At 36.3% G+C, this 141,952-nt stretch overlaps 13 protein-coding genes, 4 non-coding genes and 1 pseudogene across 23 annotated transcripts in view; 10 read left to right on the top strand and 8 right to left on the bottom strand.

Moving 5' to 3' along the window:
* Positions 1 to 2,338: 2,338 nt before the first annotated feature.
* Positions 2,339 to 2,686, top strand: LOC111797418 (cysteine proteinase inhibitor 8-like). The gene has a single exon (XM_023680405.1). It carries the CDS (start codon positions 2,339 to 2,341, stop codon positions 2,684 to 2,686), a length of 348 nt encoding a protein of 115 aa, XP_023536173.1.
* Positions 2,687 to 7,398: 4,712 nt separating this feature from the next.
* Positions 7,399 to 17,188, top strand: LOC111797092 (annotated as a pseudogene).
* On the bottom strand, positions 11,309 to 11,444 carry LOC111797788. Its single transcript, XR_002815613.1, has one exon. It is a non-coding gene; the product is annotated as a small nucleolar RNA Z247 (small nucleolar RNA).
* Positions 17,189 to 17,902: 714 nt separating the features above from the next.
* Positions 17,903 to 23,440, top strand: LOC111797472 (TOM1-like protein 3). 2 transcript variants are annotated; one of them, XM_023680477.1, is made up of 10 exons: positions 17,903 to 18,006; positions 18,634 to 18,785; positions 19,668 to 19,746; positions 19,831 to 19,929; positions 20,084 to 20,197; positions 20,840 to 20,988; positions 21,246 to 21,327; positions 22,043 to 22,128; positions 22,294 to 22,485; positions 22,658 to 23,440. In XM_023680477.1, exons 2-10 carry the CDS (start codon positions 18,676 to 18,678, stop codon positions 23,229 to 23,231), a joined length of 1,485 nt encoding a protein of 494 aa, XP_023536245.1. In that variant the 5' UTR covers positions 17,903 to 18,006; positions 18,634 to 18,675; the 3' UTR covers positions 23,232 to 23,440. The 2 variants fall into 2 exon arrangements, with proteins under 2 accessions (XP_023536245.1, XP_023536244.1); XM_023680476.1 differs by having other exon boundaries at positions 17,904 to 18,197.
* Positions 23,441 to 31,975: 8,535 nt separating this feature from the next.
* LOC111797626 (protein POLLEN DEFECTIVE IN GUIDANCE 1-like) lies at positions 31,976 to 40,248 on the top strand. The gene is made up of 11 exons (XM_023680686.1): positions 31,976 to 32,955; positions 35,095 to 35,246; positions 35,608 to 35,711; positions 36,392 to 36,480; positions 37,257 to 37,330; positions 37,807 to 37,957; positions 38,041 to 38,208; positions 38,417 to 38,514; positions 38,611 to 38,733; positions 38,849 to 38,917; positions 39,676 to 40,248. Exons 1-11 carry the CDS (start codon positions 32,274 to 32,276, stop codon positions 39,880 to 39,882), a joined length of 1,917 nt encoding a protein of 638 aa, XP_023536454.1. The 5' UTR covers positions 31,976 to 32,273; the 3' UTR covers positions 39,883 to 40,248.
* Positions 40,249 to 41,964: 1,716 nt separating this feature from the next.
* On the top strand, positions 41,965 to 42,050 carry LOC111797777. The gene has a single exon (XR_002815603.1). It is a non-coding gene; the product is annotated as a small nucleolar RNA Z159/U59 (small nucleolar RNA).
* Positions 42,051 to 42,995: 945 nt separating this feature from the next.
* LOC111797776 lies at positions 42,996 to 43,081 on the top strand. The gene has a single exon (XR_002815602.1). It is a non-coding gene; the product is annotated as a small nucleolar RNA Z159/U59 (small nucleolar RNA).
* A 243-nt stretch (positions 43,082 to 43,324) lies between these two features.
* On the top strand, positions 43,325 to 43,409 carry LOC111797775. The gene has a single exon (XR_002815601.1). It is a non-coding gene; the product is annotated as a small nucleolar RNA Z159/U59 (small nucleolar RNA).
* Positions 43,410 to 45,745: 2,336 nt separating this feature from the next.
* LOC111797167 (PHD finger protein EHD3-like) lies at positions 45,746 to 53,583 on the bottom strand. Of its 3 annotated transcripts, none has more exons than XM_023680101.1 (8): positions 53,474 to 53,583; positions 52,739 to 53,100; positions 49,791 to 50,009; positions 49,353 to 49,685; positions 48,763 to 48,852; positions 48,538 to 48,582; positions 46,210 to 47,136; positions 45,746 to 46,101 (listed from the first exon to the last, which is right to left on the bottom strand). In XM_023680101.1, exons 2-7 carry the CDS (start codon positions 52,982 to 52,984, stop codon positions 46,234 to 46,236), a joined length of 1,836 nt encoding a protein of 611 aa, XP_023535869.1. In that variant the 5' UTR covers positions 52,985 to 53,100; positions 53,474 to 53,583; the 3' UTR covers positions 45,746 to 46,101; positions 46,210 to 46,233. The 3 variants fall into 3 exon arrangements, with proteins under 3 accessions (XP_023535869.1, XP_023535870.1, XP_023535868.1); XM_023680102.1 differs by having other exon boundaries at positions 45,746 to 46,055; XM_023680100.1 differs by having other exon boundaries at positions 45,746 to 47,136.
* Positions 53,584 to 57,212: 3,629 nt separating this feature from the next.
* LOC111796493 (BTB/POZ domain-containing protein At4g08455) lies at positions 57,213 to 62,592 on the top strand. The gene is made up of 2 exons (XM_023679132.1): positions 57,213 to 57,709; positions 61,951 to 62,592. Exons 1-2 carry the CDS (start codon positions 57,371 to 57,373, stop codon positions 62,413 to 62,415), a joined length of 804 nt encoding a protein of 267 aa, XP_023534900.1. The 5' UTR covers positions 57,213 to 57,370; the 3' UTR covers positions 62,416 to 62,592.
* Positions 62,593 to 67,277: 4,685 nt separating this feature from the next.
* Positions 67,278 to 67,993, bottom strand: LOC111797591 (probable calcium-binding protein CML44). The gene has a single exon (XM_023680645.1). It carries the CDS (start codon positions 67,853 to 67,855, stop codon positions 67,400 to 67,402), a length of 456 nt encoding a protein of 151 aa, XP_023536413.1. The 5' UTR covers positions 67,856 to 67,993; the 3' UTR covers positions 67,278 to 67,399.
* Positions 67,994 to 79,180: 11,187 nt separating this feature from the next.
* LOC111797703 (F-box protein At-B) lies at positions 79,181 to 82,477 on the top strand. Of its 2 annotated transcripts, XM_023680810.1 has the most exons (5): positions 79,181 to 79,456; positions 79,541 to 79,749; positions 80,525 to 80,615; positions 80,747 to 81,878; positions 82,310 to 82,477. In XM_023680810.1, exons 1-5 carry the CDS (start codon positions 79,304 to 79,306, stop codon positions 82,330 to 82,332), a joined length of 1,608 nt encoding a protein of 535 aa, XP_023536578.1. In that variant the 5' UTR covers positions 79,181 to 79,303; the 3' UTR covers positions 82,333 to 82,477. The 2 variants fall into 2 exon arrangements, with proteins under 2 accessions (XP_023536578.1, XP_023536577.1); XM_023680809.1 differs by lacking the exon at positions 82,310 to 82,477 and having other exon boundaries at positions 80,747 to 82,182.
* Positions 82,478 to 83,776: 1,299 nt separating this feature from the next.
* Positions 83,777 to 93,189, bottom strand: LOC111797315 (COP9 signalosome complex subunit 6a-like). The gene is made up of 9 exons (XM_023680294.1): positions 92,618 to 93,189; positions 92,430 to 92,518; positions 87,665 to 87,758; positions 86,478 to 86,539; positions 86,305 to 86,383; positions 86,077 to 86,169; positions 85,700 to 85,800; positions 85,499 to 85,554; positions 83,777 to 84,343 (listed from the first exon to the last, which is right to left on the bottom strand). The coding sequence occupies exons 1-9, from the start codon at positions 92,940 to 92,942 to the stop codon at positions 84,262 to 84,264; spliced, it is 981 nt and encodes a 326-aa protein (XP_023536062.1). The 5' UTR covers positions 92,943 to 93,189; the 3' UTR covers positions 83,777 to 84,261.
* Positions 93,190 to 94,860: 1,671 nt separating this feature from the next.
* Positions 94,861 to 105,146, bottom strand: LOC111797271 (chaperone protein ClpD, chloroplastic-like). Its single transcript, XM_023680229.1, has 12 exons — positions 104,183 to 105,146; positions 99,814 to 99,974; positions 99,482 to 99,711; positions 98,287 to 98,395; positions 98,034 to 98,164; positions 97,130 to 97,231; positions 96,766 to 97,047; positions 96,589 to 96,689; positions 96,206 to 96,500; positions 95,759 to 95,992; positions 95,452 to 95,688; positions 94,861 to 95,302 (listed from the first exon to the last, which is right to left on the bottom strand). The coding sequence occupies exons 1-12, from the start codon at positions 104,854 to 104,856 to the stop codon at positions 95,024 to 95,026; spliced, it is 2,835 nt and encodes a 944-aa protein (XP_023535997.1). The 5' UTR covers positions 104,857 to 105,146; the 3' UTR covers positions 94,861 to 95,023.
* Positions 105,147 to 106,682: 1,536 nt separating this feature from the next.
* LOC111797051 (uncharacterized protein At4g26450-like) lies at positions 106,683 to 110,128 on the top strand. 2 transcript variants are annotated; one of them, XM_023679925.1, is made up of 3 exons: positions 106,683 to 109,221; positions 109,366 to 109,555; positions 109,819 to 110,128. In XM_023679925.1, exons 1-3 carry the CDS (start codon positions 107,297 to 107,299, stop codon positions 109,888 to 109,890), a joined length of 2,187 nt encoding a protein of 728 aa, XP_023535693.1. In that variant the 5' UTR covers positions 106,683 to 107,296; the 3' UTR covers positions 109,891 to 110,128. The 2 variants fall into 2 exon arrangements, with proteins under 2 accessions (XP_023535693.1, XP_023535694.1); XM_023679926.1 differs by having other exon boundaries at positions 109,366 to 109,642; positions 109,819 to 109,910.
* Positions 110,129 to 113,356: 3,228 nt separating this feature from the next.
* LOC111797665 (GPI-anchored protein LLG1-like) lies at positions 113,357 to 120,309 on the bottom strand. Of its 2 annotated transcripts, XM_023680742.1 has the most exons (5): positions 120,221 to 120,309; positions 120,017 to 120,121; positions 116,506 to 116,662; positions 116,298 to 116,354; positions 113,357 to 113,932 (listed from the first exon to the last, which is right to left on the bottom strand). In XM_023680742.1, exons 2-5 carry the CDS (start codon positions 120,104 to 120,106, stop codon positions 113,574 to 113,576), a joined length of 663 nt encoding a protein of 220 aa, XP_023536510.1. In that variant the 5' UTR covers positions 120,107 to 120,121; positions 120,221 to 120,309; the 3' UTR covers positions 113,357 to 113,573. The 2 variants fall into 2 exon arrangements, with proteins under 2 accessions (XP_023536510.1, XP_023536509.1); XM_023680741.1 differs by having other exon boundaries at positions 120,017 to 120,221.
* Positions 120,221 to 127,302, bottom strand: LOC111797663 (phosphatidylinositol/phosphatidylcholine transfer protein SFH13-like). The gene is made up of 15 exons (XM_023680738.1): positions 126,992 to 127,302; positions 125,894 to 125,997; positions 125,371 to 125,665; positions 125,177 to 125,276; positions 124,305 to 124,571; positions 123,816 to 123,893; positions 123,630 to 123,734; positions 123,504 to 123,553; positions 123,325 to 123,427; positions 123,137 to 123,235; positions 122,676 to 122,789; positions 122,434 to 122,599; positions 121,880 to 122,274; positions 121,719 to 121,793; positions 120,221 to 120,430 (listed from the first exon to the last, which is right to left on the bottom strand). Exons 2-15 carry the CDS (start codon positions 125,898 to 125,900, stop codon positions 120,410 to 120,412), a joined length of 1,875 nt encoding a protein of 624 aa, XP_023536506.1. The 5' UTR covers positions 125,901 to 125,997; positions 126,992 to 127,302; the 3' UTR covers positions 120,221 to 120,409.
* Positions 127,303 to 139,760: 12,458 nt separating this feature from the next.
* Positions 139,761 to 141,952, bottom strand: part of LOC111797664 (KH domain-containing protein At5g56140-like) — a gene marked incomplete at its 5' end in the record, with an annotated part of 9,868 nt that continues 7,676 nt past the window's right edge. The window contains 2 exon segments of the mRNA XM_023680739.1: positions 139,761 to 140,552; positions 140,666 to 140,809. Coding sequence (XP_023536507.1) covers positions 140,403 to 140,552; positions 140,666 to 140,809 — 294 coding nt within the window.

Raw genomic sequence — 141,952 nt, 5'->3', positions numbered from 1 at the left:
ATCAAGCGAGAGCTGGTTGATTGACAGTGGGTGCACAAATCACATGACATATGACAAGGAGTCTTTTGAGGAATTAAGAGACACCGAAGAAGATAAGAGAGTGAGGATTGGCAATGGTGAACACTTGGAAGTCAAGGGTAAAGGCACAGTAGCTATAACAAGTTATGAAGGTACAAAATTTATTCCAGATGTTTTATTTGTGCCTAAAATTGATCAAAATATCTTAAGTGTTGGTCAGTTACTTGATAAAGGCTATAAAGTGTTGTTTGAGAATAAGCAGTGCTTGATCAAAGATGCTAGTGGCAAAGACTTGTTCAATGTCAAAATGGAAGGAAAAAGCTTTGCTCTAAATCCGACGGCCTTTATATCCAGAGTTAGTGCCACTGAGATTTGGCACAGAATGTGTTGGATATTCTTGCTGAAGCAAAAGTCAGAAGTTGCGGGTGTATTTTGAAAATTCAAAGCCAAAGTTATGAATGAAGATGTATGCTTGATTCAGACTATAAGATCAGATAATAGCAAGGAGTACACTTCAGAAACTTTTAACCGGTTTTGTGAAGAGGCTGAAATTGAACATCAATTGACAACACCATACACTCCTCAACAGAATGACGTCACTGAAAGGAGGAATAATCATAATGGAGATGATGAGATGCATGCTTCATGAGAAGGATCTTCCAAAACGTTTTTGGGGAAAAGCAGCAAACACTGTTGTGTGCTTGCAAAATTGAATTTCAACAAAAGATGTGAAGGACCTGACACCATTTGAAGTTTGTTATGGTTACAAACCTTCTTTAAAGTTCCTTAAGAGTATTGGGGTGTCTTTGCTTCACTTACATTCCACAGGTCAAGTTTGATAAGCTTGACAAAAAGGCAGAAGCTGGCATTTTTGTTGGGTATACATTATATCAAAAGCTTACATAGTTTTTCAACCACACATTAGTTGTGTTATTGTGAGCCGAGATGTTCATTTTGCTGGAAATGAGCAATGGAATTGGGAAGAACTCACGAAGGTGAATCAGATTTCTAATGCACCAAACAATTTCTTTGGTAGCATGTTAGAAGAGTCTGAAGATAAACGACAAGATGCTTCGGTTGATGATGCACCTGTCAGAGGAGGAGCTTTCAGTGATCAAGAAAAACAAAACTTGGGAGTTGGTTGATCGACCTCTAAACAGAAAGATAATTAGAGTAAGATGGGTGTTCAGAAAAAAGCTTGGAGTTCACAGCATCTAAACAAGGAGGAGTGTTAAAGATCATGTATTTGTTTAGATGACTGTCAATTAGTATCTAATTAAATCTCGTTAGGAGTTAGATTTAGTTTTTTATTTGATTTATTTCTGATTTGATTTGATTTTGATTTGTTTACTGGTTTGTTATCAGAGATTTTATCGATAAATATGGAGCATTCTTGCTCTCCAAAATTCAATCTTCTCATTAATCATTCAATAGCTCTCATGGCTTTACTTTTCTCATACCAGCATTCTTGCTCTCCAAAATTCAATCTTCTCATTAATCATTCAATAGCTCTCATGGCTTTACTTTTCTCATACCAATGGAGATAGTATTCGAACAAAGTACACCCTTTGTTCGACATTTGAGGATTCTATTGGCATGGCTAAGTTTAGGGCATGGTTCTGATACCATGTTAGTTGAACACGACTCTTCACAATGGTATGATATTGAGGTACGATATTGAGAATTCTATTGGCATGGCTAAGTTTAGGGCATGGTTCTGATACCATGTTAGTTGAACACGACTCTCCACTATGGTACGATATTGTTCGCTTTGAGCATAAACTCTCGTGGCTTTACTTTGGGCTTCCCCCAAAAGGCCTCATACGAATGGAGATAGTATTCCTTAATTATAACCCATGATCATTCCCTAAATTAGCCGATGTGGAACTTTTATCCAACAGTGAGATCCCACATCGGTTGGGTAGGAGAACGAAGCATTCTTTATAAGAGTGTGGAAATCTCTCTCTAGCAGACACATCTGTGGACTTGAGCTCTTCGTGTCATAGTAGGCTTATATGCCTTTTACATCAAAAACAAAAAACTAGAATCTCAAATCGACCTATTCAACAAACGTTTGCACGCACTCATTCGAAAAAATATTTGTTTCCATCACAAAGGGAATATGTTAATAGATTACAACAAATATAAAGAGATATTGGTCCCTATTAATTGAACTCCATTCATAGCTAGTAGAATTAATTCTCTTTATCAATGAGGTCCACAAGAGATTCGATGATATCAAGATTCAAAGCTATCAACACTTATCTTGGTTCAAATCACATGATCCAAATCATTTTAAACCCATCTATCAAAAGGTACAATGAGTTCTATAGAAGCAGCTTCCATACAAAACAATGCGAGGCTCCAAGACTCGGATGATATCCATTATGGTGGTTGGGTGGCGATTATGGATATCAATGACCCATACGTGCAAGAGCTTGGAAGGTTTGCGGTGATGGAGCATGCCATGCAAAGCAAGGAAGATGTGACTTTCACGAAGGTGGTAAGCGGGGCGACTCAAGTTGTGGCTGGAAAAGCTTATCGGCTGGTGATAACGGGAGTAAGTAATGGCCAGAAAATGTTTTCGTATTACGAGGCTGTGGTGTTGGATATACCATGGGAGCACTCATGGAAACTCCTGTCTTTTAAGCCTCGCCCTATGGTTTAATGAGGGAAGATGTGATCTATTTTACTATGATATGATGTGTATGGTGCTTTACTATCTCTACTTATATGAATAAAGCTTACCTAGGGGTATATATTTAAATGACGCGTTTTAAAAACCTTGAGGGAAAATTTAGAAGGGAAAGCTAAAAGAAAACAATATTTGTTACCCGTGGGCTTAGGCTGTAACAAATGATATCAGAACCAGACACCAAGCAATGTGCTAGCAAGGAGGGTGGATTGTGAGATCTTGCATTGGTTGGGAAGGAGAACTAGACTTTTCTTTAAGTTTTACTTGTAGAAATCCGTTGAAAGTCTATATGAGCCCTAAGTTAAGTAAGATTTAATGAATTATGGGAGAATTAAGTCAAGAACCAAAAGTTAAGAATCTAAATGAGATAATTTCCTTCAGAATTAAGGGACTTTAAAATAACCCACTAAATGGGCTCGGTTGCTCATGAAATTTTAATATAAAGTTTAATATTACATAATTAAATTATGCATAAAATATTGTGGTTATTGGATTATGTTAAGGGGCTAAACGAAGAATAGGTGTAAAATGACCAAAATGCCCCTCTAATTATGCATCATTGGTTTGTAACCCAAGTGACCTCTAAACAATATGAAATTTTATAAGGAGTCTCATTTCATGGTTTAAAGGAATTATGTAAAGTTACAAGGCCATTAGAATAAGTTAAAGGACTTAAACGAAGATTTTGAATGGTAAATGACTAAAATACCCTTATAAGAATTTTGCGATGTATGAAGATTCGAAAGGACTCCAAGTGATAAGAAACTTTATATAAGACTCATTTATGACCTTAAGGGTAATTTTGTTAGATCCCACTAACGAATCATTACATGTTTGAGATATCAATTTAGAGAAAAAGGACAAAACTACCCCTAAAGATCCCTTTATAAGAAATCAAAGTTTATTATGAATATCGAGTGACAAGACACTTATTATCTTCAAGTTTTACTACATGTAAGTATGCATATGTAATATCACTCCTAAAGGAGAGTTTTGTATAGTTATAGTGCATAACCCATAGGAGGGAAATATTCGAAGGAAGCTTGGAGGTTGTAGGGGGAAAATGGTCAATGGTTGAACATTTGAGCAAGGTGTGGAGCATGTGTCTTGAAGGACAAAGTAGGACAAGCTATAGACACATAGACACATGAGCTACCGAGCAAGGACTTCACATGCCTCAACATTTTTCAAAGAACGAATTAGCTCTTATTGTTAAGAGGAAAAAGTTGGCGCACACGGCGATATTTTAAACATGAGGAACTGAGCAAGATAGTAATGGAAAAACATGAATTCTCGTAGAAACAAAGGTTCCCTCGAATATATGAACCAAGAGGGGTAAGGATTAAAGGTTTTCTCCGAGTCTGACAAAGATGTGTGAATTAGAGCGATGTCGTGGACTCAGTAATGCCTTAAAGTTTATGTAATTGTCATGAATCGAATATTCAAAGAGGGTTCTAGACATGTTTGATGGTCGTGCACCTTATGAGTTAAATCTTGGTTAGACAAAGCTATTTTCTTAAGCAGCCAATATTAAAGAAGATGGTACAGTAGACCAATTTAAAGGAGGAATGGTCTGTAGTTGGTCTAGACTTGTTCAGAGACATAGAGTTGTAAGTTCTCTTACTTGAATGATGTATAAGGTTTTATTCGAATATGTTGAGTTTAACTCAGTCAATTTACACGAATACAACTCGGAATTCGGACTTACAACGAGAATGTGAAAAAACTTTCTAGAGTTAAGAATTGATTGGCCTTAGCCTTAGTATAAGGATGTACTCGATGATATATGAAGGTTAGTAACGTCTAATGATGTATTGGAGAGATTGACTAGCGGGAGAACTGAGGTAATATCAAAGAGTTAGCGTCCTACCTCATATTTACTAAACAAATGTAACGACCCTAAATTTCCTTATTTAACCTAAGGTCACTACTACACATTTAACTTGCGGAATTACTTTAATAAACTCTTATCATAAATGCAACATTAATTCATACCTTATTTATTACCTCTAAATAAACAAATACAAAAACAAGGAAAGAAAAACATTCCTGAATTAAATGCTCTATATTAACCTATGACCTATTAAATATAAATACGACTCAATTTATATTAACTTCTACTATTAAATTCAAAATGTAAACCTATTCTAAGCATATTTCGAAGGTTGTTATGCCTCCATCAGCCTTATAGGTACGTCTTGCCTTTATTTGAAAAATATTTAAGTTTGATCGTTTAAAATAAACTAATTAATAATAATTAATTAGGTATGGGAGGAATAGACTTTGATAATCTCACCTCTTGTTTGACACAAGGTGAAACTCGAGGGTCAAGGCCCACCACTTCATTTCCTTCTTTTAATGTGGGCCCCACCTTATCTTATCTCTTCTCTCTCATTTATCTCCATTTTATTTTGCACATTTTTTTTTTAATTTTTTAATTTAAAAACTTTTCTTTATTTATTTTAAAAAAAATTATATTTTTAGTCTATTAAGGTGCATTGTAACCGGTTGATTCTCTGTGTTCATGAAAAACGTTGGTACAACGAGCTTGGCATCCTAAAGTGTGATATCCTACATTGGTTGGGGAGGAGAACAAAAACATCTTTTACAAGGGTGTGGAAACCTTCCCCTAGCAGACGCGTTTTAAAGCCTGGAGGGAAAGCCCGAAAGGGAAAAGAAAGTCCAAAAAGGACAATATCTACTAACGGTGGATCTGGGTCGTTCCATTTAGATTGATTCAACACTTACGAGTATTCATTCTATATATTATTGGTATCTAAGAGCTTTAATTTGAGGTGTTCTTAATTGAAACACAGTGTTTTTAGGTAGAACTCTCATCACTTTCAAACATAGCCCATCTTCCAAAGCAAGCAAAGAAAAATTAATAGGAAAATAAGTGGCCAAGATCCCTTCAAATGTCTCCACAAAGCCAAATTAGAGTCTTTTTTGCTTACTTTAATTACCATTCTTTTATCGAAAAAAACACCACGTACAAAGTGACCAAGCACGATACAAAGCGTTTTTATGACGTGAAAGCAAGACTCAAAAAGTATAATTAGGCTAGCACTAATGGACTTTAGTAACGTCGGTTTAGGCTAGTCAAGTAAATGGCTCTACTATTAGCTTGGTTGGATGAATTGTATTAGGTATAATGATACGTACTACGTGGATCCAGCACATGTCATATGTCTGAATGATATGTTATGTTATGCCATGATATGTTATATCATGATATGCTGTGTAACATCGGTTTAGGCTAGTCAAGTAAATGGCTCTATTATTGGCTTGGTTGGATGAATTGTATTAGGTATGATGATATGTACTACGTGGATCCAGCACATGTCATATGTCTGAATGATATGTTATGTTATGCCATGATATGTTATATCATGATATGCTGTGTAATGTCATGATATGCTATAATGCATAAACATTTATAGACCATGTCAGGAAAGCTATGCTATGTATAAAAAAGTGTACTGAAATTATGTAGGCAGAATTCATAAACTTGTTATGTTATGAGGGGAGATTTGTCTTGCATCATAAATTATGTCATGATCATAAGCTACGAGGACCTTACACATAATTGTGAGTCATGTGCATCGAGACACTTTCTCATTATGATAAATATGAACGCGTGTATTACGACTTACGATTTACGACATTTATGTTCGTCATGATATTATGCGGGCTCTTTTCCTCTCTGGTGTTTAGTACAACTCATCGACGAGCCAAGTCCAGGAGGTGTGCAAGCTCACCTAGAGGGCTCATGCTCGCATGTGGGTCATGTATAGAGTCATGCTACACATCTAACCTTGTCTGGAGTGGAAAGCTGCTTAAAGTCATGCTACAATGTTTTAAAAGAATAGGTCTCACCATGTTGCATGTGTTTGCATTTTAAAACCTTAATAGTGGGGTTACTTACTAAGTATTTCTTAAAATACTCAAGCCGTGTACTACCCATGTACATTTGGGTACATCTTCCATTCAGGTGGCTCAATCATAAGAACTCCATAGTTAAGCATGCTTTAAGGGGAGACTGTGTGGTGTGATATTTGACCAATGTTATGTTATGCCAATAGATTGATAAATCATCCTCAAATGTCGAACAAAGAACTCCAAAAGAAAGAGGAGTCGAGCCTCAATTAAGGAGAGACTGGTGGTGTGAGGCCTTTTGGAGATTATAATCAAAGAATACTCTCTCTATTGGTGTGAGTACAACTTTGAGTATAAGCAAAGCGAGGAGAGCTTACACTCAAAGCAGACAATATCATACCATTATGGAGAGTCGTGTTCATCTAACATGGTATTAGATCATGCCTTAAACTTAGTTGTGCCAATAGATTGATAAATCATCCTCCAATGTCGAACAAAGAACTCCAAAAGAAAGAGGAGTCGAGCCTCAATTAAGGAGACTGTGTGGTGTGAGGCCTTTTGGAGATTATAATCAAATAATACTCTCTCCATTGGTGTGCCTGCAACTTTGAAGGTAAGTAAAGCCATAAGAACTTACACTCAAAGTGGATAATATCATACCATTGTGAAGAGTAGTGTTTATATTATATTTTACAAGAAGATATTTTAAATTATTTATCGAGTAAATGATTTGTGGCACGTGTTTTTTATTTCTTAAATATAATAATGTAATTGAATTCAGCTGTAAATTTATATATAGACGAGAAATACTAACAATCTCGCAGCCTTATCTTCTTCTCCGGCGACTGAGCTCGAACAACGACGAACATGGCCACCACCGGAGACGCACGGCGGAATGAGTTCTCCATCTCCACGCTGCTGCTTCTCTCACTCTCCATCGTCGTCGTCGTCGTCTTCCTCCTCCCTGTTTCCTCTATCAAGTTTATGCAAAACTGTACCTCACACTATTGAGGACATATTCTATTTATATTGGCAAAAGATTAACTAATAGATCCGATTTCATAGGAAACTAACGAAGTAAGCCTATTCTTATGGCATGACTAACTTCAAGCTATTCTAATGGATTGACCAATTCTAACAGTCCCCTTCAATCCCAACAAGTCTTGTACATGTTGAGATTGTTACAATGTGTAGTAAAAGGAGTTTTAGACAGTGGTTTTGTCAGGATATCAGCTACTTGATCACTTGATGAAATGAACCGAACTTCCATTGCTTTACGTGCTACTTGTTCTCGAACAAAATGAAAATCAACTTCAATATGTTTCGTTCTAGCATGAAATACTGGATTTGAAGTTAAATATGTAGCTCCGAGGTTGTCACACCAGAGGCGAGGAGCCTTTGATTGATACACGCCCAGTTCCTTCAGTAATGACTTGATCCAAATCATTTCTGCAGTAAGATTCGCAATGGCCTTGTATTCTGCTTCGGTGCTTGATCTTGACACTGTAGCCTGTTTTCTGGAACTCCATGAGATTAGATTTGCTCCAAGAAATACAGCAAAGCCGCTAGTTGAACGTCGATCATCGGGACAACCAGCCCAATCAGCATCAGAAAACCCCGACAACATCATGGTTGATTTCTGAATTTTCACTCCTAATGCTAGTGTGCCTTTAACATAACGAAGAATTCTCTTCACAGCACCCCAATGAGCATCAGTAGGTGTATGAAGATATTGACACACTTTATTGACAGCAAATGCCAAATCAGGCCTAGTCATTGTCAAATATTGTAGTGCTCCCACTGTACTTCTGTATTTGAATTGTTCTTCAGCTGATAAGGGTATTCCTTGTTCTCTGAATAATTTTTCAGCAGAACCCATTGGTGTAGACATAGGTTTGCATTTTTCCATGTTTACTCTTTTCAACAAATCTAAGGCATATCGTCTCTGTGACAGTATGATACCATCTCGTGTTTTCTTGACTTCAATACCCAGAAAATACTCAAGACCACCCAAATCTTTTACTGCAAAATCTATTTTCAATTTCTGAATCAACCTTTCGGTTGCTTGATCAGAGGAGCTCACAATAATTATATCATCAACATAGATGAGCATATAGATAGTTATCTCTCTGTTTTTGAGAATAAAAAGAGATGAATCAGCTACTGAAGCCTTGAAGCCTAACTCAATAAGTTTTCCAGTCAACCTTGAATGCCAAGCTTTTGGGGCTTGTTTCAGGCCATAAAGGGCTTTCTTGAGCTTGCATATGTAATTCTTTGGTTTGGCTGAGTCTTGAAATCCTGGTGGTTGTCGCATGTACACTTCCTCTTTCAGAATTCCATGCAAAAATGCATTTTGGATATCAACTTGTCTCATATTCCAGCCCTTGGTTACTGCTAGCGAAAGAATGACCCTGATTGTTGACGGTTTGATCACAGGGCTAAAAGTATCAGTGTAATCAACACCAAATCTTTGCTTGAATCCTTTGGCAACTAATCTTGCTTTTAATCTTTCAACTGACCCATCTGCTTTTCTTTTCACTTTATACACCCATTTACTATCAATGAGATTTATTCCAGGTTTGGGTGGAACTAGATCCCAAGTGGCATTTCGTTTTAGCGCTGAGAGCTCATCATTCATTGCTCCTCTCCATCTTGGATGTTGCATGGCTTCCTGCAGGTTTCGAGGTTCAGTAGCAGTCTCTATGATCGGAGTTGTGATAGTTACAGCGCTTGCGAATTTTCTTGAGGTTTCTGAATATCTGATAGTTCCATCAGTGAATTGTTTAGCTTGTACAATGTTATTTCTCAACCTTGTTCGCATTGGATGTTGACTAGCTGCTTCAGTTGGTTGATCAGACACATGTTCATGAGTTTGGTTTTGAGCATTGATCGAACTGCTCTCAGCTTCATATTCTGCAATTTCCTCTGAACTTCTTGTATTATCTGCAGAAGATAAGCTGACACCAGACAAGTTGTCACTAGCAATATTATCAGTTTGACCATCATTCATATGGGAATTACTAACAACTGGTTCAATATCTGTAAGAGCATTTTCAGTGTAAAAACTAGCAAGTTTGGCTAAGGCTGGAAGTAGAACAGGATGATGTGGATTTGTGGTTTTGTTTGGTGGCTTAGATTCTTCAAAAGGAAAAATATTTTCATCGAAAACCACGTCTCTAGAGATGTAAATACGTCCTGTACTTCTATTTAAGCATTTATATCCCTTATGAGAAGAACTATAACCCAAGAATATACATCTAGTAGTTCTGAAACTCAGTTTCTTGTTGTTGTAAGGCCTTAAATTAGGCCAGCAAGCACAGCCAAACACCCTAAGCATGGAGTAGTCTGGACTTTTACCAAACAATTTATGAAGTGGTGTGTCTTGTTGTATGGTTCGGCTGGGCATTCTATTTATAAGAAAGCAAGCTGTGTTGAAAGCTTCATCCCAGTAGGATAGAGGCATGTTGGCTTGAGCGAGTAAAGCAAGGCCAGTTTCTACAATGTGTCTGTGTTTTCTTTCGACTAACCCATTCTGCTGGTGTGTGTGAGGACAGGAGATATGATGTTCAATGCCTGTGGATTTGAAATAATTGTGTAACCGATGGTATTCACCCCCCCAATCTGATTGGACGGAGCGAATTTTGGTATTTAGCATAGTTTCAACATGTTTTTGAAATTGAAGGAACACAGACTCAACATCAGATTTGCATCTCAGAAAGTAAATCCAAACATAACGACTAAAATCATCAACAAAGGAAACATAATATTTGGAATTATTTACTGACGCAATGGATGGACCCCATACATCAGTGTGAATTAATTGAAGGGGTGCTGTAGATACATGCTGAGAAGAACCAAATGGCAATTGATGTGCTTTCCCTAATTGACAAGCATTACAAATTGAGGAAGAGGGAATATTAGTATCTATAGCTAAATTATTATCTTGTAGAATTCTAATGGTAATTGGAGATGCAGGGTGCCCTAGCCTTCTGTGCCATTGTTCTTTCGAAAGTTTGGCTGTCAGCAAGGCTTGACTGAAATTATGCGGTAGAACGTATAGGCCATTCTTACATCTACCGTGGAGCAGGAGTTTCTTCGTGACTCGGTCCTTAACCAAAAAATAGTTTGGGTGAAATTCTACAACAGCATTATTATCAGATGCTAGTCTTTGTACTGAAATTAGGTGCTTATTGATTTTAGGAACATATAGGATATGTTTCAGAACAAGAGATGAACCAGAAATTAATGAATTCCCAATATGAGAGATAGACAAACCTGCGCCATTTGCAACCTGAATTTGGTCGGTGCCAGTGTAGCGTTCTCTGGTGGTAAGCCTCTCTAGGTCATTGGTGATATGATCTGTGGCTCCAGTGTCAACATACCAGTTTGTGTCACTAGTGTATCCACTTGTTGCCAAAGCTGCTTGTTTGAGATTATTTTCGGCTTGATATGCCTGATCAAATCTGTGCCAGCATTGCAAAGCATCGTGATTGGGCTTACCACAAATCTGACAGACAATGCCTGAGCTGCTTTGTGTCTTTGATGGTTGACGTCCAGGATTGTTCACAGTACGCCTTGATTGTCCATGACCACTATTTAACTGACGACTACGACCGCGACTACCTCGACCTCCATTGGCACCTCCACGAATGGATATCCTATTGACATTGTTAGCAGATGAAAGTTGCTCAAATGTACCCTTACGCAAGTGCCGCATCTCATAGCTCAGCATGTGAGCATACACGTCGCTGACAGTGTATACATCTGTTCTGGTTGTAATGCTTGTGACTAGAGGATCATAATCTGGACCAAGTCCTTGCAGCATGTAGGCGATGAGTTCTTCATCCTCTATTCGCTTGCCAATGGCAGCAAGTGTATCACCAAGATGTTTTACTTTACGAAAGTAGTCAGCAATTGTCATGTCCTTTTTCTGGATAGTAGAGAGTTCCATACGGATCTGCATTGCTCTTGCTCGAGATGTGGAAGCAAATTGTCGCTCCAGCGTAATCCAGGCTTCTCGTGCAGTGGTGATTCCAACCATCGTGCTGAGAACCTCCTCAGTGACTGATGAGTTGATGAGGCTGAGTACCAGCTGGTCCTGGGGGTACCAGACTGTGAACTCAGGGTTGATGATAATTTTGCGATTCCCTGTTTCTTCACTTGGTTCAACGGCGATCGTCTGGCTTGGTGCAGGCATGGATCCATCCACAAAACCAACAAGGTTTTGGCTACGCAAGTAGGGAAGGATTTGGGTAGACCACAGTAGATAATTTTCTTGTGTAAGCTTAACACTAATCACCTGACTGATCGACGGAGAAGACATTGTGTTGTTTGGGATTGACATGTCTAACAGCAGAGGCTATGGATCTCGTGGATCTTATTTCGGCTCTGATACCATATCAAGTTTATGCAAAACTGTACCTCACACTATTGAGGACATATTCTATTTATATTGGCAAAAGATTAACTAATAGATCCGATTTCATAGGAAACTAACGAAGTAAGCCTATCTTTATGGCATGACTAACTTCAAGCTATTCTAATGGATTGACCAATTCTAACATCCTCCGCCGGCGAAACCTCCTCCTTCTTTAACCACCGCAAGATGTCCGCCGTTGGAACTTCTTCCAACTCTACCTACGCCGTCATCTTCGACGCCGGAAGCTCCGGCAGCCGCGTCCATGTCTTCCACTTCGACCGGAACCTGGATCTCCTCTTCATCGGTTCAGACATTGAGGTTTTCTCACAGGTACTTGAACTTCAAAGCTCTCTCAAATCTAATCTATAACTACTTAGTTTAATCGATTTCCATTTCTCTTCAGATAAAGCCAGGGCTGAGTTCGTACGCTGATGATCCTCAGAAAGCCGCGGATTCTCTAATTCCTTTACTAGAGAAAGCAGAAACCGCAGTTCCTGAGAAACTTCAATCCGTGACGCCGATTCGCCTCGGAGTTCGTAAATCATCTGTTCTTCAGTTCCTCTCCTAAAAAATTCTCGAAAATGTTCCGCTAATAGCTGTTCTGGATCTTCGATCTTTGATTTTAGGCGACGGCAGGGCTTCGGTTCTTGGAAGGCGACAGATCTGAGAGGATTTTGGAAGCGGTAATCGATGATTTGATTGCTAATAAAAACGATCCGAGATAATTTCTGTGAGTTGATCTTGATGTTGCTACAGGTCAGGAATCTTCTGAAAACGAAGAGCGGATTCATGTACGGAGCGGATTCGGTTTCGATTTTGGACGGAAATCAAGAAGGTTCTTATCAATGGGTATGTGTTCGTCCTTGTTTTGCAGTCATTATCAATTGATTTTGTTGTGCGCTGTTGCTTAATTAATGGCCTTCCATTGCCGCCTCACGCTTTTTTCATTTAGAAGAAAATTTAAAAAGCATGAAAACTTCAAATTTTTGTAATATTATTTTAAATTGGTAACAAATTAGTCCATCCAAAAATATATTATTCAAAATAAATAAAATTTATAAATAAAAAATTATACGTTCTTTTTTCGGGATCTCACAATTCGGGATCCAGTGTAATGTTTCGTTCTCCTCTTCAACCAAGGTGGGATCTCACAGTCCGCCTCTAAGAGAGAATGCTTTGTTCTCCTCTCGAGCTGATATGAGATCTCACAATCCACTCCTTTAGAGGCTTAGCGTTCTCGCTGCCATACTGCTCAGTGTCTGACTCTGATACCACTTGTAACCGTTCAAGCTCACAACTAACAAATATTGTCTGTTTTGACCAATTATATATCGCTGTCAGCCTCACAATTTTGAAAGGTGTGAGAGAGGTTTCCACACCCCTACATTACTCTACAAATAATATTAATAATAACTCAAGCTCATTGCTAGCCGATATTGCTCGCTTTAATCCGTTACGTATCGTAGCCAGTCTCACGGTTTTAAAATGCATCTACTAAAGAGAGGTTTTGCTTCGTTTCTCTCTCCAACTAATTTGGGATCTCACCATCCACCTCCTTTGGGAGGTCCAGCGTCATCGCTGGCACACTGTCAGTTGCGTGGCTCTGATACCAGTTGTAAGAGCTCAAACCTACCATTAGCGCCGTTTTGGCCCGTTATGTACTCTAATACCATTTATAACAACCCAAATCGCATTTTTTTTTTTTTTTTTTTTTTTGAGTTTTTCTTTATGTTTTCAATAGAAAAANACTATTTGCTGGAGAATTTGGGGAAGAGATACGCTAATACAGTGGGAGTAATTGACCTTGGAGGTGGCTCTGTTCAAATGGCATATGCAATCTCTGATGAAGATGCAGCCAAGGCGCCCATTTCTTCTGATGGCTACTCCAAATTTGTTCAGAAATTTTACCTCAAGGGTGCCAATTATAACCTCTACGTTCACAGGTTCGTGATCTCTTTGGCTCGGTTTAAAAAATTGGTTGAATTTCGATATGAGCTAATTAAGGGGAATATTGTGGGTATATAAATTCGAGATACTATCCCTTTCAAACTCATGCTCAAATGGACAATATTATTGTAACAACCTAAGCCCATAGCTCGTTATCTATCGTCGTCAGCCTCACAGTTTTAAAACGCGTCTATTAGGAAGAGATTTGCACACCCTTAGGCTTCGTTTCCCTCTCCAACCAACGTTGGATCTCACAATCTATTACCGTCGGGATGTTGAGGATTGTTGGAAGTGAGTCTCACATTGGCTAAATGGAAATGATCATCCGTTTATAAGTAAACGAATACATATTCATTTGGATGAGGCCTTTTGGAGAACCCCAAAATAAAGCCATGAGAGCTTACCCACAAAGTGGACAATATCATACAATTGTGAAGAGTCGTGATTCCTGACATTGAGGACCCAACGTCCTCACTAGCACACCTCCAGTGTCGGTCTCTAACACCATTTGTCACAAACCAAGCACACCACCAACATATATTTTTTATTTAGATCCGTTATGTATTGTCGTAAGTCTAGTAATTTCAAAATGGGTCTGTTAGGTAGAGGTTTCTATGCCCTTATGCTTTCTTTCCCTTTCCAACCAACTGGAATTTCACAATTATATGAATAGAGAGTCGAATATATACAACAAAATTAAAAATTTTAAGAATTTATTAGAAATCTTTTAATTTTAAATAATTTAAGATAATTAGTAAATTAGTTTTATTAAAATTGGAGTGAAATTTGTGTTTTTGCGTTGTGAACCAGTTATTTGCGTTACGGTTTACAAGCTGCCCGAGTCGAGATCTTGAAGGTGACCGAAGAGCTTGGCAACCCCTGCATTTTAGCTGGCTATCAAGGTATTCATAAATATATATATAATTGTATGGCAAGTCATTAACAATAAATTTAAGCCCGTTTATTTCAACCTAATCTAGTTTTAGGAACGGTTAGGTTATGTAATCTCTGAACTTATAGCTTAGTCAACTGTTATACATAATAAACCTATATATAAATGACAGTAAATTGTAGTAAATAGCTATGGTAGTAAAAAACTATATCACATATGGTAAATAGTTATATATCTAGTAAAGTTATATATATATATACACACACACAGTTAGTTGGGTCATGAATACAAATCATTTAGCTAATATTCTCTTTGCATTTTCTATTTTTTGTTCTTTGTGTTCTTTCTGTTCATCTATATCAGTGTATGCATTGTTATGTGATCCTAACCCGCATTTATTTTAACGTTCTTTGTTATAACATTATTGTTGTGTGTTGAGTACTAAACTAAAGTTAAATTCAAATTTCAACGATTAAAAAATAAATTTAGAGAATTTAGAGACCGATTAAAAATTAAATTCAAATTTCAGGTACATACGCATACGGTGGAAAGGAGTACAAAGCATCATCACCTCGATCGGGGTCGGGCTTCGCTCATTGCCGGAGTGTAATTCTGGAGGCACTGAATATCAACAAATCATGTGGGTATAACGATTGCAGTTTTGATGGTATATGGAGTGGCGGCGGAGGAGCCGGCGTGAAGAACCTCTATGTTGCTTCCTTTTTCTTTGACAAGGCAGCTCAGGTAATAGGCAATGAACAAAAATGTGATTAAATGAGACTTCAAATAATGACATATCCAATTTGGACAGGCGGGTTTCATTGATTCCGACAAGCCAGACGCCATTGTGAAGCCCATTGATTTCAAGAGAGCTGCGAGGATTGCTTGTCAAACCAAGTTTGTTGATGCAAAGGCCAAATACCCTAATGTTTACTCAAGTGACTTGCAATTTGTGTGCATGGATCTCGTGTACGAGTACACGCTTCTTGTTGATGGATTCGGTACGTTCCTTCTCAAATATATCTTTAACTTAGGTTTCGAGTGATAACAATGCATCAACATTGAACTTGAAACTTTAAACTGGAATTTTTTGGTTCAAGCTGTGATTCATCTGGTATCATAATAAAACGTTATGGTCCTCTCTAGGGTTTCCCTTTCGAGTGGTTTTTAAAACGTGTCTGCTAGGGAGAAGTTTCTACACCTTTATAAAGAATATTTTGTTCTACTCTTCAACTAATGTCGGATCTCACAATCCACCTCCCTTCGGGGCCCAGTGTCCAAGTGAAGTTTCCACACCCTTGTAAAGAATATTTTGTTATACTCTCCAATGGGATCTCACAATCCACCTCCCTTCGGGGCCCAATGTCCTCGCTTGCACTCGTTCCCTTCTCCAATCGATATGGGACCCCTCAATCCACCCCTTCGGAGCCCCATTGTCCTTGTTGGCACACCACCTCGTGTCCATCCCCCTTCAGGGCTCAATGCTGGCACTTGTTCCCTTCTCCTATCAATATGGGACACTCCCCCTCCCCCCATCCATCCACCTTTGAAGCCCAGTGTTTTTGTTGGCACACCACCTCGTATCCACCCCTCTTCAGGGCTCAGTTTCTTCACTGACACATCGCCTTGTGTCTGGCTTTGATACCATTTATAACAGCACAAGCTCATCTCTAGTAGATATTATTCTTTTTGCGCTTTCCATTATGGGGTTTCCCTAAAAGTTTTTAAAACGTGTATATTAGGGAGAGGTTTCCACATCTTTATAAGGAATGTTTTGCTCTCCTCCCAATCGATATGTGATCTCACTCTTATTGAGAAGTCTCACATCGATTAGAGAAGAGAACGCTGGACCCCGAAAGGGGTGGATTGTGAGATCTCATATCTTTTGGGAAGGAGAACAAAAAATTCTTTATTACGATATGAAAATCTCTCCCTAGTAGAAGCATTATAAAAACCTTGAGGAAAAGTCTATAAGGGAAAACCCAAAGAAAGACAATATCTGTTAGCGATGGACTCGAGCTGTTAGATTGCGTTCGATTAAGCTTAATTTACCATAAGCTCATAAGTACGAAAATAATAATAATTTGGGTGACATCTTTGTGATAGGCATTGATTCTCGGAAGAGTATCACATTGGTAAAGCAGGTAGCATATCATGGTTCTCTTGCAGAGGCGGCATGGCCATTGGGCAATGCTGTAGCCATCGCCTCATCCCCAAAGTACTCAACTGCAACTTATTGATCAAGCTAAATGGCAACTTTGTGTTCTATTATGTTTCCTAAAAGTGGTCATTGTAGGGTTGAGTTCGAATAAAGTTACGACTTATTTGAGGATGGTTCAAATCGTTAGTACTTTTTTTAACATTACAAGAAATTACCCTCACACGAAGACAAAATTTAAACCCGGGATTTCAAGGTTATGAGCCTTGTGAGCTATCAAGCTACTCTCGCAAACACCAAAAAAATGTTGCTAAAAATTATGATGATGCAAAAATTTGTCGCTCACAATGTCACAGGTCACTGAAACTCTACATGCAAAAACGAGAGTGCAAATCGATTCGACACCTATGTGCCTCGACATTTTCTTGCATCTCCTATGACATAGTCACGTTACCCCTTCATACCATCTCGAGTCTGTCTATCATGTTTTGTCCTCACTTCCATGCGTCCCAAGAAAATCTCTTATAGATCATTAATATAGAATTGCTCCAAGTAAAATACGTTTAACCATGGAGTTCTTATGATTTACAATTTTAAAATGAAATTCGGATTGAGATTCCAGATCGATTCGATACCTGTATGTCCCGACATTTTCCTACATCTCCAACGACACGTTACCTACTCCTTGATTCTTAAGAGTGAACATTATCCATACATACCAACACACGAGTCTTTTCAACGTACTTTGTCCTCACTCACATGGGTCGGACTAAAATTTCTAGAACACCCAACATATAATTGTTTCGAGTAAAACAGAGTTCTACGATTCAGCCAAACGGAAAAAAATAATAAATAATATATATATATATATATAAAAGTGACCCCGAAAATTCCATTTCCCCCGCCCCAAGTTCAGCTCTCTGCTTTCCATTTTTTCTTCTCATATATAAACCCATCACTATCCATCAGCTGGTTCTCAATTTCTTCTCCGATTTTGACCCGTAAGCTTACTCTTCAATCGCTTCACTTTTCAAATTTTATTTTCTCTGAAATCCTTTCCTCAAATCATTGTTATACCCCGATTTTAGCCTGCGAATTTGTACTAGTGGATCTAGTTGAGGCGCAAGAAATTTTCCAATCTCCTTTTGATTGAGCGGATAGACGATTTTTGCTCTGGCTTGGAGTCTCGCGGGTTTGAATTCTATTTTGATTTTCAAAATTTTGAGCTGATTATTGAATCGTCTGTTGCTTAAAGTGCTTTATTGATGTTCGGATTTGTTGTTGTCAATTTGGTCGCCAAATCTTTATATCCTTGGGATTGAAAGAGGATTTCGTGGTTTTAATATTTTCTGGATTCCATTAGGGTTTATGTAGAATGTGTTTCCATGGACTTTGTGGCGAAAAAAAATATAGTTTGTTGTTTGTTCGAATGCGAGATTTCTCCTAGTTTATAAATTTGGAAGTCAACTGTGTCGAGACTCGACGTATCTATTAACGAGTATAAAAGAAAACAACGACTGGAAATCTGCAGTGTATTGGTCAATCTTCCAATTCTCGTCTGTCTTCGTTCTGTTTACGTTTAACTTAATTGAAGGAATGGGATTATGATGAGTTGTATGAATATTCAGGAAGTTCGCGTGAGAAGAGGACTCCGCTGAGGTATTATAAGAATGGGCAGTAATGCAGCAGCCTGCGCGGAGAGGGCAACCAGTGATATGCTGATTGGTCCAGACTGGGCCATAAACATCGAGCTATGTGATATTATTAACATGGATCCTGGGTAATTTTTTTGTTCATCATTTTCCCTTTTCAGGTTAATCGTATTGAATTTAGACTGTGAGGAAGTATAACTTTGTTGCTTCTAATATATGGAAGAACAAGTTTGGAGCGATATCATCTAATATCATTTTGTAACAAATGTGGAGGAAGTGTAGCTTTGTTAACTCGCTACTAGAATTTTCCTGTTCTTAATGGTACAGTCTACATTGCATGAGAGTCATTTGATTTTTAGTTACGTAAATTCTTAGTTTTACATTTAATATTTTGAACTCCTATCATTGTTGTCTCTGAGATAAACCTCTAGAATATTGAGGTAGTTATCTCATGAGAATAGTCAAGGTGTGCACAAGTCGGTCTTGAAAAGCAAATAAAAAAAGAGAAACCTTGCGATGTTGGAGGTTCATGTTGCTTAAGGTTCAACGCCTTCGTTTAGGTCTCTATTACCAAGGATTGCTCATTCTTTTGTTGTGTAGTTTGTTATCTTTTTTCCTTTTTTGCTTCTTCTATTCTGGGTCTTCCTTTTTTTTTGTATCACCCTTGTGTATTCTTGTATTTTGTCTCAATGAAAGTTGTTTTCTTCATCAAAAAATAAATCAGTCACAACAAGTTGCTTGGTACTTCTTTAATCTATGTTAAGAAAGAAATTTAATCATTGGCTAACATCATTACAATTATCCTTTGCTTAATGCTACGGTCTGCACTAGAGATTATTTCCGGTTTTAGATATACTGATTTTTTTTTTTATGTTTAGTTAATGGTTTGAACCTTGTATCACTCTTCAAAATTTCTCTTTCACGTCTCTTTCGTATTAAAATCAATATACCCTTTCTATCAATTGCATTGGTCTTGAACTTTGATCATCATTTCAAATTGGCAATGTCAGGCAAGCAAAGGAGGCATTGAAGATACTCAAGAATCGGCTAGCAAACAAAAACCCCAAGATTCAGATTTTGGCTCTTTTTGTAAATTTCTCTTTCCCTTGTCAAATCAAAACTTATCCAATATGAAAAGCTCACTATGTCTTCTTTCAAATATAAATCATCTAGGCATTGGAGACTATTAGCAAAAATTGTGGTGAGAACGTGTTTCAGCAGATTATTGAGCGTGACATCCTGCTTGACATGGTTAAAATAGTGAAGAAGAAGGTGACTTTCTATAACCTATAATATATGGCTATTAAATTAAGGACTTGTTTCTGTAGTTCCATTTTGTTAGTTCATTGCTTGCTCTGCTTTTTTCTTGTTTGCAACCTTAGACAAGCATGATGACGCTTTCTTTCAATATGTTTCAATTTTGCAGCCAGCATTGACTGTGAGGGAGAAAATACTAAATCTGATAGATACTTGGCAAGAAGCATTTGGGGGACCGAGGGGAAGGTATCCCCAATGCTATGCTGCTTACAATGAATTGAAGGTGATTAATTTTTTCCCTTTATTCATTCTTTCTCAAGCCTGACACTATGTACAGTGACCACCTTTTCCTTTGAAAGTTCTTTTAGAGCTCCCAATTTCTCAAACAGGAGATATTATGATGTTTTGTTTTTTTTTCTTCTTCTTTGTCTTTGCCTATTCGAAATTTAACTTAGCAGTTGTCTGAATCAAATTATGTCGTTTTCATTGGTTTATCTTTTGAATTCTTTCAATTCATTTGTTTTTATGAAGCTACGCATTGAAACTATTAAATAGTATGCTCTTCCAGATTGTTTTAAATATCGGTTTGCTGCATGCATAAGGTATTATGGTGCTGCAGGGCTTCTATCTTGAAATTCCTTCATTTTGAGAGAAACTAAGCAAAGTAAACAGAGGGATTCCCATTTTTCCTTTCATTTATGTCTGTTCCCAAAGAAAGCCCATTTTCTATCTCTCCACCCCCTCCCACGTGGAAGAGAAAGTGGTGAAAGATTATCCCTCACGTTCCTTTAATTTTTCCACATATTTTAAAAGTTGGTCTTTTTCCTTTATGTATTGTGTATTGATGGGACCATTTCTGCCATATCCCCATCATTGCTTTGGTATTCGAGTCCTTTCGTTCTTAGTAGTATTTGGTCTTTCACAGAATGCTGGAGTTGAATTTCCACCACGAGAAGAGAATAGTGTTCCGTTTTTCACTCCACCTCAGACCCAGCCCATCCTTAATCAGCCTGCTGCAACTTATGAGGATGCTGCGATTCATGCTTCCCTTGAATCTGATGTTTCTGGCCTGAGGTACTTTTTTCGTATAGTCTTCTGTGTTTGTTTGTGACATTCAATTGCCAATCCACCCCTAAGTCATCTGCGTATCTATTTCTGGGCTAGTATTGAAAATGTTATTCTGTTAGCGTCCTTCCATAGCCCCGTGTACATTTCTCTCAGAAACTAGTTTACTCTCAATGTTATTAACTTTTCCCAATTGATTTCATGTCATGAGGTCCTATTTGATGGGCAATGGCTTACTTCCAAATAACAAATTCTATTTATAACAGCTTGCCAGAGATACAAAATGCACATGGACTTGCAGATGTTCTACTGGAAATGCTTGGTGCCTTGGACCCTAAAAAATCAGAGGTAGCTTTTTTCTACATCTTCCATCGATTGAATTTTGTAGCATGAAAGTTGTTTGAATTAAGCCGATTGACATAGTACGAAATTTATTGGAAGATGCAGGAAGTTGTGTACTTCTAGAAACTTATCTACTTCACTCTTGTTGCGTTAAACTGCTTGAAATAGAATAGGCACAGAACTTGGAACAGCCTAAGCCCACCACTAGTAGATATTGTCCTCTTTGGGCTTTCCCTTTCGGGCTTCCCCTCAGTTTTTAAAAACGCATCTTCTCGGGGGGAGGTTTTCACACTCTTATAAGGAATGTTTCGTTTTCCTCTCCAACCGATGTGGGATCTCACAATCCACTCCCCTGGGGACACGGCATCCTCACTGGCACACTGTTCGGTGTCTAACTCTGATACCATTGGGAACAGCTCAAACCCACTGCTAATAGATATTGTCCTCTTTGGGCTTTCCCTTTCGGGCTTTTCCTCATGTTTTTAAAACGCGTCTATTTGGGAGAGATTTTCACACCTTTTTATAAGGAATGTTTAGTTCTCCTCTCCAACCGATGTGGGATCTCACATAACTCGCTGGACAAATAGTTAAGTAGGTATTAAGTTTGTATAGGCTTTTGTCCCTAATATCAAAAGTTTTCATGTCCACTTGTCTCATTAAAACTCGAGAGAAATCAAAAACATCAATTCCATTGGGTTCTAATGACTGAATACGATGATAGGGCGTGAAACAAGAAGTGATCGTTGACCTAGTTGACCAGTGCCGATCTTATCAAAAGCGTGTCATGCTGCTTGTAAATAGTACAGGGTAAGTGTTTTCTTGACCCGTCTTTTTTTTAAATTTTATTTTAATTTTATAAGAAACAGAGATATGTATTCAAAAAGAGTCCCATAGATTAGCCTAGCTGTTATAAGAAAAAGAAAAAATCAGATGTTTTGTTTGCATGGCTGATTATCCTTTTCACTTCACCAGAGATGAGGAGCTTTTATGTCAAGGATTGGCTTTGAATGATATTCTGCAGCGAGTTCTTAAACAGCATGATGATATAGCTAATGGATCTGCTACTAAGGAACCAACAGGAGCTCAATCATCAGCTCTTCCAATTATAAACGTTAGCCACGAGGACGACAAATTCGGAGACGATTTTGCTCAGTTAGCTCGGAGGTACTTGACAAACTCTCTCTACAAAATGATATCCATAATAGTCTGCCGAGTCTTCATCGTGTTGTCTGATAGTTTGATTGGGATTATTAAATGGTTACTTCGTGTTAGGAGCTAGGACATGGTCATTGTATATAACTGTAAGTTCAAGGGATATGCATTGTAATTGTTGCAGATCAGGACTGAATAGAAAACCAGCCAGTGTTAATACTGAAGCGACTCGTGTCGGTCCTCTTCTACCTCCTCCACCGTCATCAAAGAAGCCTGTTGTTGCAGGTAGCAGCATGGTCGATTACCTCAGTGGTGATGCCTACAAATCAGAAGAAGCTTCAGAAACCTCACGTCCACCTTTGACAGTTTCAGCTTCGACCCCGCCATCTTCTTCACCCCTACCCCATGTCGAACGCTCTATCCCATCCACTGGACAACCTGTGTATGACGAACCAACTCCCACGAGTAGGTCTGCTGATCCACTGCCTCCAGCACCATGGGGCTCACAGTCCCAAAGCCCCACCGTTCTTCCACCCCCGCCATCGACATATGATCAAAGGCACCAATTTTTCGACAAACAAGAAGCTCACGGGTCAGGTTCCTCCTATGATAGCTTAGTTGGACAAACCCAGAGCCTCTCTCTCAGTCCACCAACACCAGTCAAACAGGAAAAGCAAGAGGATGTGCTATTTAAAGATCTGGTCGACTTTGCCAAAGCTCGGTCCTCTGCGTCGTCAAAGCCAAACCGATCTTTATGAACGTTCGAGTAAATATGAAGGTATATGGTGTTGGTATCGATTATAAAGTTGTTTTAGCCCATCAGGTTTTGCACCAGATTGGAGAACTATCCATTACCAAATTGTCTCTTGGAATTAGGAAGCCGGAATTTGGGTTGTGTATGTATGTATGTTATTTCTTGGTTGTTAATGAATCTGAGAAGTTTATTGCACATATTTGGCTTTATATATATGTGTGTGTATTATATAATAGCCGCCGATGGCACCCGACTTCAGTCGAACGAAAACTAGCAAGGAGCGAAACAATTTTTTGGTATTGGTTGCCGATCGTAGGTGTCGAAATCGTCGAGTTTCAATGTTCCTTGCAAAATTGTCGAAACATTATCGAATGTGACTGCTTTTTTCGAACGGCCCAATCGGAACTTCAAATTTATGGTTTCGGTTTTAGTCTCGTAGATTCAATGCTATAGGCTCTATTTCTTTGACGTTCCGAGGGAATATTAAGATATTGGAAAGAGAAGGCAGCTTTTTGGAACTGCCTTTGAACGCGAGCAAATAGCCGTTGATGGCACCCCGACGTCGCTCGAACAAAAAGTGGTTGGAATCAAAACCATTTTTGGGTGCTAGCAGTCGATCGTAGGCGTCGAAATCGTCGAGTTTCAACGTTCCTCGCAAAATTGTCGAAAATTTATGACTATGACTTAGTTTTTTTTTCAAACGGCTAAATCGGGGTTTCCCAGTTTCGATTTTAATCTTGTACGGACAGTGCTGTAGGCTCTCTTTGTTCGACGTTCGTGTCTGAGCACTGCTCCCCAGGAATATTAAGATATCTGAAAAAGAAGGTAGCTCTTCGAAACTACCCTAGAACGTGAGCAAATAGCCATGGATAACACCCCGACGTCCGTCGAACAAAAGCTGGTCGGGAGCGAAATAATTTTGTGGTGCTGGCTGCTAATCGTAGGCGTCAAAATCGTCGAGTTTCAACGTTTTTTTTACTGTGAATATATATATATTTCAAGTATTAATCGAAGTACTCATAAAACATACAAATAATAACAATAATATCAGCAAGCCCAATACGAAGATATACAACAAGATGTTGACTTAATTTAGAAAAAAAAAAAAAAAGAACCTTATTGTTAATTGAATGTTAAAAAATTATTAAAATGTATTAAAAATTTTAACAATATTTATAAAACATTCTTAAATTTTCAAATTTTTTATTAATTTTCGTAAATTTTAGGGTTTTGTTGGCGACCACCAAACGAGGATAACGATGTCGTTTTAATGTATTTGAAAATGTTATTAAGCCTATCATTACCCCGTGATTGAGTTAACGAAAACGAAAGTGCATCTTATTTCTACAGGCCGTGACTTTCAATTCTTTTTTAAGCCCTTCTTAGCTATCATATTCTCAAAATCACTCTCATTCGAACGTGTCTTGGTTCATTCATGTATCCGTCCTTTACTCGAATATCACATTATGAGACTTCAGTAGCTACCGAAGTGATCATCATCACATGCTAAAGATTCGACATTAGGCATATCGAGAGCTAAGAAAACTCCCTGTAGGATAAGACTTTTTTATTTGGTGCCAATGGTAACAACTCGAGCCCGAACAACATCTCTAAATTGTGACCATTTTCAACGAAATAAAAAAAGTGGACCTCTCCGACCAATGTTTGGTCAAATTAAAATATATAATATTTTCAATTAAATTAATAAAAAAAAGGAGACATTCTAATGTCACATCATTATCTTATTTATACAAATAAATACTTTATTGTAAAAACAAAGAATAAACAAAATAATCTTTTAATATAAAGTCAAAATACTAAATTTAAAATGCTAGCTGGCCCTAAAATTAATACCCTTTTCAATTTAATTTAATTTATTAAAATTTTAATACTATAATCATTAAATAGTCAAATTTATTTAAAATAAAAGTAATTTTGACCTAAAAAATAAATTTATTGGGAAAATAAATAAATATAATATTAGAAAACCACATGCTCTCTTCCCCTCTAAATATCATAAAAAATTAAAATAAATCAAAATAAAATAAAATAAGTTAGCCCATACAATAATAATGGACCTCTAATTTTATTAATATTTACTTTATGTTATAAAATATTTAAATTATGTTTCCTAAATGGCATACATCACTGTCTCATAAACTGCTTGAATTCCATTAATCTTATTTTATTTTAAAAAATAAAATAATATATATATATATATATATATATTTTTTTTTTTTTTAATGAGTGGTTTTGTTTTAGGTTTAATAAATAATAATACATTATAATAAATAATTAAGTAAACAAAACCAATTTTTTTCTTTATTTTTTTAAAAGTAAATAATGATTTCATTATTTAATAAAAGTTATTTTCGTTTGGTTTGAAAGTTTTTTAAAATATAAGATCTAATAAAAATAGCGGGTATTGAGCGGAATTGATATGTAGCGGTAGCTGAATGATTATTAGAAATGTTTGTTTAATTTGTTGGGATCAGATTGGTCTTATAGGAGATCGAGCAGTCTTTCTTCCCCTGTCTGGTATGTTTTTCCCACTTATCGTGCAACTAGCCAACTAGCTAAAGAGCACCCTGAATGGAGCTGAGAATCATAGTTTAAACGGGGAATGGAAGGAGGAGAGAGATTTCTTCCTGTCCCGTCAGCTAAACGAGGTTGGAGATGGAAATTATATTTCTCGTCCCTACTCCTACCCTTAATCTCGTTCTGTCTCACTTTTATGTATAAGAGGCAAAGACGGGGATGAGGAAAACTTCCTTGTCACCACCCCACCCTACGAACATCTCGAGCGATCATATCATGCCATAAAACAATCCAGAATTGAAAGAGTTAAATTTCACTAAAATAATTTTATTAGCGAGGAATTAAATAATTACGAGTATAATGATTAAAATATATATATATATATATATATATATATATATAAAAGAATAAATAAATAAAATTAATTAATTAATTAAAATGACCAAAAACTCAAGATTAATGATTCTTAAAGTAAAGAAAAGCTTAGGTTCTACGTGCGGCTTAACTCATAATTACAACTTAAACCACACACTTTAAAAATAACAATTCCGACAGCAAGGATTTCAAAACCCTATTATTTATAAAATATTTAAATATATATAGCCGTAATTAGTTCGCTAGCCAAATATTGTCTTCTTTGGGCCAACCTGTAACATCGCAATCCACTCCCTTTCAGGTCCCAACGTCCTTATTGACACACCGCCTCGTGTCTACCCCCTTCGAGGAAGAGCGAGAAGGCTGACACATCATCTGGTGTCTGGCTCTGATACCATTTGTAACGGCCTAGATCCACAGCTAGCAGATATTGTTCTCTTCGAGCTTCCACTTTCGGGCTTCTCCTCAAGGCTTTAAAACGCGTCTACTAGGGGAAGGTTTCCACACTGTTATAAATGGTGTTTTGTTTTCCTCCCCAACAAGGACACCACAATCTACCTCCTTCGGGGCCCAGCGTCCTTATTGGCATACCGCCTCGTGTAGAGCGAGAAGGCTGACACATCGTTCGGTGTCTGGCTCCGATACTATTTGTAACGGCCTAGATCCACAGCTAGCAGATATTGTCCTCTTTGGGCTTCCCCTCCCCTCAAGCTTTAAAACGCGTATACTAGGGGAAGGTTTCCACACAGTTACAAAGGATGTTTTGTTCTCCTCCTCAACAGGGATATCACAATCTACCCCCTTCAGGGCCTAGCGTCCTTACTGGCACACCGCCTCATGTCTATCCCCTTCGGAGAAGAGCGAGAAGTCTGACACATCGTCCGGTGCGGTATCTAGTTCTGAACCATTTGTAACGACCTAGATCCACAGCTAGTAGATATTGTCCTCTTTAGCCTTTCTCTTTCGAGGCTTTAAAACGCGTCTACTAGGGGAAGGTTTCCACACCGTTATAAAGGGTGTTTTGTTCTCCTCCCCAACCAATGTGGGACATCACAATCCACCTCCCTTCAGGGCCCGCGTCCTCGCTGACACTCATTCCTTTCTCCAATCGATGTGAGACCGTCTCCAAATCCACCGATCCCACCTATATTTCTCGGACTTTCAATCTCACCTCTGTTTCTCATTCTTCACATGGTATCAGAACATGATTCTTAACATAAACGTTTTCAAAAAAGGGCTTCAATTTTATAATATTTACAAAAGCTTCATCTTTTTTTGTGGTATTAGGTAATGAAAGGCATAACATGAGGGACATGATAGGCAAGAATAAGCAGCTTCCCTTTTGTCTGCCATTGTCATAACTTTTCAGCTACAAAACTAGTTGGCAATTTCCTTACATTACTCACCATGTCTCCTTCCATGCCCTCTCAAAACCCTCACATTTCATCACTAAATCCACCATCTCCATCATGTTTCTTTCTTTCAACCTTAGATTCCTTTTGTTCTTCACCGTCGTTGTTGCTCTCGTCTCCGTTTCGTCGGAGGCCACGAGAGTGCCGAGAGCATATTGGGAACAGATGTTGCCTAAGAAGTTGCCATCTCCGTCCTCGGCCCCGTCAAAAGGGTCGAACTCTGTTGATCCTTCTTCGTCTTCTAAAGTTGTGAATAGTGATGGGAATCTGACTATGAAGGACGGAAACGTTTAGGTCTCGGGTTGCATCGGGAGGTTGATACTTCCTGTTTGCTTGACAAATTATTCAATGAGGCCGTTGCAACGTGATAGCTTGCTTTTCGTAATCATTAGTCCAAATCCACCACCTTCATCCATCATGTTACATTCTTTCGAGCTTTGGTTCGTTTTGTTCTTGACGGTTGTTCTCGCTCTCACCTCCGTTTTCTCGGTAGTGAGAATGTCAAGAGCGTATTGGGAGCCGACATTGCCTAAGAAGTTGCCATCTTCGTCCTCGGCGCCCTCGAAAGGGTCGAACTCTATTGATCCTTCCTCTTCTTCTAAAGCTGTGAATGTTGATGGGATTTTGACTATGAAGGACGGAAATGTTTAGGTCTCGGGTAGCATGGGAAGGTTGATGCTTACGGTTTTCTTGACAAATTATTCAATGGGGCCGTCGTAACGTGGTAGCTTGCTTTTCATAATCATTTGATGCAAAATCAAAGTACCGTCCAACTCCACCACCTCCATCCATCGTTTACTTTCTTTCCAGCTTAGATTCGTTCGGTTCTTGACTGGTGTCCTCTCTCTCACCTCCGTTTTGTCGGAGGAGGCAGCGGGAGTGTCGAGAGCGTATTGGGAGCATCTCCGTCCTCAACGCCATCAAAAGGGACGAGTTATGTCGCATCTTCCTCGTCTATAGCTATGGAAGTTCATGAAAATCTGCCCACGAAGGATCGAACCGTTTAGGTTTCAAGTGGCATGGGGCGATTGATACTTCAAGTTTGTTGAAAAATTATTCAATGAGACAATTACAATACGGTCGTTTCCTTCATACACGATCAAAATACGATATCATTAATTTCTCTCACGTACCCACCATGAAACGATACACGTGGGAGCGCAGGACGAGGCGGCGAGGTGGCGGTTTACGGCGGCGGGAATGCGGTGGTTTCAGTGTTTCACGGCGGATTGATTATATAATTACAAGAACATGTGATATGGGTTTAGATTATTAATTTTGATTGGTCTAATTAGAGAAGCCTCTTGTAAAGATGATGGGTGGATCATGATCCGACCAAAACTGAACAATAACAGAGGAATATCATACAAAAAACTGTTCCTTAAAAGTCTCATTTTATGTCTTTGGATCTGTTTCATGTCGGAATTGAAGTAATGAGATGGTATATGATATGTATCAGTGTACTCGAGCTCGTTCTAACCACTAATGCACATTTTGTTATCATTTCAAACTAGACCGTTCATTAATTCCTTTTTGGGTTCTTATTGGAAATTGGAAATGGATGAACGTTTCATAGGACCCATGTAACAGTCTAAGTCACTGCTATCAGATATTGTTCTATTTGGGCTTTCCCTTTCCGGCTTACCCTCAAGGTTTTTACAACATATCTGTTGGAGAGAGGATTCTACACACTTGGGGTGTTTCGTTCTCCTCCCCAACCAATGTGGGATCTCACAATCCACTTCCCTTCGGGGCCCATTGTTCTCACTGGCACTCGTTCATTTCTCTAATCAATGTGGGACCCCCATCCACCCCCTTTGGGGCCCGGCGTCCTTGCTTACACTGCCTCATGTCTACCCCTCTTTGGAGCTCAGCCTCCTTGCTGACACATCGCCCTGTGTGTCTGGCTCTAATACCATTTGTAATAGTTCAAGTCCACCGCGAGTAAATATTGTCCTTTTTGGGATTCTCCTCGAGGTTTTAAAACCCTAGGGAGAGGTTTCCCCACCCTTATAAAGTGTTTCGTTCTCCTTCACAACCGATGTGGGATTTCACAACCCATTTTACTAATGAGATTTCTCACTACTTTAATTGCTTCAGCGGCTTGGCCAGTTACTCGAGATTGCCGATTATTTCATTTTCTAATGTTAGCCGTGTATAGCCACGAAGTTTCCCTTCATGGACCTTAAATATCATAATCACACTCTTGTGACAACATGACAACGATTCTGCGACACTTATTCTAACCTGACTAACAAGTTAGCTGTTTGGATATTGTAAATCACAAACAATTTAGGTACGTAAGATCGAATCTTAGTCACGTTTGAGAGAAAGTGTTTTAGAAAACGTGAGTGAGAAAATGAGTTGAAAATAATTTGTAAGAAAGCAATATTGTAGGCTAAAAGCAATAAGCAACGACCCGTGTTTTTTTGATAGTATATAACTTAGGTATGAAGAATTGACGACCAGTCACATTTCTTAAAGTACATTTCTGGGCATTTTAGACTTAGTGGGTGTAGACATGATTTTGGTGAATTGTCATAAATGACTGTATTTACACGACAAGAATTGTGAAAACCTAATTACATATGGAAACAAGTAAAATGGGTTTGAAAATGGCATACGATCATGGGCAACACGTTCTCGACAAGTATGACCAGGACATCCGACACGAGGCCACAAACAATACGCCTTGAACAAACATGACCGTGACATCCTCATCCATTCAATTGGTTGACATCCCTGTCAACCGATTCTTCACGAACTCGGCGATGTAGGATGAAGTTGACTTCAAGTCTCTTCCAATTGATCTCGGTATTGAGAAGTCTCTTCCAATATACCAAAAACTATTGAAAATCACTTCTCGATTCGTCAACTCTTCGCGTCTTCTCTGTTAAAGTCTCTCATACTTTCTTCGTGGTGCAGTTCTTCTTCGTCACATGAGGTCGTACCACCTTCTTGTGCCTAGTGTCTTCCTGGTCGGGATAATAACACTTCAAGTTACTAACGTGAACAAAAGGGCTCGTCTGCATCCATAGGAGCAATTGAATCCTATATGATGTCTCCCACACATTCTAAATGACTTTGACTAGTCCATAATATTTTCGCACCAATCGTTGGTTCTTGTTGCCTTGAAATCAGGGTTGATCTAACCTCAACTTGAAAAGAACATGTGCTCTATTCTAGAATTTTCGTGGTCGACGCTTCCGACCGACCCTTCTCTTCATTTATCTCGACAGTATTCTCAAGTAAACATTAGTTGTTTCGGAGGTTTCTCCCTATTTGGTTCAAGTCGCTCTCCACCACCCCTGGGTCCTATGACCTAAGTGAGCTACCCTGTGGCATATACGTGTATCATAGTGTAGGCGAGAATGCCGAGACGAGTGTCTCGGGCGACTTCCTTTGAAATGAGTTTTTCAAGGACAGTACCAGGCGGCACGGGTGTGCTAGTATTACGCCCCAGCCCTCATGTTGGAGGTTGCTACATACACCTGCTATCCGGTACGGTATCCGTAAATAACACGACATGGGCACGAGGTTTGTGAATTAACATTTCATATATCTATGCTTTTCACATGTGAATCAACATTTTTATTATATTATAAAAAATTCGAGCTACAAAAAATAAAATATCACGTGAATATAATATCAATAATAAACACATCATAAAATATTATTTATTAATTTAAATATACCAGAGTTTCCTTTGGCTTCGCCCCGCTCAGGCATAGTTCACCATCTTTCGGGTCTCGACAGGCATGCTCACACTCGAACCCTTCTCAAAAGATCAAGGTCGGTCGGTGGTGCAACCCATAAAGGGATCCCACCAGTCAGCTTCCTTGCGCCTTACGGGTTTACTCGCCCGTTAACTCGCACACATGTCAGACTCCTTGGTCCGTGTTTCAAGACGGGTCGAATGGGGAGCCCACAGGCCGATGCCAGGAGCACGCAGATGCCGAAGCACGCCAAAAGGTGCATGCTGCCAGCTACGATCGGGACGACGACGTCTCCACAAGCGTAAGAAAGGCCTGGGCTTTGGCCGCCGTCTCAATCCGCATCGGTCCATGCCCCAAGTCGATTGGCGGACTGGCTTATCACCTTTCCACATCCGACTGGAGCACATCGCCGGCCCCCATCCGCTTCCCTCNATTGGCGGATTGGCGGACTGGCTTATCACCTTTGCACATTTCATTTTATTTATTTAGTTTTTTTTAATAGGAGGTTTATAAATGGATTAATTTACTATTTGACTCTCTTTNAGATAGTTTTAGGCATTAAATTTAATTTTCAGATAATTAATTAGTTTTTTTTAATTAGAAAATCAAAAGTTAGTTGCGTTTTTTTGTTCTTCTTTTTAAATATAGATTGATTTTTTTTAACCTTTTATTTATTATATAATTATATATAATGCAAAACTACAGACTCGAGTACGGATTCTCTTGCTTCAGCTTCCTATTTTTCTTGTAATTTTTCATCATCGATTCGGGTGGGGAATGTTGTTCATCATTCTCCATCGTTCTCCATTGCCTGAAATTCATCTCTTTAGCTCTTCATTGACGATTCTTGAATCCGGAAGGAAGTTCGTCCCTGTTCTGGATTCAAATTTCTAGATTTCCAATCCACAATCCATTTCCAAGATCGAAATAATCGCTCATTCTCTCTGGAATGCATTGACATTAATCTAGAATTACATCTTGATTTTCGATTTTTTTTGGTCAGTCATGGACTTGAGATCCGGCGGTAGAAAGTTGTCTTTCGATGTGCTTCGCGGAAGCGGTTCTTATGAAGAAGACAGATCCTTAATTTTTGGCTCAAACTCTGATCCAATTTCAAATGGCGTTGAAGAATCCGTAACGCTGAATTCGATTGAGAAGCCAAATCGGAAAAAGAAGCGGCATCGTGGCTCAAAGAAGAATAAGGCGACGACGGCACCTACGGATTGCTATATTCCGGAGGATCCGATTGCTGAAAAATGCATGATCTCTAATTATGTTGTCGACAAGCCTGAAGACTTTGGGCGACTGTCCGTGGATAGAGACGATATTTGTACAAATCGATTGGAACTGCAATTGAGTTACCGTGGCTGTTCTACTGAGACTGTGGTTTATGAGGAGTTGCCTATTCCCGAGAAGAGGCGAGGAAGCATATCGATATTGGCGCAGGGAACAGAGGCGGACTGTCAAAATGTGCGCAATGATCGGTATAATTTCAGTGAGTTGAGGCAAAGAACTGTGAATGGAGATGATGTATCATCAAGGTTTGGCGATGATAAGAACGTGGAAACTTGCGTGGAAGCAAACTCTGGATTGAAGCAAAAAATTGAGCCAAATAGAAATGCGTTGCCAAGATTGGAGACTTCAGGGTCCTTGGACTGGAAGCGGCTCATGGCTGAGGATCCTAATTGTAAGTAAACTTTCCTTGTTAATTATGGTTTTTCTTGAATTCTCTTACCATTTTTTGCTTTCGATTCAGGAAAAGATTTGACTGGAAATTTTTAGTCTGCATGGCTGAGGACTATCTCACGTTTGCATTAAAACTAAATCAATCAAGCACTGCAGAAAATTACTCTGCTTCCGTTTTTATGCTTTTGGAGAACCAAAAAATTGCTTTAGAACATAATTCTGAGTCTATGCTAACCCTTTAGGCCAGAGTTTATCAAAATAGTGTTCGATTATTGCAAATTGGAAATTCAGTTATTCCAATTCTTTCTGGTATGATATAATTTCCTGGAAGAAGGAACGTATCTCTTCCAATTCTTATGTAAGTTGTTTAAAGTGAGCATGCCAGTTAAACAAGGAAATAAGAGTTGTATAGCATGTTCAGAAGGTGTCACGGTAAATTGGATACGAACAGAAGTTCTTCGTAAAGGAGATGAGAAAAAAGGAAGGTTGAGATTTTGTGCAGTTTGCTTCATCCTAGTAATGGTTACTTGTTTGGATGATATGTTTTTGGATTTGGTACAAGCCCCCATTGAACCTAGAAGTCTATAGGCAAAGAAAAGTGGAGAATTGGAACCTATTGGGATCAAAAAACTTTCACTAAAAAGAGTATGTTTCCCGAAGTTATTTGTCCTAGGAAACAATGTGGAGGGGACAATTATGTAGTTCTTGTGAAAATGGAGGTGGGAAGATAAGCTTTTGTAGCACTTCATCTGACATTTCTAGGCGAACTCATTTAGAAAGAAAAATGAGTTGGTTTTATCATTTGCTCATCCCTTGTTGATGCAGATGAGATTACATGGGAGTGTTCTTTTGCTCTGAGATAATATTTATAAAATGTGTGGGAATAGTCCATTGTGGTGATTTGGCTATGCTCCTATAATGATTAGTACTTTTTCTGGAAAAAGAAAAACTCACTTTTAACAAAATTTCACTTTGCTTTTTCCTCTCTTGAGTTTTCTTGAAATGCACATGAAGGTAACTGTTGAGATTGCCCTTTTATAAGTTCTGGGGTTGTGGTCATCCTTTCCAATCCTTTAGTAGGAGAAGAGTTTTTTTTAGTTGCTTTATGATAAAATAAGTAAATAAATAAAATAAAAATGAGGGAGGCAAAGGAACTTTTTGACTTTGTTCATCTTGTATTTAACATTTTGTTTAATTAAGAATTTGTTTTTTGTATAAAGCTTTGGTGTTCATTTGTTTTTTTTTTTTTTTTTTTTTTTTTTTTTTTTTTTTTTTTTTAATTTTCGTTTTTCATGTTTTCTTTTTTCAATTTTATTTTTTGGTTGAAGAAATAATGCCTTTAATTGAGCTATGCTAATTAAGTTGATTTATAATTTTTTTGCCATATAAGCAATAAAAATGTGAAATTATTTTTCTAATGCCACATTAATATTATAAAAATGTCTAGTCAGTTTTTTATTACTATATCGAACAGAAATGATAGGAACTGGGACCATTCAGACCTATTTCTAAAAACTTGAGGTTTAAATTCTAAGATTTTAAAACTTAGGGACCAAATGGACATGGAAAAATTTAGGGATTAAAAGTGAAATTTGGCCAGAATTTTGATAAATTCAATATAAGAAATTTTATTGTCATTCCACAATTTGTTATTATGATGATCGATTTTCGTCTTAGTTTCTCTTATTCTTGTTCACATTAAGTAAATGGGGTTAAGTTAGATGCAAGCAGAACCTAGTTAGAAGTCGTGCTGTTCTGGTTCCTATGTGGCTCAATTTATTTCATCTGTTCTGTTTTCTTAGTATGACTGATTTTTTTTCTTCAGATATGTTTTCTGCAGATAAGTCACCATTTAAATGCTACATGGAGGAAATGTTTAGTGGAAATTCATTGCGGATCAATGAAATTTGGCCAGAATTTTGATAAATTCAATATAAGAAATTTTATTGTCATTCCACAATTTGTTATTATGATGATCGATTTTCGTCTTAGTTTCTCTTATTCTTGTTCACATTAAGTAAATGGGGTTAAGTTAGATGCAAGCAGAACCTAGTTAGAAGTCGTGCTGTTCTGGTTCCTATGTGGCTCAATTTATTTCATCTGTTCTGTTTTCTTAGTATGACTGATTTTTTTTCTTCAGATATGTTTTCTGCAGATAAGTCACCATTTAAATGCTACATGGAGGAAATGTTTAGTGGAAATTCATTGCGGATCACTACCACTTTTGGCAATGAGAAAGAACGAGAAAGAGTTTATGATTCTATCTTCCGCTTACCATGGAGATGTGAATTGGTAACCTTGGCTCTCCTTTCACAATAACCAATTAGAAAGCTGCTAACTTTTTAGTACATGAGCGTAGTCTTAGTTCTATTGAGACTTGGCTTCTTTATCATTTTGATCAATCCAATTATTTGACAATTATGTCTGTCACAAGTGTAGTTTTAAGTGTTTTGTGCATTGTTTTGTAACCGTGACTTGGTTTATACTCTATTGATAGATAGATTTAAGCTTACTCCTATTTAAAAAATAATGATAAAAAATATGCCTCCTCCATTTCTTTAGGGCTCTGGGGCAGGGGGTTGTTTGAGACAAGAACTTTTAGTTTTGACAATTATTTTTGCAACATTAACTCCTAAATTTGAATTTATTGCAGCTCATAGACGTCGGCTTCTTTGTCTGCCTTGATTCATTTCTTTCATTGTTAACTGTTATGCCAACACGGATTTTGATAACTCTTTGGAGGCTTTTTATTACAAGGTTAGTTATCAGCTTCAACATCCTTTTCTTGATGAAGTTGATATGAAACTGCAGATTATGCACGTGCCTTTGAAGTGCCAAGTCATTCAGGAATCTAGCCTTTAAGTGCAGCTATGTACTAGTAGATATTTTCAAATTTATCGTATGATATTTGGATGGCTAAACACTGATGCTTGCTCAAAAGTGAGATTCTTCTTTTATAATTAGATAACAGGATGAAGGAGCTCCTATATCGTTGTGTTCAATATCAGCATGTTATTATGATTTGATATGTTGGCTGCCGTATTCCTAGAAAGCTACACTTGGTAGTGAGAGAGTAAACAATTCATGCTACACAGATCTTTATAAGTTTCCAAACATAAATAAACGTAGATTAGAGAAACATTTATGCCATTTCCTCCAAAACCAACTTGCATGTTAATTGCATTTTGTTGTGTGACAGAGGTATCTTTTGTTCTTTATTGCTTGTTTGATCTGTTCTAGAAATATTATTGCAGATGCTTGAAGCCTATAATTAGTGACTAATGTGGAGTATTTGCTTGATATCTCTCGCCTGTACATGCATCATGTTCCTGAACAAGATACTTTGATTAGTTCGCTGCCTCTGTTATTTATTTTAACATAATTTTAACATAAGGTAATTAATGATATTTAAAAATTGACAGTCACTTTCATGACAGGAAGTTCGAAAGACCTTCTTCAGCAGAGTTGTCTGATTTAGGCTGTTTTTTAATAATGGCATGCGGAGTTTCTCTCTTAGAATTGACAGGTATGGGATATGTCTTCAGATTCCATTTTTCTTAGACTTGTGGATTGAGTACCTGAGGAAATGTAAACGTAGACTCGGTGCACAAACTTTTAATATGTGCCATTTTGAAAAAATAATTAGTATGTTAGTGATTGGGACACAAAACATGGAACAAGTTCAGACATACAGAGTAGAGTCAATTGATTTAAATATGCTTTTAGATTTGAATATGTTTAATGCGCTTTAGTGCTTTCAAATCTTATGAATTGTGTTGTGTTTATAAAGTTTTACTACATGTATGTATGCTAATCCCACCTTTTAGTTTATTTCAATTTTGAATATCAAAAGAGAAATATATTTGATCCCTTCTCAAAATATGGCTGTAACTTTTTGTTGCCAACACTCTAAACAGAAGCCTTGTGCTTCAGTGTGAAGCCTCTTTCAACTTCATCCTTACCTCTTTGTTTCTGCTGAGACCAAGTGACAGAGAATTTCCTCTGAAACTTCTTACCTTTTTTTGTATGTTGCTGTGTAGAAATCTTAAGTTTTTTCTTTCCCTTCTAAGGTGTTTAAGTGCGCATTGTTTGTTTTTTCTTAAAACTATTTTTGCATCAGCCTCCAATGACAATCACTTCAATTTTTCATTTTTGGCCTGTGATGGTTGTGTCCCACATGGTTTTCTTTGCAAGAAATTGAGTATAATTCTGTTCAACTTTGAAGAAGTCTTATCTGTACACGTTATAATTTATACATTTTTAAGTTGCTAATTTTTATTTTATATTGTAAAACCTTTTCAGATATCAGCTTAATTTATCACATGATCCGTGGTCAAGGAACAATTAAACTATATGTCGTTTACAATGTATTGGAGGTTAGTTGAGAATCAGGTGTAGAATAATCATACTTTTAATCTAGTGCTTTATCAATTTGATAGATTTTCAAATGCATTGATCTTTAATTTATGGAATTGTTTTCATTATGTTCTTCTCGATATTTGGAGACAAATCCAAATTTTTTAGGGGAAACAAAATATATTTCTCCATAGACAAAGAACAGTCTGAGGGACGGGGGTAGAGAGAACCACATAAGAGCCTTCCAATCATACAAAATCAGGAGGTTATAGGTGCAAAAGAGTTTCTTATAGTTTGTACACCATCGAAGAAGAAGTATGCTTTTAGTTTAAGTTTAATGTTTTTGCAAAAAGGTTTAATTATTTTGCAATTTAATCTATATTTGTCAAACAGTTTGTTATTTTGCATCTCTGGGAGAATTTCTTATAGTATTGTGTTCCTGTTCGTCTTATTGTTTAAGAATATTAATATTTGTAATCTTTGTTCCCTGTTTCAGATATTTGATAAACTATTTCAAAGTTTTGGTGGAGACGTGCTGCAAACTTTATTTAATTCTGCAGATGGACTAGCAAATTGTCCATCTGAAAACGTGGGCTTCTGGATTGGAAGATTCATTTCTGATCAAATTTTGGCTGTGGCTGCCTCAAATATCCTTCTCTTTGAATTCTACAATCTTTCTCATATAGTTATAGATATTGTGATTCTCCTTTGGCTCCTTGACTATTCATACTTATTCATTCTTTTATCCTATTAGCTCAGGCAATTACCCTATCAACCTGCATTGTGGCACATAACAACGCCTTGCTCGCTTTGCTGGTGTCTAATAACTTTGCAGAGATTAAAAGCAATGTATTTAAGCGTTACAGCAAGGACAATATCCACAGCTTGGTTTATTTTGGTATGTCAGCTTCTTTTGTTGCATAATCACAATTAGGAGTCCTAAAAGCAAATGAAAAGCTTCGACAAAATCGCATCAAATAAGTTCCATAAGTAATAGAAATACAATAGAAGCATAACATTTGCATCCTAAGCTGCTCTAATGAAGATTCCTGTTATTGATTGTGATGGATTCAATTGAAATAAGTTCCTGTTATTGATTGTGATAGATTCAATTGAAAGATTCCACATTTTGGCATTTCTCTTGTTTGTTTTGGCTCAAAACATTTTGGAGGCGGAGGGTCCCTGGTTCTGGAATTTTCTCTATGTAAGTTCTCTCATGACCATCTTTACTTGTTAACATTTTGTTACGAAGTTGATTAGTATAATTACTTTTCTAATTATTTTTGTTTGGTGGCTGCAGAACGCCCTAATGGTTTTCATCTGTGAAATGCTCATTGATATCATAAAACACTCATTCTTAGCTAAATTCAACGGCATAAAGCCTATTGCATATGCAGAGTTTCTTGAAGACCTTTGCAAACAGGTTACTTTCTCATTTTTTTTTACCTTTATTCGTTAATAAATCCGCCAATTTGATCTCATATATGCATAATCTAACCTTTTTTTTTTTTTTTAATTGTTCTTACATCCATCCTTAGGCTCTAAATATGCAAAGTGAAGATGCAAAGAAAAATTTGACATTTATTCCGGTTGCGCCAGCATGTGTGGTATGGATGCTTTTTCTATAATTTAGATATCTTTCTTTGAATGGAAAAATAACTTAATTCATGATTGAAAAGTTAAGAATTTTTTTTACTATAAAAATATAGCGTAAGAAACCCCCAAGTATGAGCTCATCCGGCCCACCCCTGACCTGCTGGGTTGGGTGGCCGGGTTAGCACCCCTCGTCGCCTCTGTACTCGAAATAGATGCGCTGCGCTAACCAGCGTGTAACCTTCTTACCCCTACCCCTCTTCTGGTTATGCCATTACCAACTTTCCCCTGCCATTACCAACTTTACCCTACCCCTCTTTTGGTTATGCCATTACCAATCGCCGGTAACCCCCGGGCCGGCTGCCCCTGACCTAATAAGAACAATTATCTTTATGACCAAACAAGGACCAGCTTACTTCTCAAACGAGAGTTCCATGATCCCGACCAGAAACTTGATAAATCTTGATAGCTTATGTAGGACATGTGCTTCTTGGATTGTCTTGCCTCATGATATGATCGACTTAATGTTTAAAACATTTATGCAACAGAACCCTTGAATTGTCCACGGATTATGATCAATTTTGCTAGCTTGAGTTTAAATTTCTTTATGCATCAAGTATTGCTATCATGTATGAACTAAAGATTCAGGAAGATGTATCCAATTCCACTTGAATAGCCTGAAATGGACCTATACTTGTGGAGTATGGTATATTTGGAAGTTCAGTTAAAAAATTTGGATGCATAAAGTGTTGTTGTTGCGCATTCGATATAGGTCATTCGCGTGCTGACGCCGGTATATGCTGCCCTTTTTCCTTACAATCCTCTCCCATGGAGGTTTCTTTCGGTTCCGCTCCTCTTCGGTGTGACCTATGTGATGCTCATAAGCCTCAAGCTTTTGGTTGACGTAAGTCTGCAGAAGTATGCAACTTGGTATATCGACCGATGCCGAAAGAGGAAGCACCATCTCCATGCTGACTAATCTGAAGAAGGATCTAAATTAACTTGCACATATTATAATCGAGTGACATTGCTACTTCAAGTGGTCGCCATGACATGCACAATGTGTAGAGGACAACTCACCTTGCTCATGCTATGCGTCGAAGCAGCAACCTTGAAAGCGTTTTTGCCACAGGTTTTTTGCAGTATTGTTATATTTTTCGGTTTCAAAATTAAAACTGTGAATATAAAGGGAAAAAGAAAAATGAACTTTTGCATCAATTGCAATTTACTACCATCTTATAGGAAGAGGTTGTGGCTTATGGAGTTGGCAATCACACTCTAATATGGTCCACACAAGAAATTGTATTACTGAATAAAAATAATAATATTAGAAAATATTTTGCAATATATTTCCCCAATAAGTTTTTTTTTTTAGGAGAAATTCTATCATTTTTTAAATATCGATGATTGAATGTTTTATATTATAATGTTTATACCGATGCATTTGGAGAGTCGTACGAACTCAAAGTTTTAGAGCTACTACGAGTCTTTAAATTTTCAATTTTATATTTTGTAAAATAAAATTGTGGTGATACCAAAAGATTGTCTAATAGATTTTTTTTAATGTATAAGACCGAATCCATTCGATTTCTAAAAAGGATTACTAATCCTTAACTTTTCAAGGAATCATTCATCGTGAATGACTGATTTTTTCTCAATCTTTTCGACCTTAGTTTCAGAGGAGCAAGTCGGAAAGATTAAGTAAGTAGTATTTAACCGTATCTTCTTGTTCTCTTGAAGCAAAAATTAGTTTTAGACTCTGCTTTCATGAACTCGGTTGAATGTGGTCTTCTCGATGAACTTTTCGACGATCGACTCCTGACGGTATGCAGTAGCAAAAGAAAGAAAAAAAAAAATTGTCAACAACAGTTTTTATTATATTTATTTATTTTTGCATCAATTTTTAGCCATACACTCCAATTTCCCAATTACTCACCACATTTTTCCACTAAACTTTCTGGCCCAAATTCAAAGGTCCAACAACTATTTGGGCCAATTGCGAAAACGAAGCCCATTTAGAGTCCGCCAGTAAATGATGGGCCTTGCAATAAACCCCAACTCGGCTGCTAGGGTTTTTGCGGCTCCACCGTTTTCTCTGCTTTGCCTCTATAAATTTCCCTGAAATTGCCGCTTGTATTCATTCAAAGTAAAAGAAAAATCAGATCTGAAGCTTCTGCTACTGTGGTACCATCTTCCACCTCCATGTTTATAGTCCGTTGTTCAAATTGATTGGTGGATGTTTTAGGTTCATCTTTTCGTTTATTTGAATCCAAGAATTTGGTTTCTGTGGTCATTGATTTCTCATTGTTCTTCAGTTTTCTGCTCAAATTTGGGGTTTCGAATTTGTATTTTTCGAATATGATTCGTTTTTTTTTTGGNTTTGACTAGCAGTATATATTGTCCTCTTTGAGCTCACTGTCAGTGCTCAGTGTAGTTTAAGTCTACCTCTAGCAAATATTGTTTGTTATTGCTTGGGGCATTACATCTATGAACATATACCGCTCCACGATTCAAACTCTTCGCTTCAGCCACCCAACTCAACTATCATTTTTAAACTAAAAGTAGCACAAAACTGTGCATGAGACTTTCGTCTCACAGCTCCTAAGCTAAGTGATAAAAGAAAGAACTCATCATCTTCTTTCCTTTTTTTATTATCTCCATGTATAAGACCGAATCCATTCGATTTCTAAAAAGGATTACTAATCCTTAACTTTTCGAGGAATCCTTCATCGNGGCTCCACCGTTTTCTCTGCTTTGCCTCTATAAATTTCCCTGAAATTGCCGCTTGTATTCATTCAAAGTAAAAGAAAAATCAGATCTGAAGCTTCTGCTACTGTGGTACCATCTTCCACCTCCATGTTTATAGTCCGTTGTTCAAATTGATTGGTGGATGTTTTAGGTTCATCTTTTCGTTTATTTGAATCCAAGAATTTGGTTTCTGTGGTCATTGATTTCTCATTGTTCTTCAGTTTTCTGCTCAAATTTGGGGTTTCGAATTTGTATTTTTCGAATATGATTCGTTTTTTTTTTGGTTTTGTATGTCTCGAACTGTTGTTAGGTCGCCTCTAAGGATGATCATCAAAATTAACTTTCGTTCTTCCGAGATTTTCCATGCGGAAACGATTTGGAGACCTGAACTGAAGAGGCTATAACTACAGTGCCTTTTGTTTTTGTTACTTATTGATTTTGAAAAGTTTTGGTTGCTTTGGTTTTTGGTTTTTGGTCTTGACTACTAGGGCTATGGTTTTCTCTTTCCATCTCATTTTTAACTTTGAGTTTTCGATACAGATTTTCTTTCTTAGTTCATCGAGTTNCTCAACTATCATTTTTAAACTAAAAGTAGCACAAAACTGTGCATGAGACTTTCGTCTCACAGCTCCTAAGCTAAGTGATAAAAGAAAGAACTCATCATCTTCTTTCCTTTTTTTATTATCTCCATGTATAAGACCGAATCCATTCGATTTCTAAAAAGGATTACTAATCCTTAACTTTTCGAGGAATCCTTCATCATATGCAGTAGCAAAAGAAAGAAAAAAAAAAATTGTCAACAACAGTTTTTATTATATTTATTTATTTTTGCATCAATTTTTAGCCATACACTCCAATTTCCCAATTACTCACCACATTTTTCCACTAAACTTTCTGGCCCAAATTCAAAGGTCCAACAACTATTTGGGCCAATTGCGAAAACGAAGCCCATTTAGAGTCCGCCAGTAAATGATGGGCCTTGCAATAAACCCCAACTCGGCTGCTAGGGTTTTTGCGGCTCCACCGTTTTCTCTGCTTTGCCTCTATAAATTTCCCTGAAATTGCCGCTTGTATTCATTCAAAGTAAAAGAAAAATCAGATCTGAAGCTTCTGCTACTGTGGTACCATCTTCCACCTCCATGTTTATAGTCCGTTGTTCAAATTGATTGGTGGATGTTTTAGGTTCATCTTTTCGTTTATTTGAATCCAAGAATTTGGTTTCTGTGGTCATTGATTTCTCATTGTTCTTCAGTTTTCTGCTCAAATTTGGGGTTTCGAATTTGTATTTTTCGAATATGATTCGTTTTTTTTTTGGTTTTGTATGTCTCGAACTGTTGTTAGGTCGCCTCTAAGGATGATCATCAAAATTAACTTTCGTTCTTCCGAGATTTTCCATGCGGAAACGATTTGGAGACCTGAACTGAAGAGGCTATAACTACAGTGCCTTTTGTTTTTGTTACTTATTGATTTTGAAAAGTTTTGGTTGCTTTGGTTTTTGGTTTTTGGTCTTGACTACTAGGGCTATGGTTTTCTCTTTCCATCTCATTTTTAACTTTGAGTTTTCGATACAGATTTTCTTTCTTAGTTCATCGAGTTTTCATGTTCCTAGAAAATTTACGATCTCGTTTTTGTTCTTTAGTTTTGCATGATTGGTGGATATGTTAAATGTTCTTGGCCCTAATGATGACCATAATTGAAACTTTCGTTCTCCTGAGGCAATCAATGCTGAAAAACATTGGAGACCTGAACTGAAGGGTTAAGATTAATTTCATGTACACTCTTGAAGAATGTTTTTGTCTCTATTTTTCATTATCTTCTTGGGCATCTTGCTTACAACGCTGGCCACTTACATTTTCAATAGGATTATCTCCAGCATTTCCAAAACCATAATGGGTTTTCACTTTCAAGGCTCATATTTTGAAGGGAATTCTGGGAATAAAGAATTGAGTCGAACACTTGTTTGGCTTGATACATGACTTCCCTTCTATGCCTTTAGTAATTTGATAATAGAAAGTCTTGGACTCGTTAGTGATACACACGGGTCACATCCATTATCGATGTTGAGATACGTTAGGACATTGGAAGGATATATGGAATGCCTCTGCATTGACGAATTTGTTTTCATTCATGGCAAAAGAATAATCAACTAATGGAACATCAAAAGATTGACCCAAAATGTGCTTATCTCAATGCCTTGGGGCATTGGGATGTGGGGGTTTGCTGATCTAATGCTATATTTTCAAACGATGAGAATATGGCTTCACAAGCTAGACTGAAAAGGTTAGTGTGGGAAGGTTTGATTAAGCTTTTGGGACAATGTCAGGGCTTTTGACCTGTGTTGTAATATGATCTTTGGTTATGCCCGAGAGATGTGGACAATGTATTTTCTTAGCACTAATCCTTCGGCTCCTAGGAGGAGGGGGCATTAGGTGATGTGACTTTGTATTTAGGTTCCAAAAACTGGTAAAGCGACCTATGAACAAAGTGAATTCATAATCAAGTTGTTCTTGTGTGACGGTGAGTCCATAGAGAATATATCAAAGGGGAAAACAGATTGCAGAAAAGCAATCCCGCTCACCCAGTCAACCTGAACACAAGTCCTTTGGAAAATTAGATGGCACAATCCCTTCCAACCAGCTAATTCTTGGAGTTGAATACCCTTTTTACTCAAGTTTCAGCAGGGTTCTTTTATCCTTGTTCTGTAAACTGGTTGCTGGTTGATCTAATTGGACCTGACCCCGGACATGCGAGAGCTGAGCCAGGGATGACAAGGCTTAATGAAGTCACACTATTAACCTGCGACAAACTGGACTTGCCACTCATCTTGAATTTGTTCACAGGTTGCTTTCTGTTGTCTTCGTTGTGTCCTTCCTCAAAGACTCCTCGCCATGTCAGTGAGTGGTCATAATGATGATTTGTTGTAACAAAGGATTTGGCAGACGAGAGATGAAATTTTGATATGTAATGAAAGGTGGCTTCTAATACGATCATCAATTATAGTTTGTCATGATTGTGATGTATATCAATCAAGTATTAGATATCTTGAAAATAACTTGTAAGGTCATCTCTTATAATCTAATTGCGCCCAGTATTGCAATCCTAATGCCATCTCATGTAATATATTTTATACTTGATTGCACAAGGAACAAGGCCAGTATAAGGAGCCTGCTGCCATTTCATGAGATACTTAACTTTGAGATCCTAAACATGTCTTATTCCCCACTTGAATTTACTCCCTAATTGTGAGTACTTGATGAACCAAATTGTCTCAAATTTGCATCTACTGATTCAACCTTCACCGTGGACCATATTTCTTAGTTTAGAACATCTTCATGGGAACACCATTTCAGATCTTTCTACCCCCAGGAGTGGACTATATCTCTGTTTCCACCCATGACGACAGAACCAATTGAAGCATATCTGCCCATTTATGGCAATGTTCATCTAGAAATGTTCATTTAACTGGTAGGACCTCGGGTAAGAAATCCTCATTTAAACATGAAATGAAAACATAAAATGAGAAGAAAATAGAGAGATTTCTTTTAGATAGCTAAATGATGTCAATGACTAAGATTATATTCTTCATCCATGTTCCTACCTAAGGATTGAAATATAAAGTAGGGGCGAGGATAGAGAAGGCTTCCCAATCCCTACTCACCTGTGGACATCTCTATGTTCCCCACTTGGTATATTCCTACTCCCTCGTAGCTGAGCTACGAAACTAAGCTAATGGAGAGATGGGCCTTCACATTTATGAGTTACCAGAAGTTCAGAAACTTAAATTTCATCGCATTCAGATACTACTAAAAATTCCAACTTCACTAGCATCTTCTTTTGAATATTTAACCCATAACTAAAAGAAGACCATGAAAGACACTACTGGAGAGGCCAAAAGGAAGCACAGTTACATATGGTGATCTAACTAATGCCATAACTTGAAGAAGACCTTAAGCTAATTCCATATAAACAATGTTCCATAGATACCAAACAAAATGAGAAGCTCAGTTAGCTGTACATGATTATCATATGGAAGCATAAAATATGTTGAATAAACAGAGACTTCAACGTAGATAGATACAAAATCCCAAAAATATAACATACATTACAAAAAATGGTAGAATAAATATTCATGTAAGATATCAAATGCCAATTATAGTAATAAAGAATGCCTAAAAATGCATACAAAAAGGCTTCGTTTCCTTTGATTGCCATTGTGTTAAATGGATTTTACAACAGAACCAAAACATCAGCATTGTCACAATCCCTGGAGATTATATACTTCATGGTACAAAATGAGTAAAAAACAATACAAGTTTGATTCTCACCTGGATCTCCTTTTATCAAACAGCATCCTGGTTTCTCAGACTCCTCATTTGAAGATGTGCCAAGTTTCTTTTACACAGCCTACAGATATCATTCCAAGTTACAATTTCCCAAAAAGTCAGCATACCTAAATGTCCAAAAACTAATGAATATTACGTCCATGAACATATTAAAACAAAATTCTACAAGAATTAAAATGTGTAATCAGTCTCATGGAATTTTTCGTGCTCCAGACCTTTCTTCGAATCAGCTATTTATATCAAAGGTTAGTCAGACCCTCCTCGTAATTTAGAGTCTTGGCTGCTGTAAGAAGCATATCCATTCCTCCCCTGCCTGTATCCGATTCTTCATCACCTCCATTGATCCGTTTCTTGCCCGACTTTCCAAATGTATCTTTACCTCTCTTACTTCGCTTGTTTTCAAAATTCTCATACGCCATTTTCACCCTGCGAATTGCCTGGATTCCAGCTTCACATTTGCTACAAAACCATTGTCCTTTTGGAATTGCAGCAAGTGGGGGTCTCATACAATAAATGTGGTATCCGTGATCACAACCATCGCATAAAACAATCTTGTCGTCGTCTTGATTTATGAGGCATGCTCTGCAAAGACAAGAAGGGCAATACCAGCATGTATCGTAAGATTTTAACTGGTTTTTAGTCAAGCACCTGGTGTGATAAAATTGATGAGGGCAGAATAGGTGGCTACACATTCTATATTTATCACCGCCTTCTACTCCATTTCCACAAATTTTGCAAGGGCCTAAATCTTGGCTGTCCTTTAGTTGTTCAAATCCATCATCCGTACAATAATTCGGATTGTCGTCCCCATGAAAATGATTGTGTTCACTTGTTTCCAGAATTTCACCAACTCCATTGGCTAGCATTGTGGGCGTATTCAACCTCTCACACACAACACAGTTGTCATGACGCAAACTAAATCCACTTCCAGTGCAACTCGCACAGTACCAACTCTTAAGGGGAATCTCTTTGACGGGAGGTTTGATGCAGGATATATGGTAAATTTCCTCGCATGAATCACAAACCAGACAATTAATCCCTTCTGCTTTCTCTCCACAACTTCTGCAGGCACAAACTTTATACGCACCATAACCATCCATATGCTCTGCTTTAGCATGAGAGGGTGATTCCCAAGTAGAGGACTAAATGGACAAGAAATTTGCATGTCAGTAAAAATAACAAAACATTTTAAAATCCAACTCTATACAGATGAATTCAAGAGGCAATTAGTAAATTAGCTTTGATGATGTTACAAACCCTTTAAACAAATGAATGAACTTAAGACCCACAATGTGAGGACAAGGTGCATTCATAATTGTTACACGTTGATATCCAATCATAATATACATACAATATTTTTAGTACAACTTGCAAGGTGGGGGGTCGAACCATTGATCTTTAGAATGGCAATTGGTGCCTTAATCATTGAACTATGATAAGACAAATGTAGTTGCTTTTTACCTTCATATTTCAAAACTACTGGTAAGAAATACCTCTCGGGGATGAAGAAATTTTCATGTTCTAAGTGGGAATTCTAGTTTACCCTCTGATGTTAAGTGATAACATACTGAAGAGTGGGGACAAGACTCTTAGGAGAGACCTTAATATAAAATATAAAAAAGGAGAAATACAAGATGCAAAAACCAGAACCTTTTAACTCTACAGAACCAATAGAGTGGGAGAGAACCATACAAGAGAAAGGAAGCCAACGGGAAAATGCAGTATATTATTCCCATAAATATCAATCTGAATATCTGTATCTCAAGCATGACATAGGCGACATGTGAGATATACCATTTTTAAAGAACTAAAACAAATTCAAGTATATAATTTTTAAAATATATTTTTGAGCTCCCTTTCATGTAGCCTTCCAAAGAAAGTCTTAATTTTTATATCAAACAAATAACATGCCACTTGGGCCTCCTTTTTGTAGCCCTTTGGTCTCAGGGGGACTCCTCATCTCCCCTCTATTGTATCTTCTTACCTACAATATATGGTCTCTATTTCTTATAAAAAAGAAAAACAAAAACAAATACCATTATCCCACTATTTTAGGCATTTGGAGATGACTTGTTGCACATCAATAGGATGCTTCTTATAAAAAATAACCTTAATTAACACAGATGGACGTGAAAGAGTCCTACATGCACGAAACACCAAATAGATGAGGTTGATAATTCAAAAGGTAGACCTATGATGCCAAGATACCAAGACCCATATGAGGTGATAGTGGAGCAGTTGAAGACAGTGGTACATGATGTTGTGATTATTAAGGATGAACCGAGCTAAGGGTAATTCACTTAGGGTACAAATAGTCTAAAACTTAGCCTACAATTACAAAAGAACTTAATTTGAATAGACAAAGTTCTACAACTAAATGAAAGTTAAATCCAGTCTAGTTAAACAACACCTGAACAACGTGGTGTCTTAGTGCTTCAATCTTCCTTTTCCCATATATTTGTCTAAAGCAATATAGTTATTAAATTTTTGTACAATTTTTCAATAAAATAATACAAAATGCAGCATAATACAAGCTCTTTTACCTCATGTTTTCCATCTTCAAATACATTGCGTCCTGAAACTCCTACCTACATGGTTGAAAATTGCAAGAAAATCAAAGATAGAAGGGTCAAACACCAGTGGTAACCACAATAGATTGCAGATTAAACCAGATAGCATTTTAAAAGAAAATAGGATAGATATGATTAAAATATATAGTCTATAATTCTTATAGCATCATATCAATTGCTGAAGATACTTGTTTTCACCTTTTCTCGATAAGTAGTTCTGGAGAAGTCTGAGAGGCTTTCTGCCAATGATACCAATTCTGTACCGATGGCTTGAAATTTTCTCCATATCTGAAGAAAATCAAACATAATTGTTATGTAATGGAAAATCAAGACAAAGTAATGGAGTATAGCTGTGGTTGAAAGTACAATTTCAACACCAACAAATAGTATCCAAACTTCCCCGAGTTTAGAAATCAGAAAATGGGGAATAGCATATTTGAAGCGACAATCCAAATGATATCTAATGTAGAAACAAAAGTGCAAAAAGGAAATAAACAATTTCATAAAAGCTATTTTTCAATATGAACGATGAAAATATAATGTGAAAAAAGGTGTGTAAAAGAATGCCTGCTGAAATAGAACATAGGGACTGTCAGAAATACAAAGAAAGCAAGCATTAAACATGAAAAATTGGAAAAGAAACATTAAGTTGGTTCTCTTTTCTCCAGAAATAAATATTTAGCTCATTTTCTAAGCACTTGTGATAAATAAAAAGTCTCGCAAGAAATTCAGCAAAAATGTAAAATAAAGGTAAGAATAAAAAGTGAAACAAGATAATCAAATATTGCCTGTTGTACGTCAGAGAGGAAGAGCGTGGGTGAATTTTCATAAGCTCCTTCTTTGATCCTTGAGTTTACAAGACTAAAGTCAAAAACATTATCAGCCTTGATTCCTCTGAAATTTTCAGATAGAAGCTTACACAATGAGATAAACTTCTGAGAATCTATAATACTCAAGAAAGCTCGCCAGCAACTCTCATTAACACTACATCTGTCTGGGTTTTCTAATGATCCATTTGATACAACACCATTCTCTCTATGAGATGCCATCTGAACTGTACTAGACACTGATCCAGTACGTGCAAGGTCATTATTGCTGTTTGCATCTTGAGCATCAAATTTCTGCGCAAATATTGCAGGAGGTGAATGAGAGTGATTTAAAAACTGAACCAAAACAAGAAAAGATTCCAGAATAAGATCTACATGAAAAACATATTTGGAGCTAACCCTAAATCTTGAGGGGTCATTGGCGCCTGAATTAGTAGCAAGGCCATCATTGACACACATCGGTACATTGTCCCCATTGACACTTGATAAGTGGCACATCTGCTTTAAAAAAACCGATCTCCAGAGGTCATCAGGGGACTCATCTAAATTGACCATTGGAGGATGGACATGATCACAGGAGTTACTGCCTCTTAGCAAATGTAAAGTTTCTTCAACAGTCTGAAAACAAATGGAAGTAGACTGAGAAGAAAAAAAAACCAACGCACCATATACCAAAGCACCTAAGCTTTCAAGAATATAGAGAACTTTATTTTTTGGTCCGTTGCATTAGATAAATCTATGTAAATTACATGGTTCTTCGTTTTATTTGTACGATTACAATATTTGTATGAAAACTGTTCCATTTATCTTCAACCAAACTTCCCATGAAATAAGAAAACATCGCAAAAGCATATAACTTCCTTTTTGTCTTTGAACTTGTGATCACCCAAAGAATGTGTACTAAACTGCCCACTGGCCCCCAAGGAGAAGCCCCGTTAGTAAGGATTTGAGATGGTTGGGGAAAGTCATCAACGTTTTAGTTCAAACCTCCAAGTGGAAACTAAACAATGATGTTCTTGAGGTCTCTAAAGTCAGTATAGGGGCGTGCAAAGTCTTCCCATAACATAACAAAGTGGGCACAAAACCTCAATACAAACCAAAGAAAACTTTAATGCTTTTGAAGATAATGACACGTTAGGCATAAGAGAGAGAGAGAGAGAGAGAGAGAGAGAGAAAAGAGTAATAATAGTAATAACAGTGAAGCGTTTAGGAATCAGGTGCAATAAGAATACCAGATAACCTCAATAAGAGAAATCCCTGTCAAAGGTAAAGGAATAGATAATCATGTTTAAATCTTCTTAGAGATACATAAATAAATAAAATACTCTATTTTTATGTCCTTTGGTTTGACATGGTCTTCATTTCTAAAATAATGTGCCAATCAATTAATGTCATTTCATATAGCATGTTCATTTTTGTCTTTTTGTTTCATGGTCAGCATGTTTGAAATCCTATCTAAAAATTGTTCCTATTCCACCCTAAACAAATTTCTAATTACAGCAAGATTTGAATAATTTGGCCTTATAGCGCTAGGCATTCAGCCAATAACTGCCCAAGCTTTAAAAGAACTAGGCTCCAAATAATGGAAGACAATGCGTCCCTTAACAACATTGTCACAAAGAACACTGTGGTAGTTGGAAGAACCCTTGCAAGATTTCTCCTTAGAGTGCAATAAATGCAATATCCTTCCCAAACACCATCAAGCAAGCAAAAAGATTGAACTTTATTCCTAGATTAGGGTGCATTTGGTTAGGGACCAAAAAGCATAAATTTGAAAATGAGGGATTTATACAGATACTACACTTGAAACTTAGCCACGAGGACAAGAAAGGCATTGAAAATAAGGGATTTAATGACAGATGGAGTTGTATTCCATGTTTACATTATTTTGAGTAGCAGATTTCGAATCTGACAGCACTAAAAATATGAGAATATTGTTTTCAAAATTTCTACTTTCTAAGTCATAGAATCCATATATTACTTTCAGAAGTAAACCCACCGAACAAAAGTTCACATAGTTCATATGACTCAATGATTCTGAATCTGAAAATAAAATATTGCATCTTGATAAGATACTAAATAGACCCTTAGCTTTTCAGACAAACAAGAAAGAAATGTATATCATCTCAAGAATACCAGGTGAGAAAATACATTCACATAAGTTGAAAGAAAAACTATGAGAAGTTATACTTTAAAATATTACAAAAGAAAAAACATGAGTTAAGCATCATAAATATGAACTTTTCACTTCGTTAAGATATCTGCAAAGAGAAACTTATGCAAAAATTTCACCAGCATAAAAATTCTAAAGAAAAAGAAACCACAATGATCTTGACATGCCTAGTCTAATGCCAAACAACTTGATCCTGTCTCAAGTAAACTCAATACCGGAGAGTTTCTCTCCAAAGAAAAACCCCAACTGGTTTCCAGTTATACAATTAATACCCAAGAGGACCAAAGTTGCACAATCCTATAATACGTTTTCTCTTTGATGACTGCCAGCCAAATAAATCCCATCAACAATTTTGAGACAGTTCTCCAGTACACATTTCCATGAAGAACATCGTTCCACAATCACTTTGTAAATTGCAATTAGTATCAAATGATCAACGGATAACACAACACAGCTGCATTTTATCGCTAAACTGAGGGATTATTTATTTTTTAAAAATCATAACAAGGAAAATTTGAAATAAGGACCACCGAAGACCTACAAAAACAGAAGGTTAAGGCCTCCATAGTTTGCAAATATAATTACTTGAAAATTAGATAACAACTTAACCATTTCTTTTACCCCAAAAAACAATAAAAAGCATTAATTCTTCCAAATTCCTAAAGCAAAAGAATATCATGAATCTTTAAGGGTTTCATCACACTAAATCTGGTTGCAGCAACTCTACATTCCAAAGTCGCCTACCATCCGACAACAAAAGTCAGTTCACCTACAAGTTTTTCACCTAGTATGGGGCAGTATGATAATGTCAAATTCGAAAACAGATCGACAGCTTTTCCTAACCACCATTATTTTACCTTAAGAACATATGCACTTAAAGCAACTTAAAGTAGGTGTTCTTAAGTTTTATACAGTGTTCAAAGGTTAAATTCTGTGTAGAATCCAAAATTTCACGTTCCGACTTTTCCTTGATACTTTTATGAATTTAACACGATTTGTATATATTACATCTCATAAAACTTACAGTCTCTAATACAAGTACGTGGCCTAAGTTCAAATCCAACAAAAAACTGCCAAGAAGAATACAAGGGTAAACTAATTTGGAGTAAAATGGAACAGGCGCACATAATTAATTGAATTTGTAATAGATTGAAAGAGGGAGAGAAATACGGACCACAAATTGACCACTAGCTTCTACATGAGTCTTGCCATTTCCTTTGCATTCGCTCCCACAAGTCAACTTAGTCTGCTTCCGCCTCTTGTAAGTTCGAAAACCATCGCTAGTTCCTGGAACCCCTTCAGTTACAACATTCAAAATCCCCATCCCGATTCCATTTTCCCCTGCCTCGCTCTTCACGAACTTGACCTCCAAAGCACGTCCCGTGAAATCCCCATTGCTTTTCCTATTTTCAATAATCATCTGCCCGGCACGAAAAAAAAAACCCTAAATTCCGGATAGAATTAGGGTTCCGATGGTCGCATGTGTTACCAGATTCTGAAAATTCCCGTGGAATCCACACTCCCAAGCTTCGAAAACTAATGATAAGAACCGAAAAGCACACTTAGTTCACTAGAAGAAATCAATTCCATTTCACAAGAAGAACACAAAACCAAAAATATTCACACCACTAGCACTATAATTCTCTCTGCAACTTCCCGTCTAGGAAAAACCTCAAGTTCGACATATTCAACAAATAAGCAGCTAATTCAAACTAATCAAGTGACTCCAAAACAAAATTCTGAACAACGAAACTACAAAACTCGAAAACACTACATTGTTCTTCGTTTCTCAGCACGAATTTCTCAGCAAACCAAACAGACAGACAACAAGAAATGAATTTGAAAAAGAATGAACAGAATAAAGATTAACAAGAGAGAGAGAGAGAGAGAGAGAGAGAGAGAATCATACTTGAGCAAAGGAAATGTGGCGAAGAGAAGATGCAGCTGACAGGGTAACTCCGAATCCAAGAGGCGGGAGAGCAGTAGATGAAGTCTCTTTTGGTTAAACCAGCGGTTCTATCTTGGTCCCCTTTTTTCAAAAAAAATCTGAGACTGGCAGCCGTTTTGTGCCGACGAAGCGGTTTATTTTTCAGACCGGACCGGTTACGCGGTTTGGATGTGCGGTTTACTTACCATTAATGTTCACTTCAAAAATAAATAATAAAACTATTAAATAACAAAAATACTAATTCTAAAATATCTTTAAATTTTAATAATATTTCACAAATATGGTTTGACTTTAAAAAATATATATATATTAAAAAATTTAAAATATTTTAGGTTTAAAAAATACCTTTTAAATTTTAAAACTAACAACTCCGTACAAATTTGGGACACCAAACAACCGTAGCTACTCTATCCCGCTGACACGAGGAAGATTCCCCACTGCTGTCCCCCGTGGAAGTCCGGGCTATATCTCAGCCCCAGTATGGTTAGCTACTCTATCCCGCTGACACGAGGAAGATTCCCCACTGCTGTCCCCCGTGGAAGTCCGGGCTGTGTCTCAGCCCCAGTATGGTTGATCATTCGAAAACATTAGTTAAGCATCATTGGCTTGGTTAGCCTTTACCTGACCAACAACTCAATACTACGCAGGCTCATCAAGTCGTGCTTCTTAGCTTGTGTCTATTGACATCTATCTTCAAACTTTTTAATATTACTTTTGTATTTTTTTTTTAAATATTTTTTAAAACATGATAGGGACGGCGAGAGTATTTTTTAATTTTTTTAAATAAAAATTTAAGGGTACTTTGGTAATTTTTAAAAAGTTTAAAATTAATTTTTTTTTAATTTATGGGTATTTTTTAAATACTTCTAAAATTAAAGGGTATTTTTTGGACCGTATTTTTGAAATAAATTATTAATAAATTTAAGATATTTTTTTAATTTTTTTTTTTTTTTTTTTACAATTTTCATAGAGGGACTTTTGGTCCTGAGCTGTCGAACTCGGTAGTCCATATTCTCAATAGAAGTCTAGCATTAACGGTACATAATAAGACACTAGAGTCGGGAAGCTTGGAGCGGAAAAAGACCCGTGTGATATTTCAAAGTTTTTGGTTGCGGGGTTCATGTGCATACGGCCTATAACTCTCGAACTAAATTGGATGAATGAAGTGTAATCTGTATTTGTTTTTGGGAGTTAGTGAGGAATCCAAACTGTATCGACTCTATAAGACAGTTAGAAGTCAAGATATTGTATTTGAAGAGCATAAATGGTGGAATCGGAGAAATTGGAATGATAATGAAATCAATGTTGAACGAGACGATGACTAAGCAGAAGAAATAGAAAATGATTTTCCACACGACAGTTGGTCATCAAGAAGAAGTTGTCCAATAAGAAGAAGCCGTGGAACAATAACTTCCAAGAAGGCGGTGTATTCGACCTTTTTGGATGCTAGATTATGTAACGGGTGAAGAGTTATCTGACAGTGAGTGTGAACTACACCTTACTTGCAGTAATGGAGATGATCCTTTTTCACTGTGAAGAAGCAGCAGAGAATCTAGTTTGGAAAAAGCCGTGAAAGAAGGAATTGAAGCTATATAAAGAAATAGAACATGACATTTAACCGAGCTTCTAGATGGTGCTAAAAGGATCGGGGTTAAATGGATCTTCAAAACAAAGCACGATGAGAAAGGAGACGTCATCATGATCGGTGATTCGAGGATATACTAAGAAAATATGGAGTAGATTACAAGGAGGTGTTTGCTCGTGTAGCTCGTATGGAGACTATCAGATTGGTCATTATTGTAGCTGCTCATCATGGATGGTCCATTTTACTGGTTATATGTCATATCTACCTTCTTGCACGGGGAACTAACTGGAGATGTTTTTGTTGAACAGCCACGAGGATTCAAAACAAAAGGGGAAGAAAAAAAGTCTACCAGCTGAATCGTGCGTTATATAGACTAAAACAAGCACTTCGAGCTCGGAACAATCGCACTGAAAGATATTTTTCGGTCTGTGGATATACAAAATGAGAGAATGAACCCACTTTATTCACTAAGGTAAATGAGAAGAGAATTACCGTTGAGTCGATTTTTACCGGGAATGATGATGTTCAAGAAATCAATGATGTCAGAATTCGCGATGACTGACATGGAAAAATGAAAAAATTTCGGGTTTTTGAAGTAACACAGAAAGCTGATAGTATTTTCGTGTGTCAAAATAAGCATGTGACTTATCTTATGGAGAGATTTGAAATGGGCAATTCAAATTCTGTCTGTAATCGAATAGTTCTAAAAAGACGGTTTTCATTGGTGATCTAGTGCAACAACCACCAACGTTGATGATTCCCTAGCTCGTGACGCGCTCAATGACTTGTGTTATTTCCAATGCTTGCGCAACTTGCAATCAGTAGCAAATACATGAACGAGCTCTATTCTCGAGCAACTACCATTCGGACGTAGTCATGACCAATGTTTCAAAAAATTTGAGGTGGGGTTGAGGCGTTTTGTCTCAGAGAAGTGAGGTATAACCCTAAAATGATAAGCAATGTCTCGTTTTAAATAGAAAAAACTTAGTAAATTATAAGTTTTTGTATTCTAACCAATCTTTAAAACGCGTCTGTTACGAGAAAGTTTCCATGCCCTTATACTCCCCAACCAATGTAGGACATCACAATCCACCCCCCTTCGGGGTCAACGTTCTTACAAAACGTATTTACTAGGGGAAGGTTTCCACACCCTTATACACCCCAACCAATGTAGAACATCACAATCCACTCCCTTTCGGGGCCCAGCGTTCTTACTGGCAATCCTCATCCGGTGCCTGGCTCTGATACCATTTGTAACGATCTAGATCCACTGCTAGTAGATATTGTTCTTTTTGGGCTTTCCTTCACAAGCTTTAAAACTTGTCTGGTAGGCGAAGGTTTCCACACCTTATAAGATATTTTGTTCTCCTCCCCAACCAACGTGTGACATCACAAAGTTTTCAATTTCATTAGCAAAGACTAAGTTTACCCTTTTTAACGTACTTTCAAGTACAGGTGATCGTATGACCCGATAATCTGATCAACTCAAACTACGAAGGTTTAATTACGTTAATTTTTTCGATTTGGGTTGAATTAAAATTTTGATTCAATTTATGGGTTGACATTTTATACAATCAGCTCGAAAAAAATAGGGTTACAATCTATCTCTACCCCATTTTAAAAAAAAAATTAAAAATATTTAACGTTTGTCACAAATGTCAGTGATGCATTATGATTAATAAATGTATGATATTTGAACATTACGAGACTTTAGTTATTAACGTAATATTACAGATAAATATGATTTTTTTTAATAATTACGAAAAAAGAACAACTCGATAACCCAACCTAATCCGACTGTGAACTCTATTCGGATTGCTCGATTCACCAACTCAAAATTTCGAGTGAGTTGGTCGAAGGAACTTAAAAAAAAAAAAAATTAAAATAATTTAAAGTAAGATGCATTAAATAGTTTTAAAAAATTAGAGCCAAATAGATATAAATTCAATTTTAGTTTTCCGAAAATACCCTTTCTTATTTATAATATTCCAAAAATGCCCTCGAGTTCAGTGGAGTTTTTAAAATTGCCCTAATACGCCAAAATACAGTGTACTTGGAGGACGTGGACCACATTGGCTACTCATTAATTCCAGTTTGAAAAAATAAAAATAAAAATAAAAAAATAAATTATTTTGTTCTTCAGAACAGTAATTGATCGGCGTTCAAAAAGTAATCTTTCACCGATCGTCGTCACTATCTTCCGAACCTTTTTCCGTTCGATCGAACGAACGAGAATCTTTCACTGAATTGCAGCACCGACGACGAAGTTTCCGATGCATCGCCGCCGGTGCGTGTCGTCCAGAGCCATTTCGGACGCAGAGAGTGAGTCCGATAACGAAATGATGAATTGCTTGTCGTGTCTGGAGGATTACTGGTCACGCGACGCCGGAACCTGCAAGGAGTGTTACGAGGAAGCTAATGAGACTGAGGAAGAGCTCAAGCGTGAGATCGAAGACTTGAAAGCTAAGGTTGCTTTCCTCAGGTTTTGGTCCCCTCTCGATCATCTTCATAATCGGTCGAATGCTCCTTGCTTTACGGATGTTGTTTTGATCGCCTCCGGCGATGGCGCTGAGGGATATGCTGTGCCACTTCCCGCTCATAAAGCTGTCTTGGTTAGTACGAATTTTATAGTTTACTCGAATCTTACACTATTTTGTGGTTTTGTTTTGATTCCTTGAGTATGATTTCGAGTTGTGTAGTATTAAACGTTTGCTTGTTTCTTAGGAATCAAGAGTAAGATATTTAACTTCCAAATGCATAAGCATTTGAAGTTCTGGAACAAGGTTGCATAATATACTTTTATACATATTGAAGAGACAATACTTCTAACACTTGCTTGATTCTAGTTGATTTCTTCTGCTTGTTTATCCTACAATGTATCTGATTGCTATTGAGATTGTGGATTAGCTTAGATGTTGAAGAAATGGATACTTCTTTTGAAAGGGGTGGAATTAAAGGGAGTAGACCACTTGGCTGATTGGGCTACAACTTTTATGGCATGGAAGCTAGTGGCCAATGGCTTTGGATGTGGAAATCTAAGGAGAAAGAACATGTTTGTCACGGGTAAATGCCTTTTCGGATTTTCTAGGAAGCCATTTTTAACATTCCTAGTAAGTAAGGGTTCGATTTTAATAGATTGAGCATTTCAGTGGTGGAGACAGCTTGCTATTGAAGTTCTCAGATCTTCAATCAATCCTTTGGTGACCTAAATGTGTGTAATGGTGGAAGAATCATGCCTTGGAAAGACACTTGATCGAGGGATCTTGTGGCTGGCTTTTCAAATCTGTTCAAGTGTTCTAGCATCTCATTTGACTATTGGATACAACCCATACGTTCAAATGCAATCTACATCATGGAATCTGAAATTTAGAATAAACGTATTGCGAAGCTGAGGATGGACCTCCCTATTTGCTTTGAGGGAAATATTTACCATCTTGAACTCTGATTCTAAATTGTGATCCCTGTAGAGATCTAGAACATTCTCTTGCAAACCTTTCCGAAAGCAATATTGAGGGATAGCAAAGGTGCCCTGCCTCCTTCAAGTTAATGATCTAATAGGTCTAAGGAAATCCAGTTTTCTACCCTTATTGAAAATCAATACTGGTGGGTGACCTGAGAGGCATCCAATTCAGTATTTCTAGTCAAGGAACTTGAAGGGAAACTGAAGAGTTGGCCATAATCAAATAGCCGAATATCCTTGATGGCTGAACGGGGAACAAAAGATCTTGGAGGAGCCTACAATCATAGAAACAAGAATATGGTTGAGAAATAGGTGATGGCAGATAAGCGATGATGCATAGATGGTGCTATCTTTTTTTTTTCTCTTACTCGGGCATGGCTAGTGTTATGAATTTTAGGAAATCACTTTGATGTATTTGGTGAAAAAAATTAAACACAAGGAACTTATACTGTAAGTCGAAGCTGTGTGTTGATTGATAAGAGGGAGATTGACTTTGGTTCAACCAGTTTGGAGCATATTCTGTGAGTTTAGCTTGCAGGCTCAATTTGGGACGAATTTTAAGGCTTTTGGTGTACTTGGCTCGGATCAATGTCTTTGTTTGGCTTTTTGTAACCAAATTTTTACAACTATCCTTTATCCCTTATTCTAAATAATTGCATTCCTTTCTTTGTCACCCTCTGCTCTGGTTAGCAATGTTTGTTTGTAGCCCTTTCTTGGGTCCTGGCTTGGGTGTTCGTAACCATGTCAAAGCAAAATTGCTTCAATAAGAAATTAGTTGTCGAGATCGACTCCTTTTTTTTTTTCTTTTTTTTTTTTTTTAATTATAATTTGAGTTTCTTTGGCATTTGATCACTGAAAGCAAATATGCGTTAAGTGACAATAGGTGTGATCCCAGTCTTGCTTCGAGGGAATCTCATGTGAATCTTTGAAAAATTTTCTTTTGCGGTTTGATTTAGTTTCTACTTATCTCATCTGGTGTATTGGCCAAATAAAGAAAATAGGTTGTTTGGTGATCTGTGAATTCTGTTATTGTTCAAATTTTTTGATGTCTTTACTGTTTCTTTTAGCCTAATATGGTTGACCATTAGGTGATAGCAATACACTCCTCTCTTAATTTAACTCATCCTTTATCAACTTCAAGTGTCAATTTTTTTTTGGTAGTTTGGTTGATCAAAGAAATATCCCAGGGTAATTTCTCCAGCAAATCTCATTAGCTGTTTGCTTTTCTTTATAGGGGTTTTAGACATTGCTCCCTCGGTCCCAGCATATGATTATTTCGTGTGGTTATTGACATGGAGTGTTTATTTTCCTCTATAGAGGTTTTGGCAAAAGTCCCTAAAGATGTTGCTATTTTTTCTCCCTTTTTCTAGGATTTGATGTTCTGCTGTGTAGTTTGTAATTGTAATTGTTTTTCTTATTTAGGATAACCATTTGGCTTTTAAAAATGTGCTCGTTTTCTTACAATTGCTTTACAATCCTTTGTATTTTTCTTTAGAAAACATTTGAATTTATAACCAATTTTCAAATACAAAAACAAAATTTTAAAAACTACTTCTTATAGTTTTCAATATTTGGCTAAACACTCTTAGAAAGGGGATAACAAACAAACAAAGAAATCCATTAGTGGAGATAGTGTTTATAGGCTTAATTTTAAAAATTCAAAATCTAATAAATAAGGCTCCGTTTGATAACAGTTTAGTTTTTAGTTTTTGATTTTTGAAATTTATGTTTGTTTTCTCCAAAATTTTCACTTATGGTTTTCACCTTTACTTGAGTTCCTAGTCAAATTCTAAAAACAAAAACAAGTTTTTGGTAACTATTTTATTTAGTTTTCAAAACTTGAATGAGTTCTTTTAAAATAATAGCGAAAATTGGATAATAAAACGTAGAAACTTATGGGTGGAAGTAGTGTTCCTAAACTTAATTTCTTAAAATAAAAAACCAAATGATTATCAAGCGGGGTCTTATTATCATTTTTTTTTTTAGAGAACATAGATTGTATGAGTTTATAACGAATGCTTAGCAAAAAATGTACCTTCCATGTTACCTGGAGACTATGTTTTCCAAGAACCAAAAGCCTTAAAACAATTCAACAAAGAGATAGTTGATACAGAATATAATTTTTGAATTTGCATTGCATTATGAATATTTTGTCATCGTGGGCACGGTCAACTCAGCTGCTACTTGTGATATTTTCTAAACTTCTGTCTGGTTTTTTTTGGGAATCTAGAGTGACAAACTGATGCTTATCAGCCTCTGAGGCTGAGGTTATTTTTCCAGGCAAAGTAATTGCATATTAAATCTTATATTATGTTTTTTTTTCATTTCATTTCATCTTTTATATTATGTTTGCTACCCTCTGAAATTCATCATGTAAACCATTATCTTCGAAGGAAGGCAATTATACTTCCTTTGACGTAAATGATTCAACCTTTTGAGAATAAATTTTCAAAGGTACATTTTTATTTCATTGGATAGGAGCATTTAGATGACAAGCTACTAACGTGCTTAACCGTGTGCATCTCTGAACATGACTTTCACGTCTGTACTGCATATTACATTATTTTAACTTTCAGGATTTGTTTAGTAAAATTTTGGAAATGACTTCTTTTATTTCCATATTCCTTCTGCTTAGAGGAATCCTTTTGAGCTCTTGTAACCCCTCAAATCTATAGCTAGTAGATATTGTCCACTTTAGTCCGTTACGTATCGCGGTCAACCTCACGGTTTTATAACGCGTCTGCTAGGGAGAGGTTTCTACACCCTTATAAGCAATGTTTCGTTCCCCTCTTCAACCGATTTGGGATCTCACAATCAACTCCCTTTGGGGGTCCAGCGTCTTCGCTGGCGCACCGCTCAGTGTCTGGCTCTGACACCATTTGTAAAATCTCAAGCCCACCACTGGCAGATATTGTCCACTTTGACCCGTTACGTATCGCCATCAGCCTCACATTTCTAAAACGCATATCTAGGAAGAGGTTTCCACACCCTTATAAAGAATGTTTCGTTTTCTTCTCCAACCGACGTGGGATCTCACATATCTATTTTCTTAACCCCCATGAACATATTGCATTAGCAACTTAAACTTTATAAATGGGGTTTATTAATTCCATGAACCAAATTCCTCCTTTCACCCCCAAAGAACTGGTTTTACATCGTAGTGGTATCTTTGACTCAAATAACCTATGCAGATGTCATTCTCTAGATGATATTCTATGCTCCAATTCATTCTAATGGAGAGATGAGAGACCTCTTCTCTCTTTTTCATGCAAATACGAGATTGGATACAATTTCATCTGAGTTCCATATACATTTGCATAGCCACAGGAGTCTGCCATCCATCCCTTTCCTTTTCTAATCGCAAATAAACATTCATTTTCATGTTTGTTTCAGGTGAGTCGCTCGCCCGTTTTCAAAGCTATGCTTGAGAATGAAATGGAAGAAAGTCGTAGTGGTACCATAAAGATCAGCGACGTTTCATTCGACGCCCTCCGCACCTTTGTCAATTATTTGTACACAGCAGAAGCCTGTCTTGATGAGCAAATGGCTTATGACCTTTTAGTTTTGGCTGAGAAGTATCAGGTGACGCATCTGAAGTCACATTGCGAGAAGTTCCTAATATCAAAACTGAACTGGGACAACTCAATCATGAACTACACCTTCGCACACCAGCACAATGGCAAGCATATGATTGATGCAGCTCTGTCGGTGATTATCGACAACATGGACAAGCTTACCAAGAGGGAGGAGTACATGGAGCTCGTCGAGAAGGATCCACGGCTTGTCGTGGAAATCTACGAAGCATACATGTCTAAACAGGTAAATACTGCTGCTTGTAAGGATTGTTCTGTGAAATAAAACTCAAGTAGATCTTAAAGCCATTGTGATTTGTTTTGTGTGCTTGCAAGGACTGTTTTGTTACTTAGATTACGATGAGCATGCACTCCAATAATACCTAGAATGTATCTCGTTAAACAAAAACTAGAACGTAATCCAATCGATATAAATATGCTTGTTTGGCTATGAGTTTTTCGTTCACTGTGTTGGCCTTATGACGTTCAACACGCGTTTTTGTTCATCATATAACGATAGTTAGGAATGAAGCTAGAAAGTGTCTATTTTTTCTGCGAGATAAGAAATCTACCTCTAATAGGACAAGGAATAAGAGAGTGAGCGGATATGATTTTTTTTTTTTTTTTTTTTTTTTTCTTTTCATGAGCTAAAGGGAGAATGGGATGATGAATATATTCTTCATCTTTGTCCTTGCCTCGTTCCTCGCCTTTGCCTCGTTTGCTCTTTTTATTTTATTATATATGAATATTACAATTATTATCTACATATTTATTCAAATAAAATTATTCAAATTTGAAGTTTATTTTAGTAACTTACATAATTTGATATGTTTGTATAGGTGGAATATTTTTACTCTAGTAATAGATAATTATATAAGGACAATTATTTTATTTATTAAATCGAGATATAAAATAGATATTTTTTTTTTATTTACCTAAAATAATAATAGATATGATTCTAAAACTAACAATTTTTTTTTAATTTAATAAAAAGTTATAAATTAAAATGCTATTTTAGTTGGTGGCTTTAAGCGTAAATTTCAATAAATCTTAAATTTAATTTTGATGTTTTTTATTTTTTATTTTTATTTATTATAATTTTAAAAAACATAACATAATCGCTCTATAGAGTAGGGTTTGCCGTTCAAATTAAAGCCATAAAATAAGTACTCGACAAATAAAAAAAAGGAATTGGCTTAATTTTGTCGATAGAAGTCTTCGCACAATTCGATCTTGATAAAGACCAGAGATCAACGATTACGTGAAAAAAGGAATTGACTTAATTTGTCGATGTATAAGTCTTCGCACAATTCAATCTTGATAAAGACCACGAGACAAAAAGTTATCTTGATTCTATACCGAGACAAAAAATTATCTTCATTCATTGAACTTGGACAAGCAAAGAAACTTCTCGTTGAGTTACGTGCTTACGTAAAACCAAATAAGCCTCAATTTCAAGAAATAATATTTTTCATCAAGACATTCACTAAAGAAGCGGAAACACTTTTGAAAGAAGCTATTCAATATTAGATGAAACGTTTTTTACTTCAAGATCGAGAAATTATTATTATTATTATTTAATAAAATTAATTTTGATGGGCCGTGAGCGTGGTGGGAACGGGCTTCCCAAAAAGCCAGCCCGGGGACGAAGTCAGCCTAGAATGAAGGGGACGACCCTAATCTTGTGTTGGCAAAGCCAACTTCTTGGGTTGCGGGCAAAGAAGAGCGGATATGGAGGCTCGAGTCAGGGCATAGCGTAACTAAGAGAGCCATTCCATTTAGAGCGAGCCCGTGTGGTTATGGGGATGAACACACACCAAAAAAATAAAATTTATTAAAAGTATTGAGGCTAAAATTAAATTAAAATAATAATTTAAAGGAAGTTGTAAGAGATAGGAGCAGATTTCATCCACGTTCACACGTGGGAAATTGACCGAAATTGATTTAGTTTGACTTTTATTATTATTATTATTTATGACACATTTGCCCTTTTCTTTTCTACCAAGATTACCCCCAAATGTCAGCGCCGCTTTCATTGGCCGACACGTATTTAATTATAAAATTGTCTTACTTTTCGGTCGGGTGGGCCCCAATCATAAATTTTATAAATATTAAAATAAAAATCTTATATTTTCAATAAATATATATATTTCAAATATGTTTTAATTTAATTAACTTCTAATTTGAGTTTTTTTTTTTAAATTGAAATTTTGTTTTTATAAAATAATTATTGTCAACAAAAATACTTTCATATTTTAATATTTATATTTTGAAGATTTTCTATTAATATAAAATGACTAAAAAAAACTTTAAAATACAATTTCCATTATTTATTTATTTATTATTGAAAGTGTTTATAGAAAATTGATTTTGGTTGATATTTTTCTAAAGATTTCTCTATTGAGTCGGAGTCACTGACTCTCAAAAGACAGAAAGAACTGAAATATTCGTCAATATATCGACATATTCATAAATAAAGGGTTCAACGTCGATATTAATTATTATTAAAAAATAACATTATTATAATTTTTATAATTTTATTTATAAAAAAAGTCTAATATTTTTGTAAAATAGATATTTATATATTTTTAATATTTGCTATATACCCATTATATATATAATTTATAAACTTGAAAGAAAATAATGGGATTAATTTTATGTCTGAAATAATTTGTTAAAATGTATAATTTTAGGTAAAATCAAATTTTCAATATAAAAATTAATAATTTAAAATGTGTCTATTGTAATTTTTTTTAATGATTTTAGATGATCATATATATATATATATATATATTAAAAAAATGATACATAAAATCATCATTAATTTAAAACATAATTTTAAATTAATTTAGATTTTTACAAAAATCATTCCAAAAACTTATATTAAATATACTTAGAAATTGTTATTTTTTTTAATATACTTATAAAAAATTGGTTTTTCTCGATCTAAATATTTAATTAAAATATAATGATTGTTACTATAATTGTGTTTCTAAAATTTAAAGTTTTTTTTTTTAAAAAAAGTTGTGCGACTAAAGTCGATATTATACACATGTAAAAGATGATAAGAAATTACCGAGAAACTTATGAAAGAAAAAATTTTCTTTATACTAAATAAAATATTTTATTTAAAATCTCAATGAAAATATTATAAAAAAATGTTTAAAATTAGTTGAAAATTCTCGATAAAATTATGACTGGACTATAGTCGAGCCTAAAATTTAGTTTTGGTTTCCATTATCAGGAGGTCTATCACTTCGGTATACAAAGTTCTATGTACATCACTTTCATGTAAACCAAACCGTCTAGGCATGCATTACTTTCACGGTTCGGTTCTCGAGGTGTACATCACTTTTAAATATAAATATGATACACAGGCTCTACGAGCATCACTTTCATGTACTTAAAATCTTTGAATATGCTTGTTCGATTAGTTTCGAAGCGTTCTAAAATCAACTAAGCTTATCAAAACAAACCGCTTTGTTGCTGTCATTGCTTGCTGCACGTTGGTGCAACCGGAGTGAGACGCTCCACCGACCACTTGCCGATGAGACATCCGTCGTTGTTACCGGGAGGAGGGCTTCACCGGCTGTGGATTGAAGGCGAGGAAGGAGATGCTATCGAATGAAGAAGAGGAAGATGATGCTGCGGCCTATATTTATTATTGTTATTTATTTTATTTTATTTTATTTTATCATAAGTTTGTTGAACTCAATAGCTTATATTTCTTTTCTTTTATCACAAGTTTAGGGTTGCTATCGCTTTTTTGGGTCAAAACGGAATTCTTCGTGAGAAACAGCAGGTAAAGCTCGAACACGATTATCCTACCTAATAGACCCGTGGGTAAAACGAGAAGGCTCGATAATCATACCACCGCTTTTGAAAAAGCGTGTTGCTTTCAAATAAGACGCACTGTATTCTTTGCTTCGTGAGAAACAACAGGTAAAGCTGAAACACGGTTATCCTACCTAGTAAGCTCCCGTGGGCAAAACGAGAAGGCTCGACAATTATACCACCGCTTTTGAAAAAGCGTGTTGCTTTCAAATAAGACGCATTGTATTCTTTGCTTCGTGAGAAACAACAAGTAAAGTTCGAACACTGTTATCCTACCTAATAAGCCCCCCGTGGGCAAAACGAGAAGGCTCGATAATTATACCACCGCTTTTTCTTTCAAATAAGACGCACTGTATTCTTTGCTTCGTGAGAAACAACAAGTAAAGTTCGAACACTGTTATCCTACCTAGTAGGCCCCCCATGGGCAAAACGAGAAGGCTCGACAATCATACCACCGCTTTTGAAAAAGCGTGTTGCTTTCAAATAAGACGCACTATATTCTTTGGGATCCTTTTTTATTTTTGTAACAACCCGTCCGTTACGTATCGTCGTCAGCCTCAAGGTTTTAAAACGCGTCTATTAGAAAAAAGTTTTCACACTCTTATAAGAAATGTTTTGTTCTCCTCTCCAACGGGGCCTCAAGGTTTTAAAACGCGTCTATTAGGAAAAAGTTTTCACACCCTTATAAGAAATGTTTTGTTCTCCTCTCCAACGGGGACGTGAGATCTCATAATAAACAGAATGAACAGAAGTAGAATCACAGAATGAACAGAAGTAGAATCACAGAATGAACAGAAGTAGAATCACAGAATGAACAGAAGTAGAATCAGATCGATTCCCTAAATGTTTTTCTAGATATTGCTCAATGTCTCAGATATTCACGAAAAGTGAGAAGCAGATGAATGATAATTTAAGAAGTTACCGCTAATTCGAGATTAGCTATGAGATCCCACATTGGTTGAGGAGGAGAACAAAATACCAAAGTGTAAAAACCCTTCCTCACAGACGCATTTTAAAAACCTTGAGGAGAAGCACGAAAGGAAAAATCCAAAGAGAACAATATCGGATCGGCTAGCGGTGAACTTAGACCGTTACATTAACTTAATGAATATAACCAGAATCGTCTCATAAGTGGACTGTTTGATTTTCACCCATGCTAATTAAGAATTTATGAATTTTAAGGAATTTTAAACATTCATTAGTTCTTAAAATAAATATATCCATTTAATTCTCTCTGCTAAAATTTTTGATATATTTATTAACTAATTTATATACAAATTTAAAAACCTAAAACTAATTGGACATAAAATGAGAAGTCAGGGAGGGAATGAAATTGAGAAAAGAAGATAGAAAAATACGAGTTTTTGTAATCTAACAAACAACAAATCAACTCAAAATCAACACGAACAAGAATCAAACTCACTAAAATCATCAATCTAAAACGAAGAATTAGAAGAGTAGTTCATCATGTTCTTGAATTCCTCAAAATCAAGCCGCCCATCCAAATCGACATCGAACGCGCCAATCATGCGCCTACAATCACGCACACAGCGTCGATCATCCCAAAGCCCTAACCTAACCAACACATTGTGAAGCTCATCGCACGAAATAAAACCATCGCGATTTTCGTCGAACACTTGGAATGCATTCAAAAGATCGCTCTCAATCTCCTCTCCTCCTCTGTTTATTTCCGAAATCGATTCATACAGAGACAAGAATTCATCAAAATCAATCATCGATTTACCTATTAACGATTCGAGATCATCCGAAATGAAATCGACGCCTGTTCGATTAAGCAGCCAATGAAGCTCCTCGATGCTCACGAAGCCGTCGCCATTTCTGTCAATCGTTTCGAAAATCCTCTGTAAATCAGAGGCGTTGAATGGAGACATAATCGATGAGGAACATCAACGATTGAAGATTGTAAGTTCTTCTCTGGTAGTGATTTTGATCGATTTATAACGAGCAGTTGAAGAGGCGGAAGGTCGCAAGAAAGTTCAGCTATGGCGGTTTTGGTTTCTTTGCATTGAGTTTCCATTGAAGCTTCGCATGAAAATACGATACCCCTTCTATTGGGAGAAATTTATACTGATTTCAGGAGCATGACGTCACCAGGGCTGCCCCAGGGAGGGCAAAATCGTAAAACAATACAAATATTTTTCTAGAGGTAGTAAAAAAAAAAAAAAAATTAAATTAATAAAAATGTATTTTTTTTTTCAGAAAGTTTTTAATCCTATCTTAATTTAAATAAAAATATATATTTTAAAATAAAGCGTAAAGTTTACGAGTATTTTTATTAATTTAGCCCAATAAAAATACTAAATTAATAAAAATTTCTAATTTTTTCAAAAAGGTTTTAATAATATTTTTAAATTAAATAAAAATATTTTTTTAAAGAAGGTTCAATAAAAAATTTCACAAAAGATTAATAAAAAAACGAATGATATAAAAAAACCAAATTAATAAAAATAGTATTTTTTTTTTAAAAAAGGTTTTAATAATATTTTTAAATTAAATAAAAATATTTTTTTTAAGGTTAAAAAGTATTTTCTTTTTTGGATAAATTGTAAGGTTTAAGAGTATTTTTTATTAATTTAATTTAATAATAAAAAAAAAAACTCCACAAAATTAGAATACAAAGATTAATTAAAAAAAATTGAATGATAAAAAAAAACTAAATTAATAAGAATGGCTATAAAATTTGTATTTTAAAAAAAAAGTTTTTAATAATATTCTTATATTAAAATATATATATATATATATATATATATATATATGTGGTTGAGTATTTTTTAGAAGAATATTAAATTAGCAAAAAGAAAGAAGGAAATTATTTAAAAAATATTCGTATTATTTCAAAAATTACAATATTACCCCTAATGTTTCTTAATCATATCAAAACTATAACTTGAAGTAGAAATTTATAAAAATTGGGAACTAGAACGATATAGCCAGAACCTAACAATGATGTGGAGGTCCAAATTTTTGTCACAAGTCAACCCCGCACTATGTTTGGTTAAATTTTCGTTAGAAATTTTGAAAGATTTCTACGTAATTTTAAAATCGGTATGAAATGTCAAATAATATTGTCGCTTTTGAAAAGAATAAAGGTATTTTTTAAAAATAAATAAATAAATACTTTTCACATTCTTATTTGTATTTTTATTTATACTGGTGATTTATTGACGATATCTTTTGAGGATATATTTATATGAGATATTCAAACCATTTAATTTTTGAATATATCGACGTATTGATGAATATTATAATCTTTGGAAGCTACCAAAACATTCTTTATAACCGTCCATTTTGTATTAATAGTTCCTTTTCTAAGTAAAAAAATGAATGATGAGAGCATTTGAATCAACAAATTTTAGGTAAGTAATAATCTCGAACATTGGATGCTTGTTGTGAGATCTTATCTCGGAGAGGGAACAAAATATTGCTTATATGGGTGTGAAAACCTCTCTCTAATAGACACGTTTTAAAACCGTGAGGTGGTGATACTTAACGGGCCAAAATGGACAATAAATGGTATTAGAGTTAGTCATTGGGTAGCTTGCTGTCGAGGACGCTGGCCTCCAAAAAGGGTGGATTGTAAGATCCAAACACATCGGTTGGAGAGGGGATTGAAGCATTTCTTATATAGGTGTGGAAACCTCTCCCAAGTAGACCGTGAGATTGACGACGATATATAACGGGTCAAAGCAGACTTGGGGGCGGATTGTGAGATCGCACATCGGTTGGAGAGGGAAATGAAGCATTCCTTATAGGGTGTTGAGGCGGATTGTGAGATTCCACATGAGTTGGAGAGAGAAACGAAGTATTCTTATAAGGGTATCGAAACCTCTCCCAAGTAGACCGCAAGACTGACGATGATACATAACGAGCCAAAGCAGACTTGGGGGCGGATTGTGAGATCGCACATCAGTTGGAGAGGGAAACGAAGCATTCCTTATAGGGAGTATTAGGGCCAGATTGTGAGATCCCACATCAGTTGGAGATGGAAACGGTGTTGGGGCAGATTGTGAGATCTCATATCAGTTGAAAAGGGAAACGAAACATTCCTCATAAGGCTGTTAGGGGTGGATTGTGAGATCCCGCATCAGTTGAAGAGAGATCAATAATAATTATGATCCAATCATAAACTAAGTTCTTCTCGAGCTAATGAGAGGGTGTGACCTATGTTTCAAGTTAAAAGAACCAAACCCTATTACGATAATTATATATTATTAAATAATAAAATATTAATTTTTTCTCGTAGAATTATGTTAATAAAACAACAAATATATTATATTTTGTTCTTAATAAAATTATAACAATATATTTTTTTTCCTAAAAGGGAATATTTTAGATTTTTAAAGAATTATGGGTAAAATTGTAAATATCAAATCACGAAGGACCAAAATTTAAAAAAACATGTTTTTTTATTGTTATTTAAATTTTAACAATTGACCTTCGAATTGATCAATGATTCTTAAAATTATATTAATAAATATTAACGGAATAAAAATAAATTTATATTATTGTAAAATTATATTAACTAAAAAATAATTAATTTGATGAATATAACACGAGTTTTAAAATAATAATATATTTGTTGATGTCATTGAATTGAACATATTTATAAATAATTTGTCACATACGTGTTGAAAAAATATAATTTATTTTGTATAAATTCAAATGGTCATTATTTTGTATTTTATTAATTTAATCTATTAATATATATTATTTTTAATTGGAGTATTAAAATTTAAATCTTTTTAACTTGGTGTGAACGAGTTAGGATATGCACGAGTTGGATTGAATTAAAAATTTTTTTTGGACCTGCTCGAAATTTCAGGTTAGTTGGGTTGGTGACCCGAACAACGCGAATAGAGTTCACAATTCAACTGAACCTGAAGTTTCAAGTTAGTTGGGTTGGTGAACCCGAACAACCTGAATAAAATTTTCAATTCGACCTAACCTAAATTACAGGTTATGGGTTGGTGACCCGAACAACCCGAATAGAGTTGACAATTCAACGTGACCTGAAATTTCAGATTAGTTGGGTTGTCAAGTAGTTCGTTTTTTTTTTATAATTATTTTTTAAAAATTTATTTATTCACAGTATATGTTAAATTAATAATTAAAATTTCATAAATTAAAATATTTTTAATTTTTATAATAATTTTAAAATATGGTAAAGTTAGGTTGAATTGTAACCCTATGCTTTCGGGTTGGTGGGGTTGACCCGACAGAAGTCAACCCACGAACTAACCCGAATTTTAGGTTTTTCAAAAATTCAATCCAATTCAAATCCAACCTAATCTTTATGGTTTAGGTTGGGTAATCTGTATTGGTCGAATTATCTTATCGACAAAAAAAAAAAAAAAAAAAAAAAAAAAAAAAAAAAAAAAAAAAAAAAAAAAAAAAAAAAAAAAAAAANTACGTGTAAAAAATTGTAAAACGCAATGTCGTTTCTCATTTCATCATCTTGGTTCTCGATGACACGACAACTCACATATTTCTACATCTATTTGAGACTTCTCAGAAACTTACCAAGACCTTCTCGGGTATATAACGCTTTTCAAGATCTATCGATCTACTTCGTTGCCTACTAAACTTTATGAAGCCATTATAACGCTTATCAAGATAACTCTAGCAAGTATCGTACAAATTAGAGGCTATTAAGTTTTAGCGATGCTTTGTGATGACACCGCAAACATCGGGATGTCGTCTACCTTCGTATTCCTTTTGTTCTTGCTTGCCTCTTAGCTTGATAATCTTACCCACTCTTCTCGGCGTGTTAGATGATGCACCATTCTCCTAGGTCCAAACGACACTTCTTTTTCGACCCTTGACATGGCTCGATAAATAGCACTCGTGTTGCACTACTAATAGACACATTCAGTCTTCGTTACAATTATATTCTACGTCCCCATCTCTACTTAATTCTCTCTCGCTTTATATTTAATTTATTCATTAATTTTTTTAAAATGCTAAAAACTATGTTTTGTATTAAAGTTTAAAGGTGTTATAAAGTAATAATATATTTTTGTTTATAAAATATTATTAGATTTATTAAATGTTTTATATTTTTTTAATACAAATTATTCATTAAAAATATTCTTTCAAATAAATATTAGAAAAAGGAAAAATGGCTTCGTGATCTCTACTGGTCGTGTTTCGTGGATGAGAATATTTGCTTAATCCACGATAATAAATGGTGTGAAAATTATTTATTTATAATCAAATAAATTACAAGGATACGAAGAGAGTAATAAAGGAAAATAACAATATCTACGGTAAAAAGATAAATATCTTATAATAAAATATCAAATATGATATATATGGTAAACTATAATTTAGTACTAAATATTTTTAGTACCCACCGCAAGCTGAGCGTCGAATTTGAACGAACGTGAAGCTTGAATCTGAAAAATTCAAAAAGAGGTCGAGAAACACTTTTCGTGTAGATGTCAACAACCTGGTTTGGAGGAGGCGTAGAGAAACATTTTCTTGGCCATCGAAAACTGCAGAGGGATCGTCGCTCAGTGGCGATATTGCCTTGGCTTCGGTGAGAATATATCTAACCCATGAAGAGAATCGTCGCTCAGCGACGATGCTGCCTTAGCTACGGTGCTACCTTAGCTCCGGTGAGAATATGTCTAACCCAAAAAGTAGAAAGGGAAACCTAGAGAAAGGGACAAAGACAATGTTGAAGTTGGAAGAGTCGCCACATTGGGCGAATGGACCAATTTTGGCGAGAAGGGCGGTGGCGACTTGGTTGGCGAAGAGGCCAGTGCGGCGCCCAGATTCCAAAGGTAAATCTCTGCAGAAGGTCGATAGGTTTCTCGAGATTCTATATATTTTCAATGTGAATGCTCATGAAGATTCTGAGATTAGGGTTTTTGTGAAGGATGAAGGGTTGATTGGGAATAAAATGAGAGAGACTATGTTAGCCAAAGGGAAACCAATTATGTTGGAGAAGGTGAGGTTGTATGTATAGAGTATGCTGAAGGGTGATCTGGAGGTCAAAAAGGTGGAGCCGAAGAGTAATCAATCAGCTCCATTTACGGCAGTCATGGAGACTACTCCTGCGGCGTCAAAGCCAGCAGGGGCGGTGGAGAAGATGAGTAGAGCATTCAGAGGCCATTGAAAATAAAAGATCAGGGTTGTTAAACCGAAAGGACTCTAATACCAAGAGAATGTTTGCTTAATCCACCACACCTAAATGGTGTGAAAGTTATATATTTATAATCAAATAAATTATAATGATATAAAAAGAGTAATAAATGAAGAGATATCTCTGATAAAATATCAAATATGATATATATGGTAAACTATAATTTAGGACATTTTTGATGTACATAGGAAATTTAAATTTTTTATTTTTTGGTCAAAAATATCAAACAGCTCAAGTCGGTATATTCCTAAATTTTTAAGCACCCACTAAAACCAACAAATAAAATAATAATAATAACAATAACGAAGTTTCCTACCATATCATATATTTAATATGTAATCTAAAAAATGTCACATCTTATTATTTTTATGTTTAATACTTTGTATATTATATGGTTTTTGAATTTGAATACAATAACAATAATAACTCAAATAATTTTGGTCAAATCTTGAAATTAATGCTAAATTTTAATTATATGGTTAGTTGACCATTATGTATTTTTATTAAAAATTCAAGTTTGGTTAATATAAAGCTCTCTTGTGAACATTGTCATAATAAAATAAATGTTAAAATATGTATTTTAATTAAAAATATTAAATATATCATGGTTGCACGCGGGTTGAATTTCTTATACTATTGTTCTTATTTTATACCATCGACATTGTTGGATGAACGTCCCACATTGGCTAATTTAGGAAATGATCATGGGTTTATAATCAAACAATACTATCTTGAAAGTCCCACATCGGCTAATTTAGGGAATGATCATGAGTTTATAATCAAAGAATACTATCTCGAAAGTCTCACATCAGCTAATTTAAGAAATGATTATGAGTTTATAATCAAAGAACAAGGGGAGGAAGTAACGTTGGACATGAGGTTTATATTCATCATACTTTGCCTAAAAAATCTCTTTTTGCCCTCGTTTTCTAAAACTTTCTTCTTAAACCAAGGCTAGAGGCTCGAGCATACGTCGCTTGGCTGTAGCGACGTAAGAACGAATTGGATTAGCTCACTTGTAGTTAGAAAGTGAGTGCTGCATAATCGCAAGTCCGCTGCCAACAAAAGTGCGATTGTGACCAGTGGTAGATAAGGTTTATATTCCTCATATCCTGCCCCAAGATTGGAAATCCAAATTTGACACCTGATAGCCTTGACATTTTTTTACGACATGCTCACGTTACCTACTCCCGCCTCATAATTTGAAATTCATATTTGACACCTGATAGCCCTGACATCTTTTTACGACATGCTCACGTTACCTACTCCCACCTCAGAATTTGAAATTCATATTCGACACCTGATAGCCCTGACATTTTTCTACGACATGCTCACATTACCTACTCCTGCCTCAGAATTTGAAATCTAGATTTGACACTTAGTAGCCTCGACATTTTTCTACGACATGCTCACGTTACCTACTCCCACCTCAGAATTTGAAATCTAGATTCCACACCTGGTNTCAAACAATACTATCTTGAAAGTCCCACATCGGCTAATTTAGGGAATGATCATGAGTTTATAATCAAAGAATACTATCTCGAAAGTCTCACATCAGCTAATTTAAGAAATGATTATGAGTTTATAATCAAAGAACAAGGGGAGGAAGTAACGTTGGACATGAGGTTTATATTCATCATACTTTGCCTAAAAAATCTCTTTTTGCCCTCGTTTTCTAAAACTTTCTTCTTAAACCAAGGCTAGAGGCTCGAGCATACGTCGCTTGGCTGTAGCGACGTAAGAACGAATTGGATTAGCTCACTTGTAGTTAGAAAGTGAGTGCTGCATAATCGCAAGTCCGCTGCCAACAAAAGTGCGATTGTGACCAGTGGTAGATAAGGTTTATATTCCTCATATCCTGCCCCAAGATTGGAAATCCAAATTTGACACCTGATAGCCTTGACATTTTTTTACGACATGCTCACGTTACCTACTCCCGCCTCATAATTTGAAATTCATATTTGACACCTGATAGCCCTGACATCTTTTTACGACATGCTCACGTTACCTACTCCCACCTCAGAATTTGAAATTCATATTCGACACCTGATAGCCCTGACATTTTTCTACGACATGCTCACATTACCTACTCCTGCCTCAGAATTTGAAATCTAGATTTGACACTTAGTAGCCTCGACATTTTTCTACGACATGCTCACGTTACCTACTCCCACCTCAGAATTTGAAATCTAGATTCCACACCTGGTAATCCCAACATTCCGCTGCAACATGGTCACATTACCTACTCCCGCCTTAGAATTTGAAATTCAGATTCGACACCTGATAGCCTCGACATTTGTCTACAACATGCTCACGTTACCTACTCCCGTCTCAGAATTCGAAATCTAGATTTGACACCTGGTAGTCCCAACATCTACTCCCGCCTCAGAATTTGAAATTCAGATTCGACACCTGATAGCCCCGACATTTTTCTACGACATGCTCACGTTACCTACTCCCGCCTCAGAATTCGAAATCTAGATTCGACACCTGGTAGTCCCAACATCCCCCTATAACATGGTCACATTACCTACTCCTCGCTTCTTAAAAGTGAAGAACTATAGACCAATAGAAGTCTTTCCAACATGTTTTGTCCTCATCACTCACATGCGTCCCAGGAAAATTCCTAAAATTCTACCTCTCATTTACTCGGTTTATATTTTTAATAGAAATTATATTTAAAAATGAAAATAATCAATTAAAACAATTTTTCAAAGGAATATTTCATAGAAAAAATAATTTTCAAAATATTAAAATAAAATGCAGAGTCAACGACGGAAAAAGGGTGGTCAACTACTAATTAGGACCAAAAGGGTAATATTAAAAATAAAATATGGTTTTTTCTAAAAGGGTACGGAAGTCTTTGTTTATTGTTATGGGTAAACAAAAAGGTGTGAAAACGAGGCAGTTGGGGTCGTTTAATAAAGAAGAAAATATTAATGACGTCATCCCTATGACGATGCTTCAAAACTCATCCATACGTCACTGCCAATGCAATAATTAAATCCTTCGAATTAAATAGGTATAGATTTAAACGTGGTAGATAAAAATAGTTTAAAAATATGTATTTCTCTTTTTAATTATAAACTTGAGTATAGCTTAATAGATAAAAATAAAAATTATTATGTTAGATTTTAAATCGGTTGAAAAGGAGAATGAAACATTCCTTACAAGAGTGTTGGTATAAGTGGGTGGAAACCGGGATAAGTGGGTGGAAACCTTTTGTCAGTGGACGCGTTCTAAAACCTTGAGAGAAAGTTCAGAAGGGAAGTCTTAGATAGGACAATATCTAGTATTAATGGGCTTGAGCTGTTACAAATGGTATTAGAGTCAGATATCGGGCTGTGTTAGTGAGAATGGTGGTCCCCCAAGTGAGTGGATTGTGAGATTCCACATTAGTTACCTGTTATTGATGAGCTTGGGTTGTTACAAATGGTATTAGAGTCAGATATCGGGTGGTGTACTGGTGAGAATGGACGCGTTCTAAAACCTTGAGAGAAAGTTCAGAAGGGAAGTCCCAGAGAGGACAATATCTAGTATTGATGGGTTTGGGTTGTTACAAATGGTATTAGAGTCAGATATCGGGCTGTGTTAGTGAGAATGGTGGTCCCCCAAGTGAGTGGATTGTGAGATTCCACATTAGTTATCTGTTATTGATGGGCTTGGGTTGTTACAAATGGTATTAGAGTCAGATATCGGGCGGTGTGCTAGTGAGAATGGTGGTCCCCCAAGCGAGTGGATTGTGAGATTCCACGTTAGTTAACTGGTATTGATGGACTGGGCTGTTACAAATGGTATTATAGTCAGATATCGGGTGGTGTGCTGGTGAGAATGGACGCGTTCTAAAACCTTGAGAGAAAGTTCAGAAGGGAAGTCCCAGAGAGGACAATATCTGGTATTGATGGGTTTGGTTTGTTACAAATGGTATTAGAGTCAGATATCGGGCTGTGTGCTAGTGAGAATGGTGGTCCCCCAAGTGAGTGAATTGTGAGATTCCACATTAGTTATCTGGTATTGATGGGCTTGGGTTGTTACAAATGGTATTAGAGTCAGATATCGGGTGGTGTACTGGTGAGAATGGACGCGTTCTAAAACCTTGAGAGAAAGTTCAGAAGGGAAGTCCCAGAGAGGACAATACCGGGTATTGATGGGCTTGAGCTGTTACAAATGGTATTAGAGTCAGATATCGGGCTGTGTGCTAGTGAGAATGGTGGTCCCCCAAGCGAGTGGATTGTGAGATTCCACGTTAGTTAACTGGTATTGATGGACTTGGGCTGTTACAAATGGTATTAGAGTCAGATATCGGGTGGTGTGCTGGTGAGAATGGACGCGTTCTAAAACCTTGAGAGAAAGTTCAGAAGGGAAGTCCGAGAAAGGACAATATCTGGTATTGGTGGGTTTGGGTTGTTACAAATGGTATTAGAGTCCGATATCGGGCTCTGTTAGTGAGAATGGTGGTCCCCCAAGCAAGTGGATTTTGAGATTCCACATTAGTTGGAGAGGGGAAAAAAAATATTTCGTATAATGTGTGGTTATAAGTGTAGATGCGTTCTAAAACCTTGAGGGAAAGCCCGGAAGGTAAGTCTTAAAAAGGACAAAAATCTGCTAGCGGTGAGTTTGGGTTGTTACAAATGATATCAGAGCCAGATACCGAGCAATGTGCCAACGAGACCAATCCGAACTACTAAACTCAAATTATAAATATTGGGTTAGGTTAAAAAAAATCTCCAACTTGAATTCACCATCACCACAGTTATTGTAACAACTCAAACCCACTCCAATCAGATATTGTCCGCTTTGACCCGTTACGTATCGCCATCAGTCTCACGGTTTTAAAACGTGTCTACGAAGAAGAGGTTTCCACACCCTTATAAGGAATGTTTTGTTCTCCTCTTCGATCGATGTGGGATCTCACAATCCACCCCCTTAAGGGCTAGTACAAACGCATCTACTAGGGAGACCTTTTCACACCCTTTAAGGAATGTTTCGCTCCTCTCTCCAACCAAGGTGGGATCTCACAATCCACCTCCCTTGGGGACCCAGCGTCCTAGCTGGCACATCGCCCGATGTCTGGCTCCGGTACTATTTGTAACAGTCCAAATCCACCACTAGCAGATATTGTTCGCTTTGACTCGTTTCCTAACGTCGTTAGCCTCACGATTTTAAAACGCAAGAATGAGTATTAAAGATACTCAATAAATAGCATTCCCGTAGGTTCTTAAACTAAACGTGTGGCTTTATGACTTTTTTTTGTCGAGTATTCTAACTTTTCTTAAGCCCAAAACTACTAGATATGTTTACGACTTGCTTAAGCTAACACTTGGGTCTTCTAAACTCTCTCAACTCACTCCAGAATTCTAGCAGGTAACCAGACCAATGGTGCGAGCTTCCGAAATACCATGGAACCTTCGTAAAATTGATAATTATGAGTGTTATGACGAATTTGATTGGGAAGTTCAGTGGCGAAAAATAAGGAGATTCATCAGCTCGTTATTTAGTCAGACTTGGTGAGATATCATATTCCATAAAAATTATTCAACAAGGAAAAGAGCAAACGACCGATTTAGTCAAACTTGAAATCAAATTGAAAAACGAGCCAACAAAGGTCGAACGTGCAAGAGAACTCACCCCATGCACTTATTCATGCTCCCAACAAAGGCCGAACGTGCAAGAAAACTCACCCCATGCGCTAATTCCTGCTTCCAACGAAGGCCGAACGTGCAAGAAAACTCCTCACCCCATGCGCTGATTTAGCACCCAATCAGGATTTAGAGTCCAAACTCTGCACCTGATGACCATGATACATACTTTGTCCTCACTCACATATATCGTAGGAACATTTTCAAGAGGTCACACAACATAGAATTGCTCCAAGCAAAACACTCTTAACCATGAATTTTCTATGATATAATTTAATTTCTTTAATTCTTTCTTAGTCATTCTGTCCTTAGAATTGCTCTTAGAATCGCTCTTATTCATATATGATTATTATTATTATTATTTGGAATTATAGGTTGAAAATATTCATCAAAGAAAATATTATATTTCTTCAAGGTGGAAGGTTCAAATCCTCGAGATGTTGAAGCTTGAAGAAGAACATGATTTTTGATTCATACGTTGAGCCGCCACCGGAGATAATTTACAGAGGCGAAAAAGCTCGACGAAGAAGAAAATGGCGTTGCAGAGATTCCCTCGCAGCATTCTAGTGGAGATCCTGTTGAAATTGGACCCCGAAACCCTCTGCTCCGTCGCCTGCGTCAGTAAAGCCCTACGATTCGCCGTCGTTGATGCCATTTCCTTTCTCTCCACTCTCCATCTTCCAATCGTACGTTAACATGCGTTTGTTTTTCTCAATAGTTTGCTAAGCAATCGAGGCGATATGTTTTGATGCTGAAATTTTCAATCGCAGGCTTTCTTTCCAGATTCTCGTACTCTGAAGACTGGCATTCTAGGTCGGTGTCGAGGCATGAGAAGCCTGACTGTTAATTGCCTTCGCCTTGATGATTCTTCTCTCGTGGATTTTCTTGGCCCTAATTTACTCGAGCTGAATTTGCTTTGCTGCTCTTCACTCTCTAGTAAATTCCTTGCTGAAGTAGGCAAACTTTGTCCCAATCTGAGGTGAAAATATCAGATATCTTCATATTTGGCACTGTGATTGAATGAATCGAATGTTTTCTGTTCTTGTTCCTTTTTAGGGTTGGGATTCTGCTATTCTTTGTTTGATTACTTGTTTATTGTCTGTTTTTGAGGTAGAATTAAAATGCATCTGGTCTCTTGAATGTGTGGATTCCGTTGTTGGATGATGGAAGTCCCACGTCGGCTAATTTAGGGAATGATCATGGGTTTATAAACAAAGAATACTCTCTCCATTGATATGAGGCCTTTTAGGGAAGCCCAAAGCAAAGCCACGAGAGCTTATGCTCAAAGTGGACAATATCATACCATTGTGGAGAGTCGTGTTCGTCTAACATGGTATCAGAGCCATGCCCTAAACTTAGTCGTGCCAATAGATTAGTAAATCCTCAAATGTCGAACAAAGGACTCCAAAAGAAAAGGAGTCGAGCCTCCTCGAAGGCAGTAAAAAATGACTAAGAATCCAAAGGAGTCTAACCTCGATTAAGGGGAGGTGTACTTTGTTCGAGGGGAGGTGTTGGATGATGGAAGTCTCTCACATTGGCTAATTTAGGGAATGATCATGGGTTTATAACACAAAGAATACTCTCTCCATTGGTATGAGGCCTTTTGGGGAAGCCCAAAACAAACCCATGAGAGCTTATGCTCAAAGTGGACAATATCATACCATTGTGGAGAGTCGTGTTCGTCTAACAGTCTCTTGAATGTGTGGATCCCGTTTCTTATTACGTATTTACGTGATTTATTCATGTTATGTTAGGGTTCTTGTGCTTGCATTGGCAGCTCAAGATGATTACGAAGAATTCAACAGAAACTTGGCTGAAATGCTCACAAGATGCTTGCTCTTGGATGTAAGTTGATACGATTATATATTCCCCTGGTTTAGTTCATCATTTCTTAATAATTTTCATTCTGCTTCGGTTCTTAAACAGAATTTTAACAATCATTGAGTAGTAATATCGTTTTTTTCGTCAAATGGTAGTCGATATCCTTAAAGATTCGAGGAGCAGGAAATGTTGAGGCTAATTCCTTTAGTGCTGTTGAAGCATTTCTTCCCAAAACCACCAAAACACTGAAGTTGAAGTCACTGCTTCATGATGTTGCAATTTGCATCATAAACAAACTTAGAGATTCTGGGAACTCCTTAATCAACCCCTGTTCCAGAAACTTTGAATCTCCTCCTTTATCTACTGGGTTAATGTTGCAGTGCTTGTCACTTACCTTGGATGTTATTTCTGATGAGTTGATTATGACCATTGTTGACTCTCTTCCTTTTTTGGTAGAGCTTCACTTGGAAGACATGGCGAGCCCCGAACAATTGGTGCGCCGTGACTTGACCAATAGGGGACTTCATTCGTTGAGCACTTGTCATAATCTGAAATCACTGTCTCTAATGCGTGGTAGATATAATCACCAAGTCTCTTTCAAAAAGTTGAATGATATGGGTATGTTTCTGTTGTCTGAGGGTTGCAAAGGTCTCGAGTCGGTGAGATTCTGTGGATTCTCTAAAGTCAGCGATGCTGGATTTGCGTCGATCTTTCACTCGTGCAATAGGCTGAAAAAATTCGAGATTCGTAATGCATTATATTTGTCAGACCTGGCATTTGACGGGTTAGATGCCATTGGTTGCTTTGTGACAGAGTTGAGATTGTTTTCCTGTAGTCTCATAACTTGTGAATCTGTGAAGCATTTGGCCTACTCTACACGCTTGGAAGTCCTTGATCTATGTGGCTGCAAGAGCATATCAGATTCTTGCCTTGATTCCATTTCCACTTTGTGCCATTTATCATCATTGATTCTAACTGCAACTGATGTAACCGACTTCGGTTTATCTGTTCTTGGTCAGGGAAGGCCACCCATCGTACGATTGTCTCTTCGAAGTTGTAAGAGAGTAACCGACGAAGGAATCTATCGATTGTTTCATGGTGGCGGGACAGTGAGCAAGACGTTGTCTGTCTTGGATATTGGACACATTTCAGGCATAACTGATAGAGCAATCCAAATAATTGCATCTGTTGGTGTCGGTATTACCGAGTTGTGCATCAGATCTTGCTTCCATGTGACCGATTCTTCGGTGGAAGCTTTGGCAATGAAGAAACAATTCGAAGGTGAAGGTAAGTCGATTCACAGGCTTGATCTTTTTAATTGCATTGCTCTATCAATTGATGCTTGTAGGTCATTTAGGGAGCCTCTGTTTTCTGGGTTACGATGGCTAGGAATAGGCAATACTCGTTTGAGTAGTGATGGAAATGTTGGTTTAGTTAAGTTTTGTTCCAAACGACCTTGGTTGGCATTGTGTTTGGAAGGGTGTGAAGTTGGATGCCATGATGGATGGCAATTCCATAGATCAAAATGATTATGTTGGATGGATGGAAATATAGAATTACGTTGGAATGATATTTGAATTATATATATATATATATATATATATATATATATATATATATATAGTGTATGAGAGCCTTTAGCTGTTTTTTAGCTACTCTTTGTTTAAAAATTTCCCATTTAGTGTCTTATTGTAACGGCTCAAACCCACTCCTAGCAGATATTGTTCGGGCTTTCTCTTGACCCACCACTAGCAAATACTGTCCTCTTTAGGCTTTCTCTTTTGGGCTTCCCCTCATGGCTTTAAAACGTGCATGCTAGGGGAATGTTTCCACACTCTTATAAATTGTGTTTTGTCCTCCTCCCCAACCAATGTGGGACATCACAATCCACCCCCCTTCGAGGCTTAGCGTCCTTACTGGCACTCGTTCCTTTCTCCAATCGATGTGGGACCGCCACCAAATCCACCCCCTTCAGGGCCCAACATCTTTACTGGCACACCGCCTCGTGTCTACCCCATTCAAGGAACAACAAGAAGGCTGACACATCGTCTGGTGTTTGGCTTTGCTACAATTTGTAACGGCCCAGACCCACCACCAGCAGATATTGTCCTCTTTGGGCTTTCTTGGGCTTCCCCTCAAGGCTTCTAAGGGAAGGTTTCCACACCCTTATAAATAGTGTTTTGTTCTCCTCCCCAACCGAGGCGGGACATCACACTTATGTTTTAGTATTATTCAATTATACTCTTAGTTAAGTGTTAAAGTTGATAGATGATATTGAGTGTAAAATGAACCTCTTTTTTTGTGGCAAATTGAAAAAGTGTACATACACTAGGAGTTCTTTCGTGTTACATACTATCGTTCAAGAGATTAGAAGTTTGAATTATCCAGAAGAAAAAGTGAAACAAACTTAGTCCAAGTAAAAGTAAGTTTTGTACTCGTCGTAACACAGAGTATTTTCTACTCAACATTAATGAGTTCAAAATTAAACATAATATTCTGACTCATTTTATTATCAATGTTTTAAAGGAAAAATAATTGTTTATTTTATTATCAATGTTTTAAAGGAAAAATAATTGTTTTTGACTCCTAATATTTGCTAGGGTTTCATTGTCAATTTTAGCTCCTACAAACTCTATTATGGATTTTTAACCACATTCTCTATAGAGCCCTCTCACCTCTTCATTTTTCGGATTATGGAAGAAAGAACCGAGAAGAAAGTATCAGCAACATGTTTTATTACAGGACAGCTCATGATGTTCATATCGATCTATTATGCGCTTCAGCATCTAGCATTGGGTAGAGTTCATACAATATCTGTCTTAGTTCTACCATATCTTTTGTTTCATTTCTTCGAGAACAATCACAAACACTTACTTTTTTGATTATGAATCTAATTATAAAACAATCACAAATTGTGTTACAATTTTTAACTCTAAAAAAATCCATTCACGATATCATTAAATAAGATATTATTCTCAAATTTCAACTACGTTAAGAAAATCTATGAGTATTAGTTATCAATGGTTAATTTGTTCTTTGATTAGTCTAATTTTATTTAAACCAACAAGCATACATACATACATACATACATACATACATACATACAAGGTTTAAACCAATAAGTAGTCGTTAATTAGCAAGTAAATTAACTGAAAATAACAAGGGCAGAAGTTGCTACACGCTTGTTTAAGTATATAAGGTCCACGGTAATAAAACCGAAAGTTTACGATAAAAACTGATACGAGATTTTTTACACAACTCACAAAGAAAAATACTTCTCCATCATAAGATCTGACTGTAGATAGGTGGAGAGTAATATGCATCTTAAAACTGGGGGAAGTATCAAAGGATGATTTAAGGAAGTAAAGTCGACTCAACTAGTCTACCCTTTTGAGGAGGGCTTGCCCATTAATCTCTCTCGAATTACATATTGCATCCTCTAGAGCTAAACTGTGTCCTCATATGTGTAACAGATGGCCTTATGTAGAGGGAAAGGGAGGGAAATCATGCATGTTCAAACCATTTTTCACTTCTACAGCATCCATACATAGGAATTAAGAGCAAAAAATCAAAACAAAAGAGATAGTAATTCCTATGTCATGCTTTCAGAACCACTCAAATCCTAGCAGTATCATTGAAGTACCTGAACTTTCTGTTGACAGTTGGGGTTTTATATAAAAACTGTTCGGCCACCTCTTCGACTATGTCGGTCGTATGCAGTGTTGAACTTTTCGATCAGCTCGTTCATTATACTGGAAAGTTAGTGTTGGGTGTGAGGTTAGGAGAGGAAAAAGAACAGTGCGAACAGATAATACAAGAATTAATGCTAGGACAACGCATAGGGTAATATACTATCAACTTAGTGCTCGACATTCTCACAATGGTAGTATACTCTCAAAGGAATGTTTGATAATTACTGGTATGCATGCAAAACCAAGGAGAAAGAAGCACAAATGCTCCAAAAAGAAGTACAGTTAACTTATCCATCAACCAGATAACTTGAAATTGGCCAATTAAGAATGCTGCCCCTTAGTTACATTAGTAGAGGATCAGCTTATATATAGTCTTCCCTCATTCTTGTTCGTTTTTCTTTCACTCGGTAAATAGGGAAGGGCCGAAGAAGAATCAACCTTTTTTTTTTTCACTAAAAGGAAGGAGTTTTGAACTTTTATAAATGTAAAAGCAAATATCAGTTGGAAGAGGTAAATGTACAGCGTACATATTTGCAAAAGCAGACTCTACATGTACACATGCATGGACGCATTTTAGGGACAAGATCCCAACTACGTAATGCTTGATAACATTAGAAAAATTATACAAGCTACCAACACTAAGGGTATGAGCGTGCATCCACATTGAACATTCATTCAATATAGACATACTCAAGTACACTCAACATGCAATCTAGAACGTAAGTTTCTCCCTTCCAAATTCAAACATACTTGGAATGAAGAAAATATACATATGGAAATGAGATAATTGATAAATTTTCAATTTGACTAGCATAAGTCGAAAAAGAAACATTTTAGTAACTAAAAAATCCACTTAAACCAATGATGTGACGAGTAAATATGTGGGAAATGAATTTGAGACGACAGCTTTTTGTTTGTGAGATCGTCGTTGGGGAAATAGTAAATTTCCTTAAATTGACAATTAGAATGAAAAAAAAAATGTTTAAATTTGATATCAAATAAGCTCTGAAAAAGTCAAAATGGGTAGAAATGTTTACAAATACTGCTCTCTAAAAAACGTACTTTGTTTACCACGCACTTGGCATTTCCAGGGTATCGATTCTATTTTTCGAGATCATATGATACTGAGCATATGTTTGTGATTCTAATCTAGTTAGCAGCCACATACAGAGTATTCCACATCTAAAGTATACAATATGATCAGAAATATCATACCTTGAGCAATTAGTGGACATAGCTAGATATGTAATCAACATTGTGTCATTATAGTCCTGAAAGGAGGGACATTATGGAAGTAAGAATAACTAGTCACAGAATCAAAGCAATGTCTAAATTTTTGGTGCAAACATTTAAATTTTAACTGCAGGAAAAACCAGGGCCAGGGAAATAACATGTGAGATGCGCGATAGCACTCACCATCAAGAAATCGTCTTGAAACTTTATAGATTCAGTAACCGGCAATCTTCTGAGCAAACTTGACACTTGCCTTAGTAAGGAACTCTCCATGGGAACATCCCCTGATACAAAGAATAACAGATAGAAAATATCAATCTCAAATTGAGCCATTTAATCAGAATAGAAAAAATCTCAAATTGAGCCATTTAATGACAAGTTTCAGGAAGAATTCACAAGCTCGTTAGAACCACTAAATGTAGCACTCGTGTTCTGACAATCATCAGAAATCAGAGCCTAACCACAACTGATAAAAAGGAAAGGAATAACCACCCTGGCCTTTTATACCCTAAAATTTTTCATCATAAACATTTTTATGCATAGTACAGAAAAGAAAATACCATTTTGCATTGCCAGAAGATAACTGTGAAGTATCCTGATCCTGCTGTTTAGCATTTTGATGGCACTGTGAATGCCCGCAAGGTGAGCAGCCACTAAATTGAAGACAAAATTTCTCTCATTATAAACATATCAATAACATATCAAATCATAATAATTTTCTTTCTGGCAGTAAGAAATAACGAGGTTTAACCCCCGATTGAAATACAAAGAGGTATTGGATCACTCACGTTGAGTAGCAGCAGAGCCTCCGTCAGATGGTTTCAAATGCGCAACATGATCAACAGAAATTCTCTCAGCTTCTACTGTCTTTAAAGAGTAAGAACAGGAAAATTTGCGAGAAACTCAATAACCGGAATTGCAACAAGTTTGAAGGACTCAAGGAGAGACCAAGCAAACAAACCTCTATGGTGTAACTTGAACGAACAAAAATTAGCTGAGGAATCCCTTCAATAACATGTAGCTCTATAGTTGTAGAAATCACAAACAAAAAACAAGAGTTAATACCACCATGCAAACAATTTTTTTCTCAATCTTTTTCTAGTGGAATTTTACCATGGGAATATTGTGGTAACGAGTAATTTAAGAGCAAGACAAGTAATTTTCATTGGGGTGCACAAAAACAAAACCTAAGTCCACTTAGGCCACCTCATGACAATCACCCTTAGAAGGCATTTGGTTAAAATAGCTTTCTAAGAGCCCAAATTTTTTATTTTTTACTCATAATTACTCATAATTATCTTGCCTGTCCCCTCTATATCAAAATCTAACAATCAATTTAGACAGTAAATGCCGTGACTGCGCACACCCTTGTGACCTGCCACATGCAATATGTTGTTTGTTGTTTTCTATGTGACATCTCTAAATTGAGGACAAGATGAAAATGTTTCAAGTTTTGAACAAATGTCCCCCTGAAGGTGAAATTGGGTGGATTGGGTGATAAATGCAACAAATTTGTATGCCAGGCATTTAAAAAGACCTCATAATTTAAAAAGTCAAAGTTTCACATTCTCTTCTCAAATATAATCCATATTATACACCAAATATATATTTTTTATCTTAGAAGTATTATAGCCCAAAGACAAATACCATATCATCAGCATTCCAGAATTTTCCTCTTGGCAATATACGGATAGTTCTTTCCTAACAGTTCCCCAGAAAACAGCTTACTAAAGCTTGGAATACTTTCCAATTTCTTTTGGTTGAAACTTCACACAGAATGGATCAATTGCCAATAACTCTGTTACTATCCCTTGAACTTGTGACCATCCAAGAGAAAAGTTATAGACTTCTTGATGCTTCCCAACATGATAGTTTGAATGCCAAAAGATTATTTAAAAAAAAAAAAAAAAAAAAAAAAAAAAAAAAAAAAAAAAAAAACAAGGTTTCAGAATAAGATAACAATTCCTGAGTACATGAAAACCAAACTATGCGCACTAATATTCAACACCAAGGAAATCATGGATGATATACCTGAGAATTGACATAAGAATGATGAAGACAAATGATCATATAACCAAAGAAATTTATTGATAACACACTGCAGACAAAAACCATGCAAAGAAGAAGAAAAGAAACAAGAAATATTACCACTCTCATAAATCGTGACTGGGAGATCCTTTTGGGCATGATTAATTGAAGGATTGAGAAGAACATAGACAGGGCTTTCATTGATATCCATCAACTGTTAAGTCAGAAAGCTCATCAAAATTAACAAAAGTAGAATTGTATCCATTACCATATTCTAATTTCCCATCCAAGAAAACAGATACAATTACATCTATCAAACTATATACTTTCTCTTGTTCAAGTAAGAAATTGAATTTCAACATTGAATGCTAATACATAAACTAAGCTACCCATCCTCCCAAAGAAGGCTAGGAAGATTACAAAGAACCTTCAATTGCCTTTGAACAGAGTTAGAGAACACGCATATTATAAAAATATCTTTGAGAGAATAGAACTAGACAAAGGCTGGCCTTCAGAAGTTTTTTATCATATCATAATATTCAATGTGGCACCTTGTCATAAAAGACAAAGAAAAAGGAAAATATATATATATATATATATATATATGTGAACATATTCTGAACTCTAGTAAAGAAATAAATTTCCAAAGAGTAAAGACTGGAAAACATCGGCCAGTAAACTAGAAACTTCTCTGTAAGATGGATGCTAAAAGAGTGGCATGACACTACTTTCATTAAGCCCACCCCTAACTCCTGTCAACCCCCCAACCCTCAAGGGAAAGGGTTATAATACTACTGCAGCAAAACTCTTTTGCATAGCCTCCAGGAAAAGTCATCAAGCAAGGGGATGAACCCTATCACCAATGCCCTCTCATTCTATGAACTTGTGATTTTAAAGGCATTTGAATGTTTGCTTGCTTTTTTCACCATTAACCAATCAGAAAAGGTAGAATAGGGAGTTCCTATTAGAATAAACATACCTAAAACTAGAAATCTTAGTGCCAAATTACAAAACTTTTGAGTGACCTTCACAAACTAGAATCATCGGTCATATATGTTGCAGGTCTAAATTAGCTTGTTGTTTTTCTTATTAATTTTTAAAGAGGTACATGTGCCTTTTATATAATACAAAAAGCCTAACTAAACCCCTAGATAGCAAGTAACAATAAATTTAAATAAACCCCTAGATACTAAGTAATAATAGAGATAGATTAGGGAGGTCGTCTACTTCCCATACTTAATGGGATTACACAAATATCTCCCAACTTAAGGCTAATCCTTCGACACTCCTCCTAAGCTGAGTAATAGATATCATTCATTCATAGCTTGGATACTAACTCAAGATGTAGTAAGCTATGAAGTCCTTTTGTTAGCACATCTATCAGTTGAAGTTGTGAGAACACATAACTCATGCATGCTATCCCTTTAGAGCACTTTCACAGGCGTTACTTGCATCTCTCGTGCTCATCCCTCTTGGAGCACATCCATAGGCATTACTTGTCTCTCTCGTGCGCACTCCTCTTGGAGCACTTCTACAAGCATTGCTCGTCTCTCTCATGCTCACTCCGCTTGGAGCACTTCCATGGACGTTGCTAGTCTCTCTCATGCTCACTCTTGGAGTACCTCCACGGTCGTTGTGTCTCTCTAGTGCTCACTTCTCAAGTAGCGGCTTTTCTTAAGGTACCATCCGATACTCCCACTCGGAAATTGGAGTCCCGCCTTGACGGAATTGGAGATCTTAGTTCTATCCCCTCCTTTTCTTCCTCCAGCACCTTGGTTCCCTCCATTATTAAATACTTCAAATATGAATCTCGGAATTTGATGATTTGTGATGACAATTGGAAGAACGTTTTGAGATTTTTCTTGACATGATGGTGAAATAATCAAAAGGGAAGAAAATAAATCCTATTTCCCATTTGAAGTATGATATATTATATTATGGACCTCCTTGCTACTTGGACCTTCCTTAAAATTCTGGATTCTCAACCAGTTGAGTGCCAAAATTGCTGCTCAAACTTCTAGTGGAAATGGGCTACACACATGAAACTGCAACATCTACTTCAAGTTTCTGCTTCATTTATGAATATCACAACCTTATGCGAGTGATTGTTAGGATGAGGTTGTTTTTCCTCTATTACAAGAATATTTGAAAGGACCTTGTTCTTCCTCTATTGCTGGTTGGAATAGTGGAATGTGTGTCCGAATGGTGTACCAGATGAATTAGTAGTGAGGGCTTGTTGGATTTGCTCACTAAGTGGAATTAGAATAGTGGAGTAGTGGAATGCACGGATGATTTGCAGAATAGTGTAAATAGGTTTGTTGGGTGGGTTGCTGGGTGGAATGTGTGAGAAAGTGTGATTAACTTGCTTCTTCAGTAGAGGACTTGCAAGCGGTGAATCAATTGCGATTAGTTCTTTTGGACTTTCAATTACTTTTTCTGAGCTTGCAAGTAGAGATATCAATTTTATCTACGGGGCCCCCACCCCGAATGGGAAGGGGATCCCCCATTTAGACGGGGAGTGGGGAATATTTTTTCCCCGTTAGATAAATGGGGCAGGGGACAATATTATATTCTCCATCCTTGCCCCCACCCAATTCCCCCTTCCACTTAATATAAATATGTATTTTTCTTTCTTCCCTGGACAGCTGAGAGATAGAAGAAGATTTAGTTTGAGGGTTCAAAGTTTTCAGAGAGGGTATGGTAGGAATACAAATGAAACATTCCTTTGCCCTCACACAGAGAGCCAAGAGAACTAAAAATAAGAACTTCAGACCAATTACCTAGTTACTAATTTCCACAAGATAAACTACCTAAGGCATTGGTAGAAAGAAGAGAAAGGTGCTTCCTAGTTCCATTCTCAAATCCCCAAAGGACTGAGGTGTGGCGGTGGGAGGCCAAGGTTAAGGTTTGAGAAGGGGAGGGAGGGAGGGAGGGAGCTTTGTGTAGTGATCATAATCTTATCTATACTCTGAACATATCAATAGATCCTAACAATACCATTCTTTCATTCGACACTTAAATAACAACGCAAGAAATACATTCTCCACGGTAGACCTCCCATCTAAATTTGATGAGCATTGAGCTAGTTGAAAGTCACACTTTGTACACCCTCTTGATAAGAGGGAACTACTAAAAAGGCGATTGTCTTCGGCAAAAAGCTGTCAATAATCTAAGGTTAGGAAACCTAATAAAAAATACTGGAAATACATTCATCAGTTTCTTTTATGAGAAACTAGCTTTCATTGACATAGATAAAAAGGAAATACGGGCAATACAAAAACAAGCCCAAAAAAAAAATAGCCCACACACCCAATTGCAACAAGGGGCTCCAATCCAAAAGAATCATACTAAACTAATAATTACAAAAAAAAATTGTATTAACAGTGGCCCACATGGATGAATCAAATCAAAGACGTGCCTAAGGTCCTCCCTAGATTGCTTAACCCCACGAAAAAATTCTACTATTCCTATTCAGCCAAATGTTCCACAACAAAGTAAAAAACATTGAGATTGCCAAAGAGCCCTTTCTTTTGTCACGAAAGGGACAATTCAAGGGCACCACCTCAAATATCAAACAACAACCTCTATTGCGAGCAAGCACAAGCCCAACAGTCCTAAAAAAATTTGTTCCACAAGGAGGTAACAAACACACAATCCCAAATAAATAGTCAAGATCCTCTTCCTCTCTCCTACAAAGGGCAGACCATTAAAGACACAACAAAACACCATGGAAGAAAGCCTCTAGATAAGATCAAGAGTACTCACTCTCCCATGCAAAACTTTCCATGCAAAAAAAAAAAAANTAAGGAATTTTAACATTCTAAAGGGAGAAACACGTAGACCCTTAGGGGAAGAAGGGGCACAAAGAATCCAAACAAATAACTACGGGAAACGCCCTCGAGAGCTTTGGAAGGCAAGTCCGAGAATCCCTTCTTCCCAAAAGCATAGGAGATTGACAATCTCACAAGCCTCACGATCAAAAAGTGCACAACAACAAAGAAAATGAAGAATTGTCAGAGGAAGGCAAGATAGAGAACATCAAGTGTAACATCTTCTCTGACAGGTAGTAAAGACTAGGGAACAAGGAATACTAAGGTTTCTCTCCCACCGAACAATCCTTCTAGAAGTAGGTATTTGAACCATCCCTAATACAACATTTAATAAACCGAGAGAACAAAGGATATCCTTCGCCACAAAGAATCAAGCTCCAACTAAAATTTCCAAAACCATTTCACCAAAAATACATTCATTGTATTTTCAAGGCGAAGTAGGATGAGCTTATTGAAATTAGAGGCATTATAGGAGTTCAAATTGTGTGATTCTAAGTAAAAGGAGTAAGAAATTGGGCTAAAAGTTGAGAAAATTGTTATTCTTTGAAGGGAGTAAAACTACTTGCGGTGACTATGGAAGCGCTGTAAAGGGTCTGGAGAGTCTTTTCAAGGAAGCGATTGAGCAGGAAGATCTGTACGCGCATCCACACGCATACGTACGCAGGGAGAGAGGCAGAAAGAAGTATTAGAGTTAATACTAAATCAATTGGACATCTTTTGAATCTCAGGTATGTGTTTTTTTAATGAGAAACCAAGTTCTCATCACATCAAGAAGAATGAAAAACAAATACAAGAACATACAAAAATTCATCCCTACAAAAGGAATTCAAACCCTAATTAAGAAAGAACAGACTCCAATCTAAAAGAAAACCTATCTAATAACTACGGAAGTCCGGTGAAACTAAGACTCACAATTCTCAGGTGCGCAAATAAAATTCTATAGGAATTAAGAGTCCGTTTAAAATTTCAATAGGCGCAGTATACTTGAGAATGTGAAAGCCATGTAAACAACTCTGTGCCAAGATAGTAAGACAGCAGTTTAAATGGAAACTCACAGCCTTATGGATATGCATGTCAGACTCCAAGGCATCACTCCCAGTAGAATACCAACCCAAAATGTAGAAGTGGGGAAAAACTTTCTTATCTGTTCCAAATAAGAGACCAACTCAATCATCATAAACAACAAAATCAACACTAACCAAAAAGCGAAAGAAAAATGAAAGAGATGTCGGAAATTACTAACAGAGCTCTTGCTTCTTCTCAAGGAAAGTGCGGTCGAGTGATTGAGTTTTGGGGTCATAAAGAAGCTCAAAGCTGTTAAAGATCTCAACGGTGCGGCCCCTCTGAACACCAACAACACAACCGTAAACCCTAGGTGCGGGAGGAGAAGTGGTAGGGTCCACAGAATCGGCTACATCGGCGTCATTACTCAAGGCGCAAGGAGATGGAGCTGAGCAGCAAGATGACGGAGGATTCATCTGAGACTTAACCCTAGTGTAGTGATCGGAAATGTTCACAATCACAAGAGGGTGCAGCTTGAATGTCAATCCGCTGCCAGAGGACGCCATGATCGATTGCAACAAAACAAGGAACAAACGATCGAGGATCCAAGATTTGCTTGACCTAGAAATCAAAACCAGAGAGAATGGAACACACAAAGTAGTGGATTCAACACTGTTTACCGAAATCTTCCACTTCGTTCTTCAATTCCCATCCATCATCAATGCTCTGTTTTCGGCAATCTCCGAAACTTTTCTGGAAGAAGCTGAAGAGAAAGTTCCCGTGCGCTTCGAAGCTTTACAGTTAACTCGTGCACATTTATGTATATTGTAATTTCATCTTAAAACTTTCAATTTATATAATATATTTCTATTTTTTAAAATTATTTATTTATTTAAATTATTTTACATTATTAATGTTAAAAATAAAAACCAACATGATTATTTTTATTTTTTAAAATTATTTATTTATTTTAAATATTTTACATTATTAATGTTAAAAATAAAAACCAACATGATTATTTTTATTTTTAAGAGATTCCGCACTAAAATAGATATTCTAAAAGCTAAAAAAAAATTAATTTTTTAAATCTTTTTTAAATAATAATATTTTAACTAATTAATTTTTTAGTCGAGTTAAAAGCCAATATATTTTATAAAATTTTGTTCGTTTTGAGTTACCATAGAATTTTGTCCAATGAATCCCAAACCCAAACCGAAAATAACATAGAATTTTGTCCAATAATCCGAAACTCAAACTGAATATTTTCGGTTTCAAAAAATTAACCCAATCCAACTTGAAAATGCTAACTCAACCCAATCCAACCCCTATGATTCAGGTTGGGTTGGTTCGGGTTGTCGGGTTCAATGTACACCCCTACCATGAAGTAGAAGATCGAACCCAATTCAACTCCTATGATTCAGGTTGGGTTGGTTCGGGTTGTCGGATTCAACATACACCCCTACCATGAAGTAGAAGATCCGGGTTGTCGGGTTCAATGTACACCCCTACCATGAAGTAGAAGATCGAACCCAATTCAACTTCTATGATTCAGGTTGGGTTGGTTCGGGTTGTCGGATTCAACATACACCCCTACCATGAAGTAGAAGATCCAACCCAATTCAACCCCTATGATTCAGGTTGGGTTGGTTTGGGTTGTCGGGTTCAATGTACATCCCTACCATGAAGTAGAAGCTCGAACCATCAATCTTTGAAATAATAATTAATGTTTTATCCATCGAGTTAATATTAGGTTTACTATTATCAATTTATGTCAAATGATTAGTCTCATTAGTGGTTAGTATAACCAACATCAAGTAACGGACTAAAGAAAAGAATTTCAAAATTTTACTCTCAAAACTAGTTTAATTAGACGCATCAATAATCGTAAATGAATAAAAAAATTTAAGCATCCAATCTTGCTCTATTAACGACAACGAGCCCTCCACGATAACATGAACCCACGTGATCTATTTTAATTCAATCAAAAAATCTCGTGAAAATAGAGATAATTGTCTTCGTTCATATGAAATAGATCCTCCCTTCTATAGCCAACATGAAACTTCAATTGCACGTACATCAAAATCAACTGTTTTATCTCTAACGATGTTCAAACTTTTCAATGTAACAACCCAAGCTCACCGCTAATAGATAGTGTCCTCTTTGGGCTTTCCGTTTCAAACTTCCCCTCAAGGTTTTTAGAGTGCTTCTCCTAGGGAGAGGATTTCACACCCTTATAAAGAATGTTTCGTTCTCCTCCCCAATTGATGTAGGATCTCACAATCCACACCCTTATAAAGAATATTTTGTTCTCCTCCCAACCGATGTGGGGATCTCACAATCCACCCCCCTTCGATTACTAACGGTGGGTTTAGACCGTTACATTCAATCTATCAATCAAATAGGTTTCTACTTAGAACCGAAGTCCCCACCAAAGCTTCCTATCACTTCTAGCAATAACGTAAGTAACATTGAGAAACGTGGAAAGCTTTAAAAGTCTATGAAGTTGCTGTTATTTGCTATATTCGACCGAAAAAAGACAAATACACAGTCATTGTTGGTCGTCTGTATACTCTTTTCAAAGAATATTTGTCGAAAACTCGACATAGCTATACATTAAATACACGAAACTATACAATTCAATCCTAAATCATTGGTAGACTTGGTTTTTGACAAAGGGGTTCCCTGTAGGATCCAAATCAACAACAAAAGTATCACCAGGCTTTGGATCACCATAAAGGAATGCCTCACTTAAGGGGTCTTCAACTATTAAGGTAACGGCTCTCCTAAGAGGCCTAGCACCATAAGCTTGGTCATACCCTACTTGGCATATGAGATCCTTTACTGACTCTGATAACTCTAGACCCATCCCAAGTGACATGAGCCTATCCTTTACTTCTTGAAGCATCAGGTTTAAGATCTCAAGCATCTAATGTGAAACAATGCAAACCAATCGTATGAAAAACTAAATCAGTGTCTCAATGAGTTCAATCCAGGATGTAAATCATTAAACTAGCTGAAGGCGAGAGAGGTCGAGCCGTAGTTATTTCGAAACAAAAAAGAACAAACCGGACTAACCTGAGCCTTTTGAAGGGGTTGGAACACGACTATCTCGTCTATCCGGTTCAGCAACTCGGGACGAAAATACCCCTTGAGTTCCTCTATCACAAGAGATTTCATTCCTGCATATGAACTAGATGACTCGTCTTCTGAAGTAAAGAAACCGATGGAGTGATGTCTACCCTTTATGATTGAAGTCGAACCGATGTTTGATGTCATTACTATCAATGCGTTCTTAAACGACACTCTCCGTCCCTGTCGGTTCCAATTTGAAATGTAAGACAGTGAAAAACAGCACTAATCTTGGAGTACAATGAGAACGAACCTGAGAATCTGCAAGGTGTCCGTCTTCGAATAACTGGAGGACGATGTTGTAAACATCTGGATGAGCTTTCTCTATCTCGTCAAGCAATACAACTGTAAATGGCTTCCTTCTAATTGCTTCTGTTAATGTTCCTCCGTCTCCGTAGCCGAGATATCCTGGAGGTGATCCGATTAGTTTACTCACAGAATGTCGCTCCATATATTCGCTCATGTCCAATCTTAGCATAGCTGCTTCCTGCACGCATGTTACGTTTAGTGTCGAAATGCAAAATAGATGTTGTCAGTAATATTCAAAGGCTAGCTTAAACTCTGCAGGCAATTAAGTCACGGAACATACGGTAGGGGACGAGTTAATGACGCGTTCAAACTTCTAATCTTTTGGTTACAGAAAAAGTGACAATCAAACAGTATACGTGTAGAGGGCTGTAAATACTAATGAAGGTATTACCGAACCGAAGTAGCACCTAGCCAGAACTTTTGTTAGCTCGGTCTTGCCAACTCCAGTAGGACCACAAAAAAGTAAAACCGCTATAGGTCGGTCGGGATCCTTAAGCCCAACCCGAGACCGTTTAACAGCTCGAGAAATTGCAGAAACAGCCTCATCTTGCCCGACAACTTGCTTTTTGAGCTGTTCGTCAAGACCCATCAAAAGAACGCTCTCATCAACCGTTAGCTGCTGAACTGGGATGCCTGACCAAAGAGAAGTAACTGCTGCGACATCATCCGGTCCGACCACCACAGGTCTGGAACAAATAACAGTATGAATTAATACTCTTTCTTAAAAAATTGTTCAGGCCAACAAATAACATTTTTCATATTGAAGTTTCATACTCAAAATTATCGGATATTGAAGATAAAGTCGACTCCACGACGTTATTCCCAGAAGAATCCAAGCTTTGTACTTCACCATCTATGAGTTTATTGGCCAGATTCTGTTCATAGCGGAAGAAGAGATATCAATAATGATAACAGATTTGAGCAGTAATATCAAATATGCAAAAACAATACCATTTCATGCATAGCCTGAATGGCCTTAATTTCTTGCCAATACTCATCCTGTGATTTAGAGAGTATAGAAGTCTGCAATTCTTTTCTCTTCTTAAAGGCTTCCATACGAGCTCTACTACCTGCTTCGTCGATGAGATCGATAGCCTTATCCGGAAGATACCTATCACTTATGTATCTTGCAGACAGATACACAGCAGCGTTTATCGCTTCAAATGTAAACCTGCAGTTGTGGTGAGCCTCGTACTTGTCACAAATGCTCAGCAACATTCGCACTGCATTATCCTATATTTATGATCCTATCTCATTAAACATTGAAGAATGTATGGTTTGCGCTTGACATACAATTAAGAAATAGAAAAATTACCTGGCTAGGCTCCTCGATCAGCACAGGCTGGAATCGTCGCGCTAATGCTTTATCCGTCTCGAATTTCTTTCTGTATTCACCAATTGTAGTGGAAGCAATACACTGCCAGCAATAAAATAGTTATGTACCGAAAATGACTGAGTGGACGACGGATATAACGCACACATGGAGAGAACAGACATATGATTCTTGATTGACCCAAGTAAATGATCAAGAGATTGACATCTAAAAATTAAAATACAAAGGTATTCCTAAGAGAAAACAATTTGAACTTAGTACATTTTGTCACTAATTATGAGATTCCACGTCGGTTGGGGAGGAGAACGAAGCATTCTTTATAAGGGTGTGGAAATCTCTCCTTAGCAGACGCATTTTAAAAACCTTGAGAGAAAGCTCGAAAGGGAAAGTCCAAAGAGGACAATATCTGCTAGTGGTGGGCTTGGGCTGTTAAAAATTGTATCGGAGCAAGACACCAGGCGATGTGCCAGTGAGGAGGCTAAGACCCAAAAGGGGGTGGACACGAGGAGGTGTGCCTGTGAGATTCCACATCGATTGGGGAGGAGAACGAAACATTCTTTATAAGGGTGTGGAAACCTCTCCCTAGCAAACACGTTTAAAAACTTCCCTTCAAAGGAAAGCCTAAAGAGGACAAAATCTGCTAGCGGTGGACTTGGGCTGTCACACTAATATACCGTGAATGAAGGACAAAACACATGCAAATACTCATACTACTTAATCATAATATCAATTATGGCAAAGCCAATACTATCATATGAGCGAGTTATCTCAAAACTAATACATGACATAGTATACATTATTTCAAAGCAGGAAAAGCTAAAAGCATAGTTCACAAGATCATTTAGGCACTTCAACATGATAACCGTTAAAAATTAAGTGAAGATACCTGCAGTTTTCCTCTCCCAAGTGACGGTTTCAATAAATTAGCGAAGTTAAGACCAGACCCTTTACTTCCACCTCCAGCCGCACCAAGCTCAGCAAGTGAATGGACTTCATCAATGAAAAGGATAATATTGCCTGCAAACCAACCGTAACATAGGTGTGTAAACTTTGTGATCTTTCATGTGCCGGTTATCCATAAAAAAATAATAATAATAAATTAATTAATTAATTAAATGTAATTTACACTAAGCCTCGACCTGATTCTGTTATCTCGTTAATTAGTGCAGTAACACGTGCCTCCAATACTCCCCTTTCCTTCGCACCAGACACGAGTAGTCCAATATCCAACGACATTACCTGTTTGTTCTGTGGATAAAATGTTGTTTTGTTTCAATAAGATAAAGAGATAAATCATATGAACAATAGAGGAAACAAGCCATACATACCTTCTTAGAATTGCAAACAAAAAATCACTTAGAATTACACAATAAATGTAACGCTCAAGCCCATCGTTAGCAGATATTGGCCTCTTTGGGCTTTCCCTTTCAGGCTTCCCCTCAAAGTTTTTGAAAACGCGTCTGCTAGGGAGAGGTTTCCACACCCTTATAAAGGGTGTTTCGTTCTCCTCCCCAACCGATGTGGGATCTCACAATTCACCCCCCTTTGGGGCCCAACGTCCTCTCTGACACTCATTCCTTTCTCCAATCGATGTGGGATCCTCACCAAATCACCCACTTCGGGCCAGCGTCCTTGCTGGCACATCGCCTCATGTCCACCCCTCTTCGGGGCTCAACCTCCTCACTGGCACATCGCCCAGTGTCTGGCTCTAATACCATTTGTAACGCCCAAGCCCACCGCTAGCAAATATTGTCCTCTTTGGGATTTCCCTTTCGGGCTTCCCCTCAAAGTTTTTAACACGTGTCTACTAGGGAGAGATTTCCACACCCTTATAAAGAATACTTCGTTCTCTTCCCCAACCGAGGTGGAATCTCGCAACAAAACTTAAATTTTTCATTTTATAGGGTATACTTCGTCAGAAGTTTCTGTAACCACGATGTTTTGTTGAATTTTTTCGACTGGAATCCTTGTTTGTAAGGCTATTTTGTTTGTTTGGACACACCTAATCTCCCCTGTAATTTCATTTGCTCCATTAAAAGCGTTGTTTTCTATCAAAAAGAAATGTTCGATTCATGAACGAACAACGTCCAAGCAGGGGAAAAACCTATGGAACCTTGATTTGCAATCATATTCCTTGCCCCAAGAAACACAAAATAGATTTAAATAGAGGAAATGTTGGATAATTTGGCAGACTACCATCTCTTATCATGACTCCAACACAAAACAAGACCACAAAACACAGAAGCATCAAACCAAATCAAAGCTGAATGTAAACGTCAGAAGCGAATATGTGAAAACGACCGTAAAATAGCAAGCAACGATTAGAAATCGTACCAACAGTACGAACGGAGCATCTGCCTGAGCAATACTGAGAGCCAACCCTTCAGCAATTGCTGTCTTTCCTACTCCACTCTCACCAATAAGAATGGGGCTATTTTTTGTTCTGCGACAAAGTATCTCCACAACTCGTTTAACTTCAGAATCTCGACCAAAAATAGGGTCGATGAATCCTTCACTAGCACGAGCAGTAAGATCCACACAGAACTGAGCCAAAGCACTATTCTCTGACACAATTATAAAAAAAAATATTTAACAACTCTTTTCCGTTGGTCAAATTCAAAACAAAAAAATAAAACAGATATACATTCAAGATCATAACGTATTACCTTTTTCTTTTTGAGAAGGTTTTATACGAAGAACTTTTCTAGAAGTCGATTTCTTAGGCACCCATTGCAATGCACTAGATGGCTCTCTACCATCTTTGGCAAGCTCCCCCTTAAGCCTAGATATTGCTGCATCTACCAACTGAGTAACATTTACCCCTAAGCTGAAATCATTTCAAGATAACAGCCTATTCAATACCAGTTAGGCACACGTATCTAAATTATGGTTGAAAAGAAATCAAAGAATTTTCAGAGACAAGCTCCTTTGTTGCTCAGATCGTTTTAAATTAGCTTGCTTAAAGACTCCATCGCCAATTTTTACATGAACGCCTCCTCCACAGTCGTCCACCATACTCATACACCCTCTTAGCAAGGTCAAACCAGGACCAAAGGTATCCAAGAATACGGCCCAAAGCTTCACGATAAAGCACCGCTTACAAAGCACATAATCTAAATCCTCACTGCTTCGTTTTCTCTGCCCAGCCCGTAGGTTGTCTTTTCTAGCTCCTCTTTTAATATAGTGTTCTCACTTATAAACATAAAAGAAAAGAAAATTCTCCACCCCTTTTCTGCACAATGCAACACTAGAATCCAAAGCCATAGAAGATCTTTGAAAAAAGTTCGCATTATATGTCCTACGAAATTTTAACATCCTAGGGTGACGTGAAGAGAAGGGAGGAAGGGCAAACATAGACTTCTTACAAGAGATGCTTGAAGGTTTGAGTCAATGATGAGAATCCTCGCCATATAGAGAAAGGTGGATTCCTTGAAGCAACAAAAAATAAGTCCCGGAACTCAATATCTGAAAGAGTCCTTAAAAATGAAAATCAAAATCTAGGGAGGTAGGAAGGCTAACATTAGAACTAAAATTAAATTAACAACCTCATCTTTCTGAAGTCATAGATAAAGGTGCAAGAAAATAAGACTCGATCAATCTAAACATAACTTAGAGAAGAAGGCACTTATTACCATCCCAAAGGTCCATGGTTCGATCTCCTTGAAAGTGTTACGGGCTCAAGTCTGCGATCGAGTTATGGGTCTCTCGTAAGTGGAGGTAGACGGTGTTTGTGTGGGAGAAGAAGTAGAATTCTTCTTTCGATCTATTTTGAATATTGTAAGGCTGAAATAGAGGGAACCTTAATACCTATGAGTTAAAGTACTCAAGACTAAAATGAAAATTTTTAGGTACCATCTTCACTTATGTTTATGATTATTTATACAAGTTGTATAATAATAATTGCTACATTAATGGAACCATGACTCAATTATGAAGGATCATCCTCCTAAAACAAAGGAAATAACTAAAAATAGAAATGAAAGTAGAGTCCTTGCCACCATTGCTACATCAATGCATGACTCAATTATGGAAGATCATCCTCCTAAAACAAGGGAAATAACTAAAAATAGAAATCAAGGTGGAGGACTCCTTACAATATGGAAACTGAAGAAAAAAACTGCATAAAGAAAAATTCAACTAACGGGTTCCATATGTGAATGATCTTTCTGTCATGAGTGTAACATGTGTACATTTATAGTGGCATTGTATCAATACTTCCCGGCTCCAAAGAAAGCTTGTCCTCAAGCTTGGATTGTGGAAACCGTTTGGTCATATCTTGAACATTTTCCCAAGAGGCATCAGTTGGTGAAGAGTGACACAAGTGTACACACATTACACTCATGGCAAAAAGAACCAATCACGTATGGAACCCATTTTATGCAGTTTTTTCACCTTCATTTTATTTTTAGTTATTTCCCTTGTTCTAGGAGGATGATCCTCCATGATTGAGTCATACATTGATGTAGCAATGGTTGTAAGGACTCTACTTTCATTTCTATTTTTAGTTATTTCCTTCGTTTTAAGAGGATAATCCTCCATGATTGAGTCATGGTTCCATTGGTGTAGCAATGGTTATTATACAACTTGTATAAATAGTCATAAACATCAATGAAGATGGTACCTAAAAATTTGCAATTTAGTCTTAGAGTACTTTAACTCAAGGTATTAAGGTTCCCTCTATTTGAGCCTAACAATTATTTAAAATAGGTCGAAAGAAGAATTCTACTTCTTCCCCCACACAATATCATCTACCTCCACTTATGAGAGACCCATAACTCGATCGCAGACTTGGGCACGTAACAATTTGGTATCAGAGCCAACAATTATGAGTGAATCTATGCAAGAACCGTTTACCAAACTCTTCAATTTACTCTTATCTTAAGAGCAGGCCAATCAAGCGCGTAATGAGAAGGTTGAATAGCTTCATGCCAAATTGGATGTCATGTCCCTTGACTTGGAATCCACAAAGAAGTCAGGTTGACTTCTTCAAGTGCTGAAAGTCGAGCAAAAACAAGGAGAGATAAGGGAATTTCTAGGGCACCGTTTCTGAAAATTCTGGAAGAAACTTGATTGTACCAAATTCATGAAACTTGACTTCCCTCGCTTCAATGGGCTGGAAGACCCCTTGGGTTGGATTAGCTATTGTCAAACACTTTTTCCGACATCAATCGACATCCGAATAAGAAAAGGTGAGCTTCGCCTCTTATCACTTGGAGGGAATTGCTCAACTATGGTATTTACAGATGGTACAGGATATTCCACATCCCACCTGGACCGTGTTTGCCCACCAATGCAATTTACGGTTTGAACCTCCCATCCGAAGCAATATATTGGGCTCGCTAAGCTAAAAACAAACGGGTTCAGTGGAAGAGTACCAAAACAAATTCGAAGTGTTGGTTTCAAGAGCTGGAATTTTAACTCAAAATCAAAAGATTCAGTTGTATATTAGCGGATTGCAAGAGTCTATATCAATTGAGGTGGAGCTCCACCAGCCACAGGACTTGGTAACCGCAATGAGTATGTCTCATTTGTACGAGAAGAATATATATCCCAAGGCCACCACCAACCGAGATAACAAACACAATCCACCAATTACGTGCACCAACTGTTCGATAAAACGACTCACTAGAGAAGAAATGGAAGCAAGAAGGAAGAAAGGGTTGTGCTACAATTGCGATGAGACATTTGTGCGAGGCCATCAATGCAAGAAACTATTTTGGATCGACTTGGAAGAAGAGAACGAACCATACGAGAAAATGGAGCAAGAACTATCACCAGAGATATCTCTCCATGGAGGTTAAAACATATTCCCCTCCACTCCAAAAGAAAATGGTATGATCAATGAACTACGAAGGAGTAAGATGAATTTTACCATCACCATTAAAGATATTTTGGTTTTCCGAATGACAGCTTGGTTTAAAGAACGGTGCCCTAGACATCCTACTCGAGCCATCTAGAGGCAAAAATATTCCCCTAAGTTTTCCATATCCAAAACCTCTATTTAAACCAAGACCATTTTCCAAAGCACCTTATCCAAAATGTTCCAATCTACAAGATCAAAGGTCTTTTCAATTCCCACAATTGCCTTCTTTCTCCTTGGTAAGCCACAATTTCCTCATTGCACGCATATGAACACTTCATCTAATATTTATACCGATCTCCCAATTACAAAAGTTCTTTGAATGATATTGTCCTCTTTGGGTACCTTTCGAGCTTCCCCTCAAGGTTTTAAAACGCGTCTGCTAGGGAGAGGTTTTCCCATCCTTATAAAGAAGTGGGATCTCACAATCCACCCCCTTTCAGGGCCCAGCATCCTCGCTGGCACTCGTTCCCCTCTCCAATCAATTTGAGGTTTCCACACCCTTATAAAAAATAGTTCATTCCTTCTCCAACCAACGTGGGATCTCACAATCCACTCCCCTTTGGGGCCCAGCGTCCTCGCTGGCACTCGTTCCCCTCTCAAATTGATATGAGGTTTTCACTCCCTTATAAAGAATGCTTCGTTCCCCTCTCCAATCGATGTGAGGTTTTCACACCCTTATATAGAATGTTTCGTTCCCCTCTCCAACCGACGTGGGATCTCACAATCCACTCCCCTTCAGGACCCAGCGTCCTTGCTGGCACTTGTTCCGCTCTTCAATCAATGTGAGATCTCCCATTGTTGCTTTAACCACTAGATCGATCTCAAATCTTAACACTCTTCACCAATTTCTCACCACCAAATTCAATCAACTATTAGTCCAAGGATGCAAACACCTCGGCAATGGAGGTGTATATGTCAAGTGTTCCACCTAAAAATATCTGCTCCGCTAATGAAACTAATTGGATTGCCTCACTAAAAACATCAGAAGCAAACCGCAAAAAACAATAAACATGAACAAGAACAACAGTAACTTCTGATATTAAAAAAAACCAGACATAATGGAAAACAATTCAGACCACGAACAGACAAAGGCAGCCGATTTCTTTAAGTTCATGTGATAAAAGGAGCTGAGAAATCCACCATGGTTATGCAAAATGGATAATGAACAATACCTCCTCAAAATCAACTCTATGTTTCCATCATCATCAGCAGCAAGTAAAGCAATGGAGAGGTGTTCAGGTCCAACGAAATGATGGCCCATTTTCTTGGAGTACTCAACAGCTGAATCAAACGCCCGCTTGGTGCCGACAGAAAAAGGAACATGAGGCGTTACAGCCGCACTATCAACACTCATATCCGCTTCCGCATCGTTGCTATGCCAAATGCCGCGAACAGCCTCACGAGCCTCTTGTAGTGTTAGACCCGAATTCAAAAAACCGCCAGGAGACTGATTATGCTCTTCCTCAGCAATCAAACCCAGAAGAAGATGTTCGGTGAAAACCAAACCCTTTGAAAGGGCCTTCGCCTCTCTCTGCGAGAAGACCACAGCCTTCACCGCTCGTTCGGTGAACCGCTCAAAAATGGCGGAAATGATCGGAATCCTCAGCCGCCTCCTCCGCCGAGTTCTACCGCTGATAAACTCATTTGGCGAACGAAATGATGTGAGAAAAGAAGGGGAAAACGAGAACACGAGATTGGAAGATGGGAATCCATTGATTTTCCGTCCAGATAAATGAGAAATCGATAGAACACTCAACGAACAAGTGGAAGAAGAAACAGATGGCGGCAATATCAATCGATTGCAGCCATGAACATGGATCAAAGTGGAAGATAGGGTTGCTGGCATTCTTGTTCGTAAAAAATCTGAAACTCCCACTAGAAATCCCGATCCCAAATTCTCAGAGGAAATGCTTCATGAATCAACAGAAAGAATTGAAGAATTGCGCAGATGAAAGAGAAGAACAATCGAGGAATTACAGACGAATTGCACGGCAAGTCAATGGGGGAATTAGCCAATCGGCCATGCTGATAAAGACCCGTTTGATGAACGCATACTATTTCAACGCCGACGGGGAGGACTCGGCCTTGAGAGTGTGCCATATTCAGACGCACTCCGTAAGAATTCAGTGCCAGTGATTTGTCTTTTACAACAACTTTTTAATATCAAAAGGAAGTTCCTTTCGCGGATCATCCTTTGACCCATGTTCGGGCAAAATCATGTCTACAGATTTGAAATGCCTCAAAATATATAGGGAATGCGACTAATCGTTATTCGTCCTATCTGAAGTTATATGTTATCTAAGTCGTTATGTTGTCTTTCTTTCTTGCTAACCTACAACATTACTTTAAACCTTGCTTTCAAAATCTCTCGGCTCTGGTCTTCTAGAACCTTATTCTCAAAACAGGGACATGGATATATGTCGTTCGATAAAACGCGACCCAAATTCAAGTCACCTGACTCACTCAGTGGTGAGAGTGAGTATCACACAATCACCTACAAACCTCTCGAGACAGTGCAATTGTGACACTTTGCATGCTTTGATAGTCATGCCTCCCACTCGATTAACCAGAATGTATTCCAGTCCCATATAGTTAGTTGTATATGGCACCATATGTCTCAATGTCTCCAAATGTTAGATGTTCAGGGGTAGTATTCGGACACTCGAGTTGACTGTAGATTTGTATGTCTATTAGAGCTTACACGCACACAATAGCTTGGTGGAAAGGCAAGGAAAAATTGAATCAAGAAATAATGTTTTCGTTGTTAGAAATATTACGCTCGTATGTGGATGAGAGGCATATAAAATATGTGACGCAGGAGTACGATGGACGATATGGATCGAGCCACATATGAAAAGACTGGATAACAAGTGAAGTATGACAACGTCGAAAGTGTCAATTGTATACTGTTCGAGATTACACAACTTTAAAAGAGATTCAGTTAAATTGAAATAATACAATAATAATAATTATTAAAATTAAATAATTAATTACGAAGCTTCGGTATTTAATATTTTAACTTCTATCTCCATATCTCAAATAAAACATATTCAAATTTTAAAAAAATATATTTAAATTCTTTTAAAAACTTTTAAAACACCTCTTAACTTTCTAAAAAGAAATAAAAAAAATATATTTACTGCGAGTACTACGTTAAAAATAACATTAAAAAATTTAGATATAATTTATAAACTTTTAATTGAAGATATTTTTTAAAATTTTTAAAGAATATTAATGAAACTTTTTAAAAATTTAAATATATTTTTAAGACACTGTTAAAAGTTAAAAAATTATTTTTTAAATAAAATATTAACGTTTTCATCTAAAGATATTTTTTAAAATATTTTTGAAAGTTGAAGGATATTTTTTTAATGTTTTAAAAATATTATTTAAATTAATTTAAAAATATTATTGAAACTTTTAAAAAATTATAAATATTTTTTTTAGATATAGTGAGGTAATTTTACTAATTTTATTTATTTATTAATTATTTTTTGTCCATCCAAATATAGTTTAATTAAAAAAAAAAAAAGATTTTTTTTTGATAATTTGATATATTATCCATAATTGGTAGTTTTTAGTTTTCTTAAATTTTACCATGGGATTTAGTAAATTAACTTAAATATTATACTATAAATTAATTATTGATTATTTCATTATTTGATTATTTTTGGTTCGCGTCGCCATAAGCCCTCGGGCGGAGAAGAACAGGCCTTTCATATACCAATTTGTAGGTACGGATTGAATTTGAGGCGTTCTGTAGAAAAAATCACACGAATTTCTTGTGGAGAGAAGATGGATTTTGAAATGGCGGAGAATCGCTGTTGGTAATTTGACGAATTCACGTTTCTTGATCCGGAAAACCTAATATACTCTTCTTGGCAAATCATCGTCGTCGTCGTCGTCGAGTGGACGGATTGGAAATTGTTGTTTGAATGAGGTTAGGTTTTACTTGGATTGCTTAATCGAATACCGTTTCAGATCCGTTCGAGTTAATAACTATTGCGTTATACTGTTGGACTGGAGTTTGGGAATTCTTTTCGAATCGGATTTGGGAGGACATGTTTTCGCAGAATTTTGCGCCATTTGGAACATTATTTTCGTTTTATCGATTGTTGGATTTCGTCCGAGGGTTTTGGTGAATCTTTTGTTTTGAACCGAGAGATTTTTGTTGTTGATTTCTTCTGCACAACGAAGATAGGGATTCTTCGATCATTTGTTGTGGAATCAGACAATTATACCGATAGCTAATTGCCTTTGAATTGTTGCTATTGTTTTTTAAAATTATGCATCCCCGTCACCGTAATACGGGTAATGGGTTTAGGTCTAGTTCCATGGGAGTTGGATTAGCTTCTTCTCGAATCTCTCCTGAGGGATCGGTTAGGGGCCATGGTGGCGCGTATGGCAATGATTATCGCAATTTTAATCATCCGAGTAGCTTTGGGCGCGGTCAGGGATACCCCAAATCATATCAATCATCCCAGTCACTGCCTCCTCCGCGAAGGGGTGGGGGTTCTGTTGACATTTTTATGGAAGCAGGTCGTCTTGCGGCCGAATATCTGGTTTCTCAAGGTTTGCTCCCATCTAGTGTTTTGTCTGGTAAATGGCAAGGTGGAAGTTTGAGGAGGGAGTCTTCTGAATTTCAGGAATTAGGTCCTTTTCGCGAAGAAGGACGAACATCTAATGCTGCCCCTCCTCATTCAGGACATGTTGGACCTGATTTCGGGTCAGGTAGGAGGCAGCCATCTGATGAGTATAGTTTGGCACCGTCACGAAATCATTTGAGAGGACGAAGAAGATCCTCGTCTTTCCGAAGTAGTGGTTCTGATTGGAGTGGCCAAGAGTACAGTAGGAGCAATAATTACAATGATAGAGCTAGAGCTTCTTCAGATACAGAGGCTTATGATGACGCTGATAATCTTTCTGCTTATGGTAATCGACAGCAAACTGGTGAAGAAGTTGGTACTGAATTTCAAGTTCTCAAACCTTCCAAGTTAGGACGAAAAGGTGACACGCCTGAGGATTCAGGACCTGAACTGGTTAAGTACCCTTTGCCAGATGATGTAGGCTCGAAGGCAAGTATTTCTGCTGTTGGGAAAGACCCGCCAAATGAGAAGAAACTTGCTAAAGATTCTGATGATTTATGTAATGTAGATTCAGGGTTTGAGGAGGTGAAAAATAATACCAATACCAATGAAACTGAGAAACACTGTGTGGCGGAGAAACTATCAATGCAGAATAAAGCTGATGACAGTGATTCCGGGGTGAAGCCAGAGACTGATCTACTAGCATTCTGCAGATTTACTAAGTTCCCCACCAAAACTCGCTCTGCGTTGGCATACAAGGTTTCTAAGGCAGATCCTATTGCAACTGTGTCGGAACAACCTTCTGTTATCAACCCTATCAGATCTGAACTTTCAATTGACAGTAACTCGTCTACTTGTGCTGTATCAGCTAAAAACCTTGATGTCGAAAATCTAAACTCTGAAAGATCTGAACCACAAGCTACTGAGGAAGCTGTTATAATGGAGGAGGCATATCCTAGATTTGGTGAGAAGGCTAGCTCTTTGACGTCTCATTCTTTCCAGCATGGACCATTTTGGAATGAGAGCAAGGAAGAATCTTGCCGAACTCCTGCCGTATTTGGAAGGAGTAATTCTATGTTCGAGGAAAAAGGTCAAAAGCGGTCATTGGATGAGAGTGATATGGGGGACGGGAATAAAAAACCAAGAGAATGGATTCCGTTGATGAATTCAAAGGAGGAAGATGAAGCCTTTGACCTTCTCAAGTTTGATAAAGTAAAAGTTAGTTCTGAGGAAAGCAAGCCAGAGTGTGATAATGAAGTTATTGTAGCTGCTGACTGCGTGAACTCAGTGGATGGTTTTCATTTCATAAAGAACGGAGGTGAGCAATGTGTAGATTATGCACAAGAAAAGCAGCTTTTTCCGAATTCATTTAAGATCTGCGACCTTAACCTTATGGAGGCTTCTGATATACATGATAATCATGAAAACAATCCTCTTCTCATCTTCCAATATATTTCTGAATCAAAAAGAGAAAGAGCTCCTGTTGATATCGGCTTGTCTATAAGCAATGCTACTGAATTTGGCCAAAATAGTGTGGTAGCTGGCGGTAAAGAGATCGAAATTATTGATTTGGAAGATGACTCTAATGCTCAAGTAGACAAGACCTTCCATAATCCAGAGACAAAGTAAGTTTGCTCATCTTTTATTCGAAAGCTATTTTGGTTTACGTTTCCCTAAATACGCTGATAATTGTACCTCACCTCACCTCACCTAGTTGCATTTGATTTGAAAACAAACATTGTGGTGAACTGTATTGATGCCATTTTCAGGAGGGAGCCTGTATTTACTGGATTGGACGGCTTTCCTAACAACGAACAAAACAGTGGAGATATGCCTGATGTTCACGATGGCTATGGACTAATGATTTCAGAGTTGCTTGGAGCAGAATTCCCCAACTGTGCTTCCGTACAAGGAGACATTAATTCAATGCACAATGAAATGTCTCTTTCGAATGGAGAAGTACTTCCTTGCTCATATCCAACTTCATCATTTATTGAAGATTCTCCTTTTTGATACTTTCCCTGGCTTCTTAAAGATTATATTGTTGTGAGGTTCTTTACTGCGTTAAATGTTAATATTATATATATTCTAGGAGTGTTCAAGTCTCAATACCACCATAATTTACTTCCATCTCCACCCGCTTATAGGTCTTTAGTGATTTGGAACTATAAGAAATCATTGGCTATAGGTTTAATGATCTGTCATTTGCTCATTTATTTCAGGGGGCTCTGGCGGATGATGATCTAATATATATGTCCCTGGGAGAAATTCCATTGAGTATGCCAGAATTTTAATTTCTTTTGTCCATCAATATAATTATGTGATCCATCTACCGAAGGTGCTCGGACACCCTCGAATAAGTTTAAATCAATTTGATGGTAGGAATTGTGTATTGTGTAAAAGAAGGATATGCAATTGTTTCCCACAGACTTTGAAGGTCTTAAGTGTATGTTGGGGAAGGAAATAGGTGAATATTGTAAGACAGAATGATAGCTAATGGTCTCTTTTAGCTTCTTCTCTTTACTTTCTTCATTTTCTTGTCACTTCTGTATATCTAGATCTTTCTTGTTCGGTTGCGCACACACACGCACGTATGTTATAACTTGGAGCTTGAGAAAAGGACTTCCTTTTATCTAGTATCAACCATGTTGATCTGAGGAAGTCTTTTTTATCTAGTATCGACTGTGCTGATCCGAGGATGTCTGTTTTTATCTAGTATCAACCGTGCTGATCCGAGTTTTTGTAGGAATTATGTGATGAAAGTAGTTAGTATAGGAATGTCCAAATATGTGGTGCAGGTTGTCAGGTGTTGAAGATTTTAGGCTCTAAGATGAAGTCAAGGGCGTTATCAGCTGCCTGCTCAAATGCATCACCGTTGAGCAAACAAACTATGTTGCTGAACTGTTGACAAACTTGGTCCAATCTTCCATTGTTTTCCTGGTGATCAATGAACTCTTGTAGGTTTTATGCATATCTTAGGTAATTACTCTCAAGTTGATGCTATGTGAACAGAGCATTGTTCCTTGTAACTTAGAAATCACAAAAATCGTGATGTGATGTGATGTCCCACATTGGTTGGGGAGGAGAACAAAACACCCTTTATAAGGGTGTGGAAACCTTTCCCTTAGCAGACGCGTTTTAATGCCTTGAAGGAAGTCCGAAAGGGAAATCCCAAAGAGGACAATATCTGCTAGCGGTGGATCTGGGTTGTTACAAATGGTATTAGAGCTAGACACCGGACGATGTGTCATCCTTTTTGCTGTTCCTCAAAGAGGTAGACACGAGGCGATGTGCCAGTAAGGACGCTGGCCCCAAAGGGGGGTGGATTTGGTGGCGGTCCCACATCGATGGGAGAAAGGGCCAGCGAGGACGGTGTGCCCCAAAGGGGGGGTGGATTGTGATGTCCCACATTGGTTGAGGAGGGGAACAAAACACCCTTTATAAGGGTGTGTGGAAACCTTCTCCTAGCAGACACATTTTAAAGCCCGAAAGGGAAAGCCCAAAGAGGACAATATCTGCTAGCGGTGGATCTAGGTTGTTACACATGATCTCATAAATTAGCCCTCTCTAACCATAACAGCCCCAAGTCTACTGTTAGTAGATATTGTCTTTTTTAAGCTTTTCCTTTCGGGCTTCTTCTAAAGGTTTTAAAACACGTCTGTTAGAAGAGGTTTCTACACTCTTATAAAAAGTGCTTCATTCTCCTCTTCAACCGATGTGGTCTTACATGATCTTATACTTTGTGGGCACCACAATATTCATCTTCTCAACATGCATAACACTCAAATCAATCATGCATCTCATCACAATTTCCATGAACAAATGCACAAAGACTAATAACAACAGCCCAAAAGGCATCTTGTTCATACCACAACTTGATGACCCAGTTGTACATCGACACGTAACATACTTTCTGGGCACTACAATGTTTTTCTTAACATGCATAGCACTCAAATCATGCATCTCAGCCCAAAAGGCATCTTGTTCATACCACAATTCGATGAACCAATTCTACATTGACACGTAACATACTTCACGAAACCGAAACAAATATGTAAAGTTAGATACAAAGGATGAATGTGGGAAGATATGCTTAATTAGGTTTAGAGCATTGAAGACCATTGGATTCTTTGATGCAGAGGGAGGCAAAGAGGCCAGATGGGTAGTTTCCATAGAGATGAATATAATTGAACATGATTGAGGCACAGTTATTGGTTAAATCATTGATATAATTGGCGTAGGGGCAACCAAATTCTTCCAGAGCTGAGCAGCACAGATTGGCTGGGTATTCAGGCCCTTTGCACTTGCTTGTGATGATGCTGTAGTTCATAAATTCAAACTCCACTGGGCAAATACTCAGCCTCCACTGGAGGACAAGCTGCATTAACCTTTAATTATGTACCCAAAACTCGAGCACTTTTCGAGCTAGCGTATTATTTCGACATGTAAAAATTGAAAAACATGTGAGACTGTATACAAAATTTGAGTTCGTAACTTATTGATCAAAGTATATGTCTTTAACCGATTGAATTTTGTTGAGGTTAGTTGACATAGAATGTTATTAGAGTTAGAATAAGTAGAAATAGAACATTTTAGATATACAAACGTTAAACGTTTTTGAAGTTTCGTTACGTTAAAAGGTAGAATTTCATATGATTTATGGGTAAATTACTAATTTAACCTTGTCTCGTTTTATTTTTCTACTAATAAATCAAAATCGAAAGTCTATACTAATAAATCTTGTACTTCTTTTTTTACTCAATGCAAACACAAAATTTTAAATATCTTCGCTTCAAATCTTTCTTGTTGACAATTTTTCACCGTTTGATGTATGAGAAAGAAGGATCTCGAACTTAGATCCAATGGTTATTAGAGAATATGCACATTATAACAGTCTCATTGAATACCTCATGCATTTAAGAATCTACAGAGTATATAAATTCGAAAATCTAAACACAAATTCTGAATACCTGAAGGGGAAGTTGGAGAAGAAGCGGGCACCGTTGCAGCCGTGGCGGCGGTGGAGGCGACCGCCGTGAAGAATATTGAAAGAAGGAGAAGAAGGAAGAGGGAGAAGCATGGTTTGGAGTCCATTTTCTTCATCTTCAGAGGCTTTGGTAGCCTTGTTTTGTGTTCTTGTGTTTTGTGAAGATATTCTGGATTATAGAATTAATCTTTGTTAGTTAATTTATTTTTATTAAGATATATTATTAAAATAATTTAACCAATTAAGTTTTTATTTAATTTTCATGTATTATAACTAATATACATTAAATTTTTTAATTTATTTAGTCGTCAATATTAATAATTAATCTCAAACAAATGATTTACAAGAATAATTAAAAAAAAAAAATCATATTTTAAAAAAATAAAATAAATTTAATTTATTATCATTTATCCTCTATTACTTCTATGAACTATTTAGAATCTCCAATATTGATAAATAAAAATTAAAAAAATTAAATAATAAAAGAATGCAAAACATAAATAATATAACCAAAACACGACTCTCCACAATGGTACGATATTGTCCACTTTGAGCATAAGCTCTCGTAACTTTGCTTTAGGCTTCTCTAAAAGGCTTCGTAACAATGAAGAGAGTATTATTTGATTATAAACCCATGATCATTCCCTAAATTAGCGGACGTGTGACTTTCATTCTCCAATACATTCAAGAAAACTAAAGTTTCAAATCAAACTTAAATGAATATCACAAGCAACTCTATACATGATGATGATACACCAAGTCCCCTTCACAAATTAAGAACAAATAAGAACTTCTGCAATTCAATCTCATGAACAAGAACTCATTTTCCACAGCTATCAGAGTGATGGATAGATAGATACACAAATTTATGTTATGAAACAATGACAATAAATAAATTGTAGTACACATAATTGCAGTTTTTTCAGTATGTTTAAGGTATTATAACAAATTGGAATCAAAAAATGAAAAATGGTAAGCACTTGGACCTTATCAGAATAGCCATAACAGCAGTATGAATCCAGTCGAGAGGATCAGCGAACGAGATGGCAAACGTGCTATCGAACCCCAGTTAAGATCAGCTGAAGTGGAGGGCGGGAGTGCAGGGCATTCCAGACCTTGCTTCCCACCCTTGCACTCGCTAGAGAAGAGGCCAGGAGGGTATTTCCCATACAGGTTGATGTAGCTGAACATGGTTGAAGCGCAATCATTTGTTAAATCGTTGAGATCCTTGGCGTAAGGGCAAGCGAATTCTGTCAAAGCGGGACAACATTGTTCGGGAGGGTATCGAGGCCCCTTGCATTTGCTTGTGATGATGGTGTAGTTCAAGAATTCAAAGTTCACTGGACAAGCTGCATAAATTGTGCAACATCACATGATTAGAACAAATTTGTTGAAGCATAGCTTCAGAAAGCACAGATTTCTGGTAAAAGAAAGATAATGTAAGCCATAATCCAACTACAAAGTTTTCGGACTTCTAGTTGGAATCTGAATAGGTTAAGCTTGGTGAGTGTTGAGTGTTGAAGACGGTTGGGAGAGGAGTCCCACATCGCCTAATTAAGGGGTTGATCATGGGTTTATAAGTAACGTATACATCTCGATTGATATGAGGCTTTTTGAGGAAACCAAAAGTAGAGTCATGAGAGCTTATACTCGAAGTGGACAATATCATACCATTGTGGAGAGTCGTGATTTCTAACATGGTATCAGAGTCATGCCCTTAGCTTAGTCATGTTAATAGAATCCTCAAATGTCGAACAAAGAAGTTGTGAGCATGGAATGTGTAGTCAAAAGTAACTCAAGTGTTGAACAAATGGTGTACTTTGTTCGAGGTCCCATAGGCTTTAGGGGAGGCTCTATGGTATACTTTGTTCGAAGGGAGGATTGTTAGGAGAGGAGTCTCACATCGCCTAACTAAAGGATTGATCATGGGTTTATAAGTAAGGTATACATCTTCATTGGTATGAGACCTTTTGGAGAAACCAAAAGTAAAAAAGGATTGATCATGGGTTTATAAGTAAGGTATACATCTTCATTGGTATGAGACCTTTTGGAGAAACCAAAAGTAAAGTCATGAGAACTTATGCTCAAAGTAGACAATTTCATACCATGGTAGAGAGTCGTGATTTCTAACCGTCAGTAATGTGATTATGATCACTAATAAGAATGGGTGGGGTAAGTCATGAGAACTTATGCTCAAAGTAGACAATTTCATACCATGGTAGAGAGTCGTGATTTCTAACCGTTAGTAATGTGATTATGATCACTAATAAGAATGGGTGGGGTTAAGCAATCTAATGATTTTCCAAACAAAAGACATAGTATGCACCAAATACTGGCCATTTCTAAACAACACCAAGATCTTCTTCTCCACCATAAAACACAGAAGCAAGCACCAAAAAGAGCCCATTCGTTTCAAGTAAACAATATGATACCTAAAAGCCTATCAATTTTCAATTTTCATGTGTTCAATATATGGAAAATAAAACGAAGAACAGAAACAAAACGGCAAAAATGGCAGAAACATGATTCAAGTGCCAGATCTCTAATCAAAAGCTAAGATAAAGCTTCTTTAGTTCTTTAATTTGTAGCAAGTTGGTGGAAATTGAGAGGACGATCTTCATTAGGAATTGCATTTTCCACATGAACATACAAGATGGAAAATCAGGAAAAAGGCTTCTGCACACAGATAAATAACTGCAAATATACCAAGCATTTAATTTTTCATTTTCTAAACGAAACTGATTTGAAGATTTATGAGGAAGAGAAAAAAAAGAGAAAGAAACAAATTATTCAAACCTCGAGTATGTATGAACAACATAATTTTCCCATAAATCCTAAACTATGTAACACATCACTAACACGAGACGATTAAAAGCCAAAAGCTATACAAGTAAGGCCGCAGCGAGTTATAGAAAATAGTGATCATAGAATATGATCTCCCTTCATAAGAGGCTACAATTTTATCTTCATATATGTGTGAAATGGAAAGCACTAGGAATGATAACTCCTGAATCAATTCAGAAAATTAGTTTATGAAAATGTGAATTAGTTAATTCCTGACAATTCATTGTCGTAAACACAGAGGTCATATGAAAATGTTAAAGCCACAAGTTCCAGCTCTTTCAACAAACTGCTCAGTTATTTGCGTATTAAAAACTTATGAGAAGCCAAATTTGGACGATTTCATCTTGAGTTGGCTTTGGGAAAAACCCTAAAAGCATATACCAAATGATAAACGACCCAAGTTTATTAAAACAGAATGAACATCGATTAATCTCAAGGAAGAAATACACATTTTCACGCTGCATACTTTTTTCCCCTCCCTTTTAATGTTATTGAATCACTGCGTAAATCACGGATGGATCATCCCATTACGATAATAAAATCAATAAATCCTGCTTCCCGATAAAACTAAGTTACTATGTCCGTTGAATTTCCATTTTTCACGGCGGTTGTGGCAAAAGAGAGATCCTAGAAGAGCACGAGTAGAAATCGAGAGAATCAAATGGTCAAACGAATAAAGCCACAACAAGTATCCCAAAATTCCACAACCTCGAGAGAGAAGAACACAGATCGCAAAGATCTTTAACAAACAAAACAAGCACAAACAAAACAGAGCTCTCAAAACCTAACACAATCAGGTCAACAACTAAATTAAATCACGAACTCAACAAAAAAAAAAAAGAAATAGGATGTTGAAGAAAGGAGCAGAACCTTTTCTAGCCTGGAGGAGGCTCCGACCGATTAAAACCTTCGATTCAAAGACATCACCTGGAGCAAAAAAAAAAAAAAAAAAAAAAAAAAAAAAAAAAAAAAAAAAAAAAAAAAAAAAAAAAAAAAAAAAANCAACTAGAGAACAAGAAGGAGAAGCAAGAGAGCGGCGAAATTTGACAATGTCGCCGTGATTGTGAATCTGAAGTACCTGAAATGGAAGTGGATGAAGAAGTACTGAAAAGCAGTGAGAGGAAGAAGAGAATAAGCATTGAGAAGTTACAGAATGAACGATCGGAGACCATAATTCCGGCGAGAGAGAGAGAAGGTTCTTCTTCTTCTTCTCCGACGAGCAGGCGAGAGACAGGCTGTTGAATAGAATTTCCCCTTAGAATATGTTTTTGTATTTTATTTTATTTTTTAATTTCCACGTCTGAAGTAATAAATAAATAAATATATATATAGTGTGTGATGAACGGGATACAGCTAAACGCGGAAACTGGGTCACCAAATCGAACCGGTTCGGTTCATGTGGGTACCCACCTTTTTTTTTTATTAAAAAAAAAAACAAAATAATTTTCTAATATTATTCATTTTAATTTTAATGTTCAAATTATTATACATTTATTATACTAAAAAAATTATTAAAAAATAGAAATAGACCGACTCCCGCTACTTTAACGGAATGAAAATCAAAATTATTCGCAAATATAACACAGTTTTAAGCTCAATCGATTACTGATAGATCTATCACCGATAAATTTATTTGATAGATTTACCCGTTGTCGAAGTCTATTAGTAATAGATCTATCCTTTATTAAGGACGATCATACCGGCTCATTTAAGTCATAGAATATCAATTGTTTTATTTCGTTAAATTAATAAAAATACGTATAAACTTTAAAAAAAGTAAAATAATATTCTTATGTTTTTTAAAAAAGTATTTAATTTTAAAAATCCCTTTAAATTTTAAAAGGTTTAATTAATAACTTCAAAGTTGAAAAAATATATTTAAATGCTCTATTTATTTTTATAAAAAAAAAAGTTCAAAAATTTTAAAAATTCAATAATAAACATAGAAATACACTATTAATAGACATAAAAATAGTTTGTTAAATAGTGGATTAGTGATAGACATGCATCACCCATAGATTTAGATTTTGAATTCGATAATTGATGACTATTATATTTTCCTACAATATAATTACGTTATTTATTTATTTTATTTTATTTTTTTTAAGTGGAGACTATCCTACAAACAAACTCGAGGTTTTTTAGGATGGGCCATTCATATCAGGTTTCGGAATCTGGGTTTGACACTTGATGACCCCGACATTTTCCTACGATATGATCAGGCCATTCATATCAGGTTTCGAAATCTGAATTTGACACTTGATGACCCAGACATACTATCCTACAAACAAACTCGAGGTTTTTTAGGATGGACCATTCATATCAGGTTTCGGAATATGGATTTGACACTTGATGACCCGACATTTTCCTACGATATGATCAAGTTACTTACTCATCGCTTCTTAAGAGTAAAAACTATTCCCACATCCCAACATGAGTCCTTCCAGCATGCTTGAAAAAATTCCAAGAGGTCGCCCCAGTAATAAAGCATGTTTAACGGTAGAATTCCTATAATTAAGTATCTAAAAAGAAGGTACACATTGATAGTATAAGTAGTAACATTCAATTATTTTAAGTATATCTTTAAAATCGCTCTCATTAAGATGTAGTCTCGATTAATTCATACACTCCTTTACTTTGGTGTTAAAGTACATCAAAACATGTCTTAAATCGAAACGTATTATTAAAATTGTAAATTCAAATACTAAAATAATTATTGTGAAAATTCTAAAACATAAATGTTTTATATGATTCAATAAATAAAATCACTATTTCTAAAACTAATTTATTAAATGGTAGAAAAACCTGTCGTCGTTTAAAAAAAAAATGGTTGGTTTGAAATTAATTAGGAAAATATGATATTTTATTTTCGCTTTTATTTGAAGGTGTCTTTTTAGAGATGCATTTGGTATTTTTAATTTTTTTTTAGTAATTAACTTTTTAAAATAAGAATTCCAGAAATCCAAATCCAAATAGATTTTGGGAGTGATGGGATTAAAAAGGTAATTTTTACTAAATTTAATATTTTTCCAAAAATTACGAAAAATAGAGAAAAGACAACCAAATACAAAACTCCGAACTCCCTATTTTTATTCTCACATTTTTCTCTAATTAGATATATTTGAAAACCTACCATGAAAATGGATACTATAAGTTTTTAGTATTTTGAAGTAACATATATATGTGATGTCTCACCTGGTTGGGAGGAGAACAAAATACTATTTATAAGAGTGTGATTTCTCTAACAGGCACGTTTTAAAGCCTTGTGGGGAAGCTCGAAAGGGAAAGTCAAAAGAGGACAATATTTGCTAACGATAGGTCTTGGCCATTACAAATGGTATCAGACACTGAACGATGTGCCAACCTTCTTGCTGTTCCCTGAAAGGGAGTAGACACGGGGTGGCGTGCTAGTAAGGATGATGGGCCCCAAAGAGGGATGGATTTGGTGGGGGTCCCACATCGATTGGAGAAAGGAACGAGTGCTAGCGAGGACGCTGGGTTCCAAAGGAGGGGTGGATTGTGATGTCCCACATTAGTTGGGGAGGAGAACAAAACATCTTAGATGTTTTAAAGCCCCTAGCCGTTGTAAAGCTTTGAGGGGAAGCCCAAAAGGAAAAGTCTAATAGGCCATTATAAGATATATATAATGGGGGGGGGATAATTAAAAAAAAAAAAAAAAAACCTCGTAGAGACGCATTTTAATAATTTAAGAAAAAAAACACAAAATGCACGAGAGATCTTTAAATAATGTCGAAAAAGTACTCAAACCTCTCAATAGTTTAAAACTCCAACCATTTTTTTTTAGAGAAAACGTAAAAATCTAAAAAAAAATGGAAAGAAATGAATGACAAAAAATAATAGTGCAACGACCCAGGCACAAGCCCATCGCTAACAGATAATGAATGACCCAAGAAAAATAGTGTAACGGTCAAGGCCTAAGCCCATCACTAGCTGATAATGAATGACCCAAGAAAAATAGTGTAACGGTCAAGGCCTAAGCCCATCGCTAGCCGATAATGAATGACCCAAAAAAATAGTGTAACGGTCAAGGCCTAAGCCCATCGCTAGCCGATAATGAATGACCCAAAAAAATAGTGTAACGACCCAGGCCCAAACGCATTGCTAGCAGATAATGAATGACCTAGTGGAACGGTCTAGGCCAAAGCCCATCGCTAGCATATAATAAATGACCCAAAAAAAATAGTGCAACGGCCCAGGCCCAAGCCCATCGCTAGCAGATAATGAATGACCCAAAAAAAAAAATCGTGTAATGGCCAAGATCTAAGCCCATCGCTAGCCGATAATGAATGACCCAAAAAAATAGTGTAACGACCTAGGTGTAAGTCTATCCCTAACAGATATTATCCTTTAAACTTTTCCGGTAGGACTTCCTCTCAAAATTTTCAAAAACATCTTATTAGGGAGAAGTTTTCGCACTTTTATAGAGAATATTTGGTTCTTCAAACAATCTCAAAGTAGAGAATAGATGAATATATATATATAACTCTAAGCAGTAGTACATCAATGATTCATCTTTTTAAGAACACTCCTAAAAGAAAACAGAGAAAGTAAAAGCATTTAAAAATTACTTGGAAGTCGGAGTGTGTATGCAAAGCCACGTTATTCACCCTTCTTTTCTCTTCTTTTCTGTACTCCACCCTCCACCAAACCCTGAACATTAGCCAACCTTTTTTCTGTATACAATTTTGTCAGCCTTTGTCTATAATCAAAACCCTCAAAATTATATATAATATATATAAAAAGATGACAGAAAAAGGGAGTGAAAACAGTACTTCACGTGTATTCAAGCTTTGCCTCCTTTCTATCTCTCTCTCTATCTCTATCGTCGTCTCTATTGCCGCCAGCAATTATTATCCGTTGGATCTTGGTCACTCCGGGCCCGCCAGCACCTATGTTGTTTCTTTTTGCTTCAAGGCTATGATTATTATTCTAATCCATCCTATGCATTTCACCAATCTAATCTAACACAAAAATCTTCTCGGCTGCACCACAGAAACCAGAGTTACCATTTTAGTAATGAATCACAACCCTACACTTTGTTTAATGATATTCATTTTGTTTCTACTTGCTCCCTATTGGTTAAATTAATCAAAAATATGAACATTTGTAATTTGTTTTAAAAGTATTCTAAGCTTTTAAAATTTAAATAATACCCTTTTTTACCTTTAAAAAAAATTAAAAATTAAAAATATTTCCCATTAGTTTTGAACGGAAATTAATAATACTATATTTAAAAAATACATTTAAACTTTCAAATTTTCATCGGTATCCTTAAATTTCTTTAAAACTTTAAAATTAATCTTTAAAACTTTTTAAAAATACTAGAATCAAATCATAAGAACCTTAAAAAAAATTAACTAATGGTAAAGATATATTTTAATTTTTTAGTCCAAATGTATATTTTAAAACAAAACATTAACTATTTTCATCCATCCAAAACTATGGTAAAATTTAAAACAAAATATTAACTATTTACCTCCAAAACTGTGGTAAAATTCAAAACAAAATATTAACTATTTACATCCGAAACTAAATATTAACTATTTACATCAAAAACTAGGGATAAATTTAAAAACAAAATATTAACTATTTACATTGAAAACAGTGGTAAAAAAAATTTTAATTTTTTTTTTTTAAATTTCAAGTGTATTTTGATATTTTTTTTAAAGTTCAAACATATTATTGAGACAAAGTGTACAGATCAGAGAAAGGTCATACTCTAGACAGGTTTTAACTAAGCTAAAGTATTTTTATTAATTTAACCCATCAAAAACCGGAAATCTACAGCCTAAAGTGTTAGATTTGACTATACTATAAGCCGGATCCCATTTGGTAAAGATATATTTTAAATTTAAAAAACTTTCAAGGGTATCACAAAACTTCAAAAGTGTTTCATCCCATCTATTTTTTTGAAACAAAACATTAACTATTTTCATTCAAAACTAATCCGAAGGAAATTTTAAATTTTTTTAAAAAATTTAAAGGTTATTTTGAGATTTTTTTGAAAGTTTAAAGATATTATTTGAAACAAAATGTAAAAATCAGAGAAGGTCAAATTCTAGACCGGTTTTTGCCTACACAGGTATTTTTATTAATTTAGCCTATCAAAAACCGAAATCTACAGCCTAAAGTGTTCATAGGATTTGACTATACTATAAGCCCAATCCCATTTGTTTATTTTTTGTTTTTAAAAGAAATTTTGAAATCCGTCTTTCAAAAGGAAAACAAAAATAGCTAATAACAAAAAAGATGTGTTCAAAAGCTGCTTACTTGGCATTGGGACTCCCGCAATTTCTCCAGCAGCTCGCCTGCCTCAAGTTGCTTTACAACAGTAGCGTGGAGTGTCTGAACCAATGAAATGAACGTAAATGCTAAGCTACAAGAATCAATCAAAAGAATGAAACTGATTAATCACATAAAGATAAGCTTACTCTTTTTGTTTTCTCCAGGTCAAATTCAACCAACTTGATTCTGTCCAATGATTCAGTAAGCAAATTCTCTTTCTCCAAAGGAATTTTAGCAGGCTTGTTGCTCAGCTCTACAAATATTTTTTCTAGCCTCTCGAGACGCTGTAAACACGGGCCGATGTAATCTTCTTCGTTTACGCCTTGAATTGCAGCAGCAGGAGCAGCAGCATTGTTATTTGTAATGTGTTCTACTGTGTTAGAAGGATATATATTGTTCTGTCTTTTCCAAAACTGAAACTGTAAACTTCGAAGAAATGCTATCAATCTAACCCAGAATGATATAAGAACTCTCCCTGTAGAATCAAGGTTTCTTTTCTCAAGTTTTTGCTTCAGGATTTCATGTTCATTAGTTATAGTACCTGAAAAGAATGAATTCAAGAAAAATCTGACCGACGAACGATATAATTCAAGAATAATTAGAAAATTATGCACATAATCCTACTATCCTAGTGTCAGGTGAGCCGTGAAGATTTTGATTTACAGCAAATTAGAATGAGAAACATAATCACATCAAGTACCTTCTGTGTTTGATGTCACTTTGCTCGACAAATTCCCGTTCTCGATTATTTCAAGCGATGGACCATGAGAACCTCCAACTCTTTGGTCACTTTTGGTTACTGTTCTAACGGGTCGGAAATCATCATCGTCACAACTGTAGTAAGCATTAGAGTCAGCAGCCCTTTGCTGCAAAAATTATAAATTCTTATATTCACATACAAAACATTTTCACAGTTCATGTGCTACATGGTTTAAGACTTACTTCTTCGTGAACCGGAGCCAAACAAGGAACCAAAGAGACAGCTCGCTCCAGTGGGGAGTACGGGTCATCGATATCTGATCCTGAATCCGGTAATGATGTATCTCTACTTCTTCCCTGATGGAAGATAAAAATATGCATATCAATACAATGTACAGATCATAATTACAGCATGCAATAATATGCAATATAATGTCGGATAGTTAACGATAGCTCTGATGGCTCTGATGGGTGGTTTTACTAGAATAGGCATTAGTGAGATCACTATTTTAGTAAATGATGCAGAGAAGGCTAGTGACACCATAAGAAGCTCAGAAAACTCTGAAAATAGCGGAAGATAACTTGAGGAAAGCTCATATGAAATTTTCATGGAAAAAAGAATTACAATTAAAAAACAAAATAAATATAGATAAATTAGAGTATAGATAATATGGATCAGATCAAACCATGAAACCAACAGTTACCTTCAGTGAAGGCATTTGAGCACGTGAGTGCAATTTTGCTTCATTCTTGGCCACTCTTGTGTCTTGCCTTACAAAGGTGGCTCCTGCATTATGCACAACCTAGAAACACAAGACTAGGTTAATTTGTGCTGAAGAATTGAAACTACTTAACAAAGTCGGACTACGTTTGAAACATGATGAAAACCCACCTTCATAATATCGGGATCATTCCAGGGACCTTTATTCGATCTAAGGCATCCGCCTTCAACGCCACTACATGTACACGAGCCACCTAAGAAATCTGGCAACTGACTGAAAGAAAAACAATCTTAGTGAAGTAACTTGAAGATAAGAACCATTCAAATAAAGCGAGTGTAAATGGTCATACTCTGAATCAATGACTTCAAGTAGCTTTCCAATCGATTTGGAATCAAGAACCTACAATTGGAACTAGATGATTAATCCAGCATAAGGAAAAGGGAGTGCATGTAACTTGAATATACCACAGCTATACCTGAATCTTGGCAACAGTTTTCATATCAAGAAATTTCTGAGCAGCAGGCCAGAGAAACTTCTTGAAACCAGAACCCGCATGGACAATATACATTCGATGTAATGTCTGCAGGAATAGGTGAAAAGGGAATGAGAGATGACAGGAGAAAACGATCAGATATGTTTGTGTTTGGAAGGAATTGGATACCTCAGGATAATAATTGCTGTCTATCTTTGTCATGGCAGCTAAGAGATTTGCAGCAGCGCGGGAGAAATTTTTCATGCCCTGGAATCAAAGTATTAGTACCATGATATTAAATTTCAATAAATCGATTTAAACCGAAAACCCTTCGTAAAAGGAATTGTGTATTTAAGATACCATTGTTGGGAGAAATGAATGATTTTTCATATCACAATGGATGATCCTGTTAAGATTATATACATATTGGCCTTTTCTTGAATAGGTCAGACATATAGAAGCAAATTCTGTTTGACTTTGGCTCCTAATCTAAGACCCTCCCGTATAGCAATTTACCCAATGGATCAGGCGGGGTTCGGGATTTTCAAGCTTTCATACCGAAAAATATTAATTCCAAGCAAAGTTTCGATATACTTTGAGACAATAATGTGATCGTGTTTAAGATTATATTTCAAGAAAACTGAATAGATAAACCTTTCAAGACTGTTATCAACGTACCAAGCCCTGCACATCCAATATGGTTGTTGTTGAACAAATTCTTCTCTTAGCCGCAATTGTACAAGCAGGGAATTTTTCATGTAGAGCCCTTTCAAATTCTTGCACATGGTACTTTAAGTATCTATCAATCGTGGTGATATGCATGAGTCTACTTGGATGGGCTTTCCCAAGTCTCTCTATATAAACTGGCCTGCCTTCTTTATCAACTCCATGATATCCCTGAGGATAATACTGCAACACCTCTTCAAGCTCTTCGAATTCGAAATCCTACAGACGAAACACTTCACTGATATATTAAAGCTCAAAAACTTGCAAGCTGTCCAACTACATTACGCACTTCTCGAAAATAATGAAGATGATGATATATGTTGACAAAGAAAATATTGATATCATACTACTTTAGAGGTCCACGATTCCTAACATGGTATCAAAGTCACGCCTTAACTTAGCCATGTCAATAGAATCCTCAAATGTTGAACAAAGAAGTTGTGAGCCTCGAAGGTGTAGTCAAAAGTGACTCAAGTGTCGAACAAATGATGTACATTGTTCGAGGAATCCAGAGAATGAGTCGAGCCTCGATTAAGAAAAGGTTGTTCGAGGGCACCATAGGCCTCAGGGGAGGCTCTATAGTGTACTTTGTTCGAGGAGAGGATTGTTGAGGAATGTTGGGAGAGAGTCCCACATTGGCTAATTTAGGAAATGATCGTGGGTTTATAAGGAATACATCTCCATTGGTATGAGGCATTTTGAGGAAACTAAAAGCAAAGTCATCAGAGCCTAAGCTCAAAGTGGACAATATCATACCACTGTAGAGGTCCGTGATTCCTAACAGAAAATAACTCTCATCAAGGTACGACTGAAGCTCATTTTACCTCTAGTATAGTATCAGTTCCATATTCCTTTCTCCAATTAAGCATTTCTTCCCACATCCGAATTGTCTTTTCCATGTTAAACTCTCTAGCTTTCAAAAATCTACAGAAAAATAACAAATAGATGAGGATACTAGTACTGACTCAATAAGAAATGTGCATGAACTTAGCAGAATGCTTTCAAAAATTGCACAGACCTCAGTAAAGTATGATAATCATCAAGCCTAGATGGTAGTAAATTCCTCTCAAGAAGTTTTTGACGCAATTCATGGACAGCACTCTCCTCTTTCGCATCTCGAACATCTTCTATGGATACTGAAGGAACCCTGTAGTCAATTTTCCTCTTTCCTCTCTTCTTAAGAGAGTGAGTAAATTTATTGGAAGCATTTATTGCCTTTTTCTTGAGGCTCCCAATTTTGGACAGCCGTCTCTCATCTTCAGAATTTTCAAAGCACTCTCTAATTTCATCACTAGTTCCAGGACCTTCAAAGCCTTTGAATGAGAAACAAGGAAAAAGCGTTAGAAACATTTCTAATCCAATACAAATAGTAAAATCAGTAGAAATTTGAACAATTGGAAAATAAATGGTGTTCATCCATCAAGAAAATCGACTCAATATCTTAGCAGCTGAAACCTAATGCTCAATGACTCATGCATCAAATGAGGAACTTCGTACACGTTATGGTTTTCTGTTTTATGCCCATAAACTACAAAACATACCTAACATTTCAATTCAGAGACAATGAGCGTGAAAGGTAAATGGCTTTAAAGCTTCAAGGGACAGCGCCAAACCCACTGGAAACGATCCGCACGGGCACGTCAACCTGTTGTTGCAGGAGAAAATCAGAAATCATAAGAAATTTGCTATGTCAATTACATGAAGACGCGTGATTGAAGCATAGAAAGTGAAGTTGCATTTCGTAGGCGTGAAGCATTTAGATTCCTTTCAGGCTGAATAATCAGAAATAGCGAACAAAATACAGCACGCAAAACTAGCATTCCGTATCCGCCCTACTCTATGAAACGTCAAGAAACGACTGATTCAAGGACTTTAGAGACCATATTCAAGATTCGAAAACTCTTTGGGCAGCATTTCCGAAAGATCAGAGACCAAGAAAGAGGATTGGCCATTAACATTTGATGAAAAGGTCCCAAGCTAACGAATACAATATTTAGTTTTCTACAGCCTTCCTCGAGCTACTACAAAAATTCGATCGAAAGAGTGAATACCGATCACTTCAAGCGAGCGAAGGAATTCGGTGCGCAGAGTAACTAACATTAAAGATAGATCCAAACAGAGAACGGCTCTCGAGACCTGATTTTTCACATAGCTTCATGGATGTCAAATCGTAAAAGAATTTCGACCTTCCAGCAGCTCGCTTTTTTTTTTTTTTTTTTTAATCGGGAATGAAAAAAGAAAAAGAGAGAAAGAAGAAGAAAAAGAAAAGGAAGCGTCATCTTCATATACATAGCGAAAACGGATGATCGAGAAAAAAACGAAATCCAAAGCCGAATTAAAAAAGTGTCCATTAAGCTCCATCTTCAACCGAAAATTCCGGAACACACGAGAAACAGTGACAGTCATCAAGAGGAATCTCATCACAACAACCATCAATTCCCTTCCGCAAACCAAAACCGGTCAAGAGAAGCCACAAACACATTGAATCTCGACAATGCCGGTGCACACCACTCGGATCTCGAATCAAATCCACAGCAACCAGTAGAAACAAATACAACACAACGGAGAACAAAAAAAAAACAGAAAATACGCAGCTGAATTAGAGAAAAACAAAGCCAGAAAACAGTAAGAAAACAAACCTCGTGACAAAACCCTAAACACAGGAGCCGAAAGTAGCCTCAGAAGAGGACGAGCACGAAACATCGATGGAGACAAGAGGAATCTTGTCCAAGCAACGGCGATAAAAACAGCAGCAGAGGAAACGGAATCTGAAAGTTGAAGGGCAGATATGGAGTAGTTGTGGTTGTTGATGTTGTTGTGAGGAATTTTCTCGAGAAACCAAATACGAAATTTTCTCGAGAAAATCAGGGGAGAGGAAGGTGAAAATGAAGAACTGGAGAAGAACGATCTGAAGCTTTTGTTGGTTAAAAATAGTGTGTGAGCTTGCAACTGCGCGGCTCAACTCTTTGTTATTATTATTATTTTATTTATTTATTTATTTATTTATTTAGTTTTACCTTTATACCCTCCTATTACCCCTCGGTTTTTATGGAAATATTTTTAAAAAATTAATATCAATTTTAAATTAGTAATATTTCTATATATTTTATAGGTCAAATTATATTTTAAAAAAATAACATTCTCGTATAATATTTATAAAATATGAAGGGTAATATTGTAATTTTTTAAAATAATATAAGAACGATATTTCGTACATCGAACTTGAACCAAAAGGTAAAAAAAAAACTTACGAGCCTTCACATTGGTATGATATACCTACGAATATAATATTGTCCATTTTGAATATAAAAATAATCCTCCCCCTTAAACAAAGGACACCATTTGTTCGACAATTGAGTCACTTTAACTACGCCTTCGAGGCAAACAACATTTTTATTCGTGACATGACTAAGTTAAGTGCATGATGGGGGCTGATGCCTGTCTAGTGCCGGAAGGTCAAGGAAGTTTGGTAACCTGATGACAGGGGAGACGGTGGTCGAAGCCTCAGTGAACGGCGGTCGTAACTATAACAGTCCGATCCACATGAAAGGTGTAACGATTTGGGCACTGTCTCGGAGAGAGACTCGGTGAAATAAACATGTCTGTGAAGATGCAGACTACCTGCACCAAGACAGAAAGATCCTATGAATCTTCACTGTTCCCTGGGATTGGCTTTAGGCCTTTCCTGCGCAGCTTAGGTGGAGGGCGAAGAAGGCCCCCTTCCGGGGGTGAGTGTTAAGACGGGCTTAATCTGAAAACTGAAATCCTAATTTGAAAACCTTAATTGGGTCGTTTGAAGTACGTCAAGATACTATTGGCAGCTTTTTGCTCGCGTTTTAAGGCAGTTCCGAAAGAAAAAATAACGATTGTGACTCAATTTTTTGTGCGCACGTGCTTCAAACGACCCACAAAGGAGACAATGTTCCTTACTTATTAACTCATTATCTTCCTCGTAATTAGCCAATATTTTTTTCTGTAATCATAATTATATCAAATTTAAATAAAATAAAATAAAAAAACACACAAAATAATAATATATTCATTTATGTGGGACCCACAGGTCTTATGCCACGTAAGACTAAACTTACTTAAATTGGAATCCCTCAAGGTTACACGTTTATAAGGCTGCTTCTTCTTTGTACTTATATTCCCAATAATTAATAATTTAATTTTAATAATTTTTTTATCACTAAATATGAATAAAATAACCATTTATTTATTTTTTTTTAATTTTTAAAAACTTTTGTATTTATAAACTTAAAGTTTATAGATATCATATGGATTTTAAAACAGAACCCAAATTTTTAGAATTATAAATATTTAAAAATAATAAATTTAATATCCAATTTTAAAAATGAAAGTAATTAAATTAAAAAAAAACAAACACCCTTAATTAAACAAAATTTAAGTTCCTGTTAAAAATAAATATTATTTGTTCACAATAATTTACGTTTTTTTTTTTTTTTTTTTTTTTACATTTTGGTTTGTAATTAAATTATTTTTAAATAATAATTTATAATTATTCGAATTTTACGTTATCTTTTTGACTAAATAAATAAACTATTTAAAGTAGAAAATTTGTTTTATAAGTAAAGTAAAATTGAGTACCTCACGGTTGTCTTAGCAACTTTTAGCACTTTATTTTTTTTTAATTTTTTTTTTTAAATTGTTATTATTTATTAAAAAAAACATAATTATAAATCAATTATTATTAGTTTTAGATGATTTTTATATAAAAGAACGAGAAAATAAATATAATGTTAAAAAATAAATAATTATCACATAAATTATTAGTTTGTTTGTAAGTAAATCCCTCATAAATTCAACTAACTCTAAAACGACGCCGTTTAGAAACAAATGAACCCGGCCCTCATAGACCTGACCGACCCGACCCGACCCGACTGAGAAAAGGGTAAAAAAAGAAAGGCCGACGACGAAATCCGCCGCCGCAGCAGCAGCAAAGAAGGGGCAAAACGCGGGAGAAATTTGTCGTTTTAATGGCGCAATTAGGGCAGGAGGAATTGGCGATGAAAACGATGGTTCTGGTGTAGGGTTTGATTAAAGAATGATGATTTAATGGCGTTTTGGAATTGGAATCTGTGATAATGAAACCACGACTTGCTGCAGTTTCGTAATTAATGTCGACTGTTACTCGGATGTGTCTGAAAAGTTCGCGGCGGCGGCGGCGGCGGCTTACCGTTCGGGATCGGCTTCGACTTCGGTGGAAGCGTCGTCGTTTTGTGAAACGACGAACTGACAGGACTGACTTTCTGTTTGTCAATTTCTTAATTTCTACAATTTTTAATTTCATTTTACTTTTTTTGCTTCGAATATTTAATTTTAATCTCTAGTTTAATACGTCATAAATTGTTTTTTTATATTTAGAAAATGGACATATTCAGGTATTTTCTTACTCAAATATTATTATATTATTATTGTTTAGCCCATTTTTAATTTTATTTTATTTTATTTTTCGTATTAATCCTTCAAATATTTTATTTTAATCTCTAGTTTAATACGTCATAAATTGTTTTTTTTTTATTTTAGAAAATGGACATATTCAGGTCTTTTCTTACTCAAATATTATCATTATTATTATTTAGCCCATTTTTAAGAAATTAATGATTAAATATAGGATTTATTAAAAAAAAAAAAATAAGAAGACTAAAATTAGAGGTTAAAAAAGAGACTAAAATAAAATATAAAATACCATAATTAAAATATTATTTTAACTTCGTTTAAGGTGTGAAATGTAATTAATAAAGTGTGAGATTACAGCTAGTGAGAACCTTCCCCTAACAGACTCATTTTAAAGCCTTGAGCGAAGCCCAAAGAGGACAATATCTGCTAGCGGTGGATTTGGGGCGTTACAAATGAAATCAAAGTCAGACACCGGACAATGAGGAGGTGTGCCAATAAGGACGCTGAGCCCCAAAGGGGGATGGATTTAGGGGCGGTCCAACATCGATTGGAGGAAGGAAAGAGTGCTAGCGAGGACGCTGTTCCTCGAATGGGGGGTGGATTGTGATGTCCCACATTGGTTGGGGAGGAGAACAAACCACCATTTATAAGGGTGTGGAAACCTTCCCCTAGCAGGCGCGTGTTAAAGCTTTGAGGGAAAACAACGAAACAGGCTGTGGAAATCTCTCCGTGGTAGACCGAACATGTTTTAAAATCTTGAGCGGAAGCCCTCGAAAGGAAAGCACAAAGAAAACCATATCTATTAGCATTGGGTTTGACCGATTACAGATGATATCAGAGTCAGACACAGGCGATGTGCAAGCGAGGAAGCTGGGACCTCGAGGGGGTGAATTGTGAGATGAAGGAAACCTCAAAGAGGACAATATCTACTAGTAGTGGGTTTAAGTCATTTCAAATGATATCAGAACCAGATATCGAACGGTGTGACAATAAGGACGCTGACTCCCAAACGGATAGGGATTGTAAGATCCCACATAGAAACTTCTCACTATCCCACATCGATGAGCCCGACAAGTGATCTGTTAGCGGTCGGCTACATCAAATTTTCCAAAGGATTAATTTATAATTTAATTTAAACTACAATTATTTGGATTAGTTAAATATATTATTAAAAAATAAAATAAAAGATATTTTAATTAATTTAAAAGGGAATTTAGTTATGGAATGTTGTTGGTTCATCCATATCGTGTTTGTCTCAAGGTCTTCTCCTCCCGATTTTGCAGCGATTCAGAATGCCGATTCAGAGGCGACGCAGTGCCGATTAGTCGCTTTCACCTCGGCAGACCTAATCGAAACGCCAAGACGCTCTCTCTCTCTCTCTCTCTCTCTCTCTCTCTCTCTCTCTCTCNATTTAACAAACATTCTTGGAGGAGAGAGAGAGAGAAAAATCGGCCCGTGATTTCTGTCTGACGATTCAATTTAGGTTTTCGCGCCGATTTTCTGGACATGTGGAAGAGGAAGAAGAATATTGACCAATCCCCTTCCATGGTCAAACCCCCCACCGGCCTTACGCCTCTCGTCTTCTTCTATTTCACTCATAATTTCTTACCTTTTTAACCTTAATGCCAGCTAGATTAATAATAATAAAAATAAAAATATTTGTCTAAAACTTTTTTTAAAATATCTTTAATTTTTTTTAAATATAAGTTAATATTTTATTTTAAAATTACTATTTAATTGTCACAATCGCACTTTGATTGGTAGTCGACTTGTGATTGTGTGACACTCACTTCTTCACCAACAAGTGAGTTAAGTTTAGTTGTTCTCGCGTGGCCTACGGTCAAACGACGTATGCTCGAGCCTTTGGCCCCGATTCAAGAGGGAGGTTTTAGAAACTAGGGAGCAATAAGTGAGTTAAGCCTATTCGTTCTCGCGTTGCCTACGGTCAAACGACGTATACTCGAGCCTTTGGCCCCAGTTCAAGAAGAAGGTTTTAGAAACCAGGGAGCAACAAGTGAGTTAAGCCTATTCATTCTCGCGTCGCCTACGGTCAAACGACGTATGCTCGAGCCTCTGGTCTCGGTTCAAGAAAAAAGGTTTTAAAAAACAGGGGCACAGAGATTTTGAAAGCAAGATTTGGGAAATCGAAATTGGTGTTATATGTGAATGTAACTATCAAGAAGAGGGGAATACAGAAAAGGGATTGAAAGTCCAGCAAACAGAGGTGAGATGGAAAGTCTAATATTTATTAATGTTCACAAAATCTAAATAATAAAAAAATTCTAACCTCCAAGTAAATACTTCTATTACTGTCTATCTCAAAATCAAATGGGATAATAGCAAGAACGAGAAGAGCGGGAGCTATAGAATTGATTTTTTTGTAGGAGAAGAGAGAGAGCGGAAGCTATTGGTTCTTATAAATGTGTGGTTTGTTTTTCGAAAGAGATCGAGGGATAGGTTCCCCCGAGCAAACCTTCCACAATGGGGCGAGTCTCGATTCAAGATCGAGAGAAATTTCCTCTTTGAATTCTTAGTTAACGATCGAAATCTAAATCTCGAAATGAAAATGTTGAGACTAAAAATTTAAGGTTTTATGGCCTTTCATATAGTTCCGAGACGTTAGTTTATCATAATTTAGTCTCTGTCCATTAAATTCATAATAATGTAATCTACCCACTTCAAAAGTTTTAATTATTATTATTTTTTTTTTAATTTTGAAAATTTTAAATTGTGTAATTTTTTTTAGGTATGTTCATAAATGTTCACCTACCTTACTAGGGACGAGCATAGTTCAACTAGTTAAAATATATATCATCGATTAAGAGGTCAAACGTTCGTTTTTCTACTCAAATTATTGTTAGACTCAAGTATGAGTACCAAAAAGACGATCGGGTAACAGAGAGAAAGAGCAAGAGATTATTAAGCGATAAATAAAAATCATTAATAATCTATATTGTACGATGAAAAAAAAGAAGCTAAAAGTTTTAGTTGACTCGTATACCGTCCCCTTTTTATATATATATATATTATAATATAAAGGGATTTTAAAAGAGTGAAAAAGAATAAAAGAAATTTTGGGATATTGAAGAATAAATTAAATTAAATTAAATTAAGAATATTTTTTATTAAAAAAAATAATATTTGAAAAATATGGTGGAATATTGGAGGCTTCCCTTTCAACCTTTTGGGCCACTTGCAATTAATGGGTCCACGTGTCGCTTTACAAGAGAGTGAGAGATATTTTATAACAACTAAAAATATTTGGGAAATTAAAGAAAATTTTAAATTTTAAATCGTAAATAATTTACATTAAATTAATAAAATAAAAAAGGAATTTAAAGTCATTAATGAAGTTCTTTAAAATAATTTTCAACCATTTTCATAATTTTTCTAAAATCAAAATATTTTTATTGCAAAATATATTATATAATATGGCAGGCAAAACAATGTTTGCTCTCAGACCACAAACAATGGAAGAAAGGATGTGAGAGCATATTTGGGATGACAAGACACCGTAAGAAGTATGGAACACATTTGTGATGTTGTTCTCAAAGAAGAACGATGCGATTCTCGAGAACGAGTTGTTATCAATTTCACAACGTGATATGTCAATTGCTCAGTATTTCCACAAGCTCAAGTCGATTTGTCGGGAGATTACTGAACTCGACCCAAAGTCCGTAATCCACGGACTGCGACCAGACTATCAAAGATCATAATCTACGGACTGCGACCAGACTATCAAAGTCGATTTGTCGGGAGATTACTGAAGAGGATCATAATCCACAGACTGCGACCAGACTATCAAAGATATATATATTTTTTGTTACTCAGGACAAAATTGAAAATTAGCGCTCACCGTTAATAAAAGTAAAATTGTAACAATCAAAGTCTACTGCTAGTAAATATTGTCTGCTTTGGCTCGTTACGTACCACAGTTAGCCTCACGATTTTAAAACGCGTCTACTAGGGAGAGGTTTCCACACCCTTATAAGAAATGCTTTGTTCCCCTCTTCAACCTAGCAGTATATACCTATATTGTATTGATTGGATAGTCAAATCTTTGACCGTTAATAGAAGTGAAATTATAACAGTCAAAGCTTATTGCTAGCAGATATTATCTGTTTTTGTCTGTTACGTAACGTATCGTCGTTATCTAACGGTTTTAAAACTCGTCTACTAGGTAGAGATTTTCACACCCTTATACGAAATGTTTCGTTCCCCTCTTCAACCTAACCTATACTGCATCGAATTGGATAGTCAAATCATTCACCGTTAACAGAAGTGAAATTATAACAGTTGAACCTTACTGCAAACATATATTGTCTGTTTTGGTCTATTACGTAACGTATCGTCGTTATCTAACGGTTTTAAAACGCGTCTACTAGGGAGAGGTTTTCACACCCTTATAAGAAATTCTTCGTTCCGCTCTCCAACCAATATGCGATCTCACAAAAATACTCTTTTATAACAACTTCAAATGAGACGTTCAAAAGATGGCATATGCCTACGTTAACTTATGACTAACACCCATTAAGTTTGGTATGTACATTATACACATTAAATCATCATAAATGTATTCAAACTATGAGATTAATTTAAAATTTTCGAAACCACCCTTCAAGATTTTTTGTGGTAAAAAAGAAGATTAACGATTTATATATTTTCGTATATGAATTTAAGGGCTAAAAATGAAAATATTAGATGCTCGAGAGTATAATACAAACCAACCCATAATTAAGCGGAGATTTTTTAGAGTTATACCTCTACAAATAAAATACGAGGTTTGAATGTCCGAGCTCAAAAAAATAGTAATATATGTCAATTAATGCTGAACTATATATATATATACTTGTTCGTGGGATTATTAAAACGTTACCTATAAATGCTCTACCAAATATTAGTTACCTATATATTATATAGTTTCATTCCAAACATAGGTAAGCATTAAATTTTTAAGAATAATAGTATTTTATGAAAAAATTAAGCTAAATTAATAAAATTATATTTAAAACTTTAATTTTTTTAATAATATTCTTATATTAAAAAAGAACGGTAGTACTCTATTTAAAAAATACCCATAAAATTTTAAAGTTGTTCACCTATCGCTACTTACTCTAGAACCTTTTCTTTCCTTCTTTCCCTCGGGTTTTGAACTATTTATTCACTGTAAAGCCGCTAATGAATTTACTGTGCCTTCATTCATAAGGTAAATAGGCTGGACTGGATGATCAGACTCATTCACCTATCGGCTCTTCTGGATCTGCTCCTTCCCCGATATGCCAGGGTAAAGATACACTTTTGAATCAAAAAAATAAGGGAGAGATAGAATGAATTTTTCGGAGAAGAGAAAGAGAAAGAAGGAATCTTTCGGATTTAGTTACAGTTAAGTCGAATTGATTCTTCGATAGTCTTTCGTGACAGTGAACGATAATGTTGAGTTTTGTTGAGTCTTTCCTTGAAACGATTCTGGCGCTTGCGTTCTGATGTCCGGAACCCTCGCGATTGATTGGGNAGTCAAATCATTCACCGTTAACAGAAGTGAAATTATAACAGTTGAACCTTACTGCAAACATATATTGTCTGTTTTGGTCTATTACGTAACGTATCGNATGGATTGTTGTCCAAAATCGATAGGAATTTCCTGGGGATTGCTTGCCTTATAAGAGATGTTCATAGTCATAAAATTTGTTACTGTCAATATATCGATAAAAATAGTCTATACCTCCAAACTTTTGAGTATTGTTTTTGAAAATTAACTTTTTAATGTTACTTTTGAAAATTTGTTACTGTTTAAATGTATTTTTTTTTTTAATTTTAAAAGAGTTGAAAGTTTTAATAAAATTTTTGAAAAGCTGATATTTATGAAAGAAAATATTACTAGTTTCCATGTAATGATAATAATATTTTTGTCATTTTTATAAAAAATTAAAGGTATTTTTGAGATAAATTATAAAGTTTATGTGTATTTTTATTAATTTAGTTAAAATTTTATTTTAAACAAAATCATTTTTAAAAAAAAAAATGTATATATTTAATTTAATTGCTTATCCAAAATTTAAAATTATTTGATAAAATAAAAAAGTAGAAATAAATAAATAAATAAATATTATTATTATTATTATTATTAAGAGAAAAAAAAAAGCGCCGACACAAATGGTGACCGACAGGTTTTGTAGTTTTAAGAAGATATCATGCCACGTGTCTTTTTAAAATTTAAAATTTTATTTTTATTTTTAAAAATTATAAGGTGAAGAATTCATGCAAACATTTTCTCTCAAATTTTGCCCTCTTTTTTTACTTTTGGATTTATCAATCTTTTCTAAAAATTTGAGAAATCATAGGTGTCCAAATTACATATATATATATATATATATATATCCAAATTATGCTGTAAAATGATCCCTCTCTTGTTAGTAAGTTATACAATAGTGATGATCGTAAAAATGAGTACATTAGGTACGGGGGAGGAAGGAGGTCTCCCGAACAATGTTTTCAAGATCGAAGAATAAAAATCGGTACAATAGGAGTTAGTTTTTCATTAAAGACGTTCACAGGGTAGGGTAGAAATAGGGATGACTTTCGTGGTGTTATTTGATGTTCTGTCCTTTGATGGAGTATTTTCATTAAATTTTATAGGGAATAGAACCGACAAGATTTTTTTTCATAAAGAATTAATTAGGATTTGATTTTGGAACAGTCTAACATTCTTTTAAATCTGGATTGACTTTTTAAAAGAATTTCTCCTTATAAGAAAACCCGTTTGAATTGGTTTAATTTTTACTTCAATAATTTTTAAAATTTCCTAATAAAAACTAAATCATATATTTTTCTATTCGTGCTCTCATTTCTTACTTAATCGAGAATTTCCTTTTCTACTCATGTTCCCATTGCCTGCTTTATCCAGAATTGCACACCAATATTTAGTGTATGATTTAAAAACGATTACTCTTCCATATTCACTCATGAGTTTGAATCTTCATAGAAAAGGAAAAAAAGTGGACTTTTTGAAAACACTTTTTGAAACAAACTAAATTCAAACAAAACCCAACATTTCATTTTAGGAAAAAAAACACCTCATAATCTCCAAAGAGGCAATAATTTAAATGATCCCCAAGAACAAACAATAAGTTGATAGAAAAGAAAACCCATATTTCTCCATCTCAAGAACAAAACAAATTAAAAACAAACAAAATAAAAGGAGGAAGGAATAAGGATATGGGGAGGTTTTGAGATGGTTTGTTGGTTAGCCATTGGAGTATTATGAGTGGGTTTTTGTGGGTTAAAAGCGACATGTCGTTAAACGTTCTTTCTGCCTCCATGGCTTGTCAAAACAAGGCCTTTTTCTTCTCTCTCTCTCTCTCTTAAATGCAGAGAATTGCATAATGGGCATATAATTGTACCTATACTCTGCCTTCTGTAGGGCTCTGCCAGAGGTCACGTGGGAGGATACCCTACAATTTCCCATCCCTTTCAAAGGCTCATATGTCCCATTCTCTCTCTCTCTTGAGCCCTACTTTCTCTCACTACTAAAGGTAATCTTCTTCTTCTTGCCTTTACTACACTAATGCAAGGGGAACTTTGGGAAGGTTTATGAATCCTTTTGGGTCTTATAATGGCATTCTGTTACCTAAATTTTTGGTTTTTCGATGTTCGATCCATATAATTAGAGTATCTAAAAGTTTAAGAATTAAACGGAAAACGAATACTTCAACATAACTCAACTGAAACAAAACATGCACTAATGACCAAATCTCTCTTGGCTCATATCAAACTCAACTGACACAAACCATATACTATCAATTAAGAGGTCATAAATTTGTATTTTCCACCGCCAATATCAACTCAACCAACACAAAACATATACTATTGACTAACAGGTTAAAAATTTGAATATCCCATCATCAATATCAACTACACTGACATAAAACATAGACTATCGACTAAAAAGTCAAAAATTTAAATCTACCACTGCTCCTATCAACTCGACTAACACAAAATATATACTATTGATCAAGAGGTCGTAAATTTGAATTTCTCCGGCTCATATCAACATCCAATAAAAACATATCCACTCATGTAAAATATATGATTGTGAAAGGGATGGGATGGAAGGTGAGAAGTGTGTGGAATGATATTATAGGTGTAATGATTTCCCTTCAGCTATCTACCTCTTCAAAGCACTGAATCTCTCTTTTTGGACACAAACACTTCATTGATTACCTTCCTTGGCCCTTTTCTCTTCAACCCATTATTATCCTTTTTTCTTTCATGACTATATATTTGAAAATTTTACAAATGAAGTTTTATGCTCTCTAATTTATCTATATTTGGGTAAATTTGATATTTTATTTATTAAAACTATTAGGATATTAAATTGAAATTGTTTTATTAGAGGCCCTAATCAAAATTGAAGCAGAATCCTCCACAATGGTCATAACCTCTAGTAATTGGCTCAGTCTTGGCCCTATTGGTTCCATATATTGGCAGCAATTTGGGCCCAGAAGATTGGCAGGTTAAGCGAGCTGTGATCATAAAGAACTAGAATTTCACCAATAGAAACAAACTCCGGGTGATCCCTAAGGGCAAAAGGGTCTTTTTACTCTCTAATTTTTTATAATGGAACAGTTATTTGAATCTCTATTAACTAAAAACTACGTTATATTTAAGTAGAAAATGACAAAAAAACGTCGAAGAACACTAATAAATTATATCCAAAATTAATAATTATAACAATAAGCATTTATTTTTCCACATTGACAGTGAAAAGGTACGAAACTAACCTTTCTCGCTCCAACTCATGTTAAGACCCCTTTTCGTATAAGCTTCTGATGGAGGAGGTCCAAAGAGTACCTCAGTAAAAAATATTCAAATAATAGCAACAATAATAAAATAAAAGACACCATTCATTCACTATTACTTCGTATTGAACCCATTGTAAAATATTTGTGGTCAAAATCATAATGTTTCTAGAGAATGTTGACTTATAGGTTAGACTCGTAATTCGTAGAGACCACATGAAAGAAAATACAAGACGCACAAAAAAACCAATCTTCCAAAAGAACACAAACAATAGAAAGAGACGTCTCTCGAAACGATAATCCAAGAGAACGAGTTTTTGCTAATCTTTGACAAAAATCCAAGCTTGTAAAAACTAATTTTAACCAATTCAAGGCAGTCATTCTCACAGACCAAATACAAAGTTACCAGATAAAAGTGACCAAATCCAGGTTCCTACACCTTTGTACAGCAAAAACAAAGTTTACATCATCTCGGGCTTAACATATCTAAATTTATTAAAATTGGTAGGCATGGACATCTGAGAGGGAATCTATTAAAGAACATATATGGAAAGTACCAACCATCCTAAATTCCAAAATTAAGAACACAGATAAGCTAAGGGTTAGGTAGGTAGGGCAGGAGAGATGAAAGAAAAGGGAATTAATAAGGCAACTTAATTTCCCTGGATGAGGTAAATATCATGAAATTTCACAAAAGTGAATACTTATGTTGTCTATAATGACAGAGCAAGTCATATCACAGATACTAATCGCAAAGAAAATTGTTGTTATACCAAACTACCTATGATCTTTGCAATGCAAGTCTAGAATCTAACATCATTTATTGCATTCACAAACAACTTTGCATCTCAAACATTTCAGTTCATTAAATTGTTACTTGAAATTCAAGCAAAAAGATTAGATTATCCAAACCTTGGCTCAATGGCGTTCGAGCAGCAGCATCATCAGGCCGACTGTCTGGTTCGACCTGTCAACTATTAGTCCAAGTCCCTTTTGAGAAACAAGATGTCATCTTCTCGAGCACATGGAGCCGAATGCGAGTAGATCTTCTAAGGCAGACTGGAAGACAGTTTGCCTTGAAAAACATATTTCAAAATCTTTCAAGACTACTTAGTATAGAAGATTAGTTAAGATACATCATTGTCATATCCTGAGTACAAAAGTGAAGCTCAAGCAAATTTTTTGAAGAAGAACAAAATTAATAATGATACAGATCTTAGAAGGCAAATAGACAAAGCTTTTCAATCTCTAGACCATATAAGAAAGAAAGAAATAAAAAAATAATAAAGAATGTTTTTCGGGGCGGGGGGTAATGCTACTACGCCTATTACAAAGCACACGAACTGAAACAAAAGACAAACTTAATAAACCAATGTTTCCTGTGCATCACATTGCCTTACAAGCCTTAGCCTTTTGTCTTTCTAAAGTCCCAAAAGAACCCACCACCCTACAAAATATTCAGAACTTCCATAATAACCTTATTAAAAAAAAGCCTAGTAAACAACACACATGAAATTGTTGGAGAGATTTTTCAAACCATTGACTCCTAAAGCAACAAATATATATATATATATATATATAAGCAAGCCCCCCCACTCGCTAATAATTCTTAACTGCTTGACATTTCCATGTCAGTACATTATCTTCTCTTTCCAAATATTACATAAACACACCATATAAATTTTAGTAAGAACCTGCACGTAAGCGTGCGAGTGCCCCGATTGCAGTTGAAGGCATTGGCTGCAGGCAATACCTTGGAATGGGACTGCTGATTACTCCCAGACACTAGAAAACAATCTCCAAAAGCCTTTTCTATAAAGGAGCAGTTTATTTACCCCCTAGTTTTGGCTCTCTTCATTCCGAGGCTATTGTGGAAGGGAGACACGGAACTGGACATGGGCGAACCCTCCTCACGAAGTGTGCCATTAAGCATAGCTAGCTCTCGTAGCTGTTGCTTCTTGTAGAAATCGTGAGATTCATCCTAAATATATAATTAATAGGAAGACAAAATAAGAAAAAGAAATGATGTCAGTATGAACAATTAAGTCATCAACATACCAACCAAAATATATAGATCTCAAAAGAGATACTCACCATTGGTTTGAGCAAGTCCTCAAGAATCTCACGGGCTTGCATAAGGCGAGCATCAATAATTTCAACTGGCAACTCTGCCTCAACTAGTATGTGGAGAGGCTCGTTCAAATGCTCATAACCCGGTTTTCCTCTCATCATTTCTTCCTGCAAGGCATTGAACAATATAACAAACTTGGTATACTGAAGTTAGATCATAATATTTTAATGCTACAGAAGAAAAGTCGACTCCCAGGCATAACAAGTGTGAAAAAAAAAAAAAAAAAACATGTATAAGCTACTTCAAAATGAAATAAACATCATTACGTACAATAGTATATATGAGAATTTATGCCTGAAGGAGACCCTAAACAAGGATACTCAATCTCCCTTGAAGACAAGAACTGACGTGACTATGCTACAAATAAAAATCCTTTTAAAATTCGAAGACCAGAGCATGCAAGAAATGAAGAGAGATAGAGAGAGCGCGAAGAGAAACAACATCCCATTTTCACACTCCAACATATTTTCATTAACATGTAGGAATTGGCGTCTCTGAGGTATTATTTGATATATGGAAAGAAATTGACAACCACGTCCATTACAAGAAACTGCCTAGAACTCTACCAAAACTACTTTGTAAATACCTATTCATAAGGATAACTCATCGAATGGGAGGTCAAATATGGAATGCACCCATAACCGCACAAAAACCAAAGAAGATTGTACAAAGCTCCCAATAGTCATAAAAAATAGAATAATTATATAGAAGTACATAAACTCAGAAGAGTATTTTGAAGACGACAAATGATAAGGAGGTCCTAGAAGATGCTAAGAAGGAATAAGCAAGATATAGAACCTCCTTTGCCTCTCAATACTCTCTTAATCTTTTACAAATCCATTCAAAACAGATTCTTAAACAAAAATTCTGATAGCATTGACCCAAGACACTAGCCCAGCCACTTTGCATTCTTTTTTTAAGTCTATACCCTCTTTCTTCTCTGAAGTTAACTGTGTATGGCTCTTTTCCTCCCTTCTCCAAGTGATTCCATTTTATATTATATAACTTTTGTAACCCCTGGCCCAGATATATTGATGTTATTGCATTAATTTATTTTTTATTTGATCTTCATTTTGGTCCTAGGGCCATGGAATTCCATTCGAGGATTCTCAATCAAGACATGATGGAGGTGGGTGTTGTAAGTCATTTTCCCTACCATGTCAATTCAAAACAAAATATTTGCAGCGACGTAAAATCCTACCTTTCCCTAAACAAACGTACAATATTCCCAAAACATACACGTATAACTA

The sequence above is a fragment of the Cucurbita pepo genome, chromosome LG06, assembly GCF_002806865.2.
Source record: "Cucurbita pepo subsp. pepo cultivar mu-cu-16 chromosome LG06, ASM280686v2, whole genome shotgun sequence".
Classification (NCBI taxonomy): Eukaryota; Viridiplantae; Streptophyta; class Magnoliopsida; order Cucurbitales; family Cucurbitaceae; genus Cucurbita; species Cucurbita pepo.
Note: the sequence above shows the minus strand (reverse complement) of the source record. Positions and strands in the feature narration are given on the sequence as shown.

Coding starts and splice junctions, on each gene's coding strand:
- LOC111797418 (XM_023680405.1), top strand. CDS start 2,339: ATGAGTTCTATAGAAGCAGCTTCCATACAAAACAATGCGAGGCTCCAA.
- LOC111797472 (XM_023680477.1), top strand. CDS start 18,676: ATGGGCAGTAATGCAGCAGCCTGCGCGGAGAGGGCAACCAGTGATATG. Junction 21,328..22,042: donor TGGACCCTAAAAAATCAGAG/GTAGCTTTTTTC, acceptor ATACGATGATAG/GGCGTGAAACAAGAAGTGAT. Junction 22,129..22,293: donor CTGCTTGTAAATAGTACAGG/GTAAGTGTTTTC, acceptor TCACTTCACCAG/AGATGAGGAGCTTTTATGTC.
- LOC111797626 (XM_023680686.1), top strand. CDS start 32,274: ATGGACTTGAGATCCGGCGGTAGAAAGTTGTCTTTCGATGTGCTTCGC. Junction 35,712..36,391: donor TGGAGGCTTTTTATTACAAG/GTTAGTTATCAG, acceptor CTTTCATGACAG/GAAGTTCGAAAGACCTTCTT. Junction 36,481..37,256: donor TTCTCTCTTAGAATTGACAG/GTATGGGATATG, acceptor AAACCTTTTCAG/ATATCAGCTTAATTTATCAC.
- LOC111797167 (XM_023680100.1), bottom strand. CDS start 52,984: ATGATTATTGAAAATAGGAAAAGCAATGGGGATTTCACGGGACGTGCT. Junction 48,853..49,352: donor TCCTCTCTGACGTACAACAG/GCAATATTTGAT, acceptor GATTTTCTTCAG/ATATGGAGAAAATTTCAAGC. Junction 48,583..48,762: donor GAACTACTTATCGAGAAAAG/GTGAAAACAAGT, acceptor TCAACCATGTAG/GTAGGAGTTTCAGGACGCAA.
- LOC111796493 (XM_023679132.1), top strand. CDS start 57,371: ATGCATCGCCGCCGGTGCGTGTCGTCCAGAGCCATTTCGGACGCAGAG. Junction 57,710..61,950: donor CCGCTCATAAAGCTGTCTTG/GTTAGTACGAAT, acceptor TGTTTGTTTCAG/GTGAGTCGCTCGCCCGTTTT.
- LOC111797591 (XM_023680645.1), bottom strand. CDS start 67,855: ATGTCTCCATTCAACGCCTCTGATTTACAGAGGATTTTCGAAACGATT.
- LOC111797703 (XM_023680809.1), top strand. CDS start 79,304: ATGGCGTTGCAGAGATTCCCTCGCAGCATTCTAGTGGAGATCCTGTTG. Junction 79,457..79,540: donor CCACTCTCCATCTTCCAATC/GTACGTTAACAT, acceptor TTTCAATCGCAG/GCTTTCTTTCCAGATTCTCG. Junction 80,616..80,746: donor CAAGATGCTTGCTCTTGGAT/GTAAGTTGATAC, acceptor GTCAAATGGTAG/TCGATATCCTTAAAGATTCG.
- LOC111797315 (XM_023680294.1), bottom strand. CDS start 92,942: ATGGCGTCCTCTGGCAGCGGATTGACATTCAAGCTGCACCCTCTTGTG. Junction 92,519..92,617: donor TGAGAAGAAGCAAGAGCTCT/GTTAGTAATTTC, acceptor TATTTGGAACAG/ATAAGAAAGTTTTTCCCCAC. Junction 85,555..85,699: donor TTCAAGACGATTTCTTGATG/GTGAGTGCTATC, acceptor CCCTCCTTTCAG/GACTATAATGACACAATGTT.
- LOC111797271 (XM_023680229.1), bottom strand. CDS start 104,856: ATGCCAGCAACCCTATCTTCCACTTTGATCCATGTTCATGGCTGCAAT. Junction 97,232..98,033: donor TTGGGAGAGGAAAACTGCAG/GTATCTTCACTT, acceptor TATTGCTGGCAG/TGTATTGCTTCCACTACAAT. Junction 95,689..95,758: donor GACACCTTGCAGATTCTCAG/GTTCGTTCTCAT, acceptor TGGAACCGACAG/GGACGGAGAGTGTCGTTTAA.
- LOC111797051 (XM_023679925.1), top strand. CDS start 107,297: ATGCATCCCCGTCACCGTAATACGGGTAATGGGTTTAGGTCTAGTTCC. Junction 109,222..109,365: donor TTCCATAATCCAGAGACAAA/GTAAGTTTGCTC, acceptor TGCCATTTTCAG/GAGGGAGCCTGTATTTACTG. Junction 109,556..109,818: donor TGTCTCTTTCGAATGGAGAA/GTACTTCCTTGC, acceptor CATTTATTTCAG/GGGGCTCTGGCGGATGATGA.
- LOC111797665 (XM_023680742.1), bottom strand. CDS start 120,106: ATGTTCAGGGTTTGGTGGAGGGTGGAGTACAGAAAAGAAGAGAAAAGA. Junction 116,663..120,016: donor ATACACACTCCGACTTCCAA/GTAATTTTTAAA, acceptor TCTATTCAACAG/CCTGTCTCTCGCCTGCTCGT. Junction 116,355..116,505: donor TTCATCCACTTCCATTTCAG/GTACTTCAGATT, acceptor TTTTTGCTCCAG/GTGATGTCTTTGAATCGAAG.
- LOC111797663 (XM_023680738.1), bottom strand. Junction 123,894..124,304: donor TATTGGATGTGCAGGGCTTG/GTACGTTGATAA, acceptor CTTTGATTCCAG/GGCATGAAAAATTTCTCCCG. Junction 123,735..123,815: donor ACAGCAATTATTATCCTGAG/GTATCCAATTCC, acceptor CTATTCCTGCAG/ACATTACATCGAATGTATAT.